The following is a 143768-nucleotide window of genomic DNA, read 5'->3' on the forward strand; positions in this document are numbered from 1 at the left end:
TCTAAAAACAAAATACTAGCAGAGCATTTTGGTGGACGCCTGTAGTCCCAGCTACTCAGGAGGCTGAGGCAAGAGGATCGCTTGAGCCCAGGAATTTGAGGTTGCTGTCAGAATGTCACCATGCACTCTATCCAGGTGACAGGGACATCCTGTCTCAAAATGAGAGTGACACCCCACAGAATGGGAAAAAATACTTGCAAACCATGTATCTGGTAAGAGTGAAAGATATAAATATTGTTATTGATGGTCAGAATACACATTTAGAACTCAACAGTAAAGACACACAGTCAAAAATGTTCCATGGCATGTACAGAAGACTGGCCAATAAGGGCATGGAAAGATGCTCAAGGTTAGGGCAATCTACATCAAACCACAGGAGGTGTCACTTCCCTAGGTGGAGAAAATGAACAAACAGGTAATAACAGATGTTGGTTAAGATGTGGAAAGATTTGGGCAGTGCCTGTGGCTCAGTGAGTAGGGCGCCGGCCCCATATGCCGAGGGTGGCAGGTTCAAACCCAGCCCCGGCCAAACTGCAACAAAAAAATAGCCAGGCGTTGTGCCGGGCGCCTGTAGTCCCAGCTTCTCGGGAGGCTGAGGCAGGAGAATCACGTAAGCCCAAGAGTTAGAGGTTGCTGTGAGCTGTGTGATGCCATGGCACTCTACCCGAGGGTGGTACAGTGAGACTCTGTCTCTACAAAAAAAAAAAAAAAAAAAAAGATGTGGAAAGATTGAAACCCTCACGTTGCTGGAAGAAATGTGAAGTGACGGTCACTTTGGGAAACGGGTTGGCAGTGCCTGCGGAGGTTAGTCATGGAGTTAGTATATGATCCAGCAATTCCTCCTATGTACCCGAGAGAATTGAAAACATGTCTACATCAAAACTTGTACACAAATGTTTATAGAAGCATTATCTATAACAACCAAAAAGTGGAAACAACCCAAATGTTTATCAATTAATTAATGGATAAACAAAGTGCATGCCTAGAGGCTCACACCTATAAATAGCACTCTGGGAGGCCAAGCGGGTGGTTTTCCTGAGGGCACAGGTTCGAGACCAGCCTGGTCCTAGAGTGAGACATGGTCTCTAAAACTAGCTGGGTGTTGTGGTGTGCACCTGTAGTCCCAGGTACTTGGGAGGCTGAGGCAAGAGAATCACTTGACCCCAAGAGTTTGAGGTTGCTGTGAGCTGTGACATCACAGCGCTCTACCGAGGGCAACATAGTAAAACTCTGTCTCAAAAAAAAAAAAAAGTTAAAAAAAATTCATGCCTGCACAGTGGAATGATATTCAGCCATTAAAAAGGAATGTAGCATAACATGGATGAACCCTGAAAACATGTTAAATGCATACATGCTAACACAAAAGGTCACGTAGAAAGTGATTCCATTTATTTGAAATGTACACAATAGTCAAAATACTGTGTGGGCAAAAGTTTAGATAATGCTGCTCCGTGTACAGTTTACATAAGGCACCACTTACAGTATCATCCCTTTTAAAGTGATTATAAGTGATTGTTTATCAAGAGTCTGATGTGCCTGGTGCTGTTAGCAGGCAACATGGCCCCCAAACAAAGTAAGACAGCCAATAGCTGGGTGAATAGTTAAAGGAAAATGGCCCAAGTTTGTGGGTTGGTGTCCCACTGGCTTCAAGGTCGGCATCAGTTACCAGCCTCCCACTGTGGAAGCTGGTGGAGACTGGCCATGGGACAGAGAGCTGAGTGTATGCCGAGCAACACCCCAGCGTGGCTCAGGCCTGGGCTCTCCTGGACCCCAAGTTTGACCTCCTGTGTGCGACGCGTGCCTCTGTTCACCAGTACGGGGGTGAGGGATGGGAGGAAGGGGAGTTTTCTGAGGCCAGTGGGAACATTGGCTACTCTGGAGAAGGATTATGAATAGGTTGAAGCAGATAGTGCTGATGGAGAAGATGAAGGTGAAGTGTTAACCTGTCTGCTACAGTTTTTTTTTTTTTTTTGTAGAGACAGAGTCTCACTTTATCGCCCTTGTAGAGTGCTGTGGAGTCACACAGCTCACAGCAACCTCCAACCTCTGGGTCTAGGCAATTCTCTTGCCTCAGCCTCCCAAGTAGCTGGGACCACAGGCGCCCACCACAACACCTGGCTGCAGTTTTACACTCTTGTCTTGAGACTGTTTTTAATTCTGTTCTGTGAAACTGCATTGTGGCCCTAAACTGTTAATAAAGGTGATGTTTTATTTTATTTTATTTTTGTAGAGACGGAGTCTCACTTTATTGCCCTCGGTAGAGTGCTGTCACAGCTCACAGCAACCTACAACTCCTGGGCTCAGGCTATTCACTTGCCTCAGCCTCCTGAGTAGCTGGGACTACAGGCGCCCGCCACAGCGCCCAGCCATCTCTTGGTTGTAGTTTTTGTTGTTTGGCAGGCTGGGGTTGGGTTCGAACCCGCCAGCGCCGGTGCATGTTGCTGGCGTCTTACCACTGAGCTACAGGGGTCAAGCCTATTCTACTTTAATATTAGAGTCACGTAGGAGTGGCTTCCAATGTATCCCTTGCTTGGCTGTAACCGACAATGGCAAATAAAATGGGTTTGTACTAAAGATGTTACTATTGGTGTGGTGGCTCACACCTGTAATCCTAGCACTCTGGGAAGCCAAGGTAGGTGTATCGTTTGGGCTCAGGAGTTGTAGACCAGCCTGAGCAAGAGTGAGATCCCATCTGTACCAAAAAAAAAAAAAAAAAAAAAAGAAAGAAAAATTATCTGGGCATTGTGGTAGGACCAAAAAAAAAAAAAAAGAAAGAAAAATTATCTGGGCATTGTGGTAGGACCAAAAAAAAAAAAGAAAAATTATCTGGGCATTGTGGTAGGCACCAGTAGTCTTTGCTACTTGGGAAGTTGAGGCAAGAAGATCTCTGGAACCTAGGTGGTTGAGTTTTTTGTGAGCTATTGCAATGTACCCAGTGCAATAAAGTGAGACTCTGTCTTAAAATAAAAAAAAAAGGTGTTACTGGGCGTGGCACCTGTGGCTCAAGGAGTAGGGTGCTGGCCCCATATACTGGGGGTGGCGGGTTCAAGCCCAGCCCCAGCCAAAACTGCAAAAAAATAAAAAGCCAAGAAGGTGTTACTGACTTGAATAAATGGAGACACAAAATTACAGTAAAAAAGAAAGAGAGGACACTTGCACTAGACTGTTTATTGCAGCTCAATTTGCAGTTGCCAAAATGTAGAACAGCCTAAATGCCTACCAACCCAGGAATGGGTTAACAAGCTGTGATATATGTACACCACGGAATACTATTCAGCCACTAAAAAAGATGGAGACTTTACATCTTTTGCATTAACCTGGATGGAAGTGGAACACATTCTTCTTAGAAAAGCATCACAAAAATGGAGAAGCAAGAATCCAGTAAGGCATCACAAGAATGGAGAGGCAAGAATCCCATGTACTCAGTTAATGCCCTACACAGTGGCGGGGAAGGGGGAGAGAAGAGAGAGGGGAGGAAATGGAATGGTGGGGTCACGGTGTGTGACGCTCCTTCTGGGGGCGGAACACGGTGATAACAGGGACTTTACCCTAACAAATGCAATCACTGTAATCTGGTTCCTTGTACCCTCAGTGAATACCTACCTAACAATAAGAATAAAAAGAAAAAGTTTGTCTTGGGCGGCGCCTGTGGCTCAGTGAGTAGGGCGCCAGCCCCATATGCCGAGGGTGGCGGGTTCAAACCCAGCCCCGGCCAAACTGCAACAAAGAAATAGCCGGACGTTGTGGCGGGCGCCTGTAGTCCCAGCTACTCGGGAGGCTGAGGCAAGAGAATCGCTTAAGCCCAGGAGTTAGAGGTTGCTGTGAGCCGTGTGACGCCACGGCACTCTACCAGAGGGTGGTACAGTGAGACTCTGTCTCTACAAAAAAAAAAAAAAGAAAAAGTTTGTCTTAGGTAGAATAATGCTAAAAAAAAAAGAAAGAAAGAAAATCCCAAGTTCTGCTGGGCAACTTATTCCCCCAAATAAAGCTGAAAAAACTGAATCAGGCATAAATGAGAGGAACTAAGTGGACTGGATCTGTCACACCGAGACCATTAACTTTGACCGTCTCAGCCAAAGTGCATGCCAGTTGAGGGAGCGAATTACTCGTGTATGACTTGGTGCGCTTAGAGAATTCTGCCCCCCCCTTTTTTTTTTTTTCTGTAGAGACAGAGTCTCACTTTATGGCCCTCGGTAGAGTGCCGTGGCCTCACACAGCTCACAGCAACCTCTAACTCCTGGGCTGAAGCAATTCTCCTGTCTCAGCCTCCCGAGCAGCTGGGACTACAGGCGCCCGCCACAACGCCCGGCTATATTTTGGTTGCAGTTTGGCCGGGGCTGGGTTTGAACCCACCACCCTCGGTATATGGGGCTGGCGCCCTACTCACTGAGCCACAGGCGCCACCCTCTTTCTTTTTTTTTTTTTTTTAAGACAGAGTCTCACTATGTTGCTCTGGGTAGGGTGCTACGGAGTCACAGCTCACAGCAACCTCCAACTCTCGGGCTTAGGGAATTCTCTTGCCTCAGCTTCCCAAGTAGCTGGGACTACAGGTGCCCACCACAACACCCAGCTGTTTTTTGGTTGTAGTTGTCATTGTTGTTGGGCAGGCCCGGGCTGGATTTGAACCCCCCAGCTCTGGTTGTACATGGCTCGCGCCCTAGCTGCTGAGCTACAAGTGCTGAGCCAAGACTTCTTAATTCAGGGTGGTGCCTGTGGCTCAAGGAGTAGGGTGCCGGTCCCATATGGCAGAGGTGGTGGGTTCAAACCCAGCCCTGGCCAAAAACCACAAAAAAAAAAAAAGACTTCTTAATTCATTTTTTTTTTGCATTTTTTTTTGGCTGGGGCCTGGCTTGAACCCGCCACCCTCAGTATATGGGGCCGGCACTCTACTTCTTGAGCCACAGGTGCCGCCCTAATTCATTTTTTTTTTTTTTTGGTTTTTGGCCGGGGCTAGGTTTGAACCCACCACCTCTGGCATATGGGACCGGCGCCCTACTCCTTGAGCCACAGGCGCCGCCCGACTTCTTAATTCATAATCATTTGGCTCATCAGCCATTATTACATCCCTGGGGGGAAGTGCTTTACTATCACCATTGAATCTTCTTAGCAGTCCTATTAGGTGAGCTCTAATACTATCCCCACTCTATAGATGAGGAAAGGGAAGCTTAAAAAGATGTGCCCAAGGTCACAGAGCTAGTAGTGGTGGTGGTGACACCAGGATACCAACCCAGGCAGTCTAACTCCATTTGAGCCGTGTTTTACCCACACTAGTGGGTCTTTGAAGGCAGTATCTAGAAGACTTTCAAAACTGAAGAAAAAAATTGCAACAATTAGGCTGATAAAACAGTAACTATCTCTTAAGTCTACCCAGGTCTGGCTGATTGAACTATAATTTCATTTCAGTTCGGCCTGAGAAGAATGCTTTTCAAAATCCTGAAAAATATACCCATGAATATTGGTGCAATTCCTGGGACCCATGCAAAGGGCCTGGTTCTGAGTCAGTCCCAATTCTCTATAATTTATTTATTTATTCATTCATTTATTTATTTTTTGAGACAGAAGTCTCACTATGTTGCCCTTGGTAGAGTGCCATGGCATCACAGTTCAGAGCAACCTCAGACTCTTGGGCTTAAGTGATTCTCTTGCCTCAGCCTCCCGAGTAGCTGGGACTACTACCTGCCAGCCTTGGTGTATGTGGCCAGTGCCCTAACCATTGAGCTATGGGCGCAGGGCCAAGCTTGTCCATTTATATTGCAAGCAAGCACACACAGCAGGCTTAGCCACCGACCACCATTCTCTGCATGTTCCTGCACTCTGCTCCCTCCCCTTTGCTCTCATCAGAAAAGCAAAGGGGGACCAGGCACAGTGGCTGATGTCTGTAATCCTAGCCCTGGGGAGGCCGAAACGGGAGGATTGCCTGAGCTCACAGGTTTGAGACCAGCCTGAGCCAGAGCGAGACCCCATCTTAAAAAATAGCTGGGCGGGGCGGCGCCTGTGGCTCAGCGAGTAGGGCGTCAGCCCCATATGCCGAGGGTGGCGGGTTCAAACCCAGCCCCGGCCAAACTGCAACAAAAAAATAGCCGGGCGTTGTGGCGGGCGCCTGTAGTCCCAGCTACTTGGGAGGCTGAGGGAAGAGAATCACGTAAGCCCAAGAGCTGGAGGTTGCTGTGAGCCGTCTGACGCCACAGCACTCTACCTGAGGGCGGTACAGTGAGATTCTGTCTCTACAAAAAAAAAAAAAAAAAAAAAAAAAATAGCTGGGCGTTGTGATGGATGCCTATAGTCCCTGCTACTTGGGAGGCTGAGGCAAGAGAATTGCTTAAGCCCAAGAGTTTTAGGATGCTGTGAGCTGTGATGCCATAGCACTCTACTGGGTGACAAAGTGGGACTCTGTCTCAAAAAAAAAAAAAGAAAGAAAAGCAAATGGAAGTTGGTGCAGTGGCTCACGCCTGTAAGCCTAGCACTTTGGGAAGCTGAGGCGGGTGGATTACCCAAGTTCAGGAATTTGAAACCAGCCTCAGCAAGAGTGAGACCCTGTCTTTAAAAACAGCTGGGCGCTGTGTCAGGCTTCTATAGTCCCAGCTACTTGGGAGGCTGAGGCAACAAAATTGAGCCCAAGAGTTTGAGGTTGCTGTGAGCTATGAAGCCATGGCACTCTACTGAGGGTGACAAAGTGAGAGTCTGTCTCAAAAAAAAAAAAAAAAATGCCAGTACTTCCAAACTTGTCCATAGATTCAATAAAATTTCAACGAAAATCTCAACAGGTTACTTTGTAGATGTTGATGAACTGACTCTGAAGCTTATATGAAGAGTCAAAAGACCCAGAACAGTCAAGTAAATCTTGAAGGAGAAGAAAAAAGTTAGAGGATGACACTACTCAACTTCAACACTTCCTATAAAGCCAGAGTAATCACAGTCGGGCATGGTGGCTCATGCCTGTAATCCTAACACTATGGGAGGCTTGGGCAGGTGGATTGCTCAAGCTCAGGAGTTCAAGACCAGTCTAGGCAAAAGAGAGACTCCCATTGTTACCCAAAATAGAAAAAATTAGCCAGGCATAGTGGCCCATGCCTGTAGTTCCAACTACTTGGGAGGCTGAGGCAAGAGGATTGCTTGAACCTATGAGTTTGAGGTTGCTGCAAGCTAAGCTGATGCCACGGCCCTCTACCAAGGGTAACAAAGTGAGGCTTGGTCTCAAAAGAAGAAAGAAAGAAGCTAGAGTAATCCACCAGTGTGGTATTGACAAAAGAATAGACAAAAAATAGGTCAATAAAGCAGAATAGAGAACCCTGAAATAAACCACATAAATATAGTCAATTGATCTTTGGCAAAAGGACAAAGACAATAGAAAATTACAAAATAGGGTGGTGCCTGTAGCTCAAAGGAGTAGGGCACTGGCCCCATATGCTGGAGGTGGTGGGTTCAAACCCAGCCCTAGCCAAAAAACTGCAAAAAAAAAAAAAATTAAAAAATAAAGTCTTTTCAACAGATGGTGCTGGAACAACTGGACATTTACATGCAAACAAAAAATGATCTAAACACACTTTATACCCTTTATGAAAATTAATTCAAAATAGATCACAGATCTAAATATAAAACACAAAACTACAAAACTAAAAGATTACGTCTAAGAAAATATAGATGGGGTGGCGCCTGTGGCACAGTGTGTAGGTTGCCGACCCCATATACTGAGGGTGGTGGGTTTGAAACCGGCCCCAGCTAAACTGCAACAAAAAATAGCTGGGCATTGTGGCGGATGCCTGTAATCCCAACTACTTGGGAGGCTGAGGCAAGAGAATTGCCTAAGCCCAAGAGCTGGAGGTTGCTTTGAGCTGTGCCACCACGGCACTCTACCAAGGGTGACAAAGTGAGATTCTGTTTCTTAAAAAACAAACAAAAAAGATAAAACCATAAAAAAAAAAAGAAAGAAAATCTAGATGATCTTGGATTTGGCAATGACTTTTTAACATACGACTCCAAAGGCAAAATCCATGAAGGAAAGTCTTGATAGGGCAGCGCCTGTGGCTCAAAGGAGTAGGGCGCTGGCCCCATATACCAGAGGTGGCGGGTTCAAACCCTGTTCGGGCCAAAAACTGCAAAAAAGAAAAAATGTCGGACAGTGCCTGTGGCTCAGTGGGTAGGGTGCTGGCCCTATATACCACGGGTGGCAGGATCGAACCCGGCCCTGGCCAAACTGCAACAAAAAAAGCCGGTCGTTGTGGCGGGCACCTGGAGTCCTAGCTACTGGGGAGGCTGAGGCAGGAGAATCGCCTAAGCCCAGGAGTTGGAGGTTGCTGTGAGCTGTAATGCCACAGCACTCTGCTGAGGCCAATAAGGGCAATAAAGTGAGACTCTGTCTCTAAAAAAATAAAGGAAAGACTTGATAAGCTGGACTTCATGAAAATTAAAATTGTATGCTCTGTGAAAGACACTGGCAAGAAAATGAAAAGACTAGCCATGGCTGGGTGCCGTGGCTCATGCCTGTAATCCTAGCACTTGAAAGGCCGAGGCGGGGTGTTGTGGTGGGTGCCTGTAGTCCCAGCTACTTGGGAGGCTGACGCAAGAGAATTGTTTGAGCCCAAGAGTTTGAGGTTGCTGTGAGTTATGATGCCAGGGCACTCTACCAAGGGAGACAAAATGAGACTCTGTCTCCAAAAACAACCCCCCCCACACAAAAAAGAAAAGATCAGCCACAAACAGGGAGAAAATATTTGCAAAAGACATAGCTGATAAATATTTGCAAAAGCGTGTGATGCAAAATACACAAAGAACTCTTAAAATGCAACTAAAAAAAAAAATGAAAATATGGGCCAATTTATACCCAGGGTGACAGCTTGTCTCAAAAAAAAAAAAAAAAGAAATGAAAGAAAGAAAGATCTCTGCAAGGAAAACTATAAATCACTGATGAAATTCTAGTTGACACAAACAAATGGAAAAGCATACCATGTTCATGGATCAGGAGAATTTATATTGTTAAAAATGACCATTTCGCCCAAAGCAATTTTGACATGGTCAACACAAGCCTTATCAAAATACCAACATCATTTTCACAGAATTAGAAACATAAAGAACCCAAATAGCCAAAGCAATTTTCAGCAAAAGAAAGAAACTAAAATTGTAGGCATCACATCGCCTAACTTCAGATTATACAACAAGGCTAGTAATTAGGACAGCATGGTACTGGTATAAAAATAAACATAAAGGTCAACGGAACACAATAAAGAACCCAGAAATAAAGTCACATGCTTATAGCCAAATGATCTTTGACAAAATTGACAAGAATATACCTGGGGAAAGGACACACCCCACTTTTTTTTTTGTTTTTTTTTTTGAGACAGAGCCTCAAGCTGTTGCCCTGGGTAGAGTGCTATGGCATCACAGCTCACAGCAACCTCCAATTCCTGGGCTCAAGTGATTCTCCTGCCTCCGCCTCCCAAGTAGCTGGGACTACAGGCGCCATCACAATGCCCAGCTATTTTTTTTGGTTGCAGCTGTCATTGTTGTTTGGCGGCCCGGGCTGGATTTGAACCTGCCAGCTTAGGTGTATGTAGCTGGTGCCTTAGCCACTGAGCCACAGGTGCTGAGCCACAGGGACACCCTTTTTAATAAATGGGAAAATTTGTGATATGCAGAAGAATGGCACTGGACCCCTATCTCCCACCATACACAAAACCCAGCTTGAGATGGATTCAAGATTTGAATTTAAGACCTGAAATTATAAAAATACTAGAAGAAAGTGGAGTGCGTGGCTCACGCCTGTAATCCTGGCACTTTGGGAGGCTGAAGCGGGTGGATCGCCTGAGCTCACAGGTCCGAGACCAGCCCTAGCCACAGAGAGACCTCGTCTCTAAAAATAGCCGGGCATTGTGGTGGGCACCTGTAGTCCCAGCTACTTGGGAGGCTGAGGTGAGAGAATTGCTTAAGCCCAGGAGTTTGAGGTTGCTGGGAGCTATGATGCCAGGGCACTCTACCAAGGTCAACAGAGTGAGACTCTGTCCCAAAAAGAAAAAAAATACTAGAAGAAAATGCAGGAGACCTCTTCTGGACATTATGTTAAGTGAAATAAACTAGGCAAAGACAAATGCTCAAATTTGTCTCACTCAAATGTGGAATCTAAAACAGTTGATCTCTTGGAAGTACAGTACAGAGAAGTGGTTACCAGAGGCTGGGGAGGGTAGGAGATGAGAACGGTGAGAGGTTTGTTAGCAGGTACAAAGTCAGACTGGAGGAGTAAGGTCTGGTGTGCTATTATACAGTGAGGTATAGTTAACAATAATGTATTGCTGGGCGGCACCTGTGGCTCAAAGGGGTAGAGTGCCAGTCCCTTATGCTAGAGGTGGCGGGTTCAAACCACACACACAAAAGAATAATAATAATGTATTGCTTATTTCAAAATAGCTAGAAAGAGGATTTTTGTTTTGTTTTGTTTTGTTTTTTTTTTTGTAGAGACAGAGTCTCACTGTACCGCCCTTGGTAGAGTGCCGTGGCGTCACCCGGCTCACAGCAACCTCTAACTCCTGGGCTTACGCGATTCTCTTGCCTCAGCCTCCCGAGCAGCTGGGACTACAGGCGCCTGCCACAACGCCCGGCTATTTTTTTGTTGCAGTTTGGCCGGGGCTGGGCTTGAACCCGCCACCCTCGGCATATGGGGCCGGCGCCCTACCCGTTGAGCCACAGGTGCCGCCCGAAAGAGGATTTTTGAATGTTGTCACCATGGAGAAGCGATAAATGTATGAGGGGATGGACATGTTAATTAGCCTGATTTGATCATTATACAATGTACTGAAACATCACCTTGTACCCCCTGATTGTGTATAATTATGTCTCAGTTAAAAGCAAAACTTTGTATCTAGGAGGTGGACAAACTTGTAACTTAGACTCAAACTGTACAAAAGCAATTTAGGTAACCCAAATGTCTGTAAACCCCATCATATTCTGAAATTTTAAAAAACTTTTTAAAATAGGCAAAAATTACCATCTTTATTAAGGAAAAAAATTCCAGAGTTAAGTTTTTAGGAATGTAAATCTTCAAGAGGATTGTAGCTAAGCTTATCTGGATAGGAAATAGGTTATCAAGAATTAAATAGGCTGGGCACCTGTAGCTCAAGCAGGGTAAGGCGCCAGCCACATACACCAGAGCTGGCGGGTTTGAATCCAGCCCGGGCCCGCCAAACAACAATGACAACTACAACCAAAAAACAGCCGGGCATTGTGGTGGGCGCATGTAGTCCCAGCTACTTGGGAGGCTGAGGCAAGAGAATTGCTTAAGCCCAAGGGTTTGAGGTTGCTGTGAGCTGTGACATCACGGCACTCTACCAAGGGCGACATAGTGAGACTTTGTCTCAAAAAAGAAAAAAATAAAAGAATTAAATAAAGGCAGGGTGGCACCTGTGGCTCAGTGGTTAGGGTGACGGCCCCATATACTGAGGGTGGGGGGTTCAAACCCAACTGCCGTCAAACTGCAACAACAATAAAAATAATTAAATAAAAAAAAACTGAACTCTAATCTGAAAACACTTACAACCCTTGGGGGGGGTGTGTGTGGGGGGTGGGGATTCAACTGCAACACTAGGCCTGTCTTTGTAAGTCCCAGAGCTTCAGAGGGGTGGAGGCAGCTGGAGACTCCAGGAGGAAGCTTGCAGGGCTGGGCAGTAAGGGAGTCCCTCGGAACAAATAAGGTGGACACAGCTGTGACACCTGTTTCTGCCCTTCTGGAGATCCAAACTTTTTCCACTTTAAAATACACTGAGCAGTTCTGTATCAGACATAACTACCTGTAAAATTTTAAATTACTTGAATCTGAGTTTAACAGCCACCTTTCCGTCGATCTCTTACCATATCATTTTAAAACTACATCTAAAATTCAATAAGAAAAATTACAATAAAAATGGGCTTTAAGAGTTTTCTCAGATTTATTTAATATTTCTACCGAGAAGGGATAAGTCACAATTCAAAGCTCCAGCAAGAAACAATTTCTTGAAGGCACAATTATGACAAAACGAGTTAAATATACTGAACCCCCAGAGACTTTCTATATATACTATTTGACAATAGGCAGGAGGCTCTTAACCATTGTGATTCTTCAGATCCAGCAGAAATGTAGCCAAGTGGAATTTATTTCATATTGAAGGCTAGAGACAATTTGTTTTAATACCAGAGAAAGAGTCCTCAGGAATGAAAATGCATTCTGATAGCCTGTGAGAATAAGATGATCTGAGCATAATCAGACATAATTATCAGTTAAAAATCAATCACCACATATTTGTATACCTCCTGTCCCTATCACCTAGGACACTCTTCACTTTTCTTTTTCTCTGTGCCTGGCCTTAAAAAGGGCACTTCCTCAAGGAGGTTTTTTTTTTTCTTTTTGTAGAGACAGAGTCTCACTGTACCGCCCTCGGGTAGAGTGCCGTGGCGTCACACGGCTCACAGCAACCTCTAACTCTTGGGCTTACGCGATTCTCTTGCCTCAGCCTCCCGAGCAGCTGGGACTACAGGCGCCCGCCACAACGCCCGGCTATTTTTTTTGTTGTTGCAGTTTGGCCGGGGCCAGGTTTGAACCCGCCACCCTCGGCATATGGGGCGGGCGTCCTACTCGCTGAGCCACAGGCGCCGCCCATCAAGGAGGTTTTTGCACTCTCCAGTGCCTACAGGTGGCTGTGAGATCCGCAGTGCCTAGTGACACAGGTGCTCCAAAAAGATTTGTGGAATGAATGTAACAATTGAAGCCTGTTTTTAAATTTTCCCTTTCAGTTTTGCAATTTAATAGGAAAATTGCCCTAGTCTTCTGTAATAAAAATATTGTTTTTACAATGATCCACAGAGATCTGTTGGTGAGAGCCAAGATCATTTCAGATGATATAAACAAAGAGTTAAAGAGCAGGGCGGCGCCTGTGGCTCAGTGAGTAGGGTGGTGGATTCAAATCCAGCCCCGGCCAAACTGCAACAACAACAAAATAGCCCGGCGTTGTGGCAGGCGCCTGTAGTCCCAGCCACTTGGGAGGCTGAGGCAAGAGAATCATCTAAACCCAGGAGTTGGAGGTTGCTGTGAGCTGTGATGCCATAGCACTCTACTGAGGGTGATGAAATGAGACTCTGTCTCTAAAAAAAAAAAAAGAGTTAAAGAGTAAGCAAAGGGGCAGCACTGTGGCCCAGTGGGTAGGGCACCAGCCCCATAAACCGAGGGTGGGGGGTTCAAACCCAGCCCTAGCCAAACTGCAACAAAAAATAGCCGGTGTTGTGGTGGGTGCCTGTAGTCCCAGCTACTCGGAAGGGAGGCTGAAGCAAGAGAATCGCCTGAGGCCAGGAGTTGGAGGTTGCCGTGAGCTGTGTGACAAACAGTGACAAAGGGAGACTAGTTAAGCAAAGGACCGGGCTGAGTCCCCACAATGTAGACCCTTCCCAACGTAGTCCCTTACCAGTGTGAAAAACCTCTATGGGAGACTTGCAAAGTCTGATTGTGTTAAACCATAGTTTTAAAATAATTTAAAGAAAATTGCTCAATCTTCAATCTTTTAAAACCTTCAGTTCTCATCCTCTCATCAAAGGAAGTACTAAAATTAAGACTCTAATTCAAGGATTCTCGTACCTTAGTTTTAAGACACTCTGTTTTCAATTATCTCAAATTGAAGTATTGTTTTTCCTTTAATGTTTTCTTATATAAATTGTAGAAAATCTGTAAATAACAGAAAGAGAAAAGAAAAATCATCTGTGTAAAAACATGGTTAATATTTAGTGTATTTCCTTTTATTTTTATTTTATTTTTTTTTGACACAGAGTCTCACTATGTCACCTAGGGTAGAGTGCCTGGCGTCACAGCTCACAGCAACCTCAAACTCTTGGGCTTAAGTGATTCTCTTGCCTCAGCCTCCTAAGTAGCTGGGATGACAGGTGCCCACCACAACGCCTGGCTGTTTTTTGGTTGCAGTTGTCATTACTGTTTAGCCGGTCCTGCCGGGCTGGAACCCTCCAGCCTCGGTGCACATGGCCGGCGCCCTACTCAATGAGGCGCCAAGCCTTTATTTTTATTTTTATTTTTTTGAGACAGAGTCTCAAGCTGTTGCCCTAAAGGTAGAGTGCCATGGCATCATAGCTCACAGCAACCTCCAACTTTGGGCTCAAGTGATCTTCTTGCCTCAGTTTTTCTATTTTTAGTAGCGACACGGTCTTGCTTTTGCTCGGGCTGGTCTTGAATTCGTGAGCTAAAGCAATCCACCCACCTCAACCTCCCAGAGTGCTGGGATAATAGGCGTAGCCACCTCGCCTGGCCAGTATTTCCTTTTTATCCTTATTTCTTTTTCTTTTTTTTTTTTTTTTTTGAGACAGAGTCTCACTCTCTTGCCCTTGGTAGAGTGCCATGGCGTCACAGCTCACAGCAACCTCCAACTCCTGGGCTTAGGCGATTCTCTTGCCTCAGCCTCCCGAGCAGCTGGGACTACAGGCGCCCGCCACAACACCCGGCTATTTTTTGTTGCAGTTTGGCCGGGGCCGGGTTTGAAGCCACCACCCTCGGTATACGGGGCTGGCACCCTACTCACTGAGCCACAGGCGCCGCCCCACTTTTTGTGCTTATTTCTATGTAAACAACATTAAGATTTGAATGTAGTCAAATATTCCCTTTTTCGCTAAAAATTAATCTTTTTTTTTTTTTTTTTTTGTAGAGACAGAGTTTCACTTTATAGCCCTCGGTAGAGTGCCGTGGCCTCACCCAGCTCACAGCAACCTCCAACTCCTGGGCTTAAGCCATTCTCTTGCCTCAGCCTCCCGAGTAGCTGGGACTACAGGCGCCCGCCACAACGCCCGGCTATTTTTTGGTTGCAGTTTGGCCAGGGCTGGGTTTGAACCCACCACCCTCGGTATATGAGGCCAGCGCCCTACCGACTGAGCCACAGGTGCCGCCCTAAAAATTAATCTTGAACATTCTTTTCTTTTTTTTTTTTTTGAGACAGCCCCAAGCTGTCACCCTGGGTAGGATGCCGTGGCATTACAGCTCACAGCAACCTCCAACTCCTGGGCTTAGGTGATTCTCTTGCCTCAGCCTCCCAAGTAGCCTGCCAAAACACCCAGCTATTTTTTGGTTGCAGCCGTCATTGTTGTTTGGTGGGCCAGGGCTGGATTCAAACCCTCCAGCTCAGGTGTATGTGGCTGGCACCTTAGCTGCCTGAGCCATAGGCACTAAGCCAATCTTGAACATTCTTTTAAATTAAAAAGCTAATATCTGTGCAGAAAAATAGAAATATTAGCAGTCACAACTTAAATGTATTCTTATGTTTTTTTCTCTATTATAACCTTTTGCCATATCATTAAATAGCATGCAAAAAATGCTTCCAAAGACTGTACTGTAGTCTACCTTACAAATATGCCACTTTATAGTAAAGTATCTCAAGAATGGAAGAAAAAGTATCCAATGTACTCAGACCTACTATGAAACTTATTTATGGCTTTCATATGAAAGCTATAACCCAGGGCGGTGCCTGTGGCTCAAAGGGGTAGGGCACCGGCCCCATATGCCAGAGGTGGCAGGTTCAAACCCGGCCCTGACCAGAAACTGCAAAAAAAAAAAAAAGCAAGCTATAACCCGGTTATAACCTAAGAATATGGAGAAAAGGGAGAGGGAGGGGAGGGGGGAGGATGGGCGGAGGGAGGGTGATTGGTGGGATTACACCTGTGGTGCATCTTACAAGGGTACATGTGAAACTTAGTAAATGTAGAATATAAATGTCTTCACACAATAACTAAGAAAATGCCAGGAAGGCTATGTTAACCAGTGTGATGAAATGTGTCAAATGGTTTATAAAACCAGTGTATGGTGCCCCATGATCGTATTAATGTACACAGCTATGTTTTTATTTTTTTTATTTTTATTTTTTTTTTGTAGAGACAGAGTTTCACTTTATCGCCCTCGGTAAAGTGCCGTGGCGTCACACAGCTCACAGCAACCTCCAACTCCTGGGCTTAGGCGATTCTCTTGCCTCAGCCTCCCGAGTAGCTGGGACTACAGGCGCCCGCCACAACGCCCGGCTATTTTTTTGTTGCAGTTTGGCCGGGGCTGGGTTTGAACCCACCACCCTCGGAATATGGGGCTGGCACCCTACTCACTGAGCCACAGGCGCCGCCCACACAGCTATGTTTTAATAAAAAACAAACAAACAAACAAACAAAAACAAATATGCCACTTTAACCATTCTCATAAGTGTTTTCTAATTTCTTCATGTGGAGGCAACTTTTATTAGGCTGTATTCCCCAGGTGGAATAACTAGGTCAAAGGGTAGGACTATTCCTCAGATTCTTAGTATCTACTACAACAGTAACCTCCAGGGTGGCACCTGGGGCTCTGTGAGTAGGGCGCTGGCCCCATACACCCAACCCTGGCCAAACTGCAACAGAAAATAGCCGGGCATTGTGGCGGGCGCTGTAGTCCCAGCTACTCGGGAGTCTGAGGCAAGAGAATCGCCTAAGCCCAGGAGTTGGAGGTTGCTGTGAGCTGTGATGCTACAGCACTGTACCGAGGGCAACAAAGTGAGACTCTGTCTCTAAAAAAAAAAAGTAGTCTCCAAGTAGATGGCCCTAATTCACACTCCTATCAGCAGTTGGTCAGAGTTTCTATCTTCATAAGTCTGGATGTGCTGTGTGCAAATTAAGATTAATCCACTTGAACGATAACTTGGTAAGTACACTATTAAACTGAATTGTAGGGGCCCCTGGTCTCTTTATAACCTCTAGAGACAAGCATGATACACAAAAGAAATATTGATTTACTTGTTCTGCAAATATTTATTGAATGCCTCGGTGTTAAATGCTATTCTAGCTTCTGTAGATCCAGCTCTTAGGGAGCTGACATTCTGGTGGAGACAAAAAGAAAATAAACAAGAGTAAAATTATAGAAGGCCATGGACTAAGTGTTGTAGCCAAAATAAATCAGAGAAGGAGGATGAGGGGTGGGTGGAGGGACAGAGAGGGTTTGCTGTCTTATCAGGGCAGTGAGCAAAGGCCTCCCTGATAAGGTGACATGTGAGCAGCGTGACGTGCAGGTGTTGATGGGATGAATATTTAGGCAATGCAAAGGCCCCGAGTGGAGACCGTGCTTGGGAAAAGCATGCTGAAAAGCAGAATGGAGGCCAGCAAGGCTGGAGCAGTGAGAGAGAGAACAGTAGAAAAAGGAATCCACGCCAGTGGGGGGATTCACTGTGGAGGACCCGGTAACACTTGCCGGTTCTTTGCTATTCTGTGACATAGAAATAGATTGGACATATTTTCTAAAGATCGTAAGCTGCTGTGCTAAAAATACAATGTGCGGGCTAGGATTATGGAGGAAACCAGTTAAGAGGCTATTTCAATAATTCAGGCAAGAAATGATGATGACTGACATTAAGATAATAGAGATGATGGGAAATGGATTCTGAATATATTTTGGAGGCAGGGCCAGTGGATTTTGCTAAGGTGCTGAATGTGCACTGCATGATAAACAGAGGAGGCAAACATGAATCCGAAGGTTCTGGGCAAATGAAAAGATGGAGAGACCACTTACTGAGAAGGAAGAGTCTACAAGAGGAAGGTTTTGGAAGATAAAAGTGAGGAAATTGGGAGTTTTGCTTTTGGGTATGTTGAGTGTGAGTTATGAGTCATCTCCCAAATCTCAGGGGTACTCACGCTGCATTGGCTGTGTGTGGTGGTCTGTCTTTCTTTGTCCTTCAGGGATCTCTGTAGAATGTACAGCTTCTATCTGGAAGGTGCCATTTTTACAGAAGAGGGAAAACAGCTATGGCAGAATCCTGCAATAGCTCTTAAAACATCCACACAGCCATGGCATGACACTTAACGTTCGCGTTCTGCTGGCCAAAGCCTGTGGCATGGCTAGGCCAATGTCAGTGGGCAAGGAAGTATATTTTATCCACAGGGAGTTACTGCAAGTTATATGGCAATGGGATGATTATACACTAGGGATGGACAATGTTCTTACCTAAGGGCAGTGAATAATTGGGCACAGTCATGGTAATTACCACATCACCCATGTGGTGATTTCAAGGAAGCATCTGGACATGCGAGTCTGGGATTCAAGGTAGAGAATCAGGGTTTCCATAGATTATGGTTTTTTAAAGTCATGGCACGGAATCACTCCGTGAATGCATACAGACAAAAAAAGAGACATAGCTCTGGGATTCTCCACTATGTGAAGGAAAGGGAGATGAAAAAGAATCTGCAAAAGAAACTGGGTGGCCAGAGAGGTAGAGGAAGGCCCCAGAAAGCGGAAGATTCAGTGTCAGATGCTGTTGACAAGTCAAGGGAGAACTTAAGACTGACCGTTACAGTTAGCAGCAAGGAAGTCAAGGACACGGTCGGTGGAGAGATACTTACAAAAGTCTGACTGGAGCAGGCTTCAGAGAAAATGGGAGAAAAGGAGAGAGAGGCACCAAGTATGGACACTAACTGAGTTCTGCTGGAGGGAAGCTCAGAAATGGGTAAATAAGCAAAGGCTTTTTTGTTTATAGGATTGCTTATTTTGGGGTGTGGTGGGGGAAGGGTTGCTGTTTCTTTTAGTCTGTTTTTCTAAAATGAGAGAAACCACAGAATGTTTATAAAAATCCTGCAATTTCAGCTGGGCGTTGTGGCAGGCGCCTGCAGTCCAAGTTACTTGGGAGTCTGAGGCAACAGAATCATGTAAGCCCAAGAGTTTGAATTTGCTGTGAGCTGTGATGTTACAGTACTCTAAGGGTGCCATAATGACACTCTATCTCAAAAAAAAAAAAAAAGAAAAAGAAAAAATCCTGGAATTCTGTAAAGATTCTATACATTATTAAACTTAAGAAGCAAAGGTGATGGGCGGCGCCTATGGCTCAAAGGAGTAGGGCGCTGGCCCCATATGCCAGAGGTGGCAGGTTCAAGCCCAGCCCCGGCCAAAAACTGCAAAAAAAAAGAAGCAAAGTTGAAACTGGGAAAAGCAAACACAAATTAATTAATTATGGGCATTGCCAGTATGGTTCCCATTAAGTGGACACAAACTAGAATTCTAACATCTTTTATACTGAAATCTCCTGCTTATCACTGGCCCATGATGATTTAACAATTGCTTGGTTCTGATCCAGGTAGGCCCTTATGATCCCAAGAAGGAGAGAGGTCATACCCCGTCCTGAGTAACACTTCTGTCCTAGTTTTTGGATTGAGGGGATGAGCAGGATGGGACATCCATCACCCTGGATCATGAACAATTCAGCTATCTGGTTGACAACCCTGCCATCACCTTCCATTTCCCAGAAGGCTCCCACTGGCATTCTGTACACCATAGCTGGTGCATAGTAAGTATGCAATAAATTCTGACATGGACTGTCAATCCATCTAGAAAGTATTACAAGGACACTAGATCAATTTGAGTAATTCCTTCAAACTTCAAGTAGTGCTGAAATCAGACCATTTGTCATCCATCCCTTAAAGCTCTTACTCCTAACCCCGTCTGCCACAGGTCCAGGAGCCACCTGGAGCTTATCTCTTTTGAACAGGATTTAACAAAATAGAGATAATAGCGCTTGTCTTACAGAAGATTTCCTTAAACTATGTGCTCCTCTAGTGCATTTAGAAATACAAATTTAGGAATATTTAATTTACACAACATTGGAACTTCCTTCTTGTATTCTGTACGGTGAATCTGTAACACTGTCGTTTCTCATCACCTGAGTCACCAATCCCACGTTTTCATTTCTGAGGCATGGTAGGTGGTAAATAGTATCACACTTATTTTAGCTCTTTTCCAGGTCACCAAATAAATGCTCACATATTCACAGAATCACATATTTTATCAACCTAAGAACTTTTGATGGCTCAGAAACACACTTTTAGGGTTAAAAAGCAGGGTGTGGTGGCTCATGCCTGTAACCCTAGCACTCTGGGAGGCTGAGGCAAGAGGATTGCTTGAGCCCAAGAGTTTGAGATTGCTGTGAACTAGGACGCCACAGCACCATACCAAGAATGACAAAATGAGATTGTCTCAAAAAAACCCAAAAAAACAAAAAAAACAAAATAACACTAAGCAGTTGGTAACCTTAAGGTATAGCCCAAGAACTAATTATCTGTATCAATATATTTCAAAAAGTGGCTCGGCGCTCGTAGCTCAGTGGGTAGGGTGCCAGCCACATACACCAAGCCTGGTGGATTTGAACCCGGCCCGGGCCAGCTAAAACAGCAATGACAACTGCAATAAAAAGAACAGCCAGGCGTTGTGGCAGGCACCTGTAGTCCCAGCTACTTGGGAGGCTGAGGCAAGAGAATCACATAAGCCCAAGAGTTTGAGGTTGCTGTGAGCGGTGATGCCACAGCTCTCTACTCAGGAGGACAGCTGTATAAAAAAAAAAAAAAAAAAAAAAAGAATAGGACGGCGCCTGTGGCTCAGTGAGTAGGGCGCCGGTCCCATATGCCAGAGGTGGCGGGTTCAAACCCAGCCCCGGCCAAAAAAAAAAAAGAATAATAGGGCGACACCTGTGGCTCAGTCGGTAGGGCGCCGGCCCCATATACTGAGGGTGGCGGGTTCAAACCCGGCCCCGGCTGAACTGCAAACCAAAAAATAGCTGGGCGTTGTGGCGCCCAGCTACTCAGGAGGCTGAGGCAAGAGAATCACTTAAGCCCAGGAGTTGGAGGTTGCTGTGAGCTGTGTGATGCCATGGCACTCTACCGAGGGTGATAAAGTGAGACTCTGTTTCTACAAAAAAAAATAATAATAATAATAAAGGGCGGCACCTGTGGCTCAGTGGGTGGGGCGCCGGCCCCAAGTACCAAGGGTGGCGGGTTCAGACCCAACCTCAGCCAAATTGCAATGGAAACATAGCAGGGCGTTGTGGCGGGCACCTGTAGTCTCAGCTACTTGGGAGGCTGAGGCAATAGAATCACCTAAGCCCAGGAACCAGAGGTTGCTGTGAGCTGTGTGATGCCATGGCACTCTACGGAGGGCGATAAAGTGAGACTCTTGTCACTACAAAAAAAAAAAAAAATACAGGGTAGTGCCTATGGCTCAAGGAGTAGGGCGCTGGCTCCATATGCCAGAGGTGGTGGGTTCAAACCCAGCCTCAGCCAAAAACTGCAAAAAAAAAAAAAAAGTCTTTCACTAATGCCAATTTCCACACCTTTCTCTAATTTTTTTTCCCTAGATGGTTCAAATCAATGATTTAATGACTGATTTAGTTGAACTAAATACTATCTTCTGGATATGTCTATAAGTAATGGTTAAAAATCTCAGAAGTGACAATGCCGGGCGGCGCCTGTGGCTCAGTGAGTAGGGCGCCGGCCCCATATGCCGAGGGTGGCGGGTTCAGACCCAGCCCCGGCCAAACTGCAACCAAAAAAATAGCCGGGCGTTGTGGCGGGCGCCTGTAGTCCCAGCTACTCGGGAGGCTGAGGCAGGAGAATCGCCTAAGCCCAGGAGTTAGAGGTTGCTGTGAGCCGTGTAACGCCACGGCACTCTACCAGAGGGCGGTACAGTGAGACTCTGTCTCTACAAAAAAAAAAAAAGAAGTGACAATGTCTTGGTTTCCATAAAACCTCAATGTTCCACTCTCTCCACCCCAACACCCCAGGTCCCAAGCAGTCCAAGTTAGATCCAGTTAATTGTTCTGACCACTGAATAACAGTAATTTGCTTATTTAATAATATAATGAATACCTCATTTCTTTTATTTTTATTATTATTTTTTTTGTAGAGACAGAGTCTCACTTTATGGCCCTTGGTAGAGTGCCGTGGCATCACACAGCTCACAGCAACCTCCAACTCCTGGGCTTAAGCGATTCTCTTGCCTCAGCCTCCTGATTAGCTGGGACTACAGGAGCCTGCCACAACGCCCAGCTATTTTTTGGTTGCAGTTCAGCAGGGGCCGGGTTTGAACCCGCCACCCTCGGTATATGGGGCCAGCGCCTTACCGACTGAGCCACAGGCGCTGCCCATTTCTACCTTTTATGCAATGTTCCTTTTGTTGTGCTCTTCTGTTTAGCGGAATGCCAGTGAGTTCAAGTCCTGACTCTGCCCCTTATTGGATGACTGGCCTCAGACACATTAAACCATTCTTACTTTCCTTATCTGCACAAATGTTAACAGTCCCTACTTTATTGGCTCCTTGTGAGGATTAAATAAATTTGTGTTATTCCAATCCAATTTTTCTGCCACCTGCATACTCCCCAGCCCAGCTCTTATTTATTCTGGGCGGGAAAGAGGTCAGAGGATTATTTGTAATTATCCTACAGTTTTAAAAGAGAAAAACATAAATATTAATTTACTTGATTTTTTTTTTTTTTTTGAGACAGAGTCTCACTATGTTGCCCTTGGTAGAGTGCTGTGGCATCATAGCTCACGGCAACCTCAAACTCTTGGGCTTTTAGTGATTCTCTTGCCTTGGCTTTCCAAGTAGCTGGGACTATAGGTGCCTGCCACAATGCCCAGCTATTTTTGTTGTTGTAGTTGTCATTGTTGTTTAGCAGGTCTGAGCTGAGTTTGAACCCACCATCCCCAGTCTATGTGGCTGGCACACTAACCTCTGAGCTAAGGGTGCTGAGTCTGTTTATAATTTATTTATTTTTTTTTTTGAGAAAGAGTCTCACTATGTTGCCTTGGATAGAGTGGCATGGCATCACAGCTCACAGCAACCTCAAACTCTTGGGCTTAAGCGATTCTCTTGCCTCAGCCTCCCAAGTAGCTGGGACTATAGGCGCCCACTACAACGCCCAGCTATTTTTTTGCTGTAGTTGTCACTGTTATTTGGCAGCCCGGCCTGGATTCGAACTCGCCAGCTCCAGTGTATGCGGCTGGTACCCTAGCCACTGAGCTACAGGGACTGAACCTGTTTATAATTTTTTTGAGCGAGCGTGATACTTCTTCAAGCCTTCTCCAGGATGAAGTCCAGCTTCCTCCTGCATGTCTCACAGTAGAAAATGGTTTCCTTCCACCTTTCTTGTTTCTTCGGTGCAGACCATGCCATCCTTTGTTGATTTGTTTTCATTGTGCATTATAAAACGCACCTTCCCATTTAGCCTTTCCTCAGTGTCAGAAGATGATGGTCTTTCCCTCCTTCCTGAATTTCTGTTCCTCACAAGATGAGTGATTTCTCCTGTAAAACAGTGTGAATGCACTTTTTCTCCAGCAGAGCACGTGAACAAATGCAACAAAAAACCCATGTTGGGTGGTGCCTATAGCTCAAGCGGCTAAGGCGCCAGCCATATACACCAGAGCTGGTGGGTTCAAATCCAGCCCAGGCCTGCCAAACAACAATGATAACTACAACCAAAAACTAGTCGGGCGTTGTGGCACTTGGGAGGCTGAGGCAAGAGAATCGCTTAAGCCCAGGAGTTGGAGGTTGCTGAGAGCTGTGACACCACAGCACTCTACCCAGGGCGATAGCTTGAGCCTCTGTCAAAAAAACAAACAAAAAACCCATGTTCGACATCTTCTGAAATAGGATTGGAAAGGGTTTAAGACTGTAAAATAGTACCTGGCATAAAGAGCTCAATTTATTCTGCTGATAGCTATTATAATGCAAACAGGTATGTTTTTACTTTTAAGTCTATTTTAAAGTGTTTAAACCATTAAAGACACAACACAATTCTGTATCTTGCTATGCAATTGATAAATAACAGTGCTTCTATCAAGCTTTTGAATTTGGGGAGGGAACTCCACCCTTTTAAAACACCGATTACTTTGGTTTAGTTTCTCATGAGAAAGAAAATACAATTGGAATATTCCTACAGTATTAATATAGAATTTATTACACTTGAGCACAGTGCAGGATGACTTCAGGGTGTAGTTTTTGGGGTTTCTGCGTTTTGTATTCTTTCTCAAAATACACTCTGTAGATACATCTCACAAGAAATAGCAAAATTAAAAGTTTAAGTAATTTAGTTTTGCCAGAATGTCCTGGTAATACCAATCACTAAGGACTGTAACCTTCTAGGTTTATGTTTTACCAAACATCATATCCTAATAGTACATTAATATTATACTTATTCTATATTAATATTATAGTTCCTTTTATAATGAAAATGGATTATAAAATGATTTAAGAGTAATTATAGTTTGGTTTTGTAAAATAACACAACCTTACCAACTAACTAGCACACCAAGTAAAAAATAAAAAACATAGGCATGATTTTTAGTGTAAAATGTATAAGATTATATCGTTTAGTTCTTAGCACATAAGGTAAAAGATAAATTTATGTTCAACAAACATTTATCAAGAGGAAAAAAAATCCAAACTATGCAGTAAGTTGCTCTTATTTACATATGACATTTATTAACGGAAAAAGCATCCTGAGGGACGAGGATCATCTTAATTTGCCAGCAAAACCAGACAGGTGAAATACAATGTAATAGAAATAAAAGTTTTCTTTTTCCATAAAACCAAGTCTAGGGATGCAAGTAAACTTAAATGCAAATATAAAGGCTGTTGGACCAATCTTCTATATAAATGCCTTCCAAAGTTCCATTTCAGAGACAGGGATGAAGGATTTTGGGGAGACAATCTTTGAATCAACATTTTACCTTCAATTCTTTGCTTCACTGACTTCTGACAGTTTGGCAAATTGGGGGTCATCACGTTGAAAAGAAATGCTGCCAAAGCTTGACAAATGCAATCTAAGAAGATAATACAAATTCCAAATGCCTGTGCAATTTTCTGTAGCTCCCAGCATTCTACTTCAAACTGTTATCAGATTTTCTTTTTTTTTTTGTAGAGACAGAGTTTCACTTTATGGCCCTCGGTAGAGTGCCGTGGCGTCACACAGCTCACAGCAACCTCCAACTCCTGGGCTTAGGCAATTCTCCTGCCTCAGCCTCCCGAGTAGCTGGGACTACAGGCGCCCGCCACAACGCCCGGCTATTTGTTTTTGTTGCAGTTTGGCCAGGGCTGGGCTTGAACCCGCCACCCTCGGTATATGGGGCCGGCGCCTGTGGCTCAGTCAGTAAGCCCATATACCGAGGGTGGCGGGTTCAAGCCTGGCCCCGGCCAAACTACAACCAAAGAATAGCCGGGTGTTGTGGTGGGCACTAGTAGTCCCAGCTACTCGGGAGGCTGAGGCAAGAGAATCGCTTAGGCCCAGGAGTTGGAGGTTGCTGTGAGCTGTGTGATGCCATGGCACTCTACCGAGGGCCATAAAGTGAGACTCTGTCTCTAAAAAAATATATAAAAAAACAAACAAAAAAAAACTTAAGCCATTCTTTAGATGTGTAATTTTAGCAAAAGGCATTATCTAAATTATGAGATAATTAAGGTAACACTGACAATCATACACCAAAAACTCAAGTCTCGTGACATTGTTATTCTGGGTGATTTGCGCAGTGTGTGGAAAGGGGATGTATGCAGGATTAACTGTGTTTTTGAAACATCTTGAAAATTTTTCAGTCTGATTTCATCTCACAGGTTGTTTAATGTATGTTCAGGAATCTACCTCTTGAGAATTAGATACCATTAGCCACTCCTTTATGTCAAACTTTACATAAACCAACTTCAAAATATCAGTGCAGAATAGAACTAGAAAGAAAAGATGACATAAACCTTCAATAATTACTTAAGAATGGTATGACCTCAACCAAAATCAGATTAGAAAACTCCAAGAAATATCAGAAGGTGGCTTTTTAAGGGAAATTCTGAAAGAAAAATTACCATTTGAAATAACCTCTGTACATCAACTTTGAGAATGGTTTTAAAAATAAATTCTTCTTGTCTAGCTATGTGAAATTTTTCTGAGGAATTTTACTAGGAGGAAACAGGGTATAACTTGGTACTTTCCCAAATGGCACTGCCATGGAGTAACAATTGGCAGATGGGAAAGGGGAAGAGAGGAAGGAGATAGAAAGCACACAATGAACCACAGTGAGTAAAACACGTTTGTCTGGAAGTGGGAATAGCTGGATGTGGTGGCTCACACCTATAATCCCAGCACCTTGGGAGGCAGGAGGATCACTTGGAGGATCACTCCAGGAGTTGGAGACTGCAGTGAATTATGATCATACCACTACGCTCTAGCCTGGTGACAGAGTGAGACTCTGTCTCTGGGGGCGGAAGGGGGAGGGGAGTAGGGGCTAAGGGTTTTGAACTATAGGTACAGAGAATCAAATTTATAAATATATTAAACAATTTTTTCTATCTTAAAAATTAAAACTGGAATGCTATTTCATTTAAAATGTATACATGCAAAATGCTCTGTGACAATAAAAGAAAAAATATGCGAATGTAAATTCTCCTAGTAAATAACATTTCTGGATCAAAAATCACCATTACAAGCCCTTTAGTCAAAGATTTATTTTTGTTTCCAGCACTGAAATCTGCTATATTTCATAAGCTTCCATCTCAGTAAGTTTTCTGACACTGACCTCGAAGGGGCTGCTAGGTCTGCATGTTAAGCACTCACTCATCAGGCAGACATCACCCAGCTATCTTCTCAGACGACCAACGCTCACTGCTACCTGAGCAGAGAAGCTGTTCTGATGGAGACAGGTATACTTTTATCATTATATTTTATGACTGAGACTTGCGTGTTTTTTCACCGTGATAACTTATGGTCATTAGAAAGCTATTTACTTAGCCAATATATTACACTAAATGCCCAGTTTTAACTGCAACAAACTCATAGATACACTATTGACTATAATATACAAATCATGACCACAAGTTTCAGTATAAGAGATTTACTGGTCTCTCTCTTAAAGCAAGAAATATCCTGCAGTTCAGATTTATATAAGTAGTGCCTTTTAAAAAATAAATTAAAAATGCTACTCTGTCTGTATAATAAATATTTTCAGTCCATTTTACAGAATGTTAAAGTGGTCATATTATTATCTCCCAGTAAATAAACATGGCACTGGAGCCAGTTTAAAAAAAAAAAACAAAAAAAAAGCACACTGGCCCTGGAAATATTCAGGATTACTTTATATTTCCTAATGTTAAAAAAATTAAACCAAATAAGGGGAAAAAAGGAAAGAAGAAAAAGAAATCTTACAAAAATGGCAACTCCTATGATCTAAAATAATGTACAGAAATGTCTTCATTCAATTCAGTAAACTAAGCCATTTTTAGAATTAACATTTATGGATAACTTGGTTAGGAGAGTGTTCCTCTTAGCACTTAGGTCAAAATTACAAGATTTGAAATAATTTCCACATTCCACAAGGAAAGACAAACTTTGAAGTGGAGTGACTGTTTAAAAACCACATACCAAAATTAATCCAGAATATTTGAGATTCATGGAGTGAAGTCTTCAGTGGCATCAAAATTAAAAATTATCATCCCCTGGGTGCCACTCTCTTACCAATGCGAAGAAAGGAAACATGATTACAAGGTACAATATACAGTGACAAGCTATAATGAGAAACTATAAACTAAGTAACCAAAATGTTCCCTATGGAAGCATAAAAACATGATTTTCAAATTGATTCAACTTGTAGTGAGTCTCTTAGATGTAAGAAGTAGATTTCATTCTGTGGCCTGTTGAACTGATCTATACATAAAATATTTCCTCCATCTTACAAAAAAAAAAAGGCTTCTGAACAGCACCAACTCCTTCAATGTGGGAGAGGAGGAAATGGGCTTTGTAGAGAGGCTTAATAAACTTGTTTCCACGGCCTTCACCAAGGTGATCCATTCCATCAAATTTACAGTATCTCCAAATCTACATGTCGAACTTCAGGATTTCGTTTCTGGAAGGAAAAAATCACCACCACATTATTCACAGCATAAAACAAAATCTTCTGTTTCTTTTTATTTCTTTTCATCACTAGGGCCACTGAAAACATCTCATCAAGCTATTTCACTGTAGCACACCAACAATAGAAATACCTGCATAAGACTAAAAAAAATCAGATGAACAGACACAGAGTATGCTAAACAGTCCCACCTCCCTGAGTTTGCTCATGTATTCATTAATACAAAAGTGAATTAAGGATCTGATACGTACCAAGCATTGCACAATGAAAATATGTTTTAATGGTAAAGAGAAAATTATTGTAAAATAATAATAATCAGAAAGAGTAAATCGACACCACTGACTTTATATATATATATATATTTTTTTTTTGTAGAGACAGAGTCTCACTGTACCGCCCTCGGGTAGAGTGCCGTGGCGTCACACGGCTCACAGCAACCTCTAACTCTTGGGATTCTGCGATTCTCTTGCCTCAGCCTCCCGAGCAGCTGGGACTACAGGCGCCCACCACAATGCCCGGCTACTTTTTTGTTGCAGTTTGGCCGGGGCTGGGTTTGAACCCGCCACCCTCAGCATATGGGGCCGGCGCCCTACTCACTGAGCCACAGGCGCCACCCCTGACTTTATATATTTTAACAACAATCCTTATTAACTTGGGTTAGGCACTATGCTAGAAAATGGAGCTATGACTTTAAGTAAGACTCTGTTCCTCGCCAGGCATGGTGGCTCACACCTATAATCCCAGTACTCTGGGAGGCTGAGGCAGGTGGACTGCTTCAGCTCAGGAATTCCAGACCAGCCTGAGTAAGAGTGAGACCACGTCTCTAAAAAAGCCGGGCGTTGTGGCGGGTGCCTGAAGTCCTGGCTACTCGGGAGGCTGAGGGAAGAGGATTGCTTGAGCTCAGGAGTTTGAGGTTGTTGTGAGCTATGACGCCAAGCACTCTACCAGGGTGACAAAGTGAGACTCTGTCTCAAAATAAAACAAAAAACAAGTAACTCTGTTCCTGACTTTGAGGACTCAGTTTAGTGAGAGACAGGTATAGGAATAACCAACTACATGTTAAAGTATTAGAGCTGGTAGTAAAAAAGTTAACATTTATTGAGTACTTAACTCATGTGTCAAGTTCTGTGCCAAGGGACTTTACAGGCACACAGGCATGCGTGTCTTAAAAATCCTCATAATGATCTAATCATTCTTTCCATTTTACATATGGGAAAACTGAGGTTTGAAGACATGAACTAACCTGTGCAAAGTGACACTGCTAGTAAGTCATAAAGGCAGGACAGACTCCAAACCTGATTCCAGAGCCCGCGCTCCAGACCCCTGATTACAGTGCACTAAATAGCAATGGGGAATGAAAATAAGAGAGCAAGTACTTTTGCTAATGAGATCCAGAAAAACTTCAATAAAGACAAAATACTAAGCCAGGATTGAACGTGGTGAAGAAAGATAAGATAAGCAATGAAGAAACAACAGCATGAGTGAAGGCAGAGAGCCCGGGAGGTGTGCGCTGGCATGACAGTGTAGTTAGCACAGGAGCTGCAAAAAGGTCAGGGTTAGCACTGAGGCTGGAAACTCAAAACAGGCAGAAACTAAGTTGTTAAAAATCTTATATGCTAGCTTATGCAACTTCAGTAACACCAAATACTGTCTATATTACATGCCCGTTCTGTGCCAGGCACTGAAGTATATACGACAGTGAATGGGAAACAGTATTTACCTTCAATGGACTTATGCCTAGGAGTGGGGTGACACGGGGGAGTAATTAGTAAGAGTAATTACACTATACCCTTCCACAGAGCAAAGGAAAGGCTTTGGGTTTCTTTCTCTGTTTTTTTTTTTCCCTTTCTTTTCTTTTCCTTTTTTGAGACAGAGTCCCACTATGTCACCCTTGGTAGAGTGCCGTGATATCACAGCTCACAGCAACCTCAAACTCTTGGACTTAAGTGATTCTTTTGCCTCAGCCTCCCAAGTAGCTGGGACTACAGGCACCTGCCACAACACCCAGCTATTTTTGTCGTTGTTGTAATTGTCATTGTTGTTTGGCAGGCCCAGGCTGTGTTCGATCCCGCCAGCTCTGGTGTATGTGGCTGGTGCACTGGCCGGGCTATTGGCACCAAGCCGGGTTTCTTTTTCTTAGGAGTACACAAAGGACGGACACCTACATCAATCACAGGGGAACTAAAAATGTAATAAAATATAATAATGTTAGACTAGAGTACAGAAAGATGCATATGAAAGAACTAAATCAATACCTATCAAAGAGGAAATAAATACTGTATGACTTTTGTGTAAAAATATGACAATAAATAAAAAATACTAAAAGTATTAAAAATGGGCTTGGTGCAGTGGTTAGGGTGCCAGCCACATGCACTGGGGCTGGTGGGTTTGAACCCGGCCTGGGCCTGCTAAAAAACAAAGACAACTACTACAACAACAACAACAACAAAAATAGCTGGGTGTTGTGGCGGGTGCCTGTAGTCCCAGCTACTTAGGAGGCTGAGGCAAGAGACTTGCTTAAGGTCAAGATTTGAAGTTGCTGTGAGCTGCGAACCCATGGCACTTTACTGAGGGTGACATAGTCTCAACTCTGTCTCAAATAACAAAAGTATTAAAAATGCTTATTGCTGAGAAGTATGATTAAGAAATGAGCTGGGTGATGTTTTTGTTAGAATCTTTTCAGTTGTGACTTTATAAATTTTGTGCACTATTTTATAAAAGTTGTAAAAATAAATAAACAAGGGGAGAAATGCATCACTCTAAGTGATTCTGACAATCAGGATTAATAATTCCTAACTTAACCATGTGCATGTTATTTGTATTAAAGCAATTCAGGTATAAAACTTGAAATGTAGAATGATACTGGAGTTCTGCTCTAGCTAGAGCTTTCTACTGAACGTATACAGGGATTTTTATTTTTTCTTTTTTTTCAGCGGTAAGATAGGATTTTTATTAGAAGTTAGAAAGGAATACACAAGTAAAAAGGACCAGAGCTTCTGGAAGGGGGAAAGAACTAAACTGACTGGGGAGTAGGGATTTTTCTTGTAAATAGTATTGTTCGAGTACGCCTGGGTGTACACTCTCCTCTTGAATCCTAATGTGAAAATAGTCCGGGCTACCCCTAAACATGGAGGGCACACTTTAGTTCTTAACTTTTTCTTTATTTGAAACTATTTCCTATCTCTAGAACTCCTTAAATTTAATAAGGAATAAACAAATATTTCTCCAAACACAAATAAAACTGAATTTTATTTTCCTACTCCATTTGACCCTTACCTATACTGATTTGGAAAATTTAGATGTTATAAAGAAGTTAGATATTATTCTATTTAAAAATCACTATATATGGCTCGGCACCAGCCATATATAGCGTTATGGCGCCAACCACATACATACATACACAGAGGCTGGCGGATTCAAATCCAGCTAAACAACAACAACTGCAACAAAAATAGCCAGGAGTTGTGGTGGGTGCCTGTAGTCCCAGCTCCTTGGGAGGCTGAGGCAAGAGAATCGCTTGAGCCCAGGAGTTTGAGGTTGCTGTGAGTTATGATACCGTGGCACTCTACCAAGGGTGACAAAGGGAGACCCTGCCTCAAAAAAAAAGGTAGAACAACAAAAAGAAAAAAAAAAATTTTTTTTTTTTGAGACAATCTCACTTTGTCGTCCTTGGTTGAGTGCTGTGACATCATAGCTCACAGCAACCTCCAGCTCTTGGGCTTAGGTGAGTCTCTTGTCTCAGCCGCCCCAGTAGTGGGGACTACTGGTGCCTGCCACAACGCCTGGCTATTTTTTTGGGTTGCAGTTTGGATTCGACCCTGCCACCCTCAGTATATGGGGCCAGCACCCTACTCACTGAGCCACAGGCGCTGCCCCAACAACAAAATATTTTTATTTTTATTTTTTGTAGAGATAGAGTCTCACTATACCACCCTCGGGTAGAGAGCCATGACGTCACACGGCTCACAGCAACCTCTAACTCTTGTGCTTGTAAGATTCTCTTGCCTCAGCCTCCCGAGCAGCTGGGACTACAGGTGTCCGCCACAAGGCCGAGCTATTTTTTTGTTGCAGTTTGGCTAGGGCTGGGGCCCCCTGGGCATATGGGGCCGGTGCCCTACTCACTGAGCCACAGGCACCGCCTGGCCAACAACAAAATTTTTAAGTTAATAGTTCAAAGAACTATACATAGTAATAAGAAATATTTTATAATTTTCATTTTCTTGAACTAGCTTCTATTATTTTTAACATCATTACTTAGAACTATGCAAGCTCTAAAATTTAAGCCAAAAATATCACCTATTCTAAAACTCAATGGAATTACTCAACAGAGATGGCTATACTGGTACAGAATTATATTAATGAGTGTGACCTTGCAAAGTAATTCAATAATAATTAAAATTTAAACTTAGAAGGCAACCATGGGATACTAAAAATGAAAGATTACACTAGTACACAAAGTTTCAGTTTTCAAAAGAAAATCAGCTTATTTTCCTAATTAGGAACAAGACCTTCGGGCGGCGCCTGTGGCTCAGTGAGTAGGGCGCCGGCCCCATATGCCGAGGGTGGCGGGTTCAAACCCAGTCCCGGCCAAACTGCAACAAAAAAATAGCCGGGCGTTGTGGCGGGCGCCCGTAGTCCCAGCTACTCGGGAGGCTGAGGCAAGAGAATCGCTTAAGCCCAGGAGCTGGAGGTTGCTGTGAGCTGTGTGATGCCACGGCACTCTTCTGAGGGCCATAAAGTGAGACTCTGTCTCTACAAAAAAAAAAAAAAAAAAGGAACAAGACCTGCACTACGTACTCCCTTTAGGTTTGGCAACTCAACTATGAAGAACTTTCCTTTGAATAAAAATTAATAATGCTTTATTACGTTAGCTAGAGGTGTTTCTACCTGGATTAAACTTAGCTTCCTGGTTTGACAGACTTATTTAATTCAAAAACGCTATTTGGTTTAATAGAATTTAATTAAAGTACAAAGTTAGTGAAACAAAAATAAGTTTATCTGACTGCGACAAGAATGAATATAGGGGTGGCGGAGACAAGATGGCTGACTGAAGCCAGCTTTCCACAGAGGCTCCCGTCTAGGAGGAGAGTTAAAGGACAGAAATTTAGCAAGTAACCTGGCGGATTAGAGCTGTGCCGAGAGAAGGTTGAAGAACGCACATCAACCCTGCTGAGGCGAGGTGAGACCACAAGGATACAAACAAAGAGTACAAAATCCATCACCAAGCGGATGGGAGTCCCCTTCCCCATGAGAACGGCTCGGAGCACCCCATAAACAAACGAACAGAGTTCAAAAGTCCTCCCACTATATCCCATGGGAGAGACCCTCTAAAAACTGGACCTATTTCCCCTACTAGGGTGCAATTGCACTCTCCTGCCAGGCATAGAACTGTGTAAAACTGTATATATTCTCTACCCACAATTCTGACATCCCAGCACTCCCCTCCACTCTCACTCTGAGGTCTGGAGGCCTGTCCCCCAGGAGTCCAGATTCTTGTGTGATTTTTTTTGCAGTTTTTGGCTGGGGCTGGGTATGAACCGGCCACCTCTAGCATATGGGGCCTGAGTCCACTCCTTTGAGCCACAGACACCGCCCCCTTGTGTGATTTCTTGAGGGGTGTGGACAGGGCCTGAATTTCAGCTGGTCAGTGCTGATTATGCGGCACAGGAGTGAGGGGAGGACGGTTGGCTGAGAGGGAAACACTCTGGAGTGGTGGTACCCAGAGGCGCAGAGCAGCAGCTGTTTTTGGCAACAATAGGGCTCACCCCTGAATATTCTGGAGTCACACCCCCTGTCTCTCTAGGCAACCAGAAGAGACCGGACATTTTCTCAGGCGGCAACCACCAGCTAACTGATCTGGGATGGAAACATAGGCCCCGTGAGTAACGGGTTTGCCTGAGGTGATATCAGCCTCGGTGGAGCTCGAGGACTAGAAAACGCATGTGTAATGCTGGCTGACTCACAGGGTGGGGTTAACCCAGAGGACCACTTTACTGAGCCTAAGACACACCCGGCCTCCAGGGGATCATCAGCCTCGACAAAGGAGGGCAGGAGGCTAGAACTGACAGCTAACCGTGCTGCAAATACAAACTGCCGGGCAACAGCAAAGATAGGGCCTGAGGCTCAGCTTCTATGAACTCAAAACAGTTTCTCTTCTGCAGGGGAATTTAGCAGGGACAGAAACAAATTCTGCAAAGTTGTTGGGTTCGGTCAGCAACATCAATCAGGGGTGGGGCTGGAACTGAGTGAACACCACCAGCCTCCAACAAGTGCCCGAGGTTGTCAGGCCTCACCTCCCTCTGCCAGATACTGGCAGAGAGCAGTGGCCTGGCTGAGGAGGCATAAGATTGCCTTGTGATTCAGGCAGGTGCAAACCCCTGGAATATCTGCTCATTGGAGGCAACTGTGTCACAGCCTTGCGGGGCAGGGGGGGGGGGGTTTATCAGTGACTGGGGGTGACAGAGGTACAAGGTGGGGAAGGAGGCATCAACCCTCCCAGACTAATCTATTTGCTGGGTGGGTCCTCCCGACCTCACAGAGCACCGGAGCAAGTCATATTTGAGTTGTCAGCAGACCCTTGCGATCTAGTTGCCAGAGACCTTTTAAACTTTTCCACCTGAGATAGGTGCTGACTGAGACAACTGATTTGGACCATTTGATCTGAGCCAATCGCCCAAGGACTATTCAGGTGGTGCCCTGGGTGTGTGGTTGTAGAAAGGTTTGATTTTCCTTTTCTAATTGTTGCCTGTGGGGGGTGGGGTTTTTCTTCGCAGCTGAGACTTCAACCCAGAGTAACTATTTCACTAGGGTCAGACAGAGACCAGCTGAAAACAAGACAGAGCCACTTAGCCCCACCACACCAAACAGGTCCCCAGTTTCTCAGGCTGTAGCACTGTACAGATCCTCGGCAAAGCTCCAGGGGAAAAGTCAAACAGTGTAAAACAATCAAGGGGCGGAATCAGCAGAAAAACTCTGGTAACATGAATAACCAGAGTAGACTAACCCCCTCAAAAAAAGATATGGTAGATGTAACTGAAGATCCTATTCATAAACAGGAGGCCGAGATGTCAGAAATCAAATTCAGAATTTGGATTGCAAACAAGATTAATAGAATGCAGGAAAATTTGGAATTAGAAATTTGAGGAGAGGGCGGCACCTGTGGCTCAGTGAGTAGGGCGCCGGTCCCATATGCTGAGGGTGGTGGGTTCAAACCCAGCCCCAGCCAAACTGCAACAACAAAAAAATAGCCGGGTGTTGTGGCGGGCGCCTGTAATCCCAGCTGCTCAGGAGGCTGAAGCAAGAGAATCACATAAGCCCAAGAGCTGGAGGTTGCTGTGAGCTGTGTGACGCCACGGCACTCTACTGAGGGCAGTAAAGTGAGACTCTGTCTCTACAAACAAACAAACAAAAAAAAAGAAATTTGAGGAGAAATTCAAAAGTTGTCTCAAGAATTCAATGAATTGGGCGGCGCCTGTGGCTCAACGAAGTAGGGTGCCGGCCCCATATGCTGGAGGTGGTACGTTCAAACCCAGCCCGGCCAAAAAACTGCAAAAAAAAAAAAAAAAAAAGAATTCAACAAATTTAAAGACAAAACCACCAAAAATTTTGACACACTGAAGAATTTGCAGTCCTCAAAGATCTGAAAAATACAGTAGAGGGCAGCGCCTGTGGCTCAGTGAGTGGGGCGCCGGCCCCATATGCCGAGGGTGGCGGGTTCAAAGCCAGCCCCGGCCAAACTGCAACAACAACAACAAAAAAATAGCCAGGCGTTGTGGCGGGCGCCTGTAGTCCCAGCTACTTGGGAGGCTGAGGCAAGAGAATCGCGTAAGCCCAAGTTAGAGGTTGCTGTGAGCCGTGTGACGCCACGGCACTCTACCGAGGGCGGTACAGTGAGACTCTGTCTCTACAAAAAAAAAAAAAAAAAAGAAAAATACAGTAGAATCCCTCAGTAACAGAGTGGAGCAAGCAGAAGAAAGGATTTCTGACACTGAAGACAAAGCTTTTGAACGCTCCCAAACTCTCAAAGAGGAAGAGAAATGAAGAGCAAAAACAGATCATTCTCTCAGAGAGCTCTGGGATAATTCGAAGGTGGCTAATATTCGCCTCATTTGAATCCCTGAAAGTGATGAAGTGTCTTTGCAAGGCACAGAGGTCCTTCTCCATGAAAATTATGAAAGAGAATTTTCCAGACAAGCCAAGAGATTCTGAAATTCAGATAGCAGTTTCAGAACCCCACCAAGACTCAACTCAAATAAGACATCCCCTAGGCACATCATAATTAATTTCACTAAAGTTAACATGAAGGAGAAAATTCTGAAAGCAGCCAGATGTAAGAAAGTCATTACCTACAAAGGGAAGAATATTAGAATGACTGCAGATCTCTCTGCTGAAACTTTCCAAGCCAGAAGAGGGTGATAATTGACTTTTAATCCCCTAAAACAAAATAACTTTCAAACCAGGATCCTGTATCCAGCTAAACTGAGTTTCATTTATGATGGAGAAATTAAATAATTTAATGACATTCACATGTTAAAGAAATTTGCCATAACCAAACCAGCTCTTGAGGATATTCTCAGACTTATCCTCCATAATGACCAGCCCAATACTCTACCACAAAAGTAAACTCACTCAGAAACTTTTGATCAAACTCCAACTTCCACAGTGGCGAAAGGATTAAAAATGTCCACTGGACTTTCGAAAAACTTGATACCCAAAATTTTACCAGACTTATCAATATTCTCCATTAATGTGAATGGCTTAAACTGTCCTCTAAAGAGGCATAGGTCGGCTGACTGAATAAAAAAACTCAGGCCAGGGCGGCACCTGTGGCTCAGTGAGTAGGGCGCCAGCCCCATATGCTGAGGGTGGCGGGTTCAAACCCAGCCCCGGCCAAACTGCAACCAAAAAATAGCCGGGCGTTGTGGCGGGCGCCTGTAGCCCCAGCTGCTCAGGAGGCTGAGGCAAGAGAATCGCGTAAGCCCAAGAGTTAGAGGTTGCTGTGAGCCGTGTGATGCCATGGCACTCTACCCAAGGGCGGTACAGTGAGACTCTGTCTCTACAACAAAAAAAAACAAACAAAAAAAAACTCAGGCCAGATACTTGCTGCATACAAGAATCATATCTTACCTTAAAAGATAAATATAGACTCAGGGAGAAAGGATGGTCATCCATATTTCAGGCAAATGGTAATCAGAAAAAAGGAGGTGTTGCAATTCTATTAGCAGATACAATAGGCTTTAAACCAACAAAAGGAAGGAAGGATAAGAATGGTCACTTCATATTTGTTAAGGGTAATATTCAATATGATGAGATTTCAATTATTAACATTTATGCACCCAACCAGAATGCGCCTCAATTTATAAGAGAAACTCTGACATGAGCAACTTGATTTCCTCTAGCTCCATAATAGTCGGAGATTTCAAACTCTTTTGGCAGTGTTGGACAGATCCTCTAATAAGAAGCTGAGCAAAGAAATTTTAGATTTAAACCTAACCATCCAACATTTGGATTTAGCAGACATTTACAGAACATTTCATCCCAACAAAACTGAATACACATAATTCTCATCAGCCCACGGAACTTACTCCAAAATTGATCACATCTTAGGTCACAAGTCTAACCTCAGTAAATTTAAAGGAATAGAAATTATTCCTTGCATCTCAGACCACGATGGAGTAAAAATCGAACTCAGGAACAACAGAAATTTGCATACTCATACAAAAACATGGAAGTTAAATAACCTTATGCTCAATGATAGCTGGGTCATAGACGAGATTAAGAAGGAAACTGCCAAATTTTTGGAACAAAACGACAATGAAGACATGAATTATCAGAACCTCTGGGATACCTCAAAGGCAGTCCTAAGAGGGAAATTTATAGTACTGCAAGCCTTCCTCAAGAGAATGGAAAGAGAGGAAGTTAACAACTTAATGGGACATCTCAAGCAATTGGAAAAGAAAAGCATTCCAACCCCAAACCCAGTAGAAGAAAAGAAATAACCAAAATTAGAGCAGAATTAAATGAAATTGAAAACAAAAGAATAATACAACAGATCAATAAATCAAAAAGTTGTTTTTATGAAAACATCAATAAAATAGATAAACCTTTGGCTAACCTAACCAGGAAAAAAAAGAGTAAAATCTCTAATCTCATCAATCAGAAATGACAAAGACAAAATACTAACAGACTCCTCAGAAATTCAAAAAATCTTTAATGACTATTACAAGAAACTTTATTCCCAGAAATATGAAAATCTGAAGGAAATTGACCAATACTTGGAAGTACGTCACCTTCTAAGACTTAGCCAGAATCAAGTGGAAATGTTGAACAGGCCTATATCAAGTTCTGAAATAGCATCAACCATACAAAATCTCCCTAAAAAGAAAAGCCGGGACCAGATGGCTTCATGTCAGAATTCTACCAAACCTTTAAAGAGGAATTAGTACCTATATTAGTCAACCTGTTCCAAAATATAGAAAAAGAAGGAAGACTACCCAACACGTTCTATGAAGCAAACATCACCCTGATCCCTAAACAAGGAAAAGACCCAACAAGAAAATTATAGACCAATATCACTAATGAATACAGATGCAAAAATATTCAACAAGATCCTAACAAACAGAATCCAGCAACACATCAAACAAATTATACATCATGACCAAGTCGGTTTTATTCCAGGCTCTCAAGGCTGGTTCAATATACATAAATCTATAAATGTAATCCAGCACATAAACAAATAAAAAACAAAGACCATATGATTCTCTCAATTGATGCAGAAAAAGCTTTTGATAATATCCAAAACGATCAGAACAGCTTTTGATAATATCCTTCATGATCAGAACACTTAAGAAAATTGGTATGGAAGGGACATTTCTTAAAATGATAGAGGCCATCTATAGCAAACCCACAGCCAATATCATATTGAATTGAGTTAAATTGAAATCATTTCCACTCAGATCAGGAACCAGACAAGGCTGCACATTGTCTCCACTGTTCTTTAACACTGTAATGGAAGTTTAAGCCATCGCAATTAGGGAAGAAAGGATGATCAAGGGTATCCATATAGGATCAGAAGATATCAAACTTTCGCTCTTCGCAGATGATATGATTGTATATCTGGAAAACACCAGGGATTCTACTACAAAACTCTTAGAAGTGATCAAGGAATATAGCAGTGTCTCAGGTTACAAAATCAACATTCATAAATCGGTAGCCTTTATATATACCAACAATAGCCAAGCTGAAAAAACAGTTAGACTCTATTCCATTTACAATAGTGCCAAAAAAGATGAAATATTTGGGAGTTTATCTAACAAAGGACGTGAAAGATCTCTATAAAGAGAACTATGAAACTCTAAGAAAAGAAATAGCTGAAAATGTTAACAAATGGAAAAACATACCATGCTCATGGCTGGGAAGAATCAACATTGTTAAAATGTCCTATTACCCAAAGCAATATACAATTTTAATGCAATCCCTATTAAAGCTCCATTGTCATACTTTAAAGATCTTGAAAAAATACTTCGTTTTATGTGGAATCAGAAAAAACCTTGAATAGCCAAGACATTACTCAGAAATAAAAACAAAGCAGGAGGAATCACGCTACCAGACCTCAAGACTATACTATAAATCAATAGTGATCAAAACAGCATGGTACTGGCACAAAAACAGAGAGGTAGATGTATGGAACAGAATAGAGAACCAAGAGATGAACCCAGCTACTTACCGTTATTTGATCTTTGACAAGCCAATTAAAAACATGCAGTGAGGAAAAGATTCCCTATTTAACAAATGGTGCTGGGTGAACTGGCTGGCAACTTGTAGAAGACTGAAACTGGACCCACACCTCTCACCATTAACTAAGATAGACTCTCACTGGATTAAAGATTTAAATTTAAGACATGAAACTATAAAAATACTAGAAGAGAGTGCAGGGAAAACTCTTGAAGAAATCGGTCTGGGCGAGTATTTTATGAGGAGGACCCCCTGGGCAATTGAAGCAGCATCAAAAATATACTACTGGTACCTGATCAAACTAAAAAGCTTCTGCACAGCCAAGAACACAGTAAGTAGAGCCCTCAGAATGGGAGAAGATATTTGCAGATATTTGCATATTAAACCTTATGTCTCCGACAAAGGTTTAATAACTAGAATCCACAGAGAACTCAAACGAATAAGCAAGAGAAGAACAAGTGATCCCACCTCAGGCTGGGCAAGGACTTGAAGAGAAACTTCTCTGAAGAAGATAGGCGCACGGCCTACGGACATATGAAAAAATGCTCATCATCTTTAATCATCAGAGAAATGCAAATCAAAACTACTTTGAGACATCATCTAACTCCAGTAAGACTAGCCCATATCACATAATCCCAAAACCAGAGATGTTGGCGTGGATGTGGAGAAAAGGGAACACTTCTACACTGCTGGTGGGAATGCAAATTAATACATTCCTTTTGGAAAGATGTTTGGAGAACACTTAGAGATTTAAAATAGATCTGGCCATTCAATCCTATAATTCCTCTACTAGGTATATATCCAGAAGACCAAAAATCACATTATAACAATGATATTTGTACCAGAATGCTTATTGCAGCCCAATTCATAATTGCTAAGTCATGGAAAAAGCCCAAGTGCCCATCGATCCACAAATGGATTAATAAATTGTGGTATATGTATACCATGCAATATTATGCAGCCTTAAAGAAAGATGGAGACTTTACCTCTTTTATGTTTACATGGATGGAGCTGGAACATATTCTCTTTAGTAAAGTATCTCAAGAATGGAGGAAAAAGAACCCAATGTACTCAGCCCTACTATGAAACTAGTTTATGGCTTTCATATGAAAGCTATAACCCAGTTATAACCTAAGAATAGGGGGAAGGGGGAGAGAGAAGTGAGGGAGGGGGGAGGATGGGCGGAAGGAGGGTGATTGGTGGGATTACACCTACGGTGCATCTTACAAGGGTACATGTGCAACTTTAGTAAATGCAGAACACAAATGTCTTAACACAATAAAAAAAAAAAAAAAAAAGAATATAGTTTCTGTGACCAATTTGGGAATATTGTTTTCCAGAGACAGAGTCTCACTCTATCACTTAGGCTGGAATGCAGTGGTATGATCCTAGCTTACTATAAACTCTAATGCCACGGCTCAGAGAATCCTCTGCCACAACTTTTTGAGTCGTTAGTAGTACAGACACATGCCACCATGCCTGGTTAGTTCTTTTTCAATTTTTAAAAATTTTTTTGTAGAGATGTGGGTCTCCCTATATTGCCCACACTAGTCTCAAACTCCTGGCCTCTGCTAAGAGAAAAATGCCTAGAAAAATTTCAAAATGCTTCTTATTTGAAAACGAACAAAAAACCTTTGAGGATTTTAGAAACTAAGCAAGCAGTATAGAATACTGGTTAAAAGTATAGTATAGTGGCTAGAAGTATAAAATTTGGAATCGAATGACGTATGTTCAAATCATAATTTCCCTATTTCTTTGGGTAAATTATCCAACTTTTCCAACCCAATCATTTTCTTGCTTATAAATACCTATACAGATGGCTTTACTGAGCAAGTAGAATCCATGTGATGCACTTAATGTCTAATGTACGTACTAGAAAGCAGCTGCTGTTATCATTATACTATTTTTATGAATACATCTTACTTTCAGTTCTTTCTCAAGTCTATCTACTTCAGCTCCTAAAGTATCAATAATATTTTCTCCATGTTTAAGCATAAACGTCTCCAGTTCTTCAGGAGTTTTCACTTCCTGAATTTCCTATAAAGAAAATGAAAGGAAAAAATTAAGAAAAGATCATAGTGCATTGACAATTCCTTTAAAAAAATTTAATACACCACTCAGTTTAATGACAAATTAAAAAAAAACAACTTAAGCCACAGGTGATGGATTAGCTATTTCCAAAAAAAAAAAAAATCAGATCAAGAAAACTGAGGCTGGCTCAGCGCCTGTAGCTCAGCAGCTAGGGTGCCAACCACATACACCAGAGCTGGTGGGTTCGTATCCAGCCTCGGCCCGCCAAACAATGACAACTACAACCAAAAAATAGCTGGGTGTTGTGGTGAATGCCTGGAGTTCCAGATACTTGGGAGGCTGAGGCAAGAGAATCACTTAAGCCCAAGAGTTTGAGATTGCTGTGAGTTGTGATGCCACAGCACTCTACCGAGGGCAACAAAGTGAGACTGTCTTATCTGGAAAAAAAAAAAAAAAGAAGAAAGGAAGAAAACTGAGGTCAATGCTACTCAGAGACAGCACTGCAAAAATCACGGGGAAAAGAACAGACTATTCCAGAAATGGTGACGGAATAATCATTTTCCAGTGAGGAAAAAGTATTAAATCCCTACCTCAGACTATTAAACAAATAGATTAAAGACCTAAGAATAAAAAGCAAACCATAAAACTTTTAGTAGAAAAAACAGAGTATGTTTATAATAGGTACAGAAGGACTTTTCGCGCAAGATAATAAAAAGCACAGAGAAAAAGATAACAAATTTGACATCAAAATTAAAAACCATATGATATCTTTTGTACAATGAAAAGTCAAACTATAAAAAGTTACTTGCATACACATAACCATGGAAGAATTAGTATTGAGGATATTAAAAATAATACGCCTACAAATCTGTCACTAAAAACAAGTGAAAAAACAAGGAGCAATAATATAGTAGAAATTCTAATGGCCAATGAACTTCAATGTTTATTAACTTCACTACTCCAAGAAATAAGATATGATTTTTTCACAGACATTTTCAAAAATTTCAAAACTCTATTAATACAACCTAGTATGAATAGGAAGTGAGAGAAACTACGATACACAATGGTAGAAGTTAAACTGATATGCTTTGAAGAAAAATTTGGCAATGACCTAGAGAAGCTGAAGATAAATATACTCAATGGCTGACCTATTTTAAATCATATACTATAATACCTTAAAGAAACTTCTGCAAATGTGAACAAGACAACATGAATGTGAATCAGGAGATCGCCATCATGACACAATTTCATAAATGCCAGTCACCTAGAGACAGGATAAACTGCAGCATATTTATGGGATGAAATGTTACATAAAAGCAAATTAGAGATAAGTAACATGGAAGAATTTTAAAAACATGGCTGTTAAGCAAATTGTGGCAATAAATAGAGTATGATACCATTTATACCAATTTTTAAACACTAAAAATGCTATACACAGGGTGGGCACAAAGTTCATGTGCAATTTTAAACTGCACACTTTTTTAAATTGCACACGAACTTTAGGGCTACCTTCTATATACTTCTGTAACTTTATTAAAGTTACCTAATCTGTGTCTCAATTTGCCTACATGTGTTAAAAAGAAAATGTTATTTATTTATTTATTTTTTTTTCGTAGAGACAGAGTCTCACTTTATGGCCCTCGGTAGAGTGCCGTGGCCTCACACAGCTCACAGCAACCTCCAACTCCTGGGCTTAAGCGATTCTCTTGCCTCAGCCTCCCGAGTAGCTGGGACTACAGGCACCCGCCACAACGCCCGGCTATTTTTTGGTTGCAGTTTGGCCGGGGCTGGATTTGAACCCACCACCCTCGGTATATGGGGCCGGCGCCTACCGACTGAGCCACAGGTGTCGCCCAGAAAATGTTATTTCTTTATATCACAGAGTTGCTGACAATGAATTAGATAAAACAGATAAAATGCCTGGTGCTTAAGAAGCACTTAAAAAGTCTGTTGTTCTGCTATCTCCTCTGAACCATTCTCCAGAAAATAAAAAGGTTTCTGTCAAACGTTGGAAACTAAGATTCTAAGAGTTGAAGTGAAATTAAGACCTATAAAAAAATAAAGAAGTTTTATTTTGTTTACGTCAAAAGTAATTTTTCTGACCCTTAGCTATCTAAGAAAATAATAAACACATATACTTACTTGTAGCATTTGGTCAAAATCTTGTTTCTCCAAATACGATCTCGTAACAACTCGTCCATCAAAATCTACTTCTGCCTTAAATCTTACTTTACCTAATCCCAGATCTGTGGCTTTAACATCATGAATTGCCCTGCAGTTAACAACAATGCATATAAATTTATATACGCACACATACACACGCACACTTTAATGGCACAAAGTCTAGAACATGGACGAAGACAGCTTCACAGTGTTCATTAAGTACCACCCACCATTTCCTAACGCTCACTGTCCACGTAGATCTTTTTTTGCATTGAGACAATGCCATACACATGGGCAAACTTAACAAATACTATAATATGGTAATTTGTATATATGTGTATTAAAAAATCACTAACTCAAAATCACTTTTCTAAAATGTCATGAGCTCAAGCAATCCACCCACCTCAGCCTCCCAGAGTATTAGGATTACAGGTCTCATAAACCCTTCCCTCCCTAATGTTCACTTACCAATATTCTACGTACCATTTATAGAAAAAATTTTTTTCTTGACAATAGTGTTTTAGAGTATATGAATCACTTCTATATTCACTAGACTCTATAAACTCTTCAAACCATGCTATGAGATCTCCAGTAGACTGGCATTAATAATAACCACCCCATGGTCTGACATGAACACATACAGACCATATTTTGCCACATACAATGCACTTCTGTGTATAAGGGGCACTCACAGCACCCACATTTGTTGGCACAAACTTTCAGGAAAAAAAACCTCTGATTTTAATTTTTTCCCCAAATGAATAGGTCTTTTACTGCATTGTTAAAATTACAAATGTCTCTTAGGAATCACCTGGACAACTCATTTTTTCTTTTTTTTTGAGACAGAGTCTCACTTTGCTGCCCTTGGTAGAGCGCTGTGACATCAGAGCTCACAGCAACCTCAAACTCTTGGGCTCAAGTGATTCTCTTGCCTCAGCCTCCCAAGTCGCTTGGACCACAGGTGCCCACCACAATGCTTGGCTATTTTTTAGAGATGGGGTCTCACTCTGGCTCAGGCTGGTCTTGAACTCTTGAGCTCAGGCAATCCACCTGCCTTGGCCTCCCAGTATGCTAGGATTACAGGCTTGAGCCACTGCAGCTGGCCCATTTTAATTTTTAATAGAAATTTTTGTTTGTTTCTATTTAGGTACTTGTAAAGGAATTTTTAAAAATATCAGCTAGCTTGCTAGCTCCCACCTAACGTATACAAAGAGAAATATAGCGCTCTTCTTCATTGGTCAAAAATGCTTTAGTTGCAAGTTTGCCATAAGTTCAACAACACCAATTACTGTATTCCAAGGTATTATTTTACATAGGGATATCATTATTGCTTTCTATAGTCACACTTTTAATGCATAAACATACATAAAAGAATTTGTAACATTTATGTAGCTATAGAATTAATATCACCCATGTGTAATGCGCCTCCACATTTTTCCCTCAAAAATATGGGCAAAAAGTATATTATATATGGCAAAACATGGTAAAATATAGCACCAACTACCAGGCAGGCTTTTAAGAATGTTTTCATGGCCAGATGCAGTGGCTCCCACCTGTAATCCTAATACTCTGGGAGGCTGAGGTGGGTGGATTGCTTGAGCTCATGAATTTGAGACCAGACTGAGAAAAGGAGAGACCTCATCTCTACTAAAAATTAGAAAAACTGAGGCAAGAGGATCGCTTGAGCCCAAGAGTTGGAGGTAGCTGTGAGCTATGATGTCACAGCACTCTACCCAGGGTGACAGCTTGAGACTGTCTCCAAAAAATAAAAACAAAAACAAAAAAACCAAGAGATGGAATTAATAATCAAAAAACTACCTACATAGAAAAACCTACACCCAGATGGCTTCACTAAATTCTACCAAATATTAAAAAAAGAAATAAAATAATATGATTCTTCACAAACTCTCCCAAAAACTTCACAACTCATTCTAGGAAGTTAGTATTAACCTGGTTACCAAAACCAGACAAAGACAACACAAGGAAAGGATATTAATACAGATTATCTCACATTAAGTTACTAAGTCTGATGCTGATTTTAAGAATGATAATCTTGGCTTGGCACCTGTAGTTCAGAGGCTAGGGCACTGGCCACATACAGTGGGGCTGGTGGGTTCGAACCCAGCCTGGGCCTGCCAGACAATGACAACTACAACAACAACAACAAAAAAAAATAGCCGGGTGTTGTGGTGGGTGCCTACATTTCCAGCTACTTGGGAGGCTGAGGCAAGAGAATCATTTAACCCCAAGAGTTTGAGGTTGCTGTGAGCTGTGACACCACAGCACTCATGACACTCTACTGAGGGCAACACAGTGACACTCTGCCTCAAAAAAAAAAAAAAAAAGACTGCTCAACTTCTGAGTGGGGTGTAGGCAAGGATGGAGAGAAAGAAAAAAAAAAGAATGCTCAACTTCTAATATTTTTTAAGAAGATAGATCTCACTGTGTTGCCCAGGCTGAAGTACAGTGGCTATTCAGAGGCACAATCATGGCACACTATAGCCTCAGACTCCTGACCTCAAGTGATCCTCCCACCTTATCCTATTACCAAGTAGCTGGGACTACAGGGCCATGCCACCATGCTCAGCTCTCAATTTATCATCTTGATCCAATGAGGTCATTAGTTTGCAAGATTAAACATACAGGGCATAGAATATAAATCCAATATTTACTAATGTGTTTTACTAATTCAGATATATAGGTCTTTTTTGTGTGTGTGTGAGACAGAGTCTCAAGCTGTCACCCTCAGTAGAGTACTGTGGCATCACAGCTCACAGCAACCTCCAACTCTTGGGCTTAAGCGATTCTCTTGCCTCAGCCTCCCAAGTAGCTGGGACTACAGGCACCTGCCACAATGCCTGGCTCTGTTTTAGTTGTAGTTGTCATTGTCTGGCAGGCCCAGGCTGGGTTTGAAGCCACCACCCTAGGTGTATGTGGCCAGCGCCCTTGCCAACTGAGCTACGGGCGCCGCCTATATATGTCATTTTTAAGAGATTTAACTTAAAGATTCCAAGTATAACCCAGAAGAAAAACACTTGCTTATTTTAAAGTTTGAAAAAATGTATACATAAAGCTAGTGGAAAGTTAGGATTTTAAAACTTTGCTCTCTCTCTCATCTTTTCATTCTGTTATAAATCTCAGTGAATTTCACGGAGAAGTATTATTAGAACTTCTCTGCTGACTCTCCTCTAAGTCTTCATTAGTCTTACACAATTTAAAAGCTAAGGAAAACATTTTAAAATAAGCTAAAACAAAGAATATATTTTCAAAAGAAGTATGTTATACTTAATTTGGTAATCATTTCCCCATGAATAAAAATCTTATTTAAAATATATTTAATTTGTAATTGCAATACAAATACAAGGCAAATATAAAGGTTTCATGTTAAGAAGCCAACTATTCCCATTATATCTGACTGTTCCTTGGTCTAATAAATTTAAAAGGAAACTTATATGTAGTTTTCTAAATGTATCTTTGCTTCCTTCTAAGATTATAATTCTTAGAAGTAATAGATTTCTTAAAGTTCTAAGAGCTAGGAACCCAAAACTTACTCTGGAAGTATTTACAAACCAAGCATTTTTATTTTTTAGTATGTGTTTTGCAAGTCTTAGTAGCAGCACTGGAATAAGTCTGACCTTACTGACGGGTCATTCTCCAGGAGTTCAGTAAGCCGCTGGACTTGCTCTGGCTGGATGGATCGCCCTAAGAGCGCTTCTGTGTTAGTGTAGATGAGGAATGCTGATACCACACCTAATAAGGTGCCCACACCCAGAGAACCTAGGCTGTCATACAGTGGATTGCCTAAATAAAGCACACAAGAAATCAGTAAATACACATTTTCTATTATTTCAGTGAGTTTTAGAGAGCAAAAATCCAGAACTAGTAAATCAAGGCATGTGAAATTCACTCTTAATTTTTATTTTTTTCTTTTCTTTTTTTGAAACAGTCTGACTATGTTGCCCTGAGTAGAGTGCCATGGCAAAATAGCTCACAGCAACCTCAAACTCTTGATCTTAAGTGATTCTCTTGCCTTAGCCTTCCAAGTAGCTGGGACTACAGGCACCTGCCACAACACCCGACTATTTTTTTTTTATTGCAGTTGTTGTTTAGCAGGCCCGACCAGGTTCGAACCCGCCCGCCTTGGTGTATGTGGCTGGCACCCTAACCACTGAGGTACAGGTGCCGAGACTCTTAATTCTTTTAATTCGTTCCTTTAATGACTCCTAATACAGTGGTATCTCCACAGTTGACTGCCTCCTTAAGTTGCCATAATTTTCATAAACCACACATGTACCAAAGGTCAGGGCGCCAGCCACATACAGCAAGGCAGGCGGGTTGGAACCTGGCTTGGGTGCCGGCCACATGCTCTGGGGTTGGTGGGTTCGAACCTGGCCCGGGCCTGCTAAACAAACAAACAAACAAAAAAGCCAGGAGTTGTGGCAAGCTGTTATAGTCCTAGCCACTAGGGAGGCTGTGGCAAGAGAATTGTTTAAGCCCAAGAGTTTGAGGTTGCTGTGAGCTATAACACCAAGGCACTCTACTTAGGGTGACAAAGTGAGACACTGTCTCAATTAAAAAAAAAAAAAAACAAAACAAAAAAAGAAAGTTTCTTGGGCGGCACCTATGGCTCAGTGAGTAGGGCGCCGGCCCCATATACCGAGGGTGGTGGGTTCAAACCCAGCCCCGGCCAACAAACAAAAAAATAGCCAGGCATTGTGGTGGGCGCCTGTAGTCCCAGCTAGTCGGGAATCTGAGGTAAGAGAATCGCCTAAGCCCAAGAGCTGGAGGTTGCTGTGAACTGTGATGCCACAGCACTCTACCAAGGGTGACAAATTGAGACTGTCTCTAAAAAAAAAAAAGTTTCTTATGTTGCCCACCTCTATATGTGGACTGATTTGTTACAGTCCCTTGGGTGGTGAACTTATAGGGTTCTACTGTAGTAGTTTTATTAACATCTATGCAAAATGTAACATTAAAAAGTAAACTCAAAAAAAAAAAAGTAAACTCATTTATCTAAATTAACTGTTAAAATGATGAGTAAAACAATCTACTAAAAGATTTGTAAATATACAGCCCACTACTAAATACTGTAGAAAACCAAAAGAATTATTTTAAAACATATTTGCATGCAAATAATCCTACAGAAATTGTAGAAATATTACCTGGAAGAAAACCCTTCTTGAAGAAAACATTTCCTGGTGTGTTACTTAATTTAAATAAATTAATTCACTGAATAAAATTTAATTCGTGCGAAACATACATATTTTTGTAAGTTTGATTTGGTGGTTTCCGTTATTACGTAAGAGAAAATAAATACACTAAAAGTTGACTTATGTTCACTTCAGTAGTACATGTGCTAAAACTGGAATAATACAGAGAAATTTAACCTAACTCATGCAAGAATGGCACAAATTCACACAGCTTTCCATGTTTCACTATGTTGCCCTCCATATGTAAAAAATATGACTTTTATATTAAGTCATACTTTCTATAAGCCTAAATTTTTGCTAATAATTTATATACAAAAAGCATCTAAAATTCTAAGGTCAGCCAGAAAATTGGTATTTTTTACAAATATTTAGGATCACAGTGAACATCAGAGAATGCTGGCATAGTATTAAAATGTGCCATTCAAAATGAGAAAAAGGAGTGGTGCCTGTGGCTCAGTGAGCAGGATGCCGGCCCCATATACCGAGGGTGGCGGGTTCAAACCCGGTCCTGGACAAACTGCAACAAAAAAATAGCCGGGTGTTGTGGCGGGCGCCTGTAGTCCCAGCTACTCGGGAGGCTGAGGCAGGAGAATCGCCTAAGCCCAGGAGCTGGAGGTTGCTGTGAGCTATGTGACGCCACGGCACTTTACTGAGGGCCATAAAGTGAGACTCTGTCTCTACCAAAAAAAAAAAAAAAAAAAGAGAAAAAGCTATTTGTACCTCAGGGTTTTTTTTTTTTTTTTTTTGAGACAGAGTCTCACTATGTTGCCCTCAGTAGAGTACTGTGCTGTCACAGCTCACAGCAACCTCAAACTCTTGGGCTCAAGTGATTCTCTTGCCTCAGCCTCCCAAGTAGCTGGGACTATGGGCACCTGCCCGGCTATTTTTTTGTTGCAGTCATCACTGTTGTCTAGCTGTCCAGGCCAGGCTCAAACCCGCCAGCCTTGGTGCATGTAGCTGGCGCCATAACCACTGCTACAGGTGCCAAGCCCGTATTTCAGACTATTTGAAGAAACAATTAAGAACTGTGGAAACTCATCACCTAAAATTATTTTAAATATACAAAATAAATGGGGAAGAATGGAAAAAGTTCCATTCCAAGAATTCCAAGGGTCTTCATAAATTGAATCTTTCCATACTAAATGGTTCTTTTGCTTTAGAAAATAAAAATAAAGGGGGCGGCGCCTGTGGCTCAGTGAGAGGGGCGCCGGCCCCATATGCTGAGGGTGGCGGGTTCAAACCCAGCCCCGGCCAAACTGCAACCAAAAAATAGCCGGGCGTTGTGGCGGGCGCCTGTAGTCCCAGCTACTCTGGAGGCTGAGGCAAGAGAATTACTTAAGCCCAAGAGTTAGAGGTTGCTGTGAGCCATGTGATGCCACGGCACTCTACCCGAGGGCAGTACAGTGAGACTCTGTCTCTACAAAAAAAAAAAAAAAAAAGAAAATAAAAATAAAATGTATTTTCCGTCTTCTCTCTTATTCTTGTTCTCAAAACACTTTACTAAGGAACCACTTTAAAGAGAGTTAAGGCAATAGGAAGGCAATGGCACTAAGAGTGGAAAGACAAATGAACAAGAGCGACAACACAGAGTAAGTCTATACTTTTTTTTTTTTTTTTTTGGCCGGGGCTAGGTTTGAACCCGCCACCTCCGGCATATGGGACTGGCGCCCTACTCCTTGAGCCACAGGCGCTGCCCGTACACTTTTTCTTTTCTTTTTTTTTTTTTTTTAAGAGACAGAGTCTCACTTCGTCACTGTTGGTAGAGTGCTGTGGTGTCAGGAGGTGTCTAGCGCCGGTAGAGCACACCTCACAGCAACCTCCAACTCTTGGGCTTGAAAGATTCTCTTGCCTCAGCCTCCCGAGTAGCTAGGACTACAGGCACCTGCACAGTGCCTGCCACAACGCTATTTTCTTGTTGCAGTTTGGCTGGGTTTGAACCCGCCACCCTTGATATAGGGGGCCGGCACCTTACCCACTGAGCCACAGGCGCCACCCAGTAAGTCTACACTATATTGGTTCTACAATATAGGTTCTTAGAAACAGACTTTAAGAGAAAGAGAAAACAACTATGTATAACAAAACTATCATGAACAAGCATTGTTCCTATGGCATATTTCTTGTCATAAAAACATCAAATTCTTAAAGACCAAAAACACTTCCAATATCAAACACTAAAATGTACGTGAGATATACATACATTTAATAAAAAATTAAGTAAGATATTTACCCAATTTTCAGTCAATCACTCAGCAAGGGTAGTCAGAGTGGTAGTGGGTTAAATAAATAAATGTTTGCGAAGCAAAAGCTATAAGGAGCACCTCCTACCACCAGGCAGTTGTAAGCCAGTCACAAATACAGGAGGCCTGCAGATAGCAAATACAGGAGGCCTGCACCATATCCTTTACTGTCGTGCATTTGAATGATTATTGTTCTACTTTGTGAATTTTTATTTGACAAATTTTTTTCATTCATTTATTTTCCAACCTGTTTATTCAGGGTTCAGGGCATGAGGCAAGAACTAACCCTGGACAGAATGCCATTCCTTCTCGGGGTGCGCGCACACCCATACTTATGGGAGTGTCTGGAGAAATCCAGGGAGACGGGAGAGACTGTGAACTCCACACCATGGCCCCAGCCAGGAACTGATTTTTTTCACCTCAACTTTATAATGAAACAATGTTGAATGAAATGTATTATTTGAGAATGTGCTGTATATTTATTCAGAACTTTGGAGTTTATTAAATTTCTCTCTCATATTATCTTAATTAACCTGTGGAATTACCAAGGTAAGTATCATCCATACTTTATAGGTAGAGAATTTAAAGTTGAGAGTGACTGAATAATTTATCAAGTCACTGCTAGAAAGGTTTAGGGCATTATAAAAATCTTCCACCAATAGCCTTTCTTATTTCAAATTTAGAGAAATTTCTAATTCAAAGAAACCTGAATACTTTTACTAACCAAATGCCTTTTATAAACCAGTGATTAGAATGGAATATTATTCAATAAATTCCTGAGTATTAAAGATTTAAGAAGTACAAATGAATCACTTATAATTTCAGAAATATTCACCTGTTATAGAAGTAAGGCCCATACAAGAAGCTGCTATTATCACTCCCAAGACTGCTGCAGTATCTTCCAATAATATAACATTTGTACTAGGATCACGACTTTCCATTACTTAATCATTTGGGGAGAGACAAGAAAAGGAAATTTCCGAAATCTTAATTTGATATTATCAGGTAACATTTCAATAAGTATCCATTTAAATCCAATAAATAAATTTAGATTAAAAAATTTATGAGATCATGATTTTAAAAACTATGTTTAATATACATGTAGTTTTTTGGCTTAAATATCAACAATAATAGTTATATAAAGTCTATTACTTTCTACAGTTATATAAACATATATAAAAATACAGTGGTTCACTTAAGTCAAATCTAAATATATCCAAGTTCAAATTGCACTACATTTCTCTTTTTAAAGAGCTTCAGTATATTTAAGAGCCGTACAGGGACTTAACAGTGAGATATATTTTGCACACATCTATTAGGAACAAAGTAATAGTACTAGGTAATTTTAAACAAATAAAGGAGGTGAAATAAATACCTGGCCTCTAAAAAACATACCATATTTGTAAAACGACATTCCTTTGGCCCGAGCACTCCTACGAAGTTCATTTATAGCAACAAGAAGTGTGGCTGAAAGAAAAGCATTCATGTTGGCAAAGAAACTTCATACTTCTCAACTTTAAAGATGGCATCTCAAAAGATAAGTAAGTACAACATCTTTTTTTTTTTTTTTTTTTTTTTGTGGTTTTTGGCCAGGGCTGGGTTTGAACCCGCCACCTCTGGCATATGGGACCGGCACCCTACTCCTTGAGCCACAGGTGCCGCCCCATAAGTACAACATCTTAATGCCAAGGTTGGCAATAAGAAAAGTTCTGTATCAACTAGCTATCATCAAAACCCAAATTAATCATTATAATAAAACAAATCCCTTATTTCTAAGCCATAAAAATTAAATATAATTACAATAACAACATCCTTATTGAACAAATATTCGTATTTGGCAGGAACCACATACCAACCACAATCACTTTTGATCCTTTCAATCTTTTGAGGCAGGTGGTAGTATCAACATTTTATAAACAACATTTTAGGGCCCAATAAACATATACAATTATGATCTATTAATTCAAAATATTAATAAAAAACAGATGACGGGAACACTATACAAGGTAAGTGACAATGTTTCAGGAGTAAACACCATGAATAAAGTAGTTAATTAGGCAGTTTCATACTGGTATTAGCAGTTTACTGTTATAATACTACCAGAGTTGTGTACATATTTCAGAAACTTTGAAATAAGTCACAGTACAAAAAAAGACAGCCTTGGGCGGCGCCTGTGGCTCAGTGGGTAAGGCGCCGGCCCCATATACCGAGGGTGGCGGGTTCAAACCCGGCCCCGGCCAAACTGCAACCAAAAAATAGCCGGGCGTTGTGGCGGGCGCCTGTAGTCCCAGCTACTCGGGAGGCTGAGGCAGGAGAATCGCTTAAGCCCAGGAGTTGGAGGTTGCTGTGAGCCGTGTGAGGCCACGGCACTCTACCGAGGGCCATAAAGTGGGACTCTGTCTCTACAAAAAAAAAAAAAAAAAAAAAGACAGCCTTCTGATTAACACTGCCAAAAACCGGTATTTTAAAATGCAGTAGAAACTGGCCACAGTAGTGCAAGTCTTTAATCCCAGCTACTCAGAAGGCAGAGTCAAGAGGATCACTGAAGCCCAGGAGCTTGAGGCCAGCCTGGGCAACATAGCAAGACTCTACTTTAGGAATGGAAGAAAAAGTATCCAATGTACTCAGCTCTACTATGAAGCTAAATTATAGCTTTCACATGAAGGCTATAATCCAACTATAGCACAAGAATATGGGGAAAGGGCCAAGGAAGGGGAAGGGAGGGGGGAGGTTATGGTGAAGGGAGGGTAATAGACGGGGCCACGCCTACGGTGTATCTTAGAATGGGTACAGGAGAAACTTACTAAATGCAGAATACAAATGCCTACATACAGTAACTAAGAAAATGCCATGAAGGCTACGTTGAACAGTTTGATGAGAATATTTCGGATTGTATATGAAACCAGCACATTGTACCCCTTGATTGCACTAATGTACAAAGCTATGATTTAACAATAAAAATAAATAAATTAAAAAAAAAATAAAAAAATAAAAAATGTATATGAATAATGGTTTGGTGCCTGTAGCTCAGTGGCTAGGGCACTAGCCACATACACTGGAGCTAGCGGGTTTGAACCCAGCCCTGGCCTGCCAAACACAATGACAACTACAACCAAAAAATAGCCAGGTGTTGTGGTGGGCACCTGTAGTCCCTGCTACTTGGGAGGCTAAGACAAGAGAATGGCTTAAGCCCAAGAGTTTGAGGCTGTTGTGAGCTGTGACACCACGGCACTCTACTGAGGGTGACAAAATGAGATTCTCAAAAAAAAAATATATATATATGTATAAATAAAATTTAAATTTAAATGATATATAGTTGTTTTTATACTCCATTTCAAATGTTCTGAGCACTGTGATATAATACTCATGAACAAACATACTTTCCCCCTATCCTCATTCAGGGGTGGGGAATCTGAGGCCTTAAGGCCACATGTGGCCTTGTAGATCCTTGAGTACAGACTTTTGATTGAATCTAAATTTTACTGAATCCAAATTTTATAGAACGAATCCTTTGGATTCAGCCAAAGGCAGCAGTAAAGAATCTAGAAGGCCACAGGTTCCCCACCCCTGTCCTCATCCATTATAGGTGTGGTCGTATTATATAATACAAAGACTTTACTCCCTAAAAGTAGACAAAGCTTACTTAGATTCTTATTCTCATACTTTAATCAATGGAATTTAGCAAACTATAATAATGAACTGCTGAATATTTATGTATTAGAAAATTAAGAATAAGGAGACACTTTGTGACAGCACCACGTACCTCCTTCAGATACCAATGATCCTGCTAAAATACAATATGCCTAGAAAATATTAAAATAAAGCATAAATTATTTTGCTGAAGAATACAATTATTCATGCACAAAATCTGCAATGTCTAAACAATATAAATTCAAATCTAAGCCAGATGATAAAGACACCAATGGAAAGGAATTCAGCAGGACAATGAGATACAAACTGACGTTTGAAACACGGGGTGTGGACAGCAGATGCAGGACGATCCACATCCATACTCAAGTAACTGTGGGTTGTGCTTGCACGTCCAGCACTAAAAGGTCCTGATTCAGAAGATAAGCAGTTATAAATGGTAATCAGTTACTTTTTTTTTTTGGTAACACTATTTTCCTTGCACTTCTAGGACATTCTTCAATTAAATAAAGATGGCAAGAGAAGTTTTATTCCAAGGCGTACAAAAAGAGTTAATCTAGGAACATAAATTCTAAAAAATTTCAACATTCAAGCCAAATATCTACATCATAGTATGAAAATAGCACTTTTTATTCCCTGTCTCAACCTTCAACACAGCCTAGGGCTCAGGACAGAGGGGCAGAAGCCCAGCGGTTGCAGGGAGAGGACCTGAGCACTTTCCCAGTCTTCCAGAGCAGGGTTCCTACCTGAAGGAAGCCAGGATGAGTGAAAACTTTAAATGCAGTTCCAATTTAGGACTATTACAAGGGACTGGATATTTGAATTACTGAAAGACTATTCTTGGGACTAAAAGTGAACAGAGGTCTTTTTGTTCTTTGACAGTAACAGGAGAAATTCAATGAACTCGCCAACATTTGACCAAGGAGGCAGGACTTAGTAATTGCACTTACAGAGATCTTCTTGTTAAACATCACTGAATCATCTGGATTAATCACATGGATCATATACCTATTCAACTGTATACTCATATTATTCACATTCTTTGACATCAGGATGACAAAGGCATTCTATTTACTCAATCACTATATCATATTACTTCAAAACTGAGGAGAAAAAAAGAGGATTACCCATAGAAGGGATTCCATTGGTTGAGGATGAAGCAATCCCATGACTCCATGGTACCACGATAGTCCTGCACCCATCATGAAAATACCAACACCACTAATTAGCGAAGAAATATAGCGCATATTTGAAAATCCATAACTGAAAAATAAAAAAGATGTAGTTTGTAAGAAGTATAAAGTTTCCTTTAAAAATATATGCTTAAAAGGTCAATGGAAAGGAAAACAAAAAATCTTCTTAGAATATGAAGATGTCTGGTGCACACTTCAATTATTTAGATCAAATAAAAACAATATTAAAAAAAAGAATATGAAGATGTCATAGCTTTATACTTAAGTAAAATGTGCCAAATTCAAACCTAATCAGAAAAGCAGTATGTAGATTGAAAAAACCTGCAAGATCTTTGAAAATATTTAAAGTGAATATCATTTAATTTAGGTATTTCTAATCCCTTTTCCATATAACCTACTTTGATTTAGTACAGTACATCTATATTATATACTACAGATGCTGGTAAAATTAAACATTTTTAAAATGCATTGAAATGTTTAATGAATGGAATAACATTTACATTTCCTTAAAATGCAGCTTCTAATTGAGTACTTTTGGTTCTTTTGCATAGGTAATCTACGATTTATATTACCTATAATTTGATGCTGGATAATGAACAGTTTACAACATATAATTTATTGCTGGTTCTGAATAGTTTAGAATAGCACAATTATCAACTATTACTAGAACCCAGAAGGGCATTTTCAGTTTTAAAATCTCAATTATTTTCAAGCATCTCTGGTCAATGTACATTATTTCATATTACTCTCAGTACCAATACAATGCTAGAGTATTGAAAGAATTAAAAAATATGACATACTATACGAGGAAAAGAATTGCTCATTCACAAAAATACTTCCAGGGAAACTCACCCCAAAACCCAAACTGTATGGCACCCTTCTAAGAGATAGAAATGTAAACAAGAATTCTTTTTTTTTGCAGTTTTGGCTGGCGCCAGGCTTGAACCTGCCACCCGTGGTATATGGGGCCAGTGCTCCACTCCTTTGAGCCATAGGCACTGCCCTAAACAAGAATTCTTAATTCTTTTTTTTTTTTTTTTTTTTTTTGTTTTTGGCCGGGGCTGGGTTTGAACCCGCCACCTCCGGCATATGGGACCGGCGCCCTACTCCTTGAGCCACAGGTGTCACCCAGAATTCTTAATTCTTATAAAAATCTAAATTCTTTTTTCAAAGATGTGATCGTGCCATAGAGAATTCCCAGTTCATAGATGTGACAATTTTTCTCATTTAGAAAAATTTACTTTCTTCTAAAGATTCCCCCCAAAGTAATATAGAATATATATTTGTTTAAGTAAATTAAGACCTAAATTAAATGGCATTAATTTCATTTTAGGTGTTTTTAAGGAATCTTTAGTTTCTTTTTTCTTTCTTTCTTTTTTGAGATAGAGTCTGTGTTGCCCTCAGTAGAGTACCATAGCGTCATAGCTCACAGCAACCTCAAACTCTTGGGCTTAAGCCAATCTCTTGCCTCAGCCTCCCAAGTAGCTGGGACTACAGGCGCCCGCCACAACACCCGCTATTTTGTTTTGTTGTTGCAGTTGTCATTGTTGTTTAGCAGGCCTGGGCTGGGTTTGAACCCTCCAGCTCTGGTGTATGTGGCCGTCGCCCTAACCACGAACTACAAGTGCTAAGCCAGAATCTTTAGTTTCTTATTGAAATTTTTAATTATATAGATCTGTGCTGTCCAATATGATAAGCTACTAGCTACATGTGGCAATTTAAATTTAAATTAACTGAAAGTAAATACAGTTTAAAACTACAGTTCTTCAGTTTCACTAGCCACATTTCCAGTGCTCAACAGCCACATACAGTTAGTGACTACCATACTGTACAGATAAAAAATATTTCCATCACTGAAGAAAATTCTGTTGGGCAGCACTAACGTAGATGATTTAAAATGTTTTGAGAAGAAATCTTTATCACCTGAATTTAAAACTATTACCCTCTGTTTTTAAAATGTTGGCATATAAAACGGGCTAAGAAAAACATTTTTTTTCCAGAGATGGTAATTAGAAGACTAGACAACCAATTGTTCTCTATACTAGCTTACTGACACTTCCAGAATATTCAAGATGTCATTATTAGTAAGTTAACAATTGTGCCTTGCTTTCACGTAAACAAAGGTGTTTTTAAAGAATATAGATTCTTAAAAGAAATAACAGTGCATTTTTTTGCCTTAAGATCGTTCAAATTCTATTATTAAAGCTAGTTAAAAATGATGTATGTGGAATAAAAGTTTTAGATGATTCTGCTAGTAGAAGCAACAGCAACCAAAAGCTCTGTATCAAATAAGTATGGTGCTTATTTCAGCAGCAGTACTAAAAGTGGAATGATACAGAGAAGATCAGAATGGCCCCTGTGTAAGGACGACACAAAAATTCATGAACCATTCTATATTTAAAATAATAATGGGCATGATTCAAAATAATAGATGCTAAAAAGTATACTCATTTTACAGATAAATAATTTTGAAATATTAACAAAATACTATTTCCTGACCACAACAGGGAGATTAAAATAACTGTGTGTTTAATACAAGTTATCAAGATTTTAGACTGGGCAGCCTATGAGTCTAAATCTGGAATATATATTTCCCTGTACCATAATAAGATAGACCTTTAACATCAAAATGTGTGCTTTGTTATATGATCAAGTAAAAGATGTGCTGTTACAAAGCACAAAAATAATTTAAAATCCATTTTCAAATTATACCTTGAATTTACTTTGACACAGCGGTGAGTCCTGCATTTTAGATACCACAGTAGAAGAAATGATCAAATCTTTAACAAACTGCGATAAATAAATTGCAGGAGATTTCTGAAATTCAGTTGCTTTTATTTCAATGACTTGTCACCAAAACAAACAAAAACAAAATAAAGGCAATGTCCTTACGGATGAGAAGGATCTGGTGTTTGAACAGACTTACTGATGCCCAATGCTAGTAAACCCTGTGGAGAAGAAGGGAAAAAAGGTAAATAATTATTAGCAAGACATAATATTGTAAAGCCAATCTCAGGGGTGCAAGCTGACAATGACAAAAAAACACTGAACAATATGCATGTCTGACGGCCCAGCAATTCCCGTTTCTAGTACTTATCTTAGAAAAATAAAGATGAACCCAAAGGGGCTCAAAACACTATTGTTTATAAAGATAAAAAACATGAAGACAACATAAATATCCACCAATTGGAAATGGTAAAATCAATGATAGGCCATAAACTATTTCTACAGCAGTTTAAAAGAAAGGAATCAGGGTAGAGTTTTCTTCATTGACATGAATAAAGCTTTCAGACATACCAGTAAGTGGAGAAGAGAAAATAGCAAGTTAGAAACGATATGTATGGTACAGAACAATCTATATTTTATAGTTTTTGTGAACTACATATAATGTAAAGCACAAGAAAATGTCTGGAAGAACACACATTGAACCATGTTTTTATCTGCGAAGAAAGAAGCAGGATTAAGGTGGTCTGTCATATCTGATTTTTATGGGAAGAACAGCTGTACAAGTAAGAGTAAAAAGTTTAAACCGTGTATGTTATACATGGGCACATACACGATCTGGCCACTGAGTCTGTGCACATACACCGCAGCTCTGTACCAACAACGTGGGCTATCAGTCCCTCACAGCTGTGTTCATGTCAGCGTGCGGCCGTGTCTCGCTGAGTGATGCTCATTGTTGTTGTGTGTTTTTATGTGCCATCGTAAGAATGTCAGAGCTTTAATTAGAGCAATGAACAAACATTGAATTTCTTGCTAAACTTAGCAGGAGTAGATGTGAAATCAGGGACATGTTAGTCCAAGTTTATGGGGACAAATCGGTTAAACATTTTTTGGAGGGGACAGAAAGCATCACTGATGAAGAGACGTCAGGGTGGCCAGTAATGAGCAGAACTGACAAAAACACTGCAAAATTCCCTCAAATTGAGTGTCAAAATTGTTGGCTGACTGTGAAAAGCACAGTGGACAATATAAACATTCATAGAAAAACAGGAAAATCTTAACTCAAAATCTTGGCATAAGACAGGTGTGTGGAAAAATGGTCCTGAAGGAATTCATGGATGAACAAAAGCAAAGGAGAGTCTACATTTGCTAAGAACTTTTGGAGAGGCAAAATGATGTTCTGGACTGTGTTATCACTGGTGAAGAAACTAGTGTACCAACAATGACCCTGAAACAAAGTGTCAAGTGCACAATGGAAGTCAGACACTTGTCCGTGACCAGAAAGTTCCGTCAGTCCATATCAAGAGTCAAAATGATGTTTCTAACCTTTTTTGATATCAGAGGGATTGTTCATTATAAATTTGTACCAGCTGGAAACTTAACCGAGTTTACCACTTGGAAGTGCTGAAAAGAGTACATGAAAAAGTTACACAAAAATAACTCATGGCTCTCATATCATGAAAATGTACCAGCTCACACAGCACTGCCTGTGAGGGACCTTTTAGCCAGTAAACAAATTAACTGTATTGAAACACCCTCCCTATTTGCCTGATCTGGCCCTCAATGTCTTTTTTCTTTACCCAAAGAAAAAGGAAATATTAAAAGAAAGACATCTGGATGACATTTAGGACATCAAAGGTAATAATGCTGGTCATTTCAGGAGAGCTCCTGGTGTCAGTGCAGAGTTTCCCAAGGGAGGGAGTAGTCAGAGGTACCCAGTGACAGCAATGAGGTAGCAGCACTTCTCTAGCATGAGTTTGTGAACTTTACTGTCTGGACGCATACATTTCTCATAAAACTGCAAAAGCCCGCATGGGAAGGACACACCACACTCCTTCCTTCCTCTGTCCCTTTCCTTGTTTCTCACTTGACTTCATCTTTTCTTCCTTTCCTTCTTTCATTTCTATTTATTTGGTTTTTAAAATTTTATCCTTTGTTAAAGAGTTATCCACAGGAACCTCTTTGTATTAGCATGCTTGCCCTTTCTATTAATTTGATATGAATTTAGAAAATCATTAGAACTATTTAATACAAATACAAAGCCTCTGAATGAATTCCCTATGTAATTTCATTTAATTGATCTAGTTTGTTCCTTTCTTCAGCATGATGCCAAATAATCAGACAGGTAAAGCTTCTGGATAATCAAATTCACAGATGAGGTTTCCCTGTAGGATGTAAGACATTTTATAGAAATATTTTTCCTAATAAAATATGCAGAGATTAAATCACCTTGAAAACATTTACTGGATTTGTACATTTCGATATTGGAAATCTTACCCTGAATATGCAGATTATAAGTGTTTTTCCACTGGATTCTACAGGAAAAAAGCAAACTATCTAAACCACAGATGACTTTTCAGTGAATTAAACTGAAAAAATGAAAGCAAATTAAAGGGAACATATAATTCTCTTAAACCTGAACATTCAAACTGAAATAGTCATTATTAATTCACATTAAGTGTACATGTATTAAGCATATATGTATACATGTATGCTTATAATATTTGAAAACTACTCAATAAATATTCAATTTATCTCTAAAAACCTTAATATTCAGGTTGGCTGTGCAATTTACTGTGAAATATCATCAACTATTTTATAAACTGAATATGGACCATATTTCTTAGTTCTTATAGAAAATATCACACATCACCCCATATCCTGTTCTCCCACCAAGGTAGGACAGAATCACAGTCGTGTTTGATATGTGTCTTTGCAGACCAGTTTGCTCACTTAACACATATAAATATATGTTCAGTTATGTTTCTAGAACTTACAGGGCATGTTTGGTTTTCAATAGAATAAGTATTAATGTCTGGTGGCTAAGAAGCATTATCAATGCACCCGTGATCACCCGCACCTATTTTGGTGTTCCTGTTCTGGTGTTGTTCAGTATACATACTATCGAGCAGCAGCTTAGGTGCCTTGAAAGATCTATCTATTTGTTTGATGTCTGTATAAGCTGCTTACAGATGACAGAGAAAGAACTGTATCTTCCAAGACACTATCAATACACTGTAAACTTAGGTGTCCAAAAAATTCATGCGAGTTAATATTAAATGATGTGCCGTGTATTATTTAGTTAAGTTTTCCAAAATGAACTACCACAAAAACTGCATAACTAGAGACAGGGGTCTAATTTAAAATTGGAAGTCTGGCTCGGCGTCTGTGGCTCAAGCAGCTAAGGCACCAGCTTACATACACCCAAGCTGGTGGGTTCGAATCCAGTCCAGGCCCACCAAACGACGACGGCTGCAACCAAAAAATAGCTGGGTGTTGTGACAGGCGCCTGTAGTTCCAGCCACTTGGGAGGCGGAAGCAGGAGAATTGCCTGAGCCCAGGAGCTGGAGGTTGCTGTGAGCTATGATGCCACATCACTCTACCAAGGGCGACAGCTTGAGACTCCGTCTCAAAAAAAAAAAAAAAAAAAAACCAGAATAAATAAAAATTGGAAGTCTTTTCATCTCTCAAGAAGTAAAGAAGGGTAGTGCCTGTGGCTCAATGAGTAGGACACAGGCCTCATGTATGGTGGTGGATTTAAACCCGGCCCCGGCCAAACCGCAACAACAACAAAAAATAGCCAGGTGCTGTGGCGGGTGTCTGTAGTCCCAGCTACTCGGGAGGCTGAGGCAAGAGAATTGCCTAAGCCCAAGGGCTGGAGGTTGCTGTGAGCTGTGACGTCACAGCACTCTACCAAGGGTGACAAAATGAGACTCTGTCTCTTAAAAGAAAAAAAAAAGAAAGAAAGAAAGAAAAGGTATAAATAAGTGAATCCTGAAAAGGTATTCTCGTAATATACCATACTCTTTTAAAATATAAAATGATATAAAAATGAAAATTTTTATTGTATTCCTTAAAAAGGCTTAGGTTTCTAGTATTCATAATTTGGTCCAAAGGGGGTTTAATTTTATAAATTTGTTTTTTTATTTGCAAATTCAAGGAAAGTAACTCAAACTACTAATATAAAAACATCTGAATCAGGTGGCACCTGTGGCTCAGTGGGTAGGGCACCGGCCCCATATACCGAGGGTGGTGGGTTCAAACCCGGCCCCGGCCAAACTGCAACAAAAAATAGCCAGGCGTTGCAGCAGGCACCTGTAGTCCCAGCTACTTGGGAGGCTGAGGCAAGAGAATTGCCTAAGCCCAAGAGCTGGAGGTTGCTGTGAGCTGTGACGCCACGACACTCTATCCAGGGTGATAAAGGGAGACTCTGTCTCAAAAAAAAAAAAAAAAAAAAAAAAAAAAAATTTTTTTTTTTTTTTTTTTTGAATCATTTACATGTAACTATATCTTTTTTCAAAAAACTTAAAATTCACTGGCTGGTAGAGTCATTAAGAACTTATATACAAAGACCAAACTCTACTCAATGTAAGCATCTCTTTTCCAAAAGCATCTATCCAAGCATTTAGTGACTCATAATCTTACACTTTATATTCCATTGTTGGAAGTTCGTAAAGCTTAATAACCTCCTTTAAAATACCACAATTGTATCTCTGTGCACTTCATCACTAGAAAGTAAAACAATTTTCATTTACTTCCACAAGCCAACTAAATGAATCAGTTTTTAAACAGATCACCTTTTAGATTAAAGCCTATGCTTTTATCCTCACCTGATTACAAGTATCAGATAATGAGTGTATAGCTTCTGAGAACATACTGGCTGAACCCGTATAAATCCAGGCAAGAAATTTAAAGAAACAGTTTAACCCATTGCTAGGAGAAAAAAGAGAACACAATTTAGAGTAGGTTTGGATAAAAATTTCTACCAGAAGTTTATTTAAACAACTATACATACCTCTATACCTGATTCTGTTAAAAATAAACTTAAAAGAATAGTTAACCTTAAAAAACATTACTGTTTAGGTTACAAGATTACAAATTTGAAAAATATAGATTATATGAAAAATCATTCTATATGTAAACAAATTACTAACGTGCATTTTAAAAACCGAAGAGAAAAGAGTGTTCTATAATTTGACAAAATGATATTTAAAAAGAAATCCTGTGTTTTAAGCAGATAAAAGAAGATCTGCTCTTAACGGAGTCCAGCAAGCCAGTGTCAGTGGTGAAATTCCAATGAGGGTCTGTTTACTGAAGTAGGCAAATGTCAGAGGTGGGGACAAATTAGAACAAGCAAGTGTCAGGGTCACACTAGGAGACCACAGATGCTAAAAAAAAAATGGTTAATGGTGAGGAAGCTAACTGCTCAGATTCCAACAGTAATGACTAACATGATTTACCTCGGGCACCATGCTAGAGATTTACCATGTTAAATTACAATTCTCTCGTACAAATATTAACACCCTCATTTTATAAATGAGGACACTGTCCATCTCCTTCTAGCTACCCGTTTTCCTCCATCTCGCATAATTTCTTCGAAAAAATAGTATCTACTTTTGCTGTCTCAGTTTTCACTTTGTATTAAGTCTTCAATCCACTGAGCAACAGCTCTCCTTGTCTCCACTGTCTTATTAGATTGTTATCATCCACAGGGCTTACCATTCCTTCCTGAAGCATTTTATATATTTTTAACCTTTCAAAAGCATTTGCCACTATTTTCCTAAAACTCTGTCTTTCCTTAGCTTCTGCAGTACTCCCAGTTTTCTTCTTACCTTGCTCCCTCCTCTTCCTCAGAACTCATCTGTGGCTCTCTTTTTACTCTATCCATTAATTAAATGTTAGCATCCCTCAAGGATTTTTCTGGAGGGCTTATTTTTCTTCACACTATGCATATAAAAATGTATTCCCTGGGTGATCTTAACTACTTCTATGGCTTAAAATTATCATCTATATATCAATAACTCCCAATTATCCATTTTACTGGTGAAAAGAACTGCTGACCACTCCACCCGGATGTGTATATACACCTCAAACTCAAAAGTGAACTCATCATTTTCTCTGTTCCCACCCTGTCCATCTTTCCAATGCTCCTCTCAGTGATGGTAGAATATTTATTCCAATTGTCCAAGCCAGAAACCAGGGTGCTATTTGGACCGTTCCTTCTACAAGCAACCTGGACCTGTCCATGTATATTTGTACCAACACTATGCTAGTTATTTATCATTATCCCTTATCTGTATTACTACAAATGTCTTCCTCCAGTTTAGTGTCCTTTTAATCCTTAAAGAATTATGTATTATATTGTTATATCTTTATATTTCCAGGTCTCATCACAGTATCTGATATTATCTATACATATGAAGTTTTAATTAGCTAGGAGGACAATGAATGTGCCCAACACAAAGAAATGATAAACGTTCGAAATGATGGTATGCTAATTACCCTGATCTGATCACTATTCATCATATTAATATGTATTGAAACATCACTATGTACCCCATGAATATGTACAATTATTACTTGTCAATTAAAAATCTTTTAAAATAAAAGAATAAATTCTAGAACTAATGCTTTCATATATCCTAAAATAGGCTAATCAGCAACATGGATAAATGGTAAATAGGAATGATGGTAAATAAATGGTAAATAAATGAACAGGAATCAAGAAGATAAAAAAAAAAGAAAGAGGCAAAAACATCTCTCATATCCCAAGGGAAGTGTGAGAAAAATAACAAGTATAAAGATATTCTTCAGGAGCTATAACACAGGTTCCTTTAATTACTCTAAAAATAACATTGACCTGGCGGTGCCTGTAGCTCAGTGGGTAGGGCACTGGCAGGGTGGCAGGTTTGAATCTGGCCAAACTGCAACAAAAAATAGCCGGACGTTGTGGCGGGCGCCTATAGTCCCAACTACTCAGGAGCCTGAGGCAAAAGAATCACTTAAGCCCAAGAGCTGGAGGTTGCAGTGAGCTGTGATGCCACAGCACTGTACTGAGAGTGACAAAGAGAGATTCTGTCTCTTGAAAAAAAATAAAGTAAAATAACATCGACCAATCTAACTTTTGAAAAAAAGACTTCTATTAACTCTAATAAAAATAAGAGAGGGGTACTCCGTTCCAACTCTCTTTGGAAGTGCTCTAACTTTCTCTTTGTTCTTCCTAATTAAAATCTCTCTTTGTTACCCTGAAAAAAAAAAAAATAAGAGAGGATTTTCAGGTAGCAGCTATTTTTAGATCTTAACCACATTAAAAATATTCACCATAAAGCTCAGTGCCTGTAGCTCAAGTGGCTAGGGCGCCAGCCACATACACCAGAGGTGGTGGGCTCGAGCCCAGCCCAGGCCGGCCAAACAGCAATGACAACTACAGCCAAAAAATAGCTGGGTATTTGTGGTGGGAGCCTGTAGTCCCAGCTACTTGGGAGGCTGAGGCAGGAGAATTGCTTAAGCCCAAAAAAGTTTGAAGTTGCTGTGACCTGTGACGCCACAACACTCTACAGAGGGTGACATAGTTAAGACTCTGTCTCAATTAAAAAAAAAAAAAAATTCACCATGAGCCAGCGCCCATAGCTCAGTGGGTAGGGTGCATGCCACATACACTGAGGATGGCAATTCAAATCCAGCCCGGGCCAGTGAAGACACAGACATTACAAAAAAGAAAAAACAGCCAGGCATTGCGGGCACATGTAGTCCCAGCTACTTGGGGGGCTGACACATGAGAATCGCTTAAGCCCAACAGTTTGAGGTTGCTGTGTGACGCCAAAGCCCTCTACCCAGGGCGACAGCTTGAGATTCTGTCTCAAAAAAAAAAAAAGAAAGAAAAAAGAAAAAATATTCACCATGAGATGGGTATCTACACAAACTCATACTCTTCCCCAGCACATCACTGAAAATAACAAAGGCTTATTTAACTTCTTCCTAACATAACATAAACCTTGAATTCCATAACATACGAAGATATACACATTAAAAAGAATATATTTCTATTTTAAAAGGCTTATTTTTCAATACTTACATGCAAATGGCAACCATCACCACTTTTCCTGGCCCTTTAAAGAACACTGATGCTGTTCTGGAGCGTGGCTGTAAAAGAACAAAGACAGAAATCCTCCCCAATTTCTCAGAGAAGCACTGTAACTGGGGGCTCTGACATAACAGAAAGGCTTTTTACTTTATAAAAACTTCTGAACAACTAGGTTTACTCATTTATTTTTCTCCAGGATCTCTTTCTTCTTCTTCTTTTTTTTTTTTTGTTTAAGGGGTTTTATTTTTAGATAAGCTTTGCAAAATGCGATGTTAACGACTCTTATGAGTACAGACGCTGTGTTTGGACAGGATCTACATGCGTAGGTAAACGAAACTCCATCAAGATCAAAATTATTAGCTGGGCGTAATGGCTCATGTCCGTAATCCTAGCACTCTGGGAGTCTGAGCGAGTGGATTGCCTGAGCTCATGGGTTCGAGATCAGCCTGAGTGAAAGTGAGACCCCGTCTCTAAACAAAATAGCTGGGCACTGTGGTGGGTGCTTGTAGTCCCAGCTACTTAGGAGGCTAGGCAAGAGAAAAGCTTGAGCCCAAGCATCTGAGCTTGCTGTGAGTTATGATACCACAGAACTCATACTGAGGGTAACAGAGAAAGATTCTGTCTCAAAAAAAAAAAAAAAAAAAAGTGATACAGATTATCATCACCCTGGAAAAATCCCTGATGCTCTTTCCTAATCACTTCCTACCCTCACCCCAGAGGCAGCCACTGATCTAATGGTTTTTACCATTGATAACTTTTGCTTGCAGAATCTCTTCTTTGAAAAACCTATCTGGGGCTTGGTGCCCACAGCACAGTCATTACAGTGCCAGCCATATGAACTGAGGCTGGCGGGTTCGAACCCAGCCTGTACCAGCTAAACAACAATGACAACCGCAACAAAAAAGAGAAAAATAGCCAGGCATTGTGGTGGGTGCCTGTAGTCCCAGCTACATGGGAGGCTGAGGCAAGAGTCGCTTAAGCCTCTGGGTCCTTTTCCAGAACCTTGCTTATTTTGTTTCCTTGTAATTCCATTCTGCCTACTTACAGAAAGAATCTGAGTTGTTTACACAAAAACGAGTAATAAAGTAGTAAGAATATATTGTATTAAAATCCATACAATATTCTTAGAGGCCAGGGCAGGTGGACTGCCTGAGTTTAGAAGTTCGAGACCAGCCTGAGCAAGAGCAAGACCCTGTCTCTACTAAAAATAGAAAAACTAGTTGGGCCTTGTGGTGGGCACCTGTAGACCCAGCTACTCGGGAGGCTAAGGCAATAAGATCTTGAGTCCAGGGGCAGCGCCTGTGGCTCAGTGAGCAGGGCGCCAGCCCCATATACCGAGGGTGGTGGGTTCAAACCCAGCCCCGGCCAAAATGCAACAAAAAAATAGCCGGGCGCCTGTAGTCCCAGCTACTCGGGAGGTTGAGGCAGGAGAATCACCTAAGCCCAGGAGTTGGAGGTTGCTGTGAGCTGTGTGACGCCACGGCACTCTACCGAGGGCCATAAAGTGAGACTCTGTCTCTAAAAAAAAAAAAAAAAAGATCTTGAGTCCAAGGGTTTGAGGTTGCTGTGAGCTGTGACACTACAGCACTCTACTCAGGGCAACTGAGTGAGACTGTCTCAAAAAATTTTTTTTTAATTTTCAAACAGACCAAAACAAAGGAGAACAAAGCAAATAGGGAAATTTATTCCAGGAAATATTTTTTCTTTTTTTTTTTTTGAGACAGAGCCTCAAGCTGTCACCCTGGGTTGAGGGTTGTGACATCACAGCTCACAGCAACCTCCAACTCCTGGGCTCAAGCAATTCTCCTGCCTCTACCTCCCAAATAGTTGGGACTACAGGCACCCGCCACAACACCTAGCTATTTTTTGGTTGCAGCCGTCATTGTTGTTTGGCAGGCCCAGGCTGGATTCGAACCCACCAGCTCAAGTGTATGTGGCTGGTGCTTTAGCTGCTTGAGCCACAGGCACCACGCCCAGAAATATTTTCTTTTTTTTTTTTTTTAGAGACAGAGTTTCACTTTATGGCCCTTGGTAGAGTGCAATGGCATCATACAGCTCACAGCAACCTCCAACTCCTGGGCCCAAGCGATTCTCCTGCCTCAGCCTCCCGAGTAGCTGGGACTACAGGCGCCTGAACAACGCCTGGCTATTTTTTGGTTGCAGTTCAGCCGGGCCGGGCTTGAACCTGCCACCCTCGGTATATGGGGCCGGTGCCCTACCGACTGAGCCACAGGTGCCGCCCCAGAAATATTTTCTTAAACTAAGTTTTCTTTAGCTGTTTCCTGAATATATTTCCTATGATTTTTCTCATATTCTTTCCTCTCTCTGGAATGCCACTGTCTTCTACTGCAATCTAAGTTTTACCTATCCAACGTCTTCACCTTTCTACATAAAACCTTCCTTGATCACTCACACAGAAATACTCACTATGCTACGAATTTATTATTGCCCTTCACATGTCTATGAAAGTACTTTATATAGCCTGCCTTCACGCCGTTTGTTCATGAAGTACATACTGAGTAACACTACATGCCGGGAGCCTTTTTTTGTAGAGACAGTCTCACTGTACCACCCTTGGGTAGAGTGCCATGACGTCACACGGCTCACAGCAACCTCTAACTCTTGGGCTTACGCGATTCTCTTGCCTCAGCCTCCTGAGCAGCTGGGACTACAGGCGCCCGCCACAACGCCCGGCTATTTTTTGGTTGAAGTTTGGCCGGGGCTGGGTTTGAACCGCCACCCTCGGCATATGGGGCCGGCGCCCTACTCACTGAGCCACAGGCGCCGCCCCTGATTTATGTTTTTAAAAGATACAATTTATGGGGTAGAGAAAAGGCAAAAGGTGTAGAGATGAATTAAGAAGGTATTCAGGTAAGACATGATGATGGAAGATTTCAAGGAACATGGTAAGAAGTCACACTAGGAAACTGTTTTAGATAAAATGCCAATGAAACTTCCTAATGGACTTAAAGTCCCATAATGAATCTTTAACATTTGGAAGTTGGATAAAGAAGCAGAGTCCCTTGCAAAGGAGACAGAGGTGGAGGAGGAGGAGGAGGAGGAATTAAATGAGTATAAGAAAAAACAGGAAAAAGATCATCTTGAGCTTCTAGAAGTTCCAAGAAGAGGAATACTTTCTTTTTTTTTTTTGAGACAGTCTCAAGTTGTCGCCCTGGGTAGAGTGCTGGCTGTGCCGTCGCAGCCCACAGGAACCTTAAACTCTTGGGCTTAAGCGATTCTCTTGCCCCAGTCTCTCAAGTAGCTGGGACTACAGGTGCCCACCACAATGCCTGGCCATTTTTTTAGTTGTTGTTGCAATTGTCATTGTTATTTTAGCTGGCCCAGGCTGGGTTCGAACCTGCCAGCTTTGTTGTATATGGCCGGTGCCCTACCCACTGAGCTACGGGCGCTGCCCAAAGAGGAATACTTTCTACCGGTGGCAGACACTTGTCTACTTCTTCCTTACTTCTCTGATTTCTACGAAGACTTCCCTCCACCCCAACCTCCATATGTGGGTTGGTCTTTCACACACGGCCCAGTCTCTTCCTACCAGCCCCCTTGAGATTGACTAAGTTTAGTGAGGTAGATAAACTGGTGGGTTTGAGAGAGAATGCCGGGTATGCTAAGGATCTGGTGCTCATCCTGTTCTGTGTTTCCACAGCTCTGTACCTGCGTAAGGTGATGGAACTAGCTACAATTTACTAAATAAACTCAAATAAAAAGGATCTTTAAGTTTGTCTTTTTTTTTGAGACAGTCTCACTTGCCTTGTTAAGAGTGCCATGGCGTCACCGCTCACAGCAACTTCAAATTCCCGGGCTCAGTGATCCTCTTGCTTTAGCCTCCCAAGTAGCTGAGACTAAAGGCACTTGCCGCAGCACCTGGCTATTTTATTTTATTTTATTTATTTATTTATTTATTTTTGAGACAGAGACAGAGTCTCACTTCATCGGCCCCAGTAGAGTGCCATGACGTCATAGCTCACAGCAATCTCAAACTCTTGGATTCAAGCAATACTTCTGCCTCAACCTCCCAAGTAGCTGGGACTACAGGCACCTGCCACAATGCCCAGCTATTTTTTTTTTTTTTTTGCAGTTTTGGCCGGAGCCAGGCTCGAACCTACCACCCCCGGTATATGGGGCTGGCACCCTACTCCTTAAGCCATAGGCACCGCCCAACACCTGGCTATTTTTAGAGAGAGGGTCTCACTCTTGCTCAGGCTGGTCTTGAACTCCTGAGCTCAGGCAATGCACCCACCTTGGCCTCCCAGAGTGCTGGGATTATAGACATGAGCCAGTGGGACAGGCCCCTGGAGAAGCAGGTGAGGAAAATAAATAGAGGGTGAAATTTGAGATTTTTAGTGAAGCCATGCTATTTAAGACTTTGTTCTTGGCGGTGCCCGTAGCTCAGTGAGTAGGGCGCCAGCCACATCCACTGAGGCTGGCGGGTTCGAACTCAGCCTGGGCCAGTTAAACAACAATGACAACTGCAACAACAACAACAACAACAACAACAAAAAAAAAAAAACAGTCGGGTGTTGTGGCAGGTGCCTACTTGGGAGGCTGAGGCAAAAGAATTGCTTAAGCCCAAGAGTTTGATGTTGCTGTGAGCTGTGACACCACAGCACTCTACCAAGGGCAACGTAGTAAGACCCTGTCTCAAAAAAAAAAAAGACTTTGTTGTTAATTAGTACCACAGCTTATAGTAATCGTCTCCTGGCAGGCAAGATACAACGTTCATTAATAAATAGGAATATACTTCGGTGACTATGAAGGTCCTATAAGGTTGGCTACAATTTAAACTTGAATTTTACAGATGCAACTTGGCCTAATTAAAGAAAGCTGAGGTGAGATTTCATTTCAGGCATTAGGGAATCATGCTTTTTTTACACTTTCACAGTGTTTTCCAGCCAGCTCTACAGGCCAGGATATTAAAAGAGCACCTCTTAAATTCCACAGGGAAAACAGAGAGTGAGTTTCCAGCTGTAAAGAGTTGGGCAAGGCCTTGAAAAACAGTCAAATCAAATGCCCCCAGTTCTGTACTGAACTGCCTTCAGTGCTGAAAGATGGAACTATGCAGGGACAAACCCTGTCCACCTGGCTTCAACTTGTACTTACATTTATAAGCTATAAACTCTGACCATGGGTCTAAATTTCTGAGTTCTACTGTTTATTGATAAGAGTGTGTTTTAGTATAAGAATATGTTATACCCTTTGGTTGAACAGAGAAAAAACTCAATGAAATTATTAAAGGAACAGTAGAAAGTGAATATAAATAGTAAACACACGATCTGTAAGGTGAAAAATAGAAAAAAGGTTTGAGAATCCATGGGAGGGATAAAATAAATAATAAGGAAAATGAAATTCACTAAGCTCAAACCACTGCAATAAAAAAGGCTGTAGAAAAGGGGAAGATGTATTGGTAGTAATTAGAAATAATGACAAAGCCCAATGAAATCTCACAAGAGAATCAAAATCTGGAAAAATAAATCACAAGCAATCAAGACCCACAACCCTCTTGGGAAGTTATCTTGTAAAACCGACCTGTAAATTCCAGAATAGAAGCAATTAGAATAGTGCCACCTTTCAAGATAAGGATGGCAAATCGTTAATAATTAATGAAACCAAATATTCAACATCTATTTTTTTACCTATTTTTATATACATATGAAAATTTTCACAATAAACAAGTTTCTTTTATATTAGGACAAGAATAGAAAATCTGGATAGATTTCAGAGACAAAAGCAGCATAAACTGTTCAAAGCACTACTGGTACATTTCAAGGCAGTACTATTATTGCAGAGGTAAATATATTAAGTGGGGAAGAGGTACTTCTAGTTCTCTAAAGGACCATACCAAGAAATGCACAAAATTAGCAACACAGGCTTAGCACCCGCAGCTCAGTGATTAGGGCACCAGCCACATACACCTGGGCTGGCGGGTTAGAACCCGGCCTGGGCCTGCTAAACAACGACAACTGCAACAAAAAAGTAGCCAGGCATTATCGAGGGTGCCTGTAGTCCCAGCTATTTGGGAGACTAAGGCAAGACAATCACTTAAGCCCAAGAATTTGAGGTTGCTGTGAGCCGTGATGCCACGGCACCATACCGAGGGAGACGCAGTGAGACTGTTTCAAAAAAAATAAATAAATACAAGTAAGGAAGACACAACAAAGTAGAAACACATGAATGGAGAAATGTATTACAGGGACAATGAAAAATTATATATGACAGGGTTAACTATTGCTCTGATGACAGATTGCTTTTGGCAGACTCAGAACACTTCAGAGTTCCCATGAAACAAGTAAGAATGTAACAAAACAAGTATCTGGGTCAGAAATTAAAAAAGAAGACAGTTAATTCCAGCAAGCAGAATTAACTCCATGGTTTAGAGAGAGAAAGCGACCAACTTCAGTGGGAAAGCAGCATTCTGAAAAGAAACGGGAAAACAGAGGGAAAATAAATACCAGTTATATCTTAGTATTTAAAAAAAAAAGAAGGCTGTAAGAGAAAAATTTCTATTCAAAACCAGGGACCTTTGAAAGCTGAGGAGTATTAGTCTTCAAACGACCTCTAATAACACAGATTTTAGAAGTCAACAGCTACTACTGAAAATCTGGTGAGGATGATTCTCCATGTGACACAGACAGAAGGGCCAGAAGTAAATCTTTCCAGGAGGCAGATCTCACCAGCCTCAGTTATCACACAGCAAAAGGCAGCGGCATAGAGAGCCCACACCTTCGTGATAGCATTGGGGCGCCAGAAACACAAGGATCAAAGGAAATATAATAAGTGGCAAAGAAATGCACAACAAACGAGATGTAACTAGAATTGCCATCACTGCTCATTTCTAAAAGGGAGGAATGTCTCAAATGCCACCCACAGTGAAGACAGTTTGCACAGGTAGCCTTTTCCCCAGATATAGGTGATAAGTGATCCCTCCCAGCCAAGTTTAAATGAAAAGTCAACTCTAGTCGTAGACTGCTTGGCATTTTGGAGGTGTTGGTGACTCTGGCAAGAGCCATTTTAGTGGAGTGGTGAGAATAAAAGCCCAATTGGACTGGGGTCAGGGAAAAATAACAGGTAGGACAGTAAAGTGACACTTTCTGTACTTGCCCTATTACTGATTTCCTGCTATGATTTCCTGCTAGTAGGAAGGAAAGCAGAGTATTTTAGCTCATGTGTAGATAAGTTAGTAAATTTGTTGATGAAAGGATGAGATACTTCTATCAAATTACATCTAATTTTTCAACGAAGTATGAAGCAAAGTCAATAGCTGAAAAGCAAAGGGTAAGGCTGTAGGAAGTTTGGGAAGAGAGAACAGGGTATGCAATAGCTATTTCAGAATGGGAGAGCAAAGGTACTCTGGATGTTTAAATAAGAATGTCAAACAAGAGCATCCACTGATGGAAGATGTCTATTAAAGGTGGTAATGTTGCCAACATCTAGGAAAATGAAGTCTTTTCCTTTGTCTGTATCTACATGCTTAAGGTTTGTAACAGTGATGAATTTTAAAAAAAGTATATCCCAGTTTTTGAAATTTCATGAAACTCAGACAGAAACTAATAGACTATAATTCAGTAAACTATGATATGCTCTAGAAAACCTTGGATTAAGATCACAGAAATGCTAGAATTTCACAATGGACTGATATTGGGATTTTGCCCTGAAATGCACATAATCTAAAGATTAGAAATACATCCTTACCTTGGTGTTTCCCAAGAAATCTCTATATTCCCTTAATATTTTTTGATTTCTAAATAGCCCTGTAAGAAATACAAAATATATTTAGGTCATACAAATTCTTACCAATTTATTTATTTATTTATTTTTTGTAGAGACAGAGTCTCGCTTTATGGCCCTCGGTAGAGTGCCGTGGCCTCACACAGCTCACAGCAACCTCCAACTCCTGGGCTTAAGCGATTCTCTTGGCTCAGCCTCCCGAGTAGCTGGGACTACAGGCGCCCACCACAACGCCCGGCTATTTTTTTGTAGCAGTTTGGCCGGGGCTGGGTTTGAACCCGCCACCCTCGGTATATGGGGCCGGCGCCCCACCGACTGAGCCACAGGCGCTGCCCTACCAGTCAATTTATTAACACAATTATTCACTGTGAGACTATGTTAAAAATGCTCCACTAGCTATAAGCAAAAATATAAGTTATTATAAGAAATCTGGATTTGCAATTGTATTAAAAAGGGGACAAAGGACTGAAGTCATATTCAGTCATATTCTCCAAATATGAGACACAAACAACATATTTCTCACAAACATGAGACACAAACAACCAACGAGCATATGAAAAGATGCTCAACATCACTAACCACTGGAAAAATATAAATGAAAACCACAATGAGATACCACCTCATACTCATTAGGATGGCTACTGTGAACAAAAGAAAAAGAAAGAAACAAAGAAAATGAGCACTGGCAAGGATATGGAGAAACTGGAGCCTCTGTGCACTGTTAATGGGAATATAAAATGGCTCTCCACAGAGCCTCACACGATAGCTCATGCCTGTAATCCTAGCACTCTGAGGGACTTAGGCAGGAGGATCGCTTGAGCTCAGGAGTTTGAGACCAGCCTGAGCAAGAAGAGCAAGATCCTGTCTCTACTAAAAATAGAAAAACCTGGCTCAGGACTACAGGCGCCCGTCAAAACACCTGGCTATTTTTTTGTTATTGTTGTTGTTTAGCAGGCCATGGTCAGGTCTGAAGCCAGCAGCCCCTGTGCATGTGCCCGGCACCCTAACAACTGAGCTATGGCCCCAAGGCGGTAAACTTTTTCTAGACAGGGCTGGATAGCAAATATTTTGTTTTGGGGGCTTGGTGCCTGTGGCTCAAGCAGCTAAGGTGCCAGCCATATACAACTGAGCTGGTGGGTTTGAATCCAGCCTGGGCCTGCCAAACAATGACGGCTGTAACCAAAAAATAGCCAGGCGTTTGTGGTCGGTGCCTGTAGTCCCAGCTACTTGGGAGGCAGAGGCAGGAGAATCGCTTGAGACCAGGAGTTGGAGGTTGCTGTGAGCTGTGATGCCAGAGCACCCTACACAGGGAGAAAGCCTGAGGCTTTGCCTCAAAAAAAAAAAAAAAAAAATTGTTTTGGAAGCCAAGAGGCAATGTAAAAAATTAGGAAGGGTCTTATACAATAAGAGAAAACAAACAAATTTCCCTAACATTTTTTGACAAAACTTAAATAAAAATATGTGAGTACAATTCTTTGTAATACTAATGAGATGAACAGAATTGCAGAATTGTTTTTTAATGGGTGGGATAAGATTTCACTTAATTGGATAAAGTTAGTATTCTTTACCATCAAAATTGATTGTAAATGTTCATCTGTTAATGATGATCTTACATTACACTGCAGAAGCTGCTCAACTGTACAATTCAATGGATTCTGAAATATGCAAATTTCCTCTACATGTGCATGAAAATCTGGAAAACATTTCCAGAACTGTAGGTTGGGCTTGGAAGATATAACTGCTGCAGATTTCTTCTGTTTAACTTTTAACAGCATGGATAGTGAATAAAGCAGATTGACATTTCTTATAATTCAAACAATGAGTCCCTGTCGAAATTACTGCAGCATAAGTTTTGTACTTAAGCACTGTTTTGCCTTGTAACTTTACACTGAATGCATCAAGAAACATCGCATCTGCAGCAAAAGTCAATTTTTAAAGCCATTCAATGTTTGAGAACGGTGGATGATGGGTGGATCTTCATATTCATAAAACTCTCAAATCTTATAAACTATTAAATCCTGAGCTCAAAGAAGTGAAGTAAAACTACTAAAGCATCGAAATGCTATGTAGGACAAATCAGAATAATCAGGTTGTATTTCTGACAAAAAATTCACAGCATAGTGACAATGGTTAAGTTCGTAAGAGTGAATGAAGTTCAATGCTGACACTACTGCTCCAATAACAAAAGACACATTTAAGTATTTTGTAAAGTACCTGCTGATGACAAGCCTTTTTGCAAAGTATCTATTGATAGACTTTAAACATCTTATATTTTCACAAGCTCTGTAAATTTGTCCAACTAACATCTTTGCTGCTTCATATGTACTTTTACCACCATTATCTATACACGTCTTAGCAGATTCCACTTCAGGTTTACTACATTAACAGTCTCACACAGACTTCATCATAAAGGGTAATTCTCAGTCTCTTCACATTCAGCACTGACTCCTTGAATAATAAAGTAGTATCTATAACATCTGTCCACTTACCAATAGCCAAGGAATATCATTCAAAATCATTTGCCCTATTTTTGTAGTTCTTTTTTTTTTTTGTAGAGACAGAGTCTCACTTTCTGGCCCTCGGTAGAGTGCCATGGCATCACACAGCTCACAGCAACCTCCAACTCCTGGGCTTAAGCGATTCTCTTGCCTCAGCCTCCCAAGTAGCTGGGACTACAGGTGCCCACCACAACGCCCGGCTATTTTTTGGTTGCAGTTCAGCCGGGGCTGGGTTTGAACCCGCTACCCTCGATATATGGGGCTGGCGCCTTACCGACTGAGCCACAGGCACCGCCCCATTTGCCCTATTTTTAAATTGACTATTGATGTTTCAATGTCCTCAATTCTTTGAGCATTGAGTCTTGCCTAATACTAGTCCTGAATACATTTCTTTAGCTGTGCCAATGAAAGAGGATTTCATTAGTTATCAATTAGAGAACAGCTTTCCTTGCATGGTTAATAAATGAGCCACTCAGGAACTGCAATTCTGGTTGCAGTCTTGTTTTCATCTTCCTTCTGCTTTTGTGAAGAATTTCTTCTGTGATAATATTTCATTTTAAATTTTCTAATTTTTCTGACTTTTGCTTTCCTTTGGGAATACTGTGAAATGTGATTAGTCTGCTAGTGTCAATGTATATTGTGTTCTTATAACTCAGCTATGGTGGCACTGCCCATAGCTTTGCCATCTAACTCAATAACAAAATAATCCATGCTCAACTGTACCTTAAAAGCATAGCACTAGATGTCAACTTTTCTTTCTTCTTGATAAGATACGTTAGGTATGCATTGAGATTTTTACAAATATTCAAAATATAATATATAACAATACCTGTGGCACTCAAAACACTGTTGAGTTGTTAACTATGCTCCTGTAATTTATAATACACTGAGCAGTAGTGTGAAGTGACAAGAGCGCCACACAGTTTTTACTGAAGCTGCTGAATTCTGGTATCGGTAGTACAAAGACAGCTATAAACAATATGTAAATTAGTAAGCATGGCTATATTCCAATAAAATTTTATTTGTGGACTCTGAAATTTAAATTTCATGTGTCATGAAAGTGCCAAGAAAAATAATTCAATATTATTCTTCTTTTTTCTGTCAATCATTAAAAACATAAAAACTAGTCTACAGGATGACACACTATTAAAAAACAGGCAGTAAGCCACATCTGCTCCATAAGCCAAAATTTGCCAAACCTCATTACTGAAGATAGTTAACTGCACCAAGAAAAGTTTGATAAAAGACAGTGACATAGGTTGTTATAAGCCATCCAGGTTGTTATAAGCCCTGTTAAAATTGTTAGACTAAGCTCCAAAGCAATAACCAAAAAACCCCACAGAATTGATAAATAATTTTAGAATTAGACTTGCTAGAAATGAACAATATGTGGACACTGAGCCTGATGTCGAATGCCAAAGAATCCATTATACCCTCTTTGGTAAAAGGAACTGAAGCCAAAAATAGGGTGATGAAAAAGATTAGAATGGACTGGCAGTTAGTACCAACTAAACTTGAACAGCACTGGTTAATACAAAATAAAATTGCACAGCATTGTCAGGGAACCATAAGAGAAGAATAAAGGAAAGGAAGAAATTTATGTCACTAAAATATAATTAAGAAAACAAGGGTGCTGGGCACAGTGGCTCATGCCTGTAATCCTAGCACTCTGGGAGACCAAGGCAGGCAGACTGCTTGAGCTCAGGAGTTCAAGACCAGCCTGAGCAAAGGCAAGACCCCATCTCTACCAGAAACAGAAAAACTAGCCTGACATTATGGCAGGCACCTGTAGTCCCAGCTACTTGGGAAGCTGAGGAAGGAAAACTGCTTGAACCTAGGAGTGTGAGGTTGCTATGAGTTATGATGATGCCACAGCACTCTACACAGGGTGAGAGTGAAACTCTGCCTTTAAAAAAAAAAGTGTAGGAGGCAGCTGATAGGCTAAAAATAAAAAATATATATATATAAAAAAAAGAAAGGAAAACAAGGGCTTTCAATAGTCCTCAACCCCTAAGCATATTTCACCCCTTTCCAATGCTGATAAAAACTAATGTCAGTCAGGTACAGTGACACACGCCTGTAGTTCAAGCTATATGGAAAGGTGAGGCAGAAAGATCACATAGGTCAGCGAGCTATGACCATGCCTATGAATAGACATAGAACTACGGCCTGAGCAGCAAAGTGAAGTCCCATCTCAAAAATAAAGAAGAAAATAAATATTGATTTTTTTTAACAAATGTCATTATAAGAAGAAATACAATCAACAGAAAATATCCTATCAAACTGTAAAAGGGAATCACAGCAATGACTCTTCTGAGAAACCTGAGGCTCCTCAATCATAACATCTGTCAGTCATTTAACAAAGTAAACCTGATTATCAAAAAAGTGTACTACTTTTGGCAGCACCTGTGGTTCAAAGGAGTGGAGCACCAGCCCCATACGCCGGAGGTGTCAGGTTCAAACCCAGCCCCGGCCAAAAACTGCAAAAAAAAAAAAAAAAAAAAAAAAGTGTACTACTTTTGTAAATATTAGCATTTCAACCTTTAATCTTGCCACATCACAAATTCCCCAGAATAACAAGTATAACTGTAGAAGTATCTAATTAACCAATGGAATATGCCCTCTTAAAATATTTGATCACTGAGCTTCAAGTCAATGAGGAGTTTAAAGAAAAAAAAAAAAAATCGATCGTATCCTACATTAACGCTTGTATTACCTATAAAGAATCCAAATGGAAGCCATTAACTAAATAGTATACCAAAATTTCTGGTACTACTTATTCCCAGTATGTATTTTTTCCACTGAAAATTAATATTTTACTGCTATAAATTCGAGCACAGCTCTCTTTAGCGTGTCTATGGATAAATACATGAGCTGGGCATAGTGGTGTATTTACTTGGGAAGCCAAGGCAGAAGCTTAAGCCCTGGAGTTCAAGACCTACTTGCACTTTGGCTATGCCCGAGAACAGCACTGCAGTCCAGCTGAGGCAACACAGCAAGACCTCCCTCAGCCTCCAAAAAGTCAACAACTGCTTTATAAAAAACCATCCACTGCCTGCAGTAACCTGACTGCTTTTAATCCTCTCTTAGTTGGAGACCTCCCCCAGCCTCCAAAAAGTCACTTTTTCTGAGAGGCCAAAAATCCTGTTATATGAGTATTCACTGACTACTCCATGCTTTTCAAAATGTCAAACCAATGATTTAAAAAACTTGGATTTTTAAAAAAATAACTACACTTATTCATCTATTAAACAGACAATTTATATTATATATCCCATCCTGTAAGAATCTCAAATATATTCCTTATTCTGTCTGATAAGAAAATATAGAACTGAAACCCCTGTCTTGTAAATACAGTAGAACCTCCATAGCTGACCACCTCCCTTCTTTGACCACCTCAAGTTGACTTAATTTTTATAGACCACATGTACCTATCAGTACAGTAGGCCTAGTTCCTTACATTGATCATGTCTATGGACCACTTTGTTACAGTCCCTTTAAAAGGTTCTACTATATTTAGGAAGACTCTGAATTCTTTCACTATATTTAAGTTCTGTCCAGGACCACAGCATAAAAATGACAGTATTTCTTTGCTCAGATTAGTTGGCAAAATTTCTAAGTGGAAATTGTCAGGAAATTATGGATGATGACCCAGGAAGAAAAGCCATAGAGAGTTTTTTGAGAGTTTGGGAACTCATGTCAAGAGCCAGAGAAGTGGGATAGGAAAGAGAAGGGACTAGGGAGGAGAAGACATGCAGAGAAAGAGCCTCCAGTTCACTGCTGAGTCCTTTTGTCCCAACTCTAGTATCCTAGCTGGAAAGAGATATAAAGTTTTCAACTTTCCTTTCAAGAAATGGAATCCATAGCAGCAGGTCAACAATTTCTTTGTCAGAATTAAACTATATGAGAACATCACAGACCTTCAACCGAGACAGGATTAAAGGCAGTCAGGTTACTGCAGGCAGTGGATGTTTTCTTTAAAACAGTTCGACTATCACCATTGCATGAACTAACCAAAACAAAACCCTAATCTTTTAGATATATGATAATAAAATGACACAATATCTGAAACTGGTTTCAAAGTAATCCAGTAGGGTGAGGTTTAGAGTGGGGGATATAGATGAAACAAGGGTGGCCAGGTATTGATAACTGTAAAGCTAGGTGGTAAGTACTTGAAGAGTTATTACACATTCCTCTATACTTATAGTATATATATAGTTCAGAATTAAACAAGATACCTTTTGTTGCCAAAGCTAAAACCTTGTTAGTGTCCAGCATTGACAAGGACATGAAGGAATAGCCATACTCACATGCCGTGACTATAAATGTAAACTAATACTGTATTTCCTTCAGTGAGTAATTGTTTGTGATGTATCAAATTTTTAAATGCTTGTGTCATGGAGTCTGAAATTGTACTATTAATACTCTATCCTACTTGAATATTCATAACAATTATCTCTCACATGTTAAGAAAATAAAATGTCTGAGGATATTTGTTCATGTAGTATCTGCAATAGTGAAAACCTGGAGAACATAAATCTTACAAGAATACTACGCAGCTGTTTAAAAAAGAATGAAGAAGAGGTAGATTTCCATATGTAGGTAGGAAAAAATGGTTATGATTATACTGGATCTAAAAACAACACGCTATAAGATGTACAACAATATGCAAAGTATCATCCTATCCCATTTATGTTTAAGATGGAAACAATGTGTATATAAACATTTAAAAACACATAGAAAATATTCTGGAAGGATACGTGTGTATACACGAAACTATAAATAGCAGGTATCCCCAGGAGCAAAAATGAAATGGTACTACTGAAATGAATTCGTATTTCTATGGTCTTTTTTAAATCACAAGTATGCATCATTTTTGTCATTAGTGTGTGTATGCATGATTCAAAAAATTATCCATTCTGAAACATATTTTACGTTATCCTAAATCTCAATTCTATAAAGGTGGTTTTGTCACTAATCCACTAGACTGTGAAGCTCCCTAAAGAATTATTTGTGTTTATATCTCAAGCGCCATGCAGGGCTTCTTATTGATAGTAGGTGCTTGATAAATGCCCTCTGAATGAATAAATTAACGTGGTAGCTGAATAGATCTTTCTGTAAGAAAGTGTCTACATTCTATCACTTTTATAACAAGTATAATCTTCAACTCATAAGTTTTATCTTGCAGAAACCATAAACTGCAGCTTCTCTTGTCTCATTATCTTCAAAAAGCTACTGACACAAAAAAATATTTTGATTTTATAAAATAATTGAATTCCAAAACAGAAACTAGTATTTGCTGGACCAAAGAGAGCCCAAGAGAAGAGGTGTGCCAGCATGGAAGAGTACACAGTTACGAGAGGCACAGATCTCACCCGCAAGTTACTTTTCGGTCAACTCAGCTTTAAATTGAATGCACTCACGTTCTCTGTATTCTATCTCTGCTTCCTTACGCAGTTTCTTTTCTCTGGCAAGAGCTTCAGGGCTTCCCCAGACTTCCAACGATCTGTGCGCACATACACAATGAACAATTTCAGCGACTTTACTGTAATCACATTTAAATCTAAATGAACTAGAAGAGAATCTTACAACAAAGCATAAGGTCCTTTCAGAGAAATATAAAGAACTTAAGGAACTTTTCTAAATTCAATCTAAACAGTAAGAGTAAAGTCAACAGCAAATTTTCTTATAAATTGTGACACATTTTTGTTAAGTAGTACATACTAGTAAACTCCCAGATAAATTAATTTGCAAAAATAAAAAGTTTAGAAAATGTATCATTTTAAAAAATTCTGAATCTCTCTAAAGTATGTTTTTATTAATACCGAATTTGGCTTCCACTTTTATTATATAGTCTTACTTTGCTTCCACATCTGATCTCAAGTATACAGTAAAGGACTCAGTATCTTCATGGGGACTTCGTTGTCTAATTTTTCGAAGTTGGTCAAGATCACTGGAGAAAGAAACATGTTGAATTTATTCTGATAAGGTACATACAGTTTATGTACTTAAAAGGATTATTAAGTGCAGGTAAAAGCAATTACATTGATTTTTATCTTAGAAAAATACAGATCTGTGTATCTTTTAAAGATCAGTTTAAAGATGGCATTTTGTACACAAAAAACTTCTTAAGACCGTGGGGGGTTGGGGGAGAATTATTCTTGATGCTCAATACAGACACTGTAACATAATACGTGGAGATTCAAATCCCTCATCAGTGCTTGTATTTTATCTTGTGCCCATGCACACCACTGCTATTTCTAACGTATATAAAAAAGTGAAAAGTAGAAAGAACATGGATTAGAGGATCATCTCTCTATTTAAGAATGTCAAATTAAGGTCAGGTGTGGTGATGGATCAGGCCTGTAAATCCTAGGACTCTGGGAGGCTGAGGTGGGAGGATCCCTTGAGCTCAAGACTTTGAGACCAGCCTGAGAAAGAGCAAGAACTCATCTATACAAAAAGAGAAAAACTAGCTAAGCATTGTGGTGGGCGCCTGAAGTCCCAGCTACTCAGGAGACTGAGGCAGGAGGATTACTTGAGCCCAAAAGTTTGACGTTGCTCTGAGTTAGGCTCACTCCACGGACAAAGTGAGACTCTGCCTAAAAAAAAAGAAAAAGAAAAAGAAAAGAAGAAAGAAAGAAAATTATAAATCTACAGTCATATTTGTTTATGTCTAGATTAGTACTAAGTGGTAATATCCTTTCAAAGGTATAAAGTCCTAAAGGGGTATATGTCAATCACATACAATTTAATTATTTCCCTTTCTCTTATATTCTGAAAGTTTTATATATTCATCAAAGTCACCGTTAAATAATCATCTTGAATTTAGTCATAGGTCTTCCTAAGGAGTTTTGTAATAGCAATGAAAGGACCTATACATAAAAATCTGGCGACTAGTGTCATTCAGTCCTAGAAATTAAACCTGGATTTAAAAAAAAAAAATCAAAACCATCACATGCTAGTTAAAAAGATGGACCAGGTATTAAAAGATATGGTACTCTCTCTGTCAATGACTCGCTAAATGAGCTGTGTTAGGACACTAACATCTTATATGTTTCCTGGCCTATTATGTGGAAACCTGATCTATTTCACAAAATTTTGTGAGAACTAAATGAAATACTATGTGAAATAGAATATAGTTTTGCATCAATAATTGCTGCTATAACAGTTATGAAAGATAAAATTTGTTATAGGAATTTTTTTTTTTTTTTTGGAGACAGAGCCTCAAGCTGTTGCCCTGGGTAGAGTGCCATGGCATCACAGCTCACAGCAACCTCCAACTCCTGGGCTCACGCGATTCTCCTGCCTCTGCCTCCCAAGTAGCTGGGACTACAGGTGCCTGCCACAACGCCCAACTATTTTTTGGTTGCAGCCATCATTGTTGTTTGGTGGGCCTGGGCTGGATTCGAACCCACCAGATCAGGTGTATGTGCCTGGCGCCTTAGCTGCTTGAGCTACAGGCGCCGAGCCTATAGGAATATTTTTTTGATAGTATATCATGAGGGAGAGTAGATCTTTTTTTGTTTTATTTTGTTTTTGAGACAGAATCTCAAGCTGTTGCCCTGGGTAGAGTGCTATGGCATCATAGCTCAAAGCAACCTCCATCCTCTTGCCTCAGTTTTTCTATTTTTAGTAGAGATGGGGTCTTGCTTTTGCTCCAGCTGGTCTTGAACTCGTGAGCTCAAGCATTACATCTGCCTTGGCCTCCCAGAGTACTAGGATTACAGGTGTGAGTCACCATGCCCAGCCCATGAGGGAGAGTAGAAAAGGATAGATCATCTGATTTCTCTAACTGGCCCACAAAGGAGAGAGAGAAAAGTTTAAATTGTAACAATATAATTTCAATAACTCTCTATGATGAGAAAATTAATTAACAAAAGATATGAGAAAGAAGTGAAAACAATTTAGAGTCAACAGAAGCCATAGTTGGAGCATGAACATAAATATAAGCCACTAAATTAAGTGTTCAACTCTGCTAGCCAAACAAACGAGACTTTAAAAAGTCAAACATAAAAATAGGCAATCTTACTAACAAATCTGCCACATACCACTGACTTAACATGTATAACTCCTACAATTCTTGTGCGACAGAGAGATTTTGAAGTATTTGATTTTGTGAGTTTAAAAAATTGAGAAAGACAAATTGCTTATATTGGAGAATTTAGCAACAATTTTAGCATTTTTGGTTGAATAAAAATATTTCTCCAGTTTAGGAAGGAGCTGGTAAAATTTTTTCCATATATAAAAGATAGCAGGTAACACATTCTAAGAAATAAATTTTTTTAGATTATTTAGACAGGGCACACTACTACATTTTAAAAAAATTACTATACCTGGATTTCAGGCAGAACTCATTCATTGCTCTGACTCCAGTAATGAAATTATTCTGAGTGTACTTTGATCCATACTCCCTTTTCTTAAGAACTGCTTTAACTAAATTAAAAACATAGAAAAACATAATAAATATGCACACTGAAAGTCACATTTGAAGATGATACAGGCTGATCCTTAAGTGAGTTCACTAATGAATTCCATAGAAAACTCATCTTTTTCCTGAGGTGGCAAATGACATCAGAAAAAAAAAAAAATCTCCAAATGCAGAACAGGATGGAATTCCACTTGTAGCCATCTAGCTTTTGCTTCTATAGTTGAACTGTAACTGAGGCCAAAATGCCAACCCTCTAATGGACACCTTGTACAGGCACTACATATTACTAGTTTGTCTCAATCATATTAATACAATTTAAATTGCTTAGGGTCTAAGTAAAAATAAACGGACATTTCAATAAAAAAGTATAGGCTAGTTCAGTATTTTTTAAATTGTGAGGTAAAACCAGGATTTTATAAAAAGTGATAATAAAAAGTAATGAAAGAGTATTCATATAATTATGAATAAATACTTTTTGTGAAAACCTTTGTTTCAGCAATAAATAATAACCTATATGCATATTAGGGCACTAAATCATATTTCTTATATGGGTTGTGGTCAAAAAAGTTTAAAGCCACTAGACTATTTCATATAACGTAGTAAAATTGAAGTAAACTAAGAACTGCTAAAAATTCATCAGCTAAAAATTATTACAAGTTTGTTACAAGTTATAGGTAAAATACTGCTTCCTACGAAATTATTTTTCTCTTGTCAAGTATCAAACTGCTTATAAAAAGGCCAGCAACATCAGTAATAAAATACCAGTTTGGCATCAATTATGGTGAGCTGGTCTATGCTAATCCATTGGCCTACATTAATAAATGGTTGTTAAGACTTTTGGTTACATGATATAAATAACCTAGCAAATATCTGAAGAACAAGAGCAAAATAACAGAAACTCATGTGTTCTATTTCAAACTGCCACCTGTTCACTTCATATTCTATTCTCGTATCTACTGCCAAAAAATGCAGACACATTTTAAGAGATGCTATCTATGTATTACTTTGCAAAGTTGAATTATAGCAATAATGTGTAGTATGACATTTCCTGAAAAGATGGCAATAATCAAATGAACGCTAGCATCACCACATGACTGGCAGGACAATCAAAGACAATGGTGGAAACTACAGCTGTCATTCAAGAAGCCGAAGACCATTTTGAGTAGTATTTAAAATTCGAGAACATTGTAGAAGTACAATGACAATGGAGGTGTGAGCGTGTAACAGAGCCTCTAACACTCCTAACAACTGCACTCACTGATGTGGAACAAGAAGTCTATTTATTGGGCCCCAATGTCTGGTTTAGACTGTCATTCAAGGGACTAATCAGACCATTGTTTTTGAAGTTACTGTTAGTGGTCAAATGTATCTGGACATACTACACACATCCATTTTACCTGCAATTCATACACTTTTGGGTAATGATAGACTTCACTTCCAACAAAATGTCACTCCACCATTAAGAGATGTTATTATTATTTTAAAATACATGTTATCTATGTATCACTAACCAGAGGTGAGAGCTTACTTTGATGAGAATTTGCCAGAGCAATGGATAGAACAAAGAGGTGTAGCTGAGTTTCCCCCATGTTCTCCTGGTTTAATACACCTTGACTTCTATAATGGGGAACCTTAAAGAATGTGGGATACCACAGAAAACCAACCACACTGGCAGCACTTCTGGAAAAAACAGAAACAGCATGTCCAGCAATACAAGTGGACACCGTGGTCAATGGTGCTTAAGCTGCAGTTTGCCATAATCAGAAGTGTCTGGACGCTGATGGTGACCACTTGGAGCACCTCTTGTAATTGCAGAAGTCAAACGTGAGTTGTATTCATCCTTTGCTACTGGTATGTATTGAGTATTACAATTTTACTATAATTTTTCCTTCCCTAAAATGTGTATACATTTTTTGGGTACCCTCTGTATTACTTCATAGTTTTCTATTCTACTTCCAAATTGTAAGAACAAATGAAGCCTAAAATTATCCATTACTTCTATTTTTTTTGGAGATAGAATCTCACCATGTTGTCCTTGGTAGAGTGCCGTGGTGTCACAGGTCACAGCAACCTCAAACTCTTGGGCTTACGTGATTCTCTTGCCTCAGCCTCCCAAGTAGCTGGAACTACAGGCGCCCACCCACCGCAACGCCTGGCTATTTTTTGTTGCAGCTGTCATTGCTGTCTAGCTGGCCCAGGCCAGGTTCAAACCCGCCATCCATATGGCACCATAACCACTGTGCTATGGGTGTTGAGCCTATCCATTGCTTCTAAAATAGCACATTAACTACTGAAATTAATGAGTAAGTATTATTTAATACAAATACTTTAAAAATAAATTTCAAGGGTGGCACCTATGGTTGAGTGAGTAGGGCACCAGCCCCATATACCAAAGGTGGAGGGTTTAAACCCGGCCCCAGCCAAACCGCAACAACAACAACAAAAAAATAGCTAGGAGTTGTGGTGGGCGCCTGTAGTCCCAGCTATTCAGGAGGCTGAGGCAAGAGAATCATCTAAGCTCAAGAGCAGGAGGTTGGTGTGAGCTGTGATGCCACAGCACTCTACCAAGGGCAACAAAGTGAGACTCTGTTTCTAAATAAATAAATAAATAAATAAATTTCAATATAAAAATGAAAATCTTATCTGAAAACGGTATAAAGGAAGTTCAGATTTCTTCTTGCCTGGGTTTCAGGTCTCTAAACTGCCTTACTCTAAGAACCCTAAAACTCAAAATACAGGTGAGCTCCTTTGGAACAGAAAGGAGAATTATATCTCTCTTTCAAAAGACTGGATTTTGAAAAAATATTACTTTTTAAAAATGTCTCCAAAATAGCTAAAAATTCCTGTTGGCCTATCCTAGCCCAGATTATTGATGATGAAGATAATGATGGCTGCTCTCACAACATTAATTAGGCTTAACTGTGACTGTCTACTACATGTAATCTTCAAAATTACCCTAGAAAAGAGGTCTCATTTTTAGCATCATTTTACAAGGAGAAAACTAAGGCTCAGAGAAATCAAATAAATTGCCCAAGGTCAGACAGCTAGTGAGTGCTGGAGTCACAAACAACCCAGTTCTGACTGATGCCAAAGCCACAATGCTCTTAGCTACATACTGCCTCCATGAAATGGCTGCTTTGGAGATGAAAACCACAGCTCATTACACAGAATAGATTTACAAATAAGAATTCCTTTATTACTCAATCACTCCTACAAAAGAAAGTCAGATAAGAACAGCCTAACTCGGCAGGGCACAGTGGCTCACGCATGTAATCCCAGCACTCTGGGAGGCCGAGGCGGGTGGACTGCCTCAGCTCACAGGTTTGAGACCAGCCTGAGCAAGGGCGAGACCCTGTCTCTAAAAATAGCCAGGTGTTGTGGTGGGCTCCTGGAGTCCCAGCTACTTGGGAGGCTGAGGTGAGACAATCACTTGAGCCCAAGAGTGTGAGGTTGCTATGAGCTATGATGCCATAGCCCTCTACTGGGGGCAACAAAGTGAGACTCTGTCTCAAAAAAAAAAAAAAAAAAAAAAAAGCCTAACTCTACCTGGAAGTGAACAAGCAGTAGCTGAAAGATCCTGGCCTTTTGTTCTTTAATCACATTACTTTTCTAAAAATGACAAAGCAATTAATGATTCTTATTTACCATTATTCCTTTCTTTAGCTTCTTGGAAATATTTGTGACAAAAACACAAAATAAACGTCAGTAGAAAATTTGCTCATAAAGAGAATAAATCCTATGGTCAATCTATTTAAATGCTATCTAAAAGTAAAACCGAACTATACCCTAGAATAACATAACTATTAAGAGTCTCATATAAACTCTTAGATGTTTAATCTAAAACATCATTATAATAAAAAATAGAATAAAATATATTTACCTCTTACTTGGAGAGGGTCTTGCTTAAGTGGAGCTTTGAGTTCTGCACCTATATTTTCTGCTGTAAAATATATTAAAACAAGTTTACATTAAACAGCTGCTTTCATACAAACCTATAAACTTGATATTAGCAACCTTAATCCACCAAAGTATAAAAAAAGACAATATATCATAAACCGTGTCAAATTTATCCTAAGAATGCAAGGGTAACTAAACATTACAAAAGCTATTTATTCCCCTTTAACAAAAAAAGAAAAACTAGAAGAAAAACTAAGAAGAAAAACTAAGCAACATTGCAGGAACTAAAGAAAAAGTACTTAATAAAATTCAAGATCTACTCAAATCTCAAACCCTTTTAGAAAACTAGGCCAAAAAAGGAATTTCTATAAAGGGTGAAACAAACCTATAACAAACATATTCAATGATGAATTTAGACACATTCTTTATGATAAGGAACAAAACCAAGAAATGTATAGATAGTTCTTTCACTTAAAACCATTCTCGAGATACTATTCATTCAGTAAAGAATAACTATTAAGTGGTACTGGGACAACCATACAACCCTTCACCCACAAACAAACAAACAAATAAAAAAAATCAAAAGGAAATTGTAATCTATCTCCCACCACCATAAATAAACAATTCCAGGTAGAGTAATTATTTAAATGTTAAGGCATTTACATGCCTCATAGTAGATAACAGGGAATATTATAATGGTATCCAAAAATTTCTTCAACAAGATAAACAATGCAAGGAAAACTGGATAAATTCTGCTAAAATGCAAAACATCTGTTCATCAAAGAACCCCATTACAAAAAGAGAAAAAAGAAGCCTCCCACTGGGAGAAGATATTTCCAACAATCAGAATCAACAAAGGATTAATATCATCAAGAAAATAACAGGGCAGCACCTGTGGCTCAGTGAGTAGGACGCCGGTCCCACATACCGAGGGTGGTGGGTTCGAAATCGGCCCCAGCCAAACTGCAACAACAACAAAAAAAAAACAAAAAAGAAAAGAAAAGAAAGAAAATAACAGACAACCCACTAAAAAAAGGGGGAGGGCGGCAGAAGAAAAACCTTCTACATGGGCGAGGTGGCGCCTGTGGCTCAGTGGGCAGGGTGCTGGCGCCCCGAGGATGGCGGGTACAAACCCGGCCCCAGGCAAACTACAACAAAAAAGTAGCTGGGCGTTGTGGTGGGCGCCTGTAGTCCCAGCTACTCAGGAAGCTGAGGCAAGAGAATCGCCTAAGCCCAGGAGTTGGAGGTTGCTGTGAGCTGTGTGATGCCACGGCACTCTACTGAGGGTGACAAAGTGACACTGTCTACAAAAAAAAAAAAAGAAAAAACTTCCACATGAGCAACCACCATGGCTCACATGTATAACAAGCCTAGCACTTTGGCAGGGCAAGGGCAGGAGGATCACTTGAGGCCAAAATTTTGAGACCAGCCTGGTCAACACAATGAGAACTCACCTCTACGAATAATTTTTTAAATGTTGGATAGGTGTGTGGTGTGTGCAGCTGTAATGTGGCCAGAGTACGGAGCACTGGAAATGCGCACACTGCTGGTGGAAATGTAACAGGCACAACAGCCAGTGCACAAACGGGCACTACCTAATACAGCTGCACACAGATACAATTTACGATTGTGACCCAGCAATTCCTCTAAGTCAATCTATTTGGCTTCGAGAAACCCTTGCACAAGGGCACAAATGTTTACAACAGTTTTCTGTTCTAACAAACTGTTAACAACTTAAATGCTCATCAGCAAGAAAGTAAACAAAACCATGTGTTGTATTCATACATTTCCCATAGCAGTAACAACAAACATATTAATGGCTATCTTTCTTACAGCCCTCACTGTGTACTAAACAGTATTCTAAGCACTTTTCTTTTATTTTTTTAAAGCACTTTTCATGTATCAATTCATTTAATTCACAGAACAGCCCTGAACAATAGGTGCTATAATTCCCTCCATGAAAATAAACCAGACACATACTCCAATTGATAGGCTAAATCTTAGCAACAAAATTTAATGAAAAAAGTAAATCACAAAATAATATATACAATAAGCTATCACAACAAAGTTTGAAAACAAGTAAAACTAAATAATTAGGGCTATATACATATGCATAAAGCTCTTCATTTATATACACAGGGCAAATGGAGATGTAAAGAAGATGTGATCAAGAAGGTAAAGTTCTTTTCTGCATAACTAAGGACAACAAACAAAGCAAATAGACAACCTTCAGAATGAGAAAGGACGTGCATATTACAAATCTGACAAAGGCTTGATAACTAGGATCTATAGAGAACTCAAATTCATCAACAAAAAAGAGCTAAAACTCCCATCTATCACTGGGCAAGAGACATGAATAGAATCTTCTCCAAGGAAGCCAGATGAATGGTTAAGAAGCATATGAAAAAGTGCTCATCATCCTCAATCATCAGAGAAATACAAATCAAAACAACCCTGAGATATCACTTAATCCCAGAAGATTAGCCCACATCACAAAATTCCAAAGTTGCAGATGACAGTGTGGATGTGGAGAGAGTGAACATTTAACTGTTGATGGGTGGGTTCAATCTAATACAGCCTCTTTGGCAGGAAGTATGGAAAATCCTCAAAGAACTCAAATTAGATCTCCCATTTGACCCCACAATCCCACTACTACTCATCTATCCAGAAGAAAGAAAATCATTTTATGATAAGGACATACACACTAGACTGTTTATTGCAGCTCAATTTACAATCGCCAAGTCATGGAAACAACCTAAATGCCCATCAACTCAGGAACGAATGAACAAACTTTTGTATATGTATACCATGGAGTACTATTCAGCCATAAAAAGATGGTAAATTCACATCTTGTGAGTTAATCTGGATGGAGGTGAAATATCACAAGAATAGAAAAGCAAATATCTAATGTACCCAATACTAATATGAAGCCAGTCGACGATCTAATGTACGCCCAAAGGAAAAAACTCATTTCAGTTTAAGCTGGGAGGAGGGGGAATGAGGGAGAGAGAAGAGGGGTGAAGGGTTGGGTGTGCTCCCACTGAATGGGCACATTGTAGGGGTATAGGGCACAGCTTTTGGGTATAGGACATAACTGTAAGAGGGATTCTAACCTAACAAATTCAAATATTGAGATTTGGCTGTTTGTACCCTCACATTAACCTGAAATTAAAAAAAAAAAAAGAAGGTAAAATTCTAAGCTTGAATGGTAAATTCCAATGAATTGATTTCATTATGCTTTTCTACATACACACTGTAAGTCTTTAAAATATTTAGTAATGAAAGTCTCACCTTTAAAATGTTTTCCTCTCTATTCACATCTCATTAACATTTCAGAGTTTGTTAATAATAGCGAACACTTACTATGCATTCAACACGTGCCACATATTGCCCTAAGTGCTTTCTATGTGTATCATTTACTCTTCACACAGTTGCTCTGAGGGAAGTACTATTACCTTCATCTTACGAGGAAGCCGAGGCACAAAGAGATTATAATAACTTCCCCAAAGTTGCACAGTCAGGATTTCCTTATTATGAGGAAACTGAGGCATAGTGATGTTTTTGTAATTTACCCTGAAGTCACACAGCTACTGTTTTAAACATGGAGGTACAGCCAGGATTGAATCCTAGGTCATTTTTTTTTTTTATTGTTGGGGATTCATTGAGGGTACAAGAAACCAGGATTGCATTTGTTAGGTAAAGTCCCTCTTGCAATTGTGTCTTGCCCCTCAAAGGTGTGGCACACACCAAGGTCCCACCCCCCCTCCCTCCTTCCCTCTCTGCTCTTCCTTTCCCCACACCTCCCTCCTCCTGTCTCTGCTCTCCCCTTCCCCCACTGTGTCCTTAATTGTCATTAATTGTCCTCATATCAAAATTGAGTACATAGGATTCATGCTTCTCCATTCTTGTGATGCTTTACTAAGAATAATGTCTTCCACTTCCATCCAGGTTAATATAAAGGCTGTAAAGTCTCCATTTTTTAAAATGGCTGAATAGTATTCCATGGTATACATATACCACAGCTTGTTAATCCATTCCTGGGTTGGTAGGCATTTAGGCTGTTTCCACATTTTGGCGATTGTAAATTGAGCTGCAATAAACAGTCTAATGCAAGTGTCCTTATGATAAAAGGATTTTTTTCTTTCTGGGTAAATGCCCAGTAATGGGATTGCAGGATCAAATGGGAGGTCTAGGTTGAGTGCTTTGAGGTTTCTCCATACTTCCTTCCAGAAAGGTTGTACTAGTTTGCAGTCCTACCAGCAGTGTAAAAGTGTTCCCTTCTCTCCACATCCACGCCAGCATCTGCAGTTTTGAGATTTTGTGATGTGAAACCTGGGTCATTTTTATTAGCTTATGTTCTGTTTTGTTGTTGTTGTTGTTTTTCTTTTTGTCTGTCTCACTTTGTCACCCTTGGTAGAGTGCCTGGCATCATAGCTCACAATCACCTCAAACTCTTGGACTCAAGCGATTCTCTTGCCTCAGCCTCCCACATAGCTGGGACTACAGGCGCCGCCCACAATGCCCAGCTATTGTTAGAGAAGGGGTGTCACCCTGGCTCAGGCTAGTCTCGAAATCGTAAGCTCAGGCAATCCACCTGCATCGGCCTCTCAGGGTGCAGGGATTACAGGCGTGAGCCACTGTGCCTGGCCTTCAGCCTATGTTCTTAACCACTTTCCTATACTGCCTCTATGTATTTAAGTATTTTTCATAGGGAGAAAAAAAAGAAGAGAAGTGAATGCAGGATTAGCCACATGGGGAAACCTGGAACTTCCTGACAAAAGCAGTTTCAGCAGAAGAGTGAAGACGCAGGCAGTAAGTTGAGAAGAGAACAGCAGATGAAATGGAAGCAGTCTTAGAACTTTCAGAAGAAGCTGAAGAGAAGAACGGAATCAAGGAAAGGTTGATTGTATTTTGCCAATTCTTTTTTTTTTCTTTTGAGACAGAGCCTCAAGCTGTTGTCCTGGGTAGAGTGAGGTGGTATCACAGCTCACAGCAACCTCCAACTCCTGGGCTCAAGCGATTCTCCTGCCTCTGCCTCCCAAGTACCTGGGACTACAGGCGCTCACCACAACGCCTGGGTATTTTTTGGTTGTAGTTGTCATTGTTGTTTGGCAGGTCCACTTCAAAAGTAACAACTGGACGGACAGCACTGACTTTTCTCTTTGTTGCCTTGTTTTGGTTTTTAAAACTGTGATTTCTCTAAGGTGTCTGGGATAGATTCTTTTTACTTATCCTGCTAAATACTTTTGATCTGAGGATTCATGTTTTTTTCAAATTTTAAGCAATTCTCGCCTATTATCTTTCTATGTATTTCTTCATCTTTCTCTATTTTCTCTCTGAAATGCCTACTAAACATATGCTTCATGCCACCTACTAAATTTTTTGAAACTCTTTTTGTCTTCCTATGTGCCTTCAGAGTGAATTACAATCTACTAATTCTCTAATTAATTATGAGTATTTAATCTACTAAATTTTTACTTTAGTGACTAAACTTTCACTTTCAAGATTTCTAGTTGTCTCCTTTTCATATTTATTTTGGTTTTATTTCTGCTAGTTTGTTTTAAAACTTCTTGTTCTTTTTAATCAACATGAGTCCTTCATTTTCCTTTTGAAGGTATTTAACTTATTTTAGGCAATTCAGGCTGTTATTTTCATTTCATCTGGAGTTATTTCCTATTTGCTGATTCTGTTGCCTTTCTTAGCAAGTAAGACTCTGTCTCTAAAAAAACAAACAACAAAAAACCCAAAGGTAAAACTCTTATTTGAAATAAAAGCAAAAAAATTTTACACATAATTTTAAGTATATTTCTTGACAATAATTTTTCAGTGAAAACCCCTGAGAAAATAACTTAATATAGTACATTATGTTTCCATACCTAAAGAATGTGAAGAACATCTAAAAAGGCTTTATTTTAACTATTAACCAAATCCTAAGCAGGGTATGATGGCATACTGGCATCATTTTTATTTAATTAATAACCACAACTTATAACATTTGACACTGAAGAGTTAAATGATTACTGTGAGTTTATTTTGGTCTAGCTACCAATAAGCAATTCCAAGGCAACTTTATCTATAGAATTTATATATCAGCTTTTTCAAATTTTGCTTTGGGGAACAGCAGGGCAAAGGGTGGAGTGAAGTATAAACCTTCCATCCTCACCTAGTGCATGAACAACTGAAATCTGTCAAAAGCTCAGAAACAGCCTCCCTTTCCAACATAAATGAGTTGCTCTAAGAAAAATATTTCTGAATATCCTTCTCACTACATGTTACTAAACATACTATGAGGTATATGGCTCAAACATACGGGTGAATACTTAATTTTGCACACCACCACCTTAATAAACTTACACTGCATTAATGAAGTAGAATCTTTATGATTCCAACAAGTAACCCAGCATTTTATCCATCAATATCTCTAGATATTTGTTTTAAAATCAAACCCTGGCTGTTTGCCACACAGCTGCGTCATTAGCAAAATTGAAACTAATTTTACTAAAATTTAAAACATCTGAATCCTACTTAAAAATTTAAGGATTTCTTAGCAAGTCTCTACTTCTTAATGAGCTGTTCCTTACTTTATCATGTGATTTGAATTATTCAAAACTCAATCTCAAACCCTAAATATACAAATTATCTTTCAATCAAGCAATTACTTGCTGTCTATCTGACGGCTAACAAAATCTAATTTGGCCTAAGCAAATCTTGAAAAATTGAATCCAAAATAAACCTGTCAATAAACAATGTATTTTTAGTATAAGAAAATAAACTAACTTTTTTGTTTCAGTCAGCACACAAAAAAGAAACTTAGTCATGGATTTTAATTTCAAAAATTCTGTATAATGAATGGAACTAAGATTAAATATTTTTGCCTGGGTCTACCATCACCTCGAAAGAGCACTATAATATATTTTACACTTAATTATTCATCAACTGTTTCTTTTTGCTTATACCTCTCATTCCTTCATCCTCTAATATCAAACTCTCCATTGATATTTACCCCAGTAGTTCTCCTTCACCACACGATAAAGAGAAGAGATTGGCTAAAACTGCATAGTTAAGCCCAATGGGAGGAAGTGGCAAAGGGAAAAAGAATGAAAAACAGGTATCATAAACATGAATACAGGTTTCTCAAGTGATCTGTAAATTCTTCCTATGTGAAAGACACCCAGCTAAATGACATACAGTCTTGCTATTTTTTAATATTTTTTGTAGAGATGGGGGTCTATCTACATTGCTCAGGCTGATCTCAAATTCCAGGCCCCAAGTAATCCTCCTGCCTCAGCCTTCCAAACGGTTGGACTATCAACACGGGCCATCAAGACCAGCCTTGAAATGTTTATTACTCTTCAAACATTCTCCAGACACCGCATACTCCTTGGTTTTTCTCTAGCGGCTCCTTCTCAAGTCTCCTTTGCTCCTCTTCTTCCACTGTCCTTACTCGTTTGGGGGATTTTACACTAGACAATCTCATTTCTTCACTTTAAATACTCATTCACACTGTCTCAAACACACCCACAGCTTCAGTTAGCCTTTGTGTATAGCTAAAAATGCCTAAAGTTTTAGCTCCAGGTTAGAACACTATGCATTCACTTATTTACAAGTATTAAGACCCCACCATGAGCAAATTACTGCTTTAGGCACTGAACTTCTTGGAGCTTGCAAATAAGTGCAGGATGAAGGAATAAAGTACCAAAAATACCAATCCGAAGTAAGTGCTACCCATGCACAGAATTAAAGATTGGATGGGTGCCTACTTTAGACTGTATGATTTTAAAAGGCTTCTATGCAGCGATGACATTTAAACTAAGATGTGAATGACCAGAAGGGATCAGCCATGTGAAGAAATGCACCTTGGAAATAGAAAGCAACTATGGCAAATGCCCTGTAACAAGAACAAGTTTGGTATTTCGTTTTCTTTCCTTCTTTCTTTTTTTTTAAGCTAGACAGTCTTATCATGTCGCCCTTGGTAGAGTGTTGTAGCGTTACACCTTACAGCAACCTCCTACTCTTGGGCTTAAGCGATTCTCTTGCCTTAGCCTCCCAAGTAGCTGGGACTATAGGCGCCCATCACAAGGCCCAGCTATTTCTTTCTTTCTTTCTTTTTTTTTTTTTTTTTGTAGAGACGGAGTTTTACTTTATCACCCTCGGTAGAGTGCCGTGGTGTCTCACAGCTCACAGCAACCTCCAACTCCTGGGCTTAGGCGATTCTCCTGCCTCAGCCTCCCGAGTAGCTGGGACTACAGGCGCCCGCCACAACGCCTGGCTATTTTTATGTTGCAGTTTGGCTGGGGCCGGGTTTGAACCCGCCACCCTCGGTATATGGGGCCGGCGCCCTGCTCACTGAGCCACAGGCGCCGCCTGGCCCAGCTATTTCTTTGTTTTAGCAGGCCTGGGCTGGGTTCGAACCCACAAGCCCTGGTGCATGTGGCTGGCGCCCTACCAACCAAGCTCCAGGCGAAACCCTAAGCTTGGTATTTTCTAACAACCAAAAAGAGATTGCTTTGGCTGAAAATAAGGAGCAAGTAAGAGAGGAGAATAAGAAAACAAAGGGGACTACAAAAGCTAGACCAGCTAAGAACTCTCAGAGCCAGAATAATGAATTTTTGTTTTATTCCAGCACTCTAGACTTTGCTCTAGGGGGAAATGGAAGCCAGATGAAGTTTCAATTAAGAAAGTGACATGTGGGCGGCGCCTGTGGCTCAAGGAGTAGGGCGTCGGTCCCACATGCCGGAGATGGCAGGTTCAAACCTAGCCCCAGCCAAAAACAAAAAAAAAAAAAAAAAAAAAAAGTGACATGATCTGCACTGTGCTATATGGAAAATGGATTATAGTAGGACAAGAGTGGAAGCAAGAACACCAACGAGAAGAGGACGCAGAACCCAGTCAAGAGATGGTGTCTCATACTAGGACTTAACTTATGTTAAGATGTATACTATCGGGCGGCGCCTGTGGCTCAGTGAGTAGGGCGCCGGCCCCATATGACGAGGGTGGCAGGTTCAAACCCGGCCCTGGCCAAACTGCAACCAAAAAAAAAAAAAATAGCCAGGTGTTGTGGCGGGTGCCTGTAGTCCCAGCTACTCGGGAGGCTGAGGCAAGAGAATCACTTAAGCCCAGGAGTTGGAGGTTGCTGTGAGCTGTGTGAGGCCATGGCACTCTACCGAGGGCCATAAAGTGAGACTCTGTCTCTATAAAAAAAAAAAAAGATGTATACTATCGGCTTGGGGCCTGTAGTTCAAGCAGCTAAGGCACCAGCCACATACACCAGAGGTGGCAGGTTCGAATCCAGCCCAGGCCTGCCAAACAGCAATGACAACTACAACCAAAAAATAGCTGGGGGTTGTAGCAGGCACCTGTAGTCCCAGCTACTTGGGAGGCTGAGGCAAGAGAATAGCTTAAAAGCCCAGGAGTTGGAGGTTGCTGTGAGCTGTGATGGAGGCAAGAGAATCACTCCATCACAATCGCTCCATTCTCTTGTCTCATCTGAAGCAAGAGAATTGCTTAAGCCCAGGAGTTGGAGGTTGCTGGTAGCTGTGACTACCCGGGGCAGCAGCTTGAGGCTCTGTCTCAAAAAACAAACAAATAAAAAAAAAGATGTAAGTATCAAGCCAGGTGCAGTGGCTCACGCCTGTAATCCTAGCACTCTGGGAGGCGAGGCAGGTGGACTGCCTAAGCTCACAGGTTCTGAGACCAGCCTGAGCTGGAGCAAGACCCTGCCTCTAAAAATAGCCAAGCGTTGTGGTGGGCCCCTGGTCCCAGCTACTTGGGAGGCTGAGGCAAGAGAATCGCTTGAGCCCAAGAGTTTGAGGTTGCTGCAAGCTATGACGTCACAGCACTCTACCAAAGGTGACAAAGTGAAAAAAATACACAAGATGTACAATATCTTACATCTTACATGACTAGTAGATTCATCGGAAACTCAAATACCTACGTCACTGCATCACTTGTTAAGGTATTTCATAGGCACCTACAATTCAGATGTCTAAAACCAAACCATCATCGTCTCATTAAAATATACTTTAGCTATTTGTCGGGCGGCGCCTGTGGCTCAGTGAGTAGGGCGCCGGCCCCATATGCCGAGGGTGGCGGGTTCAGGCCCAGCCCCGGCCAAACTGCAACAAAAAAATAGCCGGGCGTTGTGGCGGGCGCCTGTAGTCCCAGCTGCTCGGGAGGCTGAGGCAGGAGAATCGCGTAAGCCTAAGAGTTAGAGGTTGCTGTGAGCCGTGTGACGCCACGGCACTCTACCCGAGGGCGGTACAGTGAGACTCTGTCTCTACAAAAAAAAAATATATATATATATATACTTTAGCTATTTGTCTACACAGTTGGCCAATACAGTAACCACTCTCTGTCCTTAACCCTCTCCTTTGGCCTCAAAATTCAATCACTAAGTCCTAATTATTCAGCTCTTTAATCGTTTAAATTCATCTACTCCTTTAAAAAAGCATTTCCATTACCCTAGTCTAGACCCTCATTTATTATTACTGCTTTCAGTCTCCCTCCTTTGAAATGTTTGCCATTTTCTAACTAGTTATCTTTATAAAATCCTAAATCTGATCAAATACTTCCCCTACTTTTAATAAACCCTTATTCCCCCTACCTACAAAACAAAGACCAAACTCCAGAACAAGAAAGAGCCAGATTTGACTACCACTTACTTTCGGAGTTTCATTGCTTGTACTTTCAACACTACCAATCCCATCACCAGGTTTTCTACTCACTGGTCCAGGCAATTTTACCTCCTTTCTTCACCATTCACTACACCAATACCTATTTCCTTTCATGTATCTAATTACATATCATTTCCTTATGGAAAACTTTCCTAACTACAGGACTTGGTTAAATGCCCCTCCCACGAGCTCCTGTAGCACTGTCAATTTTCCCTATCACAATACAGTTATCCCTCAGTATCTGTGGGAAACTGGTTCTAGGACATCCCTGCAGATACCAAGATCTAGGGATGCTCAAGTCCCTTGTACAAAAGGTACAGTATTTGCACATGATGTGTCTACATCCTCTCATATATCTTAAACCATCTCTAGATTCCTTATAATTGCTAACATAATGTAAATAGAATATAACTAGTTCTTATACCATATTGCTTAGGAAATAATGACAAGAAAAGTTTGTACTTATTCAATACAGACACAACCATCCACTTTTTCTCCCAAATATTTTTTGATCCTTGGTTGGTTGAATCCACAGAGGCAGAATCCACAGATATGGAGAACTGACTTAATGTACCATATAGTATTTGTTTGCTTAATTTTTTGCATTAGAAAAGAAAAGAATATAACTCAAAGAGTCATTTTTATTTATCGCTATATAAGTGCTCAATAAATACTTCTTTGAGTTTTTTCATATTCATTATTATAATGTCCCTCTATAGCCTTGTAATTTCAAATGTACTAAGAATACGGAAAAAAAAAAACAGAATAAAAATTTTAGAAAGAAAAAAAAAATACTTCGAGTAAATTAATGAATAAAAACTTCCTTTAATGCTTTCTTTCAATGTACCCCAAACAAAATCTTTTATTATACATTGCTAATCTAGGAAGGTGATCGGGATCAAAAAATGATCCACAGAGGGCAAAAACAAAGTGAAACCAGGACCTCTACAAAAATATAACTTTTCTCCTGATGATTTCTATTGAAGCTGTGTTCTTTGAGCTTATTTCTATCTCCACAGCTGCAAAGGGCATGGAAGATCAGAGAATAAGACAAGGTTCCGCTCAAACTGGGGAGTCTAATAGGAGACAACAAGATAAAAAGCTACTGTAACTATGAAATTAGAAATAGATAATACATAGAAAGGAACAGCAAGGAAACAGGCCTGTCTCCACTCATGTTAAATAGTGGGAAGAGGCAGTACTTCCCTGAAAATCCTAAGGACAAGTCAATTCTCACAGATATACACAATCTGAATTCACAATGTGAATATAAAACAGAGAATTCAACTTAATATAGTCCCAAGCTGTGTCCTTAGCAGCTTACAGATGCAAAAGCACAGACCTGGAAGGCAAAAAGGTATCTTCAATCCAAATAAACATTAGTTTCAAGATACAAAAATTGCATAAAAAATGAATAACTCACAGTTATAAAACAGATCTGGCATAATGAATAAGGGCAAAAAAAAAAAACAGAAAGAAAATTGTGACGTAGTAAGAACCAAAACAATTTTATATAGCAGTGTTTTCACTTATAAAACATAAAATAGGTATGTGTTATATGCCTTAATGGATAAGAGGGAAGATTATAAATATAAGGAATAAGAGAATAACCAAGCAATGTGAGAAACAATTTCTAGAAATGAAAAATACAGCCACTGAAATTAAAACCTAACACACATAAACAACCAGCAAATTAGAGGCAACTAAAGAGAAATCAGTGAAGTAGGTAGACCTGAGGAAATAAGCTAGAATGTAGGTAAGAAAGATGAAGAAATAGACAATATGGAAGTTTACAGACAAGAAAACAACAGAAGATCCCAAACATTTCTAACTGAAGTTCCACAAGGAGATAATAGAGAAATGGAAAGAGAGAATATCTGAAGAGATAGTGACAGGGAACTGTAGAATTCCAGAATTGCAAGAAAATACCAATCCTCAGATCCAGGAAGCCCAACAAATGGTTCAAGCAGGATAAATACAAAGAAATACAGACCTATCACTTCATAGTAAATCTGTCATTTACACATAAAAAAAAGACATTCAAAATAAAGTTAATCAAAAGCAGGATGTCTGACTTCTCAATAGCAATAGTGGAAGCTAAATGACACTGGAATAACATCTTTTTTTTTTTTTTTTTTTTTCAGTTTTTTTGGCCAGGGCCGAGTTTGAACCCACCACCTCCGGTATATGGGGTTGATGCCCTACTCCTTGAGCCACAGGTGCCACCCGGGAATAACATCTTAAAGGTGTCTTTACCACAAAAAGATCCTCACCTAAAGGAACTTCAATAGGATTCACAGCAGACAGAAAGATCAGAGATGTAAGTGGTTAACAAGGATTGCTGATAAATCTAAACAAAAAAAAGTATATTTTACAGAAGGAAAAGAGCAGAAAAGACACAAAATACCTGCCAGCAAATAACATATAAGTTGAAAGGGAGGTGATCAGAGTTAAAGCAGTCTAAGTTTTTTATATTTTTAAGAATAAAAGTAATAAATTATCTTTAGACTTTAAAGTACAGCTACAGAGGATAAAACTTCCAAATAATAGAGAAAAAAAGAGACAGAGAGAGAGAGAGAATATGAATGGGGGAGAGGGGATGATGAAATGAGAAAAAAAATTTTAAGGCAAAAAAGAAATAAAATGGTAGAAATATACCCCAAAAGATCAGTGATTATAGTAAATGTAAACAGCCCAAATTTCTAATTAAAAGACAAAAAGTTAAAGGATAGGAAAAATTATACAACATCAATACTAACCAATAAAATACTAATAATGATAATCTGATGGAGATGTCACTAGAGAAAAGGAGTTGCTACATAATGATAAAAGACAGAATTCATCAGTGTCATATGTATCTGATGATAAAGCCTCAAAATATAAAAAGGAAAAATCTATAGAACTCTAAGACCATCAAATTGGGTGGCACCTGTGGCTCAAGGAGCAGGGCAACGGCCCCATATACCGGAGGTGGAGGGTTCAAACCTGGCCCCGGCCAAAAACTGCAAAAAAAAAAAAAAAAAAAGACCATCACATCTACCATCAGAGTGTGATACTCCAACATCTCTCTTAGTAATAATAAATTTAAAAAATAGCATACAGACCTGTACAGCAAAACTAAAAATCAGAATTTACACGTATGAACATTGCACCCAGCAATTAAAAATACATGTTATTTTCAAGCACACAAGAGTCGCTCAGAAAAACTGACCAAGCAAAAAACCCAAAAAGGTTGCACTCAAATTTTAAGTCTGAATCACGCAGAACACATCCTATAAAATACAACTATGTTTAACACAAAAGATAACTAGAAAAATTCCATCCATCTGTAAATTTAAAATCATACCTTAACAACAACAACAACAACAACAAAAATCAAAGAATTACAATGGAAATAAGAATATATTCAGAACTACAAATAAAAATTCTACATACCAAAACTTATGGGATATGTTCAAAAACCTATGGACATAAATGTCCTGGGACTTAAAATTTATTTATTTATTTATTTTAAATTCTTTTTTTTTTTTTTTTGGTTTTTGGCCGGGGCTAGGTTTGAACCTGCCACCTCTGGTATATGGGGCCGACACCCTACTCCTTGAGCCACAGGCGCCGCCCAAAAAAATTTTTTTTAAACTTACATGTAGGATGTGTTATGACTCAAATGCCTGTTTCAGAAAGGAAAAGAGGCTCAATATTAATGAGCAAAGTATCTAAGTGACAGTCAATAAAAGAATGACAGAACAAACACCAATAATAGTAAAAAGGAGGCTACAATTAGAGTAGAAATTAATGTGGCCAAGGCACAGTGGCTCACGTCTACAATCCTATCACTGTGGGAGGCTGAGGCAGGAGGATTGCTTAAGCTCAGGAGTTTGAGACCAGCCTAATTAAGAGCGAGAACCCTTCTCTACTAAAATTAGAAGAATTAACCAGGCATGGCATGTATGCCTGTAGTCCCAGCTACTCAGCAGGCTAAGGCAAAGGATCACTTGAGCCTAGGAGTTGAGGTTACAGTGAGCCATGATGACACCACCGCACTCTACCTACAGAGACAGAGTATAAATTCATGTTAACTGTGAAGATGTCAAAAGATTTAGGTAGATCTACAGATTTAAAAACACTATGAGGAAACAAACATACAATATAATGGTTCAAAGTAAAAAAAAAAAAACTTGGAAAAATGATAAAAGACAAATCTCTGACAAGATCAAGCAAGACAAAAAAAGCAGCAAGACAGTAAGACCAACATCATTAGGAATGCAAAAAAAGGAAAACTACATATACTACTGACAGAGTAAACAGAGAATATTATTAATTTCATGCCAATAAATTTAAAATACATTTTAAGTTAATAAATTCCTAGGAAAAAATAGAACTTACCAAAGCTCAGTCAAAAGAAATAGTAAAATTAAAGAAACTAAATCAGCAGTTTAATAGCTGCCACCCACAAAGGAAACATCAGTTCAGAAAGTTTTACACGGGTGGCGCCAGTAGCTCAGTGGGTAGGGCGCTGGCCACATACGCTGGGGCTGGTGGGTTCGAACCCAACCCAGGCCTGCTAAAACAACAATGACAACTGCAACAAAAAGAATAACTGGGCATTGTGGCAGGCGCCTGTAGACCCAGCTACTTGAGAGGCTGAGGCAAGAAAATTGCCTAAGCCCAAGAGTCTAAGGTTGCTGTGAGCTGTGACGCCACAGCACTCTACCGAGGGCAACAAAGTGAGACTCTCTCAAAAAAACAAAAAACAAAAACCCAAAAAACAAAAAAAAAAACTACAAAGTTTTGCTAAGTTCTATAAAACATCCAAATAAATAATTTTATACTAACCACTGCAGATGGAGAAAAAATGATTTAAAAATGTGTACATACCTGTTTCATCAAGAGATGGTACTTTTTCCACTCTGAGAGACTGTGATCCTTGTCCTTCTTTCTGAATATTCGTGGAATACAACTTTACTTGACTGAGTATACAAACATATGAAGGACTATATGAAACCATGTTTGAAAAGCTTCCAAATGTCACTAAATTCTGCCATCCTAAAAGAAAAAAAAAATTTAATTTTAAACTTAAGCCCAAATGCACAATTGTCACCCTTGCCACTGGCCATGTTTCACTCGCCCCTAGATATATGGGAACTGCCTTTAGTAAAGAAAGAATAAGGACAATATTCCTATTTTCTCCGATCTGTAAATTTAGTTCTATGAAAGCTTTTAATAATATAAAAAGTCAAATGAAACATTCATGTTACTTAGCTATTCTGAAAGGTATCTAGCACATAATAGATACACTTTAGTTTGTTAATTGCTGATAAAAAAAATTGATATATTACATTTCAGAACAGAGGACTTTGGGAGGGAAGGTTGGAAGGGTTCTCTATTCAAAATTATTTGGTGTCCTCCTTCCAGTAGCTGGAGTTCTATTCCTCTTTCATTTCAAAATCAGTAAGTGAATTACATTAATCAGTCATTCATACTACCACTGAATTTTTAAATCAGATTAGATCAACATTTGGTGAGATGCCCCAATATATAGGAATTTTATTTGAGGGAAGAATAGAAGACTAATTACAAAGCACTTCAGCTGCTGCATGTGGGTTGCATATGGGCTTTGGAGGGCTCAAACACAGAAGGAAAATACAGTCCACAACTGCACCGAAGTGGCAGAAAAGCACATCTGTCTCTGCTCTCCTGTGACCCTCTTTCTCTTTCATTTTATGCTATTGAGTATTGAGAATTCCCTTTTCTGAGAACTTCAAAATCCTATCTAGACTTAATGCACATATTTTCTAAAGTTTTAAGCGAAATAATAAAATTATGTCATTACATATAGTCAAGTTTTTGCAAGAATGAAGGGGCTGAATATTTAAGAGGAAATTTTTCCAATTGCTTAGTAATAATCTTCCAAAAATATTAATTTGTGCACATGCATATAAAGGTATATGCATTCTGAAATAAGGCAAAATTTTTTCTTAATGGCTCAGAGAATTCAATAGGAGCGTAAATTATTGTGGATGTTGAAGATAATTCGAAGAGCCTGAGGAACAAAAGGGAACATTAAGTATTCACTAAAGTTTCCTGCTTGCAACTTTTCTTTAAAAACATCCTGATGTCAACTTATTCTTTCATTTATTTGGCAAAATACCATATGACATATAGTATTATACATATGTCATGATATAATTTATGGTACAGTTTGGATCATTTTTGCCTATTTCTTAAAGGCTGAATAAAGCAAGTAAAACAATAAAGATTTTTGCATATTAAAATATGAAGCCTATTAGTAAAATTAATTAGTGAAGCAAGGGTTAAAGCAGATTCTCCTAAGAAACTCACACTTGAGAAAACCATCTTCTTCACTACAGCTACTGGTGTTCTGACTTGTCAGCCCTACTCAAAGTGTCTTTTGTAATTATTACCTAAAAAAACGACAACAGGTCATTAATGCTTCCTCCCCCCCACATACTGAAGAGGGCTTACTTCACAGTCTAAAAGTCCTTCCTCAGAAGATGGTTTATTTCCATGACTTGATAGATTTTTTTTCAATGTTTTGCTTAGTTTAAAAAAAAAATGTTTTTTTAACCTTTTTTATCTTTTGTTGTTGTTGTTGCAGTTTTTGGCTGGGGCAGGGTTTGAACCCGCCACCTCCAGTATATGGGGCCGGCGCCCTACTCCTTGAGCTACAGGCGCCGCCCAGTTTTTAAAATATTTTGTTACAGAAAATATCAAACATATGCAAAGGTAGAAAAAAATAGTACTATAAACTTTCACATATTCATTGCCTGCTTTCAATAATTATCACTTCATGGTCAATCTTGTCTTATCTGTATCTCTACCACTATCTCCCCACCCCTGTATTAATTTGAAGCAAATCTCAGATGTAATTTTATTCATTAAAATTTCACGATGTACTTACAGTAAATAAGAACTTTCTTTAAGACGCGGCGTAGCACAGTGGTTATGGCACCAGCCACGTACACCGAGGCTAGTGCATTCCAACCCAGCCCTGGCCAGATAAACAACAATGACAAATGCAACAAAAAAGAGCCGGGCCTTGTGTCAGGCGCCTGTAGTCCCAGCTACTTGGGAGGCTGAGGCAAGAGAATCACCAAAGCCCAAGAGTTGGAGGTTGCTGTGAGCCGTGACGCTATAGCACTCTACTACTGAGGGCACCATAGTGAGACTCTTGTTTCATGAAAAAAAAAAAAACTTTCTTTAATACAACCACGTGACTAGAAGTAAAAACAATTTGCTTAATATCATCAAATATGCTCAATTTCAAATTTTTAGTTATTACAATGTTATTTTTCCAGTTTCTATGTGTAGAGAGCCAAATAAAGTCCTCATACTACTACTGATTCACATGTTTTTTAAGTCTCGTTTAAGCTACAAAATGTCTTTTTTTTTTTTTTAATGGCAATTTTTATGTCGACAAAACCATGTTTTTGTCCTGAATTTTTGTTCTGGTAGTTTCCTAGTATGAATTTTGCTGAATAAACTCCCATGATGTTGTTTAACCCATTCTTCCGTATGTTTCATAAATCAATGGATGTAAAGGCTCCATACACATTCAGGTTCTTTTCATGAGGCGAGCTCCTCCTGGGAAGCCATGCACAAAGCAATTTTGGAACTCTTTTTCTGGAACAGCCATTAGCGCTGTCATCACATCATCATATGAATTAAGTTTACAAACTCATCCTAGTAAAAGTGCTACATACCTTATTGCTGAGTATTACTTTGGTCACCAGATGGCCAAGCGAAGTACTTCGAAAGTGAATGCAGTGATATTCAGCAACAAGGTACATAGTACTTTTTCTAGGATGAGTTTTCTAACTTAATTCCCTGACCTTGAAAAAACCAAGACACTTTAACAAGGAAAAACACTCATAATACTGCAATAGTATGATTTCAACTATTAAAAATGTGACTGGTGAAATACCTGGATTATTCATTATTTTACATATGTACATAAAACTTTATACCTTATACTTTTCTGTATTAAAAAATGCCTACAAGGCCAGGCAAAGTGGCTCATGCTTATAATCCCAGCACTTTGGAAGGCCAAGTGGGAATATTACTTAAGCTCACGAGTTCGAGGTGCAGTGAGCTATGACTGAGCCACTGCTCTCCAGCCTGGGTGACAGAGTGAGTCCCTGTCTCTACTGAATGAATACACACCTATAAAAACAGACATTAGGGTGGTGCCTGTGGCTCAAAGGCACCATATGCTGGAGGTGGCAGGTTCAAACCCAGCCCTGGCCAAAAATTGCAAAAAAAAAAAAAAAAAAAAATTAAAATGGTATCCAAGTGCTAAATTATCTGGGACTTCATCAAGGTCTTATTAACATCATCACCACAATTTTTAACATAGTCTAATAATACATTAACTAATTCTAGTTTATTTTAATCCTTTTGGCTAACCAAAACTGCAGGACGATCTCTTATCTCAAATTATCTAGCAAGCAAAAGTGTGACCTACACAAAGTAGTTCAGTCTAGTGAACTACTGCTGATGTGATTTTTCTCCAGAGCAGCACAGAGTAAGGGAAAGGGAATCCTTTTTTTTTGGAGCCAGGAAATTACAGGAGATGCTGGCAACTTACTGGACTGCATCTTGGTTAGCATGTATCTCTACCCCCTTGCCTGATCTCCTTTTTGATCTTTGCTTAGAAAAAGCACAAACAATAATTATAGTATCTAACATATAGCAAGTACTAAATGCTTTATCTATATTGTTACATTTTATACATGAAAACGTATCTCAAATCCATTTACTTTTCTCAGTTTTCACTGCTATCATGACCCAACCACAACCTTGCTTGCCTAGATAACTATGATAGCCCCACTGATCTCCTTATTTACACGACTTATTCTCCCCTTCTCAACCCATTCTCCAGAGTAGTCGGAGTGATATTTTTTAAATGTTGCCCTTTTTTAAAAGACTATGACCTATGACCTATAGACTATAATAACTCTCAAGCTTCCTCCAATATTATTCCACCCTACCTCAGCACGCAGCAGTTTTCTATCTGATCCTAAATTCCACTGGTTGGATCTATTGGGCTCCTCTTTGCTCTTGCCCAAATGGCTCTTTCCTCAGTCTAGATTAGGGGTTTTCAACCCGTATGTCGCAACACACTGGTGTGCCCTGACAGGATCCTAGGTGTGTTTAATTAAACATTGTTAATTAAATTATTTTCAAATGAAGTTCAAACACAGTAAGTATATTCTTTTTTTTACTCTTTTTTTTTTCTTTGATCAACATAAACTGTAGGTTCAAATGTGCCATGAGATCAGTGAAAAACACCGTATGGATCTGCACTTAGCTTGCTCATTTTCATCTTTCATGCCTGGGCTCAGCCATCACTTTTCAGAAAAGCTGGAGTCCCAGGCCAACATACGAGGTGGCCTCTCCTGATTACTTTCTAGCCCATCATCCTGCTTGTTTTTCTTACAGCACTTCAGATTTATTTGATAATTTCTGGTGAAATAAAGGTGGACACTTGTGTCTGTCTTATTCAGCACTACACTGCCAGCAACTACAATGCCTGGCACCTATTTGCTGAATGATCCTCATTCGCAAAAACTCTACAAGACACAGACTAAAGTCACCTTCATTTTATAAGTAAAAGAAATTCTATCACTAACTTGATGTACACAAAATCTTGCTGCCAGCTTGCCAAAATGGTTTTAATAACTGTCAGTGTTCAATAATTATTAAGAGGTTGTGGGGGGAAGGACTTCTGCAGGGATAAAAGTTAAATTCTGTCTACTTTTCTTATGGTAATAAAAACTAGCAAATTAGGGCGGTGCCTGTGGCTCAGTGAGTAGGGCGCCGGCCCCATATGCCGAGGGTGGCGGGTTCAAACCCAGCCCCGGCCAAACTGCAACAAAAAAAATAGCCGGGCGTTGTGGCGGGCGCCTGTAGTCCCAGCTGCTCGGGAGGCTGAGGCAAGAGAATCGCGTAAGCCCAAGAGTTAGAGGTTGCTGTGAGCCGTGTGCCGCCACGGCACTCTACCAAGGGCGGTACAATGAGACTCTGTCTCTACAAAAAGAAAAAAAAAAAAAAACAACTAGCAAATTAGAGACAAAATAATATACATAAAGTTAATTTATAGTTTTCATTTTAAAATTATACTTCTATTAATCTCAGATTTAAGAAAAAGCACATATCTGTTAATTAGGTACACAGTACTTAAAGAAGCATCTTCCATCTCAAATTTCCATCAAATAAGGCAGAGTATAAATACATGAAAAAATGTGCTCCACGCAAAGTCAAAAGAATCATTTTTTAAAAAAAGATTAGATAGCTGCCATGGAGTTTCATAAGTGTAACCCAGAGATAGTGAGATACTGCTGACTGCACCCAGACTCCCGGGGCACACGCTTGCCCCTGATGAATGATGGCCTGAACTATGAGCAAATGGGACTATATCAACACTTCAGTGCAGGAGTCCCCTCTTAACTCCTTCAGAAGCATCCATGCCCTCCAAGATCTGAAAATCAAGGAGCCAAGGACAGGGAGGGCTACGACCACTGAAGCACTCAAAGTCCAGAAAGTCACTAACCCAATCCCTGTGGCTGAATAACAATGTCCTCAATGACCTGAAAGACTTCAACCAGGTAGTTTCACAGCAACTAGCACACCCAGAGAACCGGGGCTGGACTGACTGTCCTTCAATGACCTGACTTCCACTGACCCTTCCCCAGTGCCTGGGGGAGGTGAACATGCTGGATGTCCTCCCTCGGCTCTGGAGCCTGTTTACTCCATGGAAACACCACAGAGGAGAAGGGGTATAGACAATATGTGCTGGGTACCCTGCCTCATATCTCTATGTTCCACTTGAGTGAAGACACCAAAGCAAACCGCACTACAGCTGAGGTCTGGAAATGCATGAACATAAAGTCCAAGAAGACCAACATCAAGCAGAATGCACTGTAAGATTCCCAGGACTCCAGCAGTCCTAAAGGCCTGAGGATGGTCAGCTTGGTTTGACAATAAATGATCTCAGCTGTTGTGCTGGAGGTAGGGGGATACACTCTACTTACTGTAGAAACTAAGTGACATCTTTATTATTTCAGAAGTCTATGTTTACTATAGATCACAAAGTTAAAAAAATCTAATTTTTAGAGAAACCCACTGTTAATGCCATAGTATATAGTCTTACTGTACTTTCCCTACAGTTTCACCTAGTAATACATCAAGAATATTTTGTCATATCCCTATTCTTCTAAATTACTTTATTTATTTATTTATTTAGAGACAGTGCCTCAAGCTATTGCCCTGGATAGAGTACCATGGCGTCACAGCTCACAGCAACCTCCAACTCCTGGGCTCAAGCGATTCTCCTGCCTCTGCCTCCCAAGTAGCTGAGACCATAGGTACCCACCACAATGTCTGGCTATTTTTTGGTTGCAGCTGTTCATTGTCGTTTGGCGGCCCAGGCTGGATTCGAACCCACCAGCTCAAGTGTATGTGGCACCGGCGCCACGAGGATGGCGGGTTCAAACTCAGCACCAGCCACACTGCAACAAAAAAATAGCCAGGCGTTGTGGCAGGCACCTGTAGTCCCAGCTACTTGGGAGGCTGATGCAAGAGAATCACTTAAGCCCAAGAGTTGGAAGTTGCTGTGAGTTGTGACACCACAGCACTCTACTGAGGGCGACATAGTTAGACTCTGTCTCAAAAAAAAAGTTTCAGTATTATTGAAACTAAATTTTCACAAACAGGTTATTTTTTAAAAACCTACTGTTTTTAAATGTGAAAACATTTTAATTTTTTGTAATAACAAACATCTTCAAGGACTTTGCAAAGTCATTCTGACTAGTGAGATAGGTAATTTATTAGTGTTTCACAGACAGATGAGACAAAGAGTATATCATTTTCAACATGATGACAGCTACAGAAAAAGAGACTACAAATTATGGTAATTCAACTCCTTTTTACCAACACTTAAAGGGCAAGTTAGATTAAATTTAACAGCCACTGTAATTTCAGTATAAAATACCAAAATTGTTTAGTCAATAGAAGTTACTGTGTTAGAAACTTCACTTGACGATTTTGGAGTATAAGCAGATGACTCATTTTGTTTATAAGGAAAGTCAGGTAGGTATGCTGTCAATATGGGAAAACTCAAGTTACACTTTCCTGTTACTTTCAAAACTCCTGAGGACAGTGGTGTTAAAATTAATTTATTTAAAATTTTAAGAATCGAGGGCGGCGCCTGTGGCTCAGTGAGTAGGGCGCCGGCCCCATATGCCGAGGGTGGCGGGTTCAAACCCAGCCCCGGCCAAACTGCAACAAAAATAAAATAGCCGGGCGTTGTAGCGGGCGCCTGTAGTTCCAGCTACTCGGGAGGCTGAGGCAAGAGAATCGCGTAAGCCCAAGAGTTAGAGGTTGCTGTGAGCTGTGTGATGCCACAGCACTCTACCCGAGGGCGGTACAGTGAGACTCTGTCTCTACAAAAAAAAAAAAAAAAAAGAAAAAGAAAATTTTAAGAAGCACTGTTTACATTTACTGGAAATAGAAGATATGAATACATTCTAATTTTCGTGCACAGCATAGGAATTACTATAGCTTATACTACATAAAATCTTGAATGACTGCAACTTCTGACCTCTACAGGGAGGTCACAGACATGCTACAAGTTTTTTAAAACATGAATTTTTGAGAACTTTCTGTAAATACTCTTTGCACCCCCAAGAATCTGGAGGTTAGATTAAAGGTAGATTAGTTCTCAGTGTCAAGCTATGGCAAAACGAAGGCAAATCTAATTAAAACTCACAAGCTCCGTGCTATTTTGAGCTTCGAGAAATTCTCGATGAAACGAAGGAACTTTTAATCAGAAGAATGCTGACCCAGAGGGACGAAAATTCACGTCAACTACCTTCTTACTAGGTTATAGTTACAACCACCACACTTTCACTAACTACAAGGATTGTTCAAAGGAACTGATGCTTTCTTTTGTATTTCAGTCCTAAATCGGGCTTAATGATTGTGGAATACCTTCATACTACTTAAAGATACGTAAATGCTGAATAGCATCTCCCTCTCTTTTAGGAAATTTCAGAAGACAAGTTGGCAATATCAGAAAAAGTAGGGCAAGAAAACCTCAACCAAAACGGGTAATCGAAGGTGAGTAGGTGAGCACTAAGATTCAGAAACTCTGCGGAGTCCTCAATTTCCAACGGCCTAGGTGAGTCACCGTCGGACGCTACGATGAGCACGTAAGAATTTGTTTGATACAAAATTATCACCTTCAGAGATGCAACCCTCCCCGTAGATTGCCCGCAATTCTAACCGGAGCTAAAACTAAGCTGGGGACCCCGGGTTGGGGAAACCCCCGCAGGCTGGTCAGAATGAACTGTAAAGGCAGAAGCCCGAAAGAAAGGTTGTGGAGGTAGGGAAGGGAAAGTGGGCGAACTGCCCCAGACCAGGCGCCGAGGCCGGCCTGCACTCCAGTTCAGATGTCGTGGAACCAGCCGCCGGCGCAGACACTCACCCTGGCGGTCGCTGGAGCCGTGGGCCGCCGCCCTGCAGCGCAGACGGAGCCGGCACAGTGAGGACCAGCTACATCTGTGGGTCGCAGCGGCGGCGGCCAAGCCCGGTAACATCCTGGCGGGGCAGAAGCCCCTAGTCGGACAACGCCTCCTGCCTCCGCGCCGCCTCCGGCACCAACTGACTCCATAGACTGGACACCGGCAGCTGTAGATACCTGCGCCCCCGCGGGCGGCCTCACCGACCCGGAAACGGTAACGTCATTAGCGACGCCCGCGGCGGAGGCAGCGGAAGTGACGTACGGCGCTGGGCGCGATTAGTGAGCTCTTCCCTCCCACAAACCCGGGCGCACGGCGCGAGGGCGTGGCTGCAGGTGTAGTTTGGCGTCTTCCTTGTCTTCTTTCGCACTTACGTTTTTGGGGCTTGCTTTGAAATTATCACGTCGCCTGATTGCATCTTAGCAGCGAAGCCCGGGGAGAAGCGACAGCTTTTATGGGAGCCCTGCCTACTTCGTTTTTTTCTGGCCTTGAAGCTGGGCTGTGGTGTTGGAAATGGGAGGAAAGGTGGGAAGAAAGGACGCAGGTCTCCTGGGCCTCTGTCACCGAGCCTTCCGGGATAAACCCAAGCCGAGGCTAACATGTCCTCAGTATTCTCCGACCCTTTACTACGGTAAATCGTTCTTTTAACGTCATTGTCTAGTCAGTACCATAAAGGCAAGTACACACTTCAGATTAGTTACTTGCCCTATTAATCTCTGAACGTCAGATTCTCGCCTGTAATAGAATAAGAGGTTTTTTTATGTTCATGATATGCCAGGGTAAACGGAGGTGTGGAGACTGAGACAGTCTGGTCTCAGGGAGAAATAACTGGAACAATACTGAGTTATTGCCGAAATGCTAACTCAGCTCTTAGCTCATACCCAAGAGAAACGTTCCTTGACCACCCTAGTAGGCATGGTCATTCTATACCCCGTTTGTTCTATATGCTTATTCCTCTTCCAGACGCGTATCACTATTTAACATTATCTACTTAGCTGGGTGCAGTAGCTCACGCCTATAATCCTAGTACTGTGGGCGGCAGATGCGGGTGGATTGGTTGAGATCAGGAGTTCGAGACCAGCCTGAGCAAGAGCGAGGCCCTGTCTGTACTAAAAACAGATAAAAAGAAAAAAACTGGCCAGGAGTTGTGGTGTGTGCCTGTAGTTCCAGCTACTCTGAAGACTGAAGCAGGAAGATCACTTTAGCCCAAGAGTTTGAGGTTGCTGTGAGTTAAGATGGCATCATGGCACTCCACCGGGGCCAACAGAGTGGGACTCTGTCTCAAAAATAAGCAAACAAATAAACAATTTAATTTTAATTGACTATCACCCAGAATAGAAAATAGCATCCCCATGCTGGAATCTAGTCTGTTTTGTACATTGCTGTCTCCAGTGGGCTAAAACAATGCCTGACACAAATCAACTGAATGGAATTGTTGATGGTTTGTTTTTAAGTTAATCCAAGTCACTTAACTATATTATTACAAAATAATTATTTTAAGGAGCAAGTTATGTACCTAATTTTAAGAAAATTAGCAGTCTTTTATACTGATTAAGTATAACCAGATGAAGAAATAAATGATCACAAGAATGGTAAGCAAATTTAACTTCTGTGACAAACAGTTTAAAATTTAATTCAGTGAAGAAACATTTAAAGATGCTGTTCCATAAAAATTCATAGTCTCAGAATTACTCAAAAATCTGAATGTTACTGGAAAGTTATCTTCTTGTAAATAGATTTTAACAGACATTCAACTTTATGATACAAAAATACATAAAGGCTTAACTCTAATTTTATGATTAATGGTATGCAGATATCCATTAATTTTATGGATAATTCATTCTGAATGAAACTAAGTTCATGCTTTGGATTCCTCAGGTGGCGGTGGTTTTGACTCTAATCAAGACTGATTAGAGCTTCTTAGGTTTTATTTTTCTTTTGTGCAGTGGGATTTTTATTTTTTTGCAAATCTGCATTTTCTAATTCTTTTTTTTTTTTTGGCCGAGGCTGGGTTTGAACCCGCCACCTCAGGTATATGGGGCCAGTGCCCGACTCCTTCAGCCACAGGCGCTGCCCAACTGCATTTTCTAATTCTTAAAGGACTAAATATCCTTTTGTGATAACATTTTTTTAAAAAATGTATTTTGTGCAGAAGTATTAAAGTAATTTTAGAAACAACTATCTGAACACAATGTTGGTGCATAGTCAGTTTATTCCATGTGGTAGTTTTTTCTACCTTCCTTTTTTCTGGTATAGTTGGGTGTAGTTTGACTTAGACACTATTAATTTTTATAAACCTAGTAACCTTCATTTGCCAAATAAGTTTGAAGAATAAAGTGGATCATGCTGTATTTTCTTGTTGAACCCTTGCGATGCTGTATCACATAATAAAGTCTCAGTGGACTTGGATTAAAATACTTAGGCAGTTATCTTGGTGTTTACATCTACTTACTATGCATTGTCATATACTTGTCCTGCTTGAAAGCATCCAAAATTTCCCTAGGTGCTGAAAATTAAGGTAATGTCGTTACCAGATGAAGAGAGTCCAGCCACCTATCACTGTTAGCCAACATGTAGAGATAGGGATGGGTCCTTCAAACTTTGTCAAAAGGCCAGGATTCTGGAAAACAGTGAGAGTAGCCTCTCCAAGACTGCTCTGTTCTTCATTTCCAAAACCACGGTTTTGTACACAAACATTCAAAGCAAAGACCACACCAACCCCTATTCCAAATAAGAATCAGCGTAACTCAGTGACCTATTACAACATTCCAGTTCAAAAGTTAATCTTCTAAAATCTAAATCAATCCACCAAGTACTCAAGGTAGGCATCTTTAGGGTGGGTGCTAATTTACAAAACTAAGAATGGGAGACAGGGGTGAAGGTTGGGCAAGACCTAAACTGAGCAGTCATGTCTGCCCTAGCCTGCCTGACTCTGCATCTTATTCTCACTACATGTGCTTTCAATATTGGTTTTATTTATTTATGTATTTATTTTTTGAGACAGTCTCTTTAAGCCACCTCTAATTCTTGGGCTTAAGCGATTCTCTTGCCTCAGCCTCCCAAGTAGCTAGGACTACAGGTGTCTGCCACAACACTCGGTTATTTTTTGTTGGAGGAGTTGTCGTTTTAGCTGTCCCAGGCTGGGTTCGAACCTGCCAGCCTCGGTGTATGTGGCTGGCTCTGTAACCACTGTGCTACAGGCGCCAAGCCAGTATCAGTTTTAGAGTTGTTTAGGGGAGTTTTCTCTGACCCTAATTCTTTGAGAAATACCATCCTCACCAAGAGACTCTTCTTTATGTTTCATTGGAGACACATTTAGCAGCTGTCTGCGTGTACTAAACAGGTAAGAATCCAGCATCATAGAGCTTATTTCCTACTGGAAGAGTCAGAAAATTAAACACACAGATCCTTATAAATGATAGTAATAATACTGATCATTTACTAATGGCCAGGCCTTCAATGGACATTATCTCACTCAAAAAGCCTTAACAAGTTACAGATGAAGAAACTAAGGCACAAATACCTTGCTCTTGAGCACCACTGTTTATAAGCCAGTGGGTACTGTCCTTAAAAGAAAATGTGAAGTCATTCAGAAGACTTGAACGACATTGTAGGCTTCATTGTTTTCTGGAATGTAGGTTAAGTACATTTCCCTAGATTTTTTTTTTCTTTTTTTTTTTTGTAGAGACAGAGTCTCACTTTATGGCCCTCGGTAGAGTGCCGTGGCCTCACACAGCTCACAGCAACCTCCAACTCCTGGGCTTAGGCAATTCTGCCTCAGCCTCCCGAGTAGCTGGAACTACAGGCGCCCGCCACAACACCCGGCTATTTTTTTGTTGCAGTTTGGCCCGGGCTGGGCTTGAACCTGCCACCCTTGGTATATGGGGCCGGTGCCCTGCTCACTGAGCCACAGGTGGCGCCCCTCCCCAGATTTTTTTTTTTTTTGTAAACACCATTTTATGGGTGAATAACATTATGTTACATTGAGTTTCCTGAGGATCTGTGATATAAATAGATGCCTAAACATAGGGTATTATTAAGTCAATCAGATGGAAATAGAAATAGGAACAGGGTAAAGTGTCATTTGATTAATTATTACCATACTCCATAACTCCTGCAAGGTTTTCCATTAACTCTGAAGAGGTTCCAACATCCAGTAACTTGCTTCTGTAATTGAGCTGACTATTTATCCTGTTCGGTAGCTTTGGGAAAATAAGATTCTAACCATGAGACAAACTTGGCTGCTTATCTGGAAAACTGACTTGGATAATCCATTACAAAATAAAATGAGCAGCATTATCATGAGCCTTACCAAGAACACAAATTTATTTTCAATACAGATATATTTGTTTACATATTCCTTTTGTCTGCAGAATTGGGGGAGGAGGGAGCTTGCCCTCCTGAACACTTCAAAAAGAAAATGGCTTATTCATGGTTGATTAAAAAGGAGAATCATCTAGCCACCCAAGGTCACTGTCTCCTGTGCAACCGTGGTCAGAAGCAGTGTAGAGTCTGCACAGACACATTTTGCTCATGTAGGCAAACACACAAAAGAAGTAAAACTTAACAGTTTATGTGGTTTCTGAATAGGTTGCATAATCTTCATCTTCATTTTTCAGAGAAGTTGAGAGATTTTTTTTCCCCCAGTTCACTCAGAATGTGATAGAACATGAAATCAGACTCAGATCCTCTGACTCAAATATGTGTATGAGCTCGTGTGAGCATTTTTAGGGAAGGGAGAAAGAAGGAGTGGGTTTTCCTTCAGACATTGTTTTATAAAGTTACTTGTGTTTTTTGGTCACAATTATGTGATGTAGCCATACAGTATTCTACTACCATTTAGGCTTCCTACTCTTTGCCATTCCATCCAGAATGAAAAGGAGAATGACTTCTGTGATGACCGTATCCTGAGTCCTAATTCTCTTATTCATCTGTTCTTAGCTTCTCCAATAATATCCCCCTTCTGCAATTCACCCAATATGGTAGGTAATTTTTGTCTACCTGTCTGTATCCCAACACGCACACACACACTTTCCTCACAGGTTGGTGAACAAGACTGGAATTACAGTTATTATGAGAAAGGATACCTGGAAAAAGTGAGGTCTAAGAGAACAGAGGTCTTCTCAAGGCGACCCCAAGGATAACCTGCAAGGTCCTCTCTGTGGTGACTCAGCTCTTAGGAATTTGTATAAACTTAACTTCCTGGGACCTGTAAACATTTGTTTCCTTCCGCTTCTGTAAAAGCCTGCGGTTGCCAGAGCCCACTTCTCCAGCTTGATTCAAACTGACTAATGAGAAAGGTCCCCGTGGCCTGGAACTTTTTGACTGGGGATAAAAAGGAGAAGACTGAGCCAGTTGGAGAATGTGGCCATTTTGAATTCTTCTGTGCCTTAGCTCTGCTGGCTGAAATAAAGCTCTTCATCTTTTAAACATGATGTTTGGGTTTTCTTTCTCTTCATTGGGCCTTGTCTTCTTGCAACATTTCTAGTGCCCTGATTGGGCAGCAAGACCACCCAGGGAGAGAACAGGCTCAGATGCACCTGGTGGTTACCACTAACCCTATGGACACCCGGTGGAGGAGCTCTGATCAGCCTGGGTGATGTGAACCACTGAGCACTCCAGAGACAGCAGCTAGGCCTCCCTGTGTGGACACCTCCACTGGGCAGGGAAAAGACCCCCTCAGCCAGTCTTCAAGGAGTCAGACACTGGGAGGAGCTGGTACCTGCACTGAGAGACATCTGAGGCAAGGTAGGACCAGTCAAGGTCCACTATATCTGAGTGGAAGAGGGCTGACCAACCCTGTGGCATTAGATCGCTGACAGGCAGGATGGCTGGGAGACATGAAAGAGTGTGGATGTGGTGTGGTTGAGATGGACACAAAGGTGGAGGTCCGACTTCCCCTTCCTAGGGCCTAGGGGAGTGCTGGTTGCAAACTGTAGGATGCCTCGTAAGGCTAAGTGGCAGTTACTGCCCAGGTTAGAAATAGGTATGAAAAAGGTTGGAATTGTGTGTATATGAGTGGAACCTGACTGAGACAGGTAACAATAGGCAGGGCTCTGCCCCCTCCTTCACAGGGTGTAATGATTGTCTGCACCATTCGTATCCCTGTTTTTACCCCATCTATGGCCCCATTTTTATCCCATTTGTGATGTGTTTCTGGTTTGTCTGAGGGAAGGAAATGGTAAACGCAGGGGAAGCCCACTCCATTGGGAATTATGCTGAAGTGTTTTAAGAAAGGGTTTGCAGGGGTGGCCCCCGTGGTTCAAAGGAGTAGGGCACCAGCCCCATATACTGGAGGTGGTGGGTTCAAACCTGGCGCCAGACAAAAACTGCAATAAATAAATACACAAATCCTATCGATGTTTAAATAAAAAAAAGAAAGGGTTTTACAGGAGACTATGGTAACTACATCTCCCAGGGGATTGAGAACTTTGTGTGAACAGAAATGAGTCAAATGCCTTCTTATTCAGGTGATTGTGGTATCCTTTGAGATAAAATTAGTTTTAAACCTGTTATTAAAGTTCAAATATTTGAAGATTATAAAACTGCCACCTCTGTAATATTTCTAAATTTGCCAGATTTGGGTGTGAGCTTATGTTCTTGATTTTAAGCCTCCGAATTCTTTAAGAAAGTGAAAGGCCCAAGGGACATGCTCTCCATACTTAGACCAGCAACTACAGGCCACAGTCTGGCCTACATGGCTCCTTCTTCCCTTCTCCAACTTTGCCCCCTGGTTATTCTGAGAGAAATTGGATATTCAGGTTTCCTGCTTTCTGTCTTGAACTCTGCACCTGGTAAAGGAATTAAGGACACAGTCTTGTCCTTTGTGGCCATCTTTGATGCCATGTGAGGGGGACAATGAAAGGACATCAGAAATGATGCCTATGTTGCAGTTCAGAACACTTTTCAGTAACTTAAAACCTTAAAGTGATGTTATAGTCCATGAAATGTCTCTCATTTGTAAAATGTAATAATTTGGTTGTTTACATTGTTTGGGAAACTGAGTCTTTATCAAAGAACGTTTTTACCTTTTAAACTTCTAATCATCAGTTCAGCCAAGTGAAAAATTAACTTCATAGTAAATTGTGATCCTGTTTTGTGAAAAGTGGTTTTTTGAGTTAGAAAAATTAGACAGAAAGGAAAATAACATTGTGTAAGAAAGAATCTTTTTTTTTTTGTAGAGACAGAGTCTCATTTTATGGCCCTCGGTAGAGTGCCATGGCATCACACAGCTCACAGCAACCTCCAACTCCTGGGCTTAAGCGATTCTCTTGCCTCAGCCTCCCAAGTAGCTGGGACTACAGGCGCCCACCACAATGCCCAGCTATTTTTTGGTTGCAGTTCAGCCGGGGCCAGGTTTGAACCCGCCACCCTCGGTATATGGGGCTGGCGCCTTACCGACTAAGCCACAGGTGCCGCCCGTAAGAAAGAATCTTGTGTGGTAAATTTTGTCCTGAAACAGGTTTAAGAAAGATTTGAGAAAATGAAAGGCAGGGCAAAACAGAAGGTTTAGAATGTTTGTAAATTATCTGTGCAGGTTGAATAAGGCTCATAAAAGGAAATTTGTGTAGGAATTTGCATGGGATCCAGTTGACTTTGTATTGCATTTGGAATTTTTTGGCTTGTAATCTTATTTGAACAAATGTTTTAAGCCTTTGATATTTGAAAAACCTTCCAAAATCAAAACTCTAAATTTGTTTTTTTTAAATATTAAGACCACTGAATGTCTGAGAAAGTCATATTAGGCTTATTTGGTATGTTAAAAATGTATAGGAAATATTGTCAAATATGAAATGCTGGTTAATTTTGTATGGATTATGTTTATATATACATTCTAATATTATAAAATACTGGTCTGTTTTAGTGTATGTTGTCAGTAATAATTTTAATTCATTTCAGAAAGTGTTTTTGTAACTGGCTAAGTCCAAAGTTTGTCCTTCAAAGAAAGTAGTAGAAAAGGCTGGCAAGTTCTCACAAATTCAAATTTCTGATGATTTTGGAGTTTAAATACCATTGGACTAGAAGCAAACTTCCAAGACTTTATTTAATTAGAAAGCTAACATGTCCATGAGTGTTGCTGACCTAACTTCAAACAGAACAGTAATCAGTTACATGGAACTGAGCGGATTACTTATGGCTTTTTCTTTGAAACATTGCTGATTCTTTCAGTGTTCTGTTTTCTGAAAGTCAAGAAAATCATTTTCTGTCTTTTGAGCTATTTGTAGCTTTCAACAATATATGTACTTATGAGCAAAATTTGAAACATTTATTTTTCTCTCTTCTTGATTTCTCCAGAATTTGAAAAACATTTATAAGTATTCTTAATTTCTGATAATATAATTATTTGCATAAGTTCAATAAGAATCTGTTTTATTCTATAGGACATGATGAAAGGCACTGGTTATTTTACCAAGGCTTTGACTGAAATAGCTTTTCAGAGGTGTCTAGACTGCATAAAGGAATTAAGGTTGACTTTATGAGGCCAAAAAAAAAAGGCTCATTAGAAAGACCGGCCAGATACCTCAGTAACAATAACAAAATCAATAACATTTCCGAGCTGTGGTAAGTAAAGAATGTCACTTTCTGAGAGGTCTGGGAATCACAATTTGCTTTGGGACCTCAAGAGGAGAGAAATTTACCCAATGCATACAGGTATCTAATGGCACAGATGAAACCTGGGCTCATGAGTGGCTTTCAAGTCTAACCTGAGTTTCCTTATAAAAAGTTCCAGCAAAGCCAATTTTAAGAGGAAGAAAAGCCTAGTTGGCTAATAATTATTCTTCTGCACTTTATGCAAATAATCAGACCCAGTATACTGAAAGTATAGTTTATTTTTGGCAATTAAATTACTTCTGTTATAATTTGTTTTTAGTAAAGTGGGGAATTAGAGAAAAATGGTTCAAAAGAAAAAAACTGTGTGGGTGGTGCCTGTGGCTCAAGGAGTAAGGCATCAGTCCCATATGCCAGAGGTGGTGGGTTCAAACCCAGCCCTGGCCAAAAACTGCAAAAAAAGCAGGGTGCGGTGGCTCATGCCTGTAATCCCAGCAGTGTGGGAGGCTGAGGAGGGAGAATTGCTTGAGCTCAGGAGTTCGAGACTCACCTGAGCAACAGTGAGACCCCTACTCATGAAAAAAATGGAAAAACCCAGCCAGGTGCCACGGCAAGTTCCTGTAATCCCAGTGGCTTCTGGAGGCTGAGGAAGCGGGGTGCCCGCAGCCCAAGTCTGAGGTTGTGGTGAGCTACCACGCCCACTGCACTCTGCTCAGGGGCATAGGGTGGGACCCTGTCTCAACAACAACAACAAAAAAAAAACAAAACTGTGACCCACTTGTATTAGATTCCAGCCTTGTCTGCAATGCCAGCTCATAAAATGAGACATAGCTGGGCAGCGCCTGTGGCTCAGTGAGTCGGGCGCCGGCCCCATATGCCGAGGGTGGCAGGTTCAAACCCAGCCCTGGCCAAACTGCAACAAAAAAATAGCTGGGCCTTGTGGCGGACGCCTGTAGTCCCAGCTGCTTGGGAGGCTGAGGCAAGAGAATCGCTGAAGCCCAAGAGCTAGAGGTTGCTGTGAGCTGTGTGACGCCACAGCATTCTACCTGAGGGCGGTACAGTGAGACTCTGTCTCTACAAAAAAACAAAAAAAAAGAGACATAGCTGTTTAAACTGATCTGTTAAATGGAACTAAGAGACTGGCCAAAGGATATAGAATTATATACAGTATTTATATTTTCTTTGAAGCCTTAAGGCTCAACAAAGATTGCCTGTTGGCTATACTGGAAAAATTTGTGCAGTATTAAACTCCATCTGCTGTGTCTCTATAGATGCCTCAGGAAAAATTGGAACCTGAATAAAAATTTCCCAGCAACCCAGCCCCGGCCAAACTGCAACAAAAAAATAGCCGGGCGTTGTGGCGGGCGCCTGTAGTCTCAGCTGCTCGGGAGGCTGAGGCAAGAGAATCACGTAAGCCCAAGAGTTAGAGGTTGCTGTGAGCCGTGTGACGCCATGGCACTCTACCAGAGGGCGGTACAGTGAGACTCTGTCTCTACAAAAAAAAAAAAAAAAAAAAAAAAAAAAATTTCCCAGCAAGTGGTGTGGTGCAGCACAGCTTTATAAGTGGCCCCACACTCAACTGATGTTCAGTAATATTCATTTGAATTGCCCAGAACTTTGGGTCAGTTCTGTAGGGACTCTTAAAATTAGGTAATATCTTAAGAACTATGCTAAGACTGTAAGTAAGAATACTAATGTTCTCATTGTGTGAACCTTAGCCTAGAAAACCAGAACTTGTTGTAGGTGACTGCTAAATGGTTTCATTCTCTTACCTGGACCCAACCTTGACTTGGTTCCTGTCAGTGTAGGAAGCCAGAAAGCCACAAACATATGCAAGGTGGCTGAGGTCATGCAGAAGCCAGATGAAGGCCCTGGGGACTTCTGTGAAAGACTGTGTGAAACACACAGACTGCCAAACCATTGTATGAAGCCACAAATGGGGGAGAAAAGGGGCCAATTGAGCAGAAATCCAACCAAACAAAAGCCTTCAAGAGGCTAACGGAAGAACTACAGGCAGCCCTGGTGCTAGGCCTCCTTGACCTGGCCAACCCTTTTGAACTATACGTATCAGAAAGAAATAGAACAGCTGAGGGAATGCTCACCCAGAATGTAGAATCCTGGGCAGAATCAGTTGTTTATCTTTCTAAGCAACTTGACAGAGTCTCGAAAGGATAGACCCTGTGCCTAAGAACACTTGTAGTGTCTGGTGCAAGAGGTTGATAAGACTTTGGGACAAAACCCAAGAATCTGGGGTCACTCTTTTGAACACCAAAGGGCACCATTGGTTGACCAACTCATGCTTCACCAAATATCAAAGCTTGCTGTGTAAAAATCTAAGGTTGGTTATAGAAGTTGAACACATGAAGCCATGCACTTAGGACAGAACAAAAAAGAAAATTAAGAGGCTTCTGGGGAGATACTGCTACATTCCCCTCTTGGCCACCCTTGCCAAGAAAGTGAACCAGCATTGTGTGACATGCAACAAACACAATGCTGAACAGGGACCATTGGTACTTCCTGAAATTGAGGCCTATAGGGAAGTCCCTTTTGAAGATGTGGAAATGGACTATTGAGTTGTCCTGATGTGGAGGAAACCGGTACTTACTAGTTCTGGTCTGCACATACTTGGGAAAGGTGGAAGCCTTCCCCACCAGGATAAAGAGGACTCATATTGCCCAGACAAATCATCTCATTGTAGCAGGAACTGATGCAGACAAAAGACTCCAGGCACCAGTTGGAAGAGAAAACGACTTTATTCACCAACCAGAAGACTCGGCGGACTAGTGTCCTAAAAACCGAGCCCACCGACTAAATCTTCTGCCTTTCTTTTATACATTTTTAGGACTTGGGTGCACATGAAAGTCATGAAAGATGTGAGGGACAAAAATGTATTGTGATTCAGGGGAAGGTCAGATTGGCCCGTACCCTTGGTACCGGGCTACCTGTCCTCAAAGGCAACAGAAGGTTAGTGAAGTTACAAGGTTACTACATAGGTCCAGCGCATACCATGTGAAGGGCATAGAGATAACAGAGACATCTGCTGCAATAGAGGTAGTAATTAGTGGCTTTCGTACATGTCACAGACTGTCCGGCTAATGCCTGTAAAGTTACTAGGACAGAATTTAGCTCTGCTTTTACTCTCTTGCCTCACCATGGACTGACAATGCCAGACTTGGATCTGACAATGGACTGGCCTTTATTATAAAGATAGTGTAAAAGACAGCTAAAGCCTTGTTTGAATTTCTTTTTCATTTTTTGTACAGACAGAGTCTCACTTTATCACCCTCGGTGCTGTAGCATCACAACTCACAGCAACCACCTTAGGGCTTAGGCAATTCTCTTATCTCAGCCTCCCAAGTAGCTGGAACTACAGGCGCCCACCACAACGCCTGGCTATTTTTTGTTGCAGTTTGGCTGGGGCTGGGTTTGAACCTGCCACCCTCGGTATATGGGGCCGGCGCCTTACTCACTGAGCCATAGGCACTGAGCCTGCACATTTTTATTTTAACTGTTGATATGGGAATGGAGTGGTATGGCATTGTGATGTTAATCTATATTTCCTTCACTATAAATGAAGTCGTATATATTACAAATATCTTCGCCCAGTCTGTAAATTGTCTTATTCTCAGTGATGTCTGGATGAAAGGAAGTTCTTTTTTTTTTTTTTTTTCAGTTTTTGGCCAGGGCTGGGCTTGAACCCACCACCTCTGGCATATGGGGCCAGCGCCCTACTCCTTTGAGCCACAGGTGCCACCCAAGGAAGTTCTTAAATTATAAATTTGCATAAATTATCAATTTATTTTATTATTGGTTAATATGTTTTGTGTCGTGTTTAGGGTATTTGTACGTATTCCATGATACTACTAAAGTCTTGAGGTGTCTTCAACAAGAAGAGGCTGATATCTGCATTTCCCATTTGAATGTTTCCTCAGTCACCAAACTTGCTGACTGCCCTTATGGTATGAATTTAGAAGAATTCTCTTTTTGATCCACTGCAAAGAATTGTAGAATTTAGAGGAATTGTTTTAGAGGAATTTTTGAATACTGGGAAGAGTTGATACAGGGACTACAGGGAATTCCTGGACTATAAATCGTGTCCTACAGTGCTCAGAGTTGGGATCCCTAAGAGATTGAGGACTATAGATTTGCTATAGAGGAACTAGAGATGAGGTCTATAGATCTAGCCTGGGGCTAGAGATATGTATGTATCAGAAGATTGTGGTTCACCCCTGCCAAGTCAACTGACAAATACAGCAAGTCTTGCAAGGGGCTACCAAAGCATAGGGGAATGCTTGGGATTGAGTTTCTCATGTTGGGGTCCCTGTGCATCCTCACTGACAATGACCTTGACCTTCTTCAGCCTCCTGCCCCACCATCCAAAGAGCAAGCCTGTAGGAAAGAAAGAGGAGTGTGTAAAGAAACCTGGAACTACAAGTCTAGTCTGTCCCAGAAGGTAGTATGTTTTGAATTAAATATGAGGTTAACGTTTTAAAAGAGTTGAACTAAATCCCACTACCTAGAATGAAAGTTTTTTTTTATTTTTTTGTTTGTTTTTTTTGAGACAGAATCTCACTATGTTGCCCTCGGCAGAGTGCCATGGTGTCATAGCTCACAGCAACCTCCAACTCTTGGGCTTAGCAATTCTCTTGCCTCAGTCTCCTCAGTAGCTGGGACTACAGGTGCCAGTCACAATCCCGGCTATTTTTGGTTGTAGTTGCCACTGCTGTTTTAGCTGGCCAGGGCCGGGTTCAAATGCGCCACCCTCTGTATATGGGGCCGGCGCCCTAACCACTGAGCTACAGGTGCCGAGCCACAGAGCAGCCTTTAGAGAAGGAAAGTCAAAGTATGGTTTGTAATAGGCTGGAAATTTGCCCCCAGAAAGCTGAGGCCTCAATTGCACCTGTGAAATGACAAACAAGCCTCACCGTGAGTTTGGTTTATTTATAATAAGGAACAAATCAATAGAATTATTTCACATTCTTCTTCAACTTCAACAGAAGTAAACCATAAATAGCCATAAAGCTTTCCAAAGATGGGCGGCACCTGTGGCTCAAAGGAGTAGGGTGCCGGCCCCATATGCTGGAGGTGGTGGGTTCAAACCCAGCCCTGGCCAAAAACTGCAAAAAAAAAAAAAAAAAAAAAACTTTTCAAAGAATTGGGGTACATGGAAGAATTTAATCAACAGAAAATAACTCAAAAAAAAAGGAAATTAAAAATAGGAGTAAATGTTTTTTAAAAAGCTAAAAACATCTTCAAAGATGTTGAAATAATGATTACTAAACCCACATGTCCGTGACAAATAAATTGCACTCAGAGGCCAGGGTACAAATAAAAATTATTCATTAACTTGCACTGTAGCATTTGTTCCATGTTATTTTAACAACTGAATTGTGCAGTAATGGCAGTGAACTCTAAACTTGACCATTTAATAATTTAACAGTCATTCCTGCTTTGCCACTTGCAAGAAGGAAAGAAAAAGGTTATGGGAAAAATGATAAACGGATGGCAAGACAAGTCACAGAATTCATACGCCATTTGAACTGGGCAGCAAGCGTCCCAGTGACCTAGCTGCTGAAGACACAGTTTTTATGGTACCAGATGAGAGAGTCTAAGAAGATGGCCCACTATTTGACACTCTTGCTGATTTTTCTGATAAGGGTCCACACCTGTATTCCTTTTCCATAAATAAAGCATCCAGTTGCCACTCACCAGCCAAAGAGTACTGGTCCATGATGGAAACCACACTCCAGGCAATGGGTTTTGAGTACTATTCATTAGGATGCCAAATGAAAAAATAGGCAGGCAGTAAAGCTTAGAAGCAAGGTCAAGGAATGAAGAATCAATTTGAAAGCTGACATTGTTTAAACAGTTGCTATTGGAAACAAATTCTGGATTGAACGAAGTTTTAAACCAAATCCAAGTCTTCTGGGCTGGAATTCTTATTTCACAAAAGTGATAGAACTCAGTGCCAGTGAAGGATGCGTATCTTGTTTTGTGGCTTCCCAGTATAGTTCCAATATATGGGGAATTTCCTACTTGTGAGTCCACCTCCCCGAGGAGAAGGCTGAAACTGGCTTTCCCAGGCTCCTTCGAAGCTAGGGCCCACACAAGACAGTAGCTCCTACCACCCACTGGAACATCTGTGAGATGCTTCATTTGAAAGTTAGTAATGGGGAAAGCAAGGCATCTCATGGGATATATTATGGTAAGGAAAGAGGTGTGAGGCAAATCTAGTTCTTGAAGGTAGTGACAACAGAAGTATGTCCCAGCTACAGCAGTGACTGTTCCCAATGAAAAATGCCTTGTTTCTGGTTAAATAGCTTCTAAGCTGGATTCTCCACTCCTTCCAGATTTGAACTACTCAATATCCTATTCAAAAATTCTTCTTCTGTTTATGGGATAGAGTTTTGTTTGTTTATTTTAGAAATTGACACCTAGGTTAGAGTGCAATGGTGTAATCATGGCTCACTGTAACCTCAAATTCCTGAGCTCAAGTGATCCTCTCAGCTCAGCCTCCTTGGTAGCTAGGACTATAGGCACATACCACAATACCTGTTTTGTTTTTTTTTTTTTGACACAGAGTCTCACTATGCCACCCTTGGTAGAGTGCTGTGGTGTCACAGCTCACAGCAACCTCAAACTCTTGGGCTTAAGTGATTCTCTTGCCTTAGTCTCCCAAGTAGCTGGGACTACACAATGCCTGGCTATTTTTTATTACAGTTGTCATTGTTGTTTAGCTGGCCTGGTCAGGTTTTGAACCCACCAGCCTCAGTGTATGTGGCTGGCACTGTAACCGCTGAGTTATGGGTGCTGAGTCGATATAACTGGGTTTTAAAAAATATATATTTTATAGACACAGTAGCTCACTATGTTGCCTAAACTGGTCTTAAACTCCTGGCCTCAATCAGAGTGCAGGGATTATCGGTTTGAGCCAGTGGACCCAGCCTTGGGTAGGTTTTATTTCAAGCATTCAGTGCGTGCCCTCCAGTGAACTGGTTTTAGCAACAAACAAAACCAAATGAGTCTTGAGTCTTTCCCGATGGCAGGAGAGACCAATGATAAACATAATAAGCAAATACATATTAATGCTATACACAATACGAGAAGCATTATAAAACAATGTTAACTACTATCAAGAAAAATAAAGCAGGAAAAGAGAAGAAATGTCAGTGTAGAGGTGGAGCATAGTGTATTTAAATGGGGTGTCTAGGAAAGGTCTCAACAAGGTCACATTTGAATAAAGATCAGAAGCATGTAAAGGAAGGAGTCAAATGGATATAGCAGATAACACTCTAGGTAAAAGGGGCACTTGTGTGCTTGGAGCAGGGGGATAGTTGGCACATGCAAGGAAGAGCAAAAAAGCCAGTGAGGCTGTAAGACAAGAATGAAGGGAATAGATTTTAATAGTAGATGAGGACCAAGGGCGAGTGATCAGAAGGCACGTGTAAGGCCAGGAGCGCTGGCTTACGCCTGTAATCCCAACGCTCTGGGAGGCTGAGGCGGGTGGAGTGCTTGAGCTTACGAGTTCCAGACCAGCCTGAGTAAGAGTAAGACCCCATCTCCACTAAAAAATAGAAAAATTAGCCAGGTGTGCTGGCACACAGCTGTAGTCCCTGCTACTTGGGAAGCTAAGCAAGAGGATCACTTGAGCCCAGGAGTTTGAAGTTACTGTGAGCTATGATGCCATGGCACTTTACCCAGGGTGACAGACTGAGACTCTGTCTCAAAAAAAGAAAAGCACTTAGAGGTCATTGCAAGGGCTGAGAATGAAAGCCACTGAAGGGGCCAGATGGTTCGTGCCTGTAATCCCAGCACTCTGGGAGGCTGAGGCAGGTGGAGTGCTTGAGCTCACGAGTTCCAGACCAGCCTGAGCAAGAGTGAGACCCTGTCTCTAAAAAAAAAAAAACAAAAAATAGCTGGCCATTGCAGTGGTTGCCTGTGATATCAGCTACACAGGAGGCTGAGGCAAGGGGATCATTTGAGCCCAAGAGCTTGCAGTTGTTGTGAGCCACAGCACTCTAATAGGGGGCAAGAAAGTGAGAAAAAAAAAATGAAAGAAAGAAGGAAGGAAAGGAAAGAAAGGAAGAAGGGAGGGAGGGAGGGAAAAGAAAGCCTCTGAGGGGTTTTGTGCAAAGGAGACGGAAGAAAAGGAAAGGAGAGGAGAGGGGAGGGGAGAGGAGAGGAAGAGGGAAGGGAGGGAGGGAAGGAAGGAGAAAGCCTCTGAGGGGTTTTGTGCAAAGGAGACATGTCCTGATGTAAGTTTTGATAGAATCAACGCAGTTGCTGTATCAAGAGCAGAAACCAAGGAGGAGGGCAGGGAAAAGTAAAGAAGGTATTGTAATTACTTAGGTGAGAGATGAAGGCGGCTTAGTCCATGGTTGTAACCGAGGTGGGGGAAATAATCCCCTTCTGGATATATTTTGAAGGTATAACTGACAACTTGTTCACAGACCGGTGGGGGGAGATTTTCATGGCTTAATGCTTTTGACATCTAGGATGAAAGGTATATATGATTTAATGTGTTTTCTAAGAATCAAAAGGCAGAAATAGGTGCTCAACATCATTAATGATGGTATAAACCCTCTTACATTGATATAGAGCTTCAGAGTTAGCACTAATGCCCCATATAAAATAAATTATCATTACCATGCTCAAGTCATTTTATTTATTTATTATTTTTTTTTTTTTTTGTAGAGACAGAGTCTCACTGTACCGCCCTCGGGTAGAGTGCCGTGGCGTCAAATGGCTCACAGCAACCTCTAACTCTTGGGCTTATGCGATTCTCTTGCCTCAGCCTCCCGAGCAGCTGGGACTACAGGCGCGCCACAAGGGGCTGGGGCTGGGTCCGAACCCGCCACTCTCAGCATATGGGGCCGGTGCCACACTCACTGAGCCACAGGCGCTGCCCTTTTAAAAAATATTTATTTGCATCTCTTACTGTGTGCAAGACATGGTAATATGGTAACATCACCAACATTTTAAATAGCACTAGAGTTTACAAAGAATTTTTTTTTTGGCCAGGGCTGGGTTTGAACCTGCTACCTCCAGCATATGGGGCCAGTGCCCTACTCCATTGAGCTCCATAGAGCCACAGGCACTACCCTACAAAGAATTTTACTTTTTTTTTTTTTTTTGTAGAGACAGAGTCTCACTGTACCGCCCTCGGTAGAGTGCCGTGGCGTCACACAGCTCACAGCAACCTCTAACTCCTGGGCTTCCGCGATTCTCTTGCCTCAGCCTCCCGAGTAGCTGGGACTACAGGCGCCCGCCACAACGCCCGGCTACCCTACAAAGAATTTTAACATCCAGCCTTGAACACCATCAGATCCTTTAACTCAGAAAGTGTTACATTATAGCTATACTCTTCCAAGTGGGATTCCAGCCAGGCTTGGTGGCTCCTGCCTGTAATCCTAGCACTTTTGGAGGCCAAGGTGGGAAAAAAAAAAACACCAGGTTATGCCTGGTAGTCCCAACGAGTTAGGAGGCTGAGATAAGAGGATCACTTGCATCCTGGAATTCAAGGTATAGTGAGCTATATGACCAGGCCACTGCACTCTAGCCTTAGCAATAGAGTAAGAACCTGTCTCTAAATTTTTTTTTTTTTTAGAAACAGAGTCTCACTTTGTCGCTGTTGGTAGCGTGCCATGGCATCACAGTTCATAGCAACTCCAGCTCTTGGGCTTAGGTGATTCTCTTGCCTCAGCCTCTCGAGTAACTGGGACTGTAGGCGCCCACCACAATGCCTGGCTATTTTTTTTTTTTTGTTGTTGTTGTTGCAGTTTGGCTGGGGCCAGATTTGAACCTGCCACCCTTGGTATATGGGGCCAACATCCTACTCACTGAGCCACAGGCACCGCCTCTAAATTTAAAATAATTAAAAAATAAAAATAAACATTCCACCATCTCCTGAGTTTCATTTTCTTAATTATAAAATACCTCTACATATGTATTTTGAACCCATATGCTGTGGACTGAAATGTTTCCCCACAAAATTCATATGTTGAAACTCTAACCCCTAGTATAGCTGTATTTGAAGATAGTACCTTTAAGGGGTAAGTCAGGTTAAATGGAGTCATAATTACACCCTAATCTGATGGGAGTGGTGACCTTATGAGAAGAGGAGAGAGATCTTTCTCTCTACACACACACCAAGGAAAGGCTACGTGAGCAACACAGTAATATGGTGGCTACCTACAATAAGAAGAGGCCTCAGAATGAAATTTACCTTGATCTTGGACTTCCCAGGTTTCAGACCTCTATGGCAGCCCAGTCTAACTAAAATTTATAGAAAGGAAAGGTGGTTTATTCTATAGCAGAATAATTTTAATGTTGGCCATTTCAGCATATACATACAGTGTGCAAATTCCCAAGATTGTTTGATCATAGTTTTATTATGAGGCCAGATAATCCAAACTACACAAAGTCCACAAGCCAGCGAGGCTACAGTCACCATTTTTATCTATTCAGCTTGTCCCTAAGCTCCATTAACAGCCACAGGATCTTAGTCCTAGACTCTGAGGATGCAACGTGAGGTGACATCATGGTCACCAGAAAATCTCCAACAATCTTTTTCAAACCCTCAATACCTGCACTGTCCAATGCACAGCCAATGGTCATACGTGGATATGGAGCATTTGATATGTAGCTAAATTGTGATGTGCTATACAACAGATACATGTCAGATTTTGAAGACTTAGTCTGAAAAAAGAATGAAATATATTAGTAATTTTCATAGTAATTACTGTTAAATGACATTTTTGACATATTGAGTTTAATAAAATATAAAAATTAAGGCTTGGCATCCGTAGCTCAATGGTTAGGGTGCCAACCACATACACCCAGGGCTGGCGGGTTTGAACACAGCCAGGGCCTGCTAAACAACAACAACAACAACAACAACAAAAATAAAAAATAGCTGGGCGTCGTGGTGGGTGCCTGTAGCCCTGGCTACTTGGGAGGCTGAGGCAAGAGAATTGCTTACGCCCAAGAGTTTGAGGTTACTGTGAGCTGTGATGCCACCGAGGGCGACATAGTGAGACTCAGCCTCCCCAGTAGCTGGGACTACAGGCATTCGCCACAATGCCTGCGGGTTTTTTCAGTTTTTAGTACAGATGGAGTCTCACTCTTGCTCATGCTGATCTCCAAGGCCTGAGCTCAAGCAATTCACCCTCCTAGCACTTGGCCTCCTACAGTGCTAGGATAAGTGTGAGCCACCAATGCCTGGCTACCACTGGCTTGTTTTTAATGTAAGTCTTTGAAAATTTAGAGTTATATATATGGGCAGACCAGGCTGAGCAGGAGCGAGACTCCATCTCTACTAAAAATAGAAAAACTAGCTGGGCCTCGTGGTGGGCGCCTATGGTCCCAGCTACTCAGGAGGCTGAGGCAAGAGGATCATTTGAGCCCAAGAGTTTGAGGTTGCTATGAGTATGATGCCATATCACTCAACTCAGAGTAAATGAATAAAGTTACAGGGTGGCGCCTGTGGCTCAAAGGGGTAGGGCGCCGGCCCCATATGCTGGAGGTGGTGGGTTCAAGCCCAGCCCTTGCCAAGAACTGCAGAAAAAATAAAAATAAATAAATAAAGTTTCATATATGGCTTCTGTTGGTGCTTTGCTTTATATTTCTGTTGAACACTGCTGCTTCATACACACACACACACACACACACACACACTCATACACATATGCTCACGCACCCACACATACACACAGAATCTCTGAGTCCTTTAAATATACAGCACTTACTCCTCCTCAAAGTCCCAGCCTGAGCTCCCCTCAGGTCTTGCTTACATGGGATGCTGCTAACCTCTCTCTGCTCCAACTCGTGCTGCTGTTGACAGCAGTGAGGTTTCAGAACCTAAGTGTGCACGCGGTGCAGGAGACACTGTGGAAAGCTCACACGTGGGTCTAACCCCGGGCAAAATATCTGATGCAATTAGATGTTTCCTCACCACACTGATGCTTTTTCTCCTTTACTATCTTAGGTAACATTAGAAGCCCCGCCCATCTATTAACATAGCCTTTAGAGATTCAACATTCTAGATAATGAAAGGGAGTGGCAGAGAACCCCAGCCCATCATACATCATGATTTTGATCCTACATTACTCTCTGTATTTTATAAAAGGAAATGGGTTCAGCGTGGTTAAAGTCACCACCCAAAGTCAGAGCTGGACGTAATTACCACTACATCATGGGTTCTGACCCTTATTTATTGCTCTTACCATTACCTCACAACATCATGTATCCCCCAATTTTAAACTGTGACAATTCAAAACGTGAGAATATCTGGGGAGGGAATAAAATTGGGATTAGTCATCAGTACAAACATCAATTATTACTATACAGTATCTAGGGAATAAATAGTTATTTTCTGACTGATTGGGATATAAGTGGGAAATTCTGTTAGCTATGCAATTTATTCAATAAAGCCAACTGCAGACTTATTTTAAAGATGATGATGATGATGACAGCCAAAACATACTAAGCATGATGTAAAGTACTATGATAAACACTTTGTGTATAAGCTGATTTTATTTTATTTTTGTTTTTGAGACAGTCTCACTTGATCACCCTTGGTAGAGTGCTGTGGCATCATAGCTCACAGCAACCTCAAACTCTGGGGCTCAAGTGATCCTCTTGCTTCAGCCTCCCAAGTAGCTGGGATTTCAGGTGCCCACTATTTTATTGCAGATGCTCTACTATTTTTAGAGATGGGATCTTGCTCTGGTTCACACTGGTCTCGAACTCATGAGCTCAGGCAATCCACCCTCCTTGGCCTCTAAGAGGGCCAGGATTACAGGCATGAGCCACCACGCCTGGCCTGATTTTATTTTTTTATTTGCTTTTTGATTGCTTTTGTAATGCTTGAGTCACAGCTATAAGTGTGCCCATCACTACCTATGAGTAGGTTTTTGCCGCTTCCCCCCCCCCCATTTCCCCTCCTTGTGCTCATTTTATTATCTCACAGGATTTGGGTATTGTTATTCCCATTTTATAGAGGAAAATCAGAGGTCACACAGGTAAGAAGTGACTGGAGCCAGGTCTATCAGACTTCAGAGCCCTAGAACTTTGGCCAGGTTATAGACAAGTATTGCACAATGATGGGGATATGTCCCAAGACATGCATCATGAGGTGATTCTGTCACTGTGCAAACATCGTAGTGTGCACTTACACAAACCCAGGCGGTGTAAGCACACCTAAGCTGCACGCCTAAGCTGTGTGGAATAGCCTGCTGCTCCTAGGCATGATCCTTTACTGGAAACTCTAGGGAAATGTAACATAAAGATCTAAGCATGTGTAAACACAGAAAAAGAAATAAAATAAAATAAAAGTAAGAAATGGTATACCAGTGTAGGTCACTTAGATGAATAGAGCTTACAGTACTGGAAGTTGCTCAGGGGAGTCAGTGAATGGTAAGGAAGGCCTAGGACATTACTAACACTACTGTAGACTTTGTAAACACTACACCTGGAATACACTAAATTTATAAAAAAAAAGTATTTTTATTTCTTTAATAATTAGCTCACTGTAACTTTCTATAAGCTTTTTAACTCTTTTGTAATAACAGTTAGCTTTAAACAGAAGCACATGGTCCAGTTGTACAAAAGTTTTTTTTTTTTTTTTTTGAGAGTCTCACTTCGTTGCCCTGTGTAGAGTGATATGGCATCATAGCTCACAGCAACCTCAAACTCTTGGGCTCAAGCAATTCTCTTTGCCTCAGCCTCCCAAGTAGCTGAGAGTACAGGTGTGCACCATCAAGCCTGCCTAAATTTTCTTTTTTTTTTATTTTTAAATTCAGTGTGCTTGTTCATCTTTGTTTAAAGTACTCCTTTTTTGTTGATTTTCTTCTTTCTCCTACGGTGCTGGCTGTTTTTGATGTTGTTAGTAGAGATGGGGTCTTACTCTGGCTGACTGCTACTCATATGGGTTATGAACCTCTGAGCTCAGGCAATCCACCCGCCTCGGCCTCCCACAGCGCTGGGACTACAGGCGTGAGCCACCACACCCGGCCTAAATTTTCTATTTTTAGTAGAGACAAAAAAAATCTCCTTCTTGCTCAGACTGGTCTTGAACTCCTGAGCTCAAAGGATCCTCCTGCCTTGGCTTCTCAGGGTGCTAGGATTCCAGGTGTGAGCCACTGCATCCAGCCTCTGTTTAAGTCTTAGTTTTTAACAAAAAGTTTTAAAAAGTAAAAAGAAATAAAAATTTTAAAAGTAGAAGAAAGCTTATAGAATAAGGATGTAAAGGAAATACTTTTAGGCTAGGTAAGGTGGCTCACTTAGTGCTGTAATCCCAGCACTCTGGGAGGCTGAGTGGATTGCCTCCCACAAGAAGATTGCTGAGTCCACGAGTCTGAGGTTGCTGTGAAGTAGGCTGACACCATGGCATGCTAGCCTGAGCAACAAAGCAAGATTCTGTCTCAAAGCAAAGAACAAAACAAAAACGAAATGAAAAAAGCCCTCGAGCCCACACATAGCCTACACAGTCAGGACCATCTCTATCTTCCGTATCTTGTCCCACTGGAAGGTCTCAGGTATAAGGGGCGATGACGTGCACGGAGCTCTCATATCCTGTGATAACAGTGCTGCTTCTGGATTATCTCTGGAAGGCCCTGCTTAAAGCTGTTTCATAATTATTTTTTAAGTGGGAGTATACTCTAAAATAATGACTTGATTAATTAACATTATGGGCCTCCATCAAAGCATAACATGAACACTAAAGATCACAACTATTATGGATCCACAATAATTAAAAATACAATTTTTAAGTACAATATATAAATCAGTTACATAGTTGTTTATTTATTTATTTACTTATTATTTTTTTAGAGACAGAGTCTCACTTTGTCACCCTTGGTAGAGTGCTGTGGCATCAGAGCTCACAGCAACCTCCAGCTCTTGGGCTTAGGCGATTCTCTTGCCTCAGCCTCCTGAATAGCTGGGACTACAGGCACCCACCACAACGCCCAGATATTTTTTTTTGTTGTTGTAGTTTGGCTGGGGCTGGGTTTGAACCCACCACCCTTGGTATATGGGCCCGGCACCCTACTCACTGAGCCACAGGTGCCGCCCAACATAGTTGTTTATTAACATTGTCATACATGTGCTGTACATAACTGTACATGACATACTTTTTTTTTTTTTTGAGGCAGAGTCTCACTTTGTTGCCTTGGCTAGACTGTAGTGGCCTCATCACAGGTCACAGCAACCTAAAACTCCTGGGCTCACGGTTTCCTCCTGGTTCAGCCTCCTGAGTAGCTGAGTCTACAGGTGTGCACCACTATGCCAGGCTAATTTTTTCTATTTTTAGGAGAGATAAGGCCACTCTTGCTCGGGCTGGTCTCAAATTCCTGAGCTCAAGGGATCCTCCCGTCTTGGACTCCCACAATGCTAGCATTACAGGTGTGAGCCATTCTGCCCCCACCCCCATAATATACTTTTATATGACTGGCTGCATGGTTGGTTAACCCCCGCATCAAGACCAACATGTGAGTAATGCATGTGTACAACCTTACAAGCTTCATTATAATCACATGGAACCACCAACATACATGCAGTCCTTTGTTGGCCAAAATGTCATTATTTGGCACTTGACTGTAGTGCCTTCTTATCTCCACTATTTCCCAGGTGCCTCACTTAGGAAAAGAATCAAATCACTTCCAATTTCTGGCATATTCCCTAATGAAGATAGAATTGTGATTCTGTGCCATATTCTCTGCACATTATAGATAAATTTAGTCTTGAAAAGTCCATAGACTTTTTGCATCCTACTTATGTGTTCATTTGGGATACTTTGGAAAGATCATGTTTTTGGAGAGGACTTATAATCATTTACTGATTTTGAAGATGTACTTCTGGAGAGAGCTCTCCCAGATACAGAGATGGATCTGAGTTTTGCTAAGTAACAGAACTTTGCTTTCTTTCCCTTGCATAGGCCTGGAATTTTGAGTAAAAAGATTCAGCTGTTGACATGAAGCTTTCTATTTTAACAGGAGAAAAAGAAAAAACTTCTTTTAATAGGTCCAAAACTTTTTTGCCTCAGAAAAGTGTTAAAATGTGGTGACATAAATTTTTTTTTTTTTTTTTGTAGAGACAGAGTCTCACTGTACCGCCCTCGGGTACACAGCAACCTCTTAACTCTTGGGCTTACGCGATTCTCCTGCCTCAGCCTCCCGAGCAGCTGGGACTACAGGCGCCCGCCACAACGCCCGGCTATTTTTTGGTTGCAGTTTGGCCGGGGCTGGGTTTGAACCCGCCACCCTCGGCATATGGGGCTGGCGCCCTACTCACTGAGCCACAGGCGCCGCCCTGTGGTGACATAAATTTTAACCACACTAATTCATCAAGGATGGCCTTGAGGGAAATTTTTTAAGTTCCAAGAGTCCCAGAACCTCCAAAGGTAAAATTAGAAGCTATATTTTACATAATATTTTACAAATATTTTACATTTGCTATTTGTGCAAATATTTACATTGTACGAATACTTTCAAATACACTACCTCGAAAAAACCTCTACTAGCCACATTCTATAAATGAAGTAATTGAACCGAGGCCCATGGAAACTAACAATGTCCAAAGATTGGAACCACTGTTTGTGGACTTTTTTTATTGCTGTTGCCGTTTTTGGCCCCAGCTGGGCTTGAACCCACCACCTCTGGTATATGGGTCCAGCACACTACTCCTTGAGCCAAGGTGTCACCCTGTTTGTGAACTTCTTGACATTACTCCTGGTAATGATTTAGCATTTGGGCTTCTCAGCTGGATCCACAGTGTGTGACTGGCACACATAACTTTTTCAAATTTATTAAAAAAAAAACATTTTTTTTGCCATAAAATATGGGCATTTTATTCCAGCTTTAGAAAATGAACAAAAAGTGGGGAACACATCCTTCCACACACCATTCTAATTTAACTGACATTAATTCAGAAAAGCTATAGCAGGTATATATGTGTGTACATATAAGTATGTATGTATGTGTATTCACACACATGTATTTCAGATTTCAGTCTTATTGTTATTTATCTTCGTGTTTTCTTAATAAACCCTCTTAAAAGTCATCACATGCAACCTGTGTTTCTTCATCGATCATTTAATATTATTTGGATTTCAGGCAGTGTGTATTAATCATCTATGTGGTTGGTCAAATAGTACATTTGAAGATGTAAAGGAAAAACTTGATTTAAGTTATACTCTGTGATGAATTTTTTATCATTATTCGCAAATCCACAGCTCTTGTGTTTCTAGGCAGTAGACTGCCTAGAAACAGGCAGGCACTGAAGTGCGATCTACTTCAGCCTCTAGTGCTGTACATACCTGCATCTTCAGGGTGGGACTGCCCGTGACCTATGAGCTTCAGTCTTCCCACCACTACGAATAGTCCTGTCACTGACCAATTCACCTATTTTTCTTAGGTCTCTACATATATTTGTGAATGTTATATCATTCCGAGTTTATTTTCCTTGGGATAGTATTTACCTAGTTGAAAACTTGGGGTCTTGGCCATCTGTTTCTTCAGAACCTTGATCCATGGCCAGGCAAGGTGGCTCATGCCTGTAATCCCAGCACTCTAGGAGGCCGAGGAGGGTGAATTGGTTGAGCTCAGGAGTTTGAGACCAGCCTGAGCAAGAAGACCATCCCGTCTCTACCAAAAAATAGAAAAACTTTCTGGGCATACTGGCAGGCACTGGTAGTCCTTGCTATTCTGGAGGCTGAGGCAAGAGGATCACTTGAACCCAAGAATTTGAGGTTGCTGTGAGCTACGATGCCATGTTACTCCATCGAGGGCGATAGAATGTCTCAGAAAAAAAAAATTCAATAGCAATTAAAAAACATTCCCTCAAAAGATTCTGTGTGACTTTGCACCATGATGTACAACTAGATTTACCAAGTGGTTAATGGTAACTCAAACTTGTTCTGTGCTCTTCAAAAAGGCTTTTTGTATATTCTGTTTAATGGTGACACTAAAAGGTAAAAATACAGGTGATAAGCTAGACAGTCTGTAAATTTAAAATTATATAGAAATGAAACTAAAATGAATTAACCAGTGTTAGGTTCTACTGATGTCTGTGGTAATGTATTGTTTTAAGGCAATAGAAATATTTATTTTAAAAAATAGATTAATCTTATTAGAAATAGAATATTTGATATACAAGTTTTACTTTTTTTTTTCTTGGCATGGGTTGGGAGATCCACTTGTAAGAGAAACATTATTGATCGCCAAAAAGGTTCCTTACCAGAGATGACTATCTCCTCTTATCTTTGCTCAAGACTTTTTTTTTTTTTTTTGAGACAGAAACTCAAGCTGTCACCCTGGGTAGAGTGTGGCATCACAGCTCACAGCAACCTCCAACTCCTGGGCTTAAGCGATTCTCTCACCTCAGCCTCCCAAGTAGCTGGGACTACAGGCGCCCGCCACAACGCCTGGCTATTTTTTGGTTGCAGCCGTCGTTGTTTGGCAGGCCCGGGCTGGATTTGAACCCGCCATATCAGGTGTTATGTGGTTGGGCCTTGGCCACTTGAACCACAGGCGCCAAGCCCTTTGCTCAAGACTTTAAAGACATATGTAAGAGTTTCTAAGACCACTCACGTGCAGCTGGACAAGCAGCAGGCCTGTGGAGGCATCTCCTAAGCCCTGAATTATTTATTCTACAAAATTTTGAAAAAAGAACTAATCATGAGACTACTCAAGTAATGACGGTATCACAAAGAACATGCATGGGCTGCTGCTTCCTGAGACGTTCACTTGGAATATAAACCTCACCTCACTCAGTGACCACGATCTGAATGAGGATCGGTCTCTAAAGATTTCTTTCCAAGTTATCAGTCGAAACAGCTCAGAGACGGCTGTGGAATTCTGTTTCTCAGTCATGAGACGAAAAAATGTCCCTCCGCTTGTTGCATAAATACATACAATGGAAACATTTATTAGCTCCGTTGGGTACCTTGAAAACTAATAGTACTTATTAACAGATAATAATGATCTAAAAACTTTTTATAACATGAAAAGGTTGAAATCATGAAAAAAAATCTTTTAAACCTTATTTTATTATTATTGTTTTTTTTCAGAGACAGTGTCTCACTTTATCGCTCTTGGTAGAGTGCTGTCGCGTCACAGCTCACAGCAACCTCTAACTCCTGGGCTTAGGTGATTCTCTTGCCTCAGCCTCCCGAGTAGCTGGGACTACAGGTGCCTGCCACAACGCCCAGTTATTTTTTGTGGCAGTTTAGCCGGGGCCAGGTTCAAACCGCCACCCTCGGTATATGGGGCCGACGCCCTACCCATTGAGCCACAGGCGCCATCCATCTTTTTAGTCTTAATTAGATGGTTTAGTGTAAAAACAAATTGGAAATAAAATCAAAGGAAAGCCCTGTTTCCTCCCTTGTCAATTTTTTTTACATGCAAAATGAGAACCACTATTTTTCACAAAACATGCTACTAGGGGGCAGTTTGCTTATAATTAAAATAAAATTTGGGGAAGGCACCTGTGACTCAGTGAGTAGGGCGCTGGCCCCATATACCGAGGGTGGCGGGTTCAAACCCAGCCCCGGCCAAACTGCAACAAAAAATAGCCGGGCCAGGCGGGCCAGGTGGTTCCAGCTATTCGGGAGGCTGAGGCAAGAGAATCGCCTAACGCCAGGAGTTGGAGGTTGCTGTGAGCTGTGACACCATTGCACTCTACCTGGGGCAACAGCTTGAGGCTCTGTTTCAAAAAAAAATTTTTTTTCTGATGTTTTAAAATTTGAGCATCTGATAATCACCAGTATATAGAAAATAGTTGAAGAACAAATTTATAAGGCTGCTTCAAGGTTATTTGAGCATTTTAATATCAAAGGTACTGATATTATATAGTCCATAAAGTTCGTGTGCGATTTACTAAGATAAATTAATTTAAATTGCACGTGAACTTTATGTCCACCCTGTATTATATGTATGTGTATGTTTGTATGTCACAAAACCATTTCAGAGCAAATATAATAAACATAAATATCTAAATCAGGGGTCCTCAAACTTTTTAAACAGGGGGCCAGTTCACTGTCCCTCAGATCTTGGAGGGCTGGACTATAGTTTAAAAAAAAAAAAAACCAGCTATGAACAAATTCCTAGGCACACTGCACATATCTTATTTTGAAGTAAAAAAAACAAAACGGGAACAAATACAATCACACAGCCTCATGTGGCCTGCGGGCCGTAGTTTGAGGACCCCTGATCTAAATGGAGTTGTAGTAAGAAAAACCTTTTGGTAGATTACTAGGGTAAATGTTTACTTACTTTGAAAAAGATTATTTTTTATTCCTAGTAATATACCCATGTAATTAAAAACATAATTAAAAATATAAAGGAGCCCAAATTAAAAAAAAATATATATATATTTTTGAGAGAGTCTCAGTCACCCAGGCTAGAGTGCTGTGGCATCAACCTAAACTCCTGGATTCAAAGGATCTTCCTTCGTCAGCCTCCCGAGGAGCTGGACTGTAGGTGCCTGCCACAATGCCCAGCTAAGTTTTTCAGTTTTTTTTTTTTTTTTTTTTTGAGACAGAGTCTTACTTTGTCGCCCTTGGTAAGTGCCGCGGTGTCGCAGCTCACAGCAACCTCCAGCTCTTGGTCTTAGGCGATTCTCTTGCCTCAGCCTTCTGAGTAGCAGGGACTACAGGTGCCCGCCACAACGCCCGGCTATTTTTTGTTGCAGTTCGGCCCGGGGCCGGGTTTGAACCTGCTGCCCTCAGTATATGGGGCTGGCGGTCTACCCACTGAGCCACAGGCGCTGCCCTGTTTTTCTATTTTTAGTAGAGATGGGATCTGGCTCTTGCTCTGGCTGGTGTCCAACTCCTGCACGGGAGGTATCCACCCACCTCAGCCTCCCAGGTAGCTAGGATTACAGGTGAGCCACGCACCCTAAAATATTTTTCTTAAACCTGTTCTAATATTTTTTTTTTTTTTTTTTTTTTTTTTTTGTAGAGACAGAGTCTCACTGTACCGCCCTCGGGTAGAGTGCCGTGGCGTCACACAGCTCACAGCAACCTCTAACTCTTGGGCTTACGCGATTCTCTTGCCTCAGCCTCCCGAGCAGCTGGGACTACAGGCGCCCGCCACAACGCCCGGCTATTTTTTTGTTGCAGTTTGGCCGGGGCTGGGTTTGAACCCGCCACCCTCGGCATATGGGGCCGACGCCCTACTCACTGAGCCACAGGCGCCGCCCCCTGTTCTAATATTTTTGTAAGAAATGTTTATTATGGGGCGGCGCCTGTGGCTCAGTCGGTAAGGCACCGGCCCCATATACCGAGGGTGGGGGGTTCAAACCCGGCCCCGACCAAACTGCAACCAAAAAATAGCCGGGTGTTGTGGCGGGCGCCTGTAGTCCCAGCTACTCGGGAGGCTGAGGCAAGAGAATCGCTTAAGCCCAGGAGTTGGAGGTGGCTGTGAGCTGTGTGATGCCACGGCACTCTACCAAGGGCCATAAAGTGAGACTCTGTCTCTACACACACACAAAAAAAAAAAAAAGTTTGTTTTTCTTATTAAATCATAACTGTGGACATTGATGCATTTATGTGGTTCAGTGTACTGATTTGATATACAATGTGAAATGCTTACATTGAACTGATTAACCCATCCATCACAATTAAACTCTTTTTTTTTTTTTTTGTAGAGACAGAGTCTCATCCTATGGCCCTCGGTAGAGTGCCGTGGCCTCACACAGCTCACAGCAACCTCCAACTCCTGGGCTTAGGCGATTCTCTTGCCTCAGCCTCCCGAG

At 40.8% G+C, this 143768-nt stretch overlaps 1 protein-coding gene, 1 non-coding gene and 1 pseudogene across 2 annotated transcripts; 2 read left to right on the forward strand and 1 right to left on the reverse strand.

The window, feature by feature from the left end:
• Positions 1-24236: 24236 nt before the first annotated feature.
• Positions 24237-113698, reverse strand: SLC30A9 (solute carrier family 30 member 9). The gene is made up of 18 exons (XM_053577473.1): positions 113429-113698; positions 104800-104967; positions 89235-89294; positions 85260-85359; positions 82784-82876; positions 82347-82429; positions 74390-74448; positions 66677-66744; positions 63432-63534; positions 58771-58826; positions 55813-55948; positions 54801-54840; positions 52433-52504; positions 51873-51980; positions 47226-47391; positions 43570-43699; positions 41320-41433; positions 24237-27657 (listed from the first exon to the last, which is right to left on the reverse strand). The coding sequence occupies exons 1-18, from the start codon at positions 113538-113540 to the stop codon at positions 27613-27615; spliced, it is 1713 nt and encodes a 570-aa protein (XP_053433448.1). The 5' UTR covers positions 113541-113698; the 3' UTR covers positions 24237-27612.
• LOC128576204 (U6 spliceosomal RNA) lies at positions 58176-58279 on the forward strand. Its single transcript, XR_008377308.1, has one exon. It is a non-coding gene; the product is annotated as a U6 spliceosomal RNA (small nuclear RNA).
• LOC128575815 (leucine-rich repeat-containing protein 51-like) lies at positions 110342-110868 on the forward strand (annotated as a pseudogene).
• Positions 113699-143768: the final 30070 nt, after the last annotated feature.

The sequence above is a fragment of the Nycticebus coucang genome, chromosome 23 (genome assembly GCF_027406575.1).
Source record: "Nycticebus coucang isolate mNycCou1 chromosome 23, mNycCou1.pri, whole genome shotgun sequence".
Lineage (NCBI taxonomy): Eukaryota > Metazoa > Chordata > Mammalia > Primates > Lorisidae > Nycticebus > Nycticebus coucang.

Excerpts from the sequence above, each read along its gene's own strand:
- SLC30A9 (XM_053577473.1), bottom strand. The coding sequence starts at position 113,540 with ATGTTACCGGGCTTGGCCGCCGCCGCTGCGACCCACAGATGTAGCTGG. Across the intron at positions 82,430-82,783 it reads AGATCAGATGTGGAAGCAAA|ATCGTTGGAAGTCTGGGGAA; the intron begins GTAAGACTATAT and ends ATGTGCGCACAG. Across the intron at positions 63,535-66,676 it reads GTGATGGTTGCCATTTGCAT|CAATGGGTTAAACTGTTTCT; the intron begins GTAAGTATTGAA and ends TTTTTCTCCTAG.